The sequence below is a fragment of the Carcharhinus amblyrhynchos genome, chromosome 18 (assembly GCF_965287045.1).
Source record: "Carcharhinus amblyrhynchos chromosome 18, sCarAmb.v2.hapA, whole genome shotgun sequence".
Taxonomy (NCBI): domain Eukaryota; kingdom Metazoa; phylum Chordata; class Chondrichthyes; order Carcharhiniformes; family Carcharhinidae; genus Carcharhinus; species Carcharhinus amblyrhynchos.
Genome location: NC_137341.1, coordinates 11,526,118 through 11,670,296, shown reverse-complemented (window position 1 = coordinate 11,670,296; position 144,179 = coordinate 11,526,118). Strand labels below are relative to the sequence as shown.

General features: G+C 43.7%; 2 protein-coding genes across 5 annotated transcripts; both read left to right on the top strand.

Moving 5' to 3' along the window:
* Window positions 1-31,119: 31,119 nt before the first annotated feature.
* On the top strand, window positions 31,120-35,193 carry actb2 (actin, beta 2). 2 transcript variants are annotated; one of them, XM_080206381.1, is made up of 6 exons: window positions 31,120-31,228; window positions 32,669-32,804; window positions 32,904-33,143; window positions 33,686-34,124; window positions 34,248-34,429; window positions 34,561-35,193. In XM_080206381.1, exons 2-6 carry the CDS (start codon window positions 32,682-32,684, stop codon window positions 34,702-34,704), a joined length of 1,128 nt encoding a protein of 375 aa, XP_080062507.1. In that variant the 5' UTR covers window positions 31,120-31,228; window positions 32,669-32,681; the 3' UTR covers window positions 34,705-35,193. The 2 variants fall into 2 exon arrangements, with proteins under 2 accessions (XP_080062507.1, XP_080062508.1); XM_080206382.1 differs by lacking the exons at window positions 31,120-31,228; window positions 32,669-32,804 and adding an exon at window positions 33,230-33,270 and having other exon boundaries at window positions 33,086-33,143.
* Window positions 35,194-44,752: 9,559 nt separating this feature from the next.
* Window positions 44,753-122,263, top strand: fbxl18 (F-box and leucine-rich repeat protein 18). Of its 3 annotated transcripts, none has more exons than XM_080206379.1 (4): window positions 44,753-45,188; window positions 56,873-58,452; window positions 65,463-65,681; window positions 122,199-122,263. In XM_080206379.1, the coding sequence occupies exons 1-4, from the start codon at window positions 44,964-44,966 to the stop codon at window positions 122,200-122,202; spliced, it is 2,028 nt and encodes a 675-aa protein (XP_080062505.1). In that variant the 5' UTR covers window positions 44,753-44,963; the 3' UTR covers window positions 122,203-122,263. The 3 variants fall into 3 exon arrangements, with proteins under 3 accessions (XP_080062505.1, XP_080062504.1, XP_080062506.1); XM_080206378.1 differs by lacking the exon at window positions 122,199-122,263 and adding an exon at window positions 84,621-85,472; XM_080206380.1 differs by lacking the exon at window positions 122,199-122,263 and adding an exon at window positions 84,621-85,472 and having other exon boundaries at window positions 44,978-45,073.
* Window positions 122,264-144,179: the final 21,916 nt, after the last annotated feature.

Sequence of the window (144,179 nt, the reverse complement as noted above, 5' to 3'; positions counted from 1 at the left end):
AGTTCTATGAGGATGTGTTTAGGGCGGTGGATAGAGGAGAGCCGTTGGATGTGGTCTTTCTGGATTTTCAGAAGGCGTTTGACAAGGTACCTCACAAGAGGTTAATACAGAAGGTCAGGGGGCATGGACTTGGGGGTAGGGTGTTAGCGTGGATAGAGGACTGGTTGTCAAATAGGAGGCAGAGAGTGGGGGTCAATGGGTGCTATTCGGATTGGCGGATGGTGACTAGTGGAGTGCCCCAGGGGTCGGTGCTGGGGCCTCAGCTATTTACCATTTATATAGATGACCTGGAGGAGGGAACCGAGTGTATGGTGTGGAAATTTGCTGATGACACCAAAATTGGTGGACAGGCAAATTGTGCGGAGGGTGGGGAGAGTCTACAGAAGGATCTAGATAGGCTGGGCGAATGGGCCAGGAAATGGCAAATGGAATTTAATGTTGGCAAGTGCGAGGTGGTCCACTTTGGTAGGAATAATGGTAGGAAGGATTATTACTTACGTGGAGAAAAACTGCAGCAGGCGACGGTGCAGAGGGACCTCAGGGTCCTTGTGCACGAGTCGCAAAAACCCAGCTTGCAGGTACAGCAGGTGGTCAGGAAGGCGAATGGGATGCTGGCCTTCATAGCGAGGGGGATTGAATATAAAAGTAGGGAGGTCTTGCTGCGGCTGTATAGGGCATTGGTGAGGCCGCAGCTGGAGTACTGTGTGCAGTTTTGGGCGCCGTACTTACGCAAGGATATTTTAGCCTTGGAGGGAGTGCAGAAGAGGTTTACTAGGCTGATGCCGGAGTTGAGGGGGTTGAGCTATGAGGAGAGGCTGAATAGATTAGGCTTGTACTCGTTAGAGTTTAGAAGAATGAGGGGAGATCTCATTGAGACGTATAAGATGATGAATGGGATGGATAGGATAGAGGTGGAGAGACTCTTCCCGCTCAGAAAGGATAGTAGGACTAGGGGGCATAGCCTCAAGATAAAGTGGGGGGGGCGGTTTAGAACGGAGTTGAGGAGGAACTTCTTCACTCAAAGGGTGGTGAATCTCTGGAATTCTCTGCCCGTTGAAGTGGTGGAGGCTGCCTCGCTAAATATTTTTAAGACACGGGTTGATGGGTTTTTGATGAGAGGGGGGATTAAGGGTTATGGGGAGAGGGCGGGAATGTGGAACTGAGCCACGACAGATCAGCCATGATCTTATTGAATGGCGGGGCAGGCTCGAAGGGCTAGTTGGCCTACTCCTGCTCCTATTTCTTATGTTCTTATGTTCCAACATGTTTATGTCTTTTGGAAGATCTACATTATCCTCTTCACAGTTTGCACTACTCCCAAATTTTGTATCATCTTCATATTTTGAAATTGTGCCTTGTACATCAAGGTTCAGTCATTAATACATATCAGAAAGAGCAAGGGTCCTAACACTGCCTCCTGGGGAACTCCATTATAAACCTTCTTCCAGTCTGAGAAACAAGCTTTAACCACTACTCACTGTTTCGTATTGCTCTTTTTATTCTACGAGTTCTAACTTTGCCTCTTCTTAGGCACTTTATTAAATGCCTTTTTGAAGTCCATGTACAACTAGCAAGCAGTTAGCATTGCTGCCTTAAAGCGCCAGGGACCCAGGTAAGCCTTGCAAAATTACAGGACTGCTTCCTGGTTAACACGTAATGTCACCTTGGCTCCTTTTATAGTTCCTAGCGCTTCTCGGAAAACTTCCAGGTACTTGAGCACTCAAGTGACCGTTTTCTAACTGGAAAACCCAATCCAGGTGGATTTCTTGCAACCAGTTTTGTCCCTTTAGGCTCGGGCCAGAGCCCCCCACTACCGTTCGTGGCAACTGAACCAATTGCCTTTCATAGGAGAAAAGAACAAAGGTTGTACCCACAATTTTCAGAGGTTCCCCTGTAAAAGTTCTCAGTCTTGCTGAAGTCTTGATTAAAGTTAAGGGTTGGAGTCCAGTGCGAATTTTACTGAACACGTATTCTCCAAACATCGATATGAATCCTAGATTCCTATACTGCAGAAGGAGGCCATTTGGCCCATCGAGTATACATCGACCACAATCCTGCCCAGACGTTATCCCCATAACCCCTTGCATTTATCCTAGCTAGTCCTGCTGACAATAAGGGGCAATTTAGCATGGCCAATCCACCTAACTCGCACTGTCCAAAGATATGGATCTTCGGATATGGCTGAGTCTGCATTGACCTCCATTAATGCTGGATGTCCATTTAAACTTGTGGTTATCTTAATTGGGTCCAATTTGGACATAGATATGCAGTTTGTTTCACATTGAATATAGATGGACCTTCCCAGGTGTTCACTCTCCTGGACACCAGCCTCTGTGTCACTTTCCTAAATCTTGGTGGTGAAGGCTTGCTTTGCTATTCTGACCCTGCATACGAGCAATAATTACAGTGCCTGGCCGGGCACATTCTGAAGGAACTGTTGACTGGTCTAAGCTTGGCTTTGGTTTAGGGCTGTACTGTAAGCAGATCTGGGTTTACTTGTATCCAGACACTTGCCAAGGGAGGCTATGTAATTACCTGTGCTCAAGTGATGGTCCCCGAATTCAGTCAAACTGGCATGGGTTTCCACTTCCATCAGGATACCTTGCAACTCATGTGCTCGACTTGCAGTATTTTCCAACGATAAAGCCAGCTGCAGCACCTGTTTGAAGTCCAGCTGGGCTTCATCCAACAGGTATTTTTGGATAGTTACATTTACCCAGCATACCAAATGGTCTCTTAGCATCTCATTTAGCACCAACACAAATTCACATGCTTCCGCCAGTTGTCTCAACCTTGTTAGAAAACCTGTAATACCCAGCATGCTGAGTAAAATTGGTACCTTCTCAGGATCAGTGGTGGATTAGAGTTATAATATTTCTTCACTAGGTCCACCAATTCCTGAATGATTTTCGTATCTGGTGCCTCCTAGAAAGTTAAGCTACAAACAGTAGCAAATGCTGACAGTCTTCAAGCAGTCAGAAGAATGACCCATTATTTTACATCTGTGACAATGTCTTCGGCCTGAAATAATGCATCCATTCCATATTTTATTCCCAGTCTTCAACAACAATGTCAAAAGAGTCCAGTTTCCCAAAGAGGCAAGACGCCTGAAAATAGCTTACTCCTAGCGAAGTTGGATGTTAGCGAACAAGTTCCTTAGGGTCGTTTTTTCTTCCTCATTGCCACTGAAATATTTCCTTAGAACTCATGTCTCTTCACCAAATTCCCTTTATTTACAAACTTAGTGACACTCCTAAGAGTGCTTCAGGTACAAAATCAGAATATGGAAGGGTCACTAACACTCCTCCATATGTGTATAAAGGTGAGACTCCCTGACTGGGCAGGCAATCATTACCAATCTTCTTGGCAACTCAGATAAACTAACTCAAATTAACAATGGGATAACCTAAAAGGAGCAGCTGCCAAAAAGGAGGGGAATCGCCCGAAACAAATGACAATGTGGAAAAGAAACTTAAAACATTAAATTGAAATGTGATTAAAGGGGTCAATAATACACCCCAGTCCCTGCAGTGCCCTGCAGGTATGGAAGGCGTTAATGCCCTCAGACATCTGTAGGGACACCTGGCCATGAATACAGCCGCAGTATAGGGGCAGACAGTCGGATCGGATAACCCCCTCAGTCACCTGCTGCCTGGACTTGTAGATGACAAACTTTGCCAGGCCCAGGAGCAGGTTCACCTGGAGGTCCTCTTCCTTCCCTGCCCCCCTCCACACCAGGTGTCTGTAAATCAGGAACATGGGACTGAAGTGTAAACAAAACATCAACAAAAGATTTTTAAGGAAACTGAGAAGGGAGTGCATCCTATAAAATTCAACGTACACATGGCTCACGGACTCCACAAGGTTGCAAAAAGGGCAGGATTGGGATTCCATGAACCAATTTAACTTTTGGCTCTACAGAATTGCTCTATGCATCACCCTCCACCACAGGTCCCCAAGATACTGGGGGAGGATCCCTCCGTAGAGGGACCTCCACTGTGGACCACTGTCGCCTGGCGGCAACAGGTCCTGCCAAGGTGTACCTGGATGATGGGCGAGGAAGCAGTAGTAGAAGGTTACAGCAACAGTCCGAACCGGAAGGCATGACACTTGAAAATGGCTTACTTCGAGCGAAGCCAGCTGTTAGCAAATAAGTTCCTTAGGGTCTTTTTTTTGTTGCCACTGAAATAACGCCTCAGAGCCCGATTTCTCTTTAGCAAACTCCCTTTATTTATAAACTTATCTCCACTCTTAGAGTACTTCAGGTACAAATTCAGGATGTAAGTAGCTCTGACACTCCCCAATATATAGAGGTGAAACTCCCTGATTGGGCAGGCAATCATTACTTCAATCAGAGAGGTCATACTCTGAGAACAACCTCATTGGTCTCATTGAGGTCATCACACAGGAAAACTTGGAGAACAGCGTTACTGTTGTTCCAAATTGTTGCAAAGCACATTACCATGTCCAGTAAGACAGTTTGTCATAGCTGCCTCACAACTCTTCATTGAGGAATCATTCCTAAGTCTTAAAATTGTACTTGTACATTTCTTCCTTTTATGGTGGCTGTTACAAAGCTTGATAGGGGAACAATTTTCAGACCCTGTACAGTGGATTTTACAAGCTCATGATGATTTGTAGTTAATGATTACTTTCTGTGAAAGAACAGGGTATAAATGGCATTAAAACTTTGATCTCAAGTATAACAGGTAGCTTCACAGCCACAGTTTGTTGTCAATATATTCTTACCAGTTTTATGGTATTTGACTAAACACCTGTATTTGACAATTCAGTTAACAGGGAGAAAATTAATTTAATAAATAACACCATGACCAGTTAAGTTTCCCACTGCAACAATCAGGTGGAATTTAATTTGCAATGACAAGATTTATAAACCTATGAACTTACTTGCAGAACACCTGCTTTTTGCCACTACCCAAACTACCAGTTGGCAGGAAGCAAGTTCACACATTAATGTTTGGCCCGGAACTACATAACCCATCATATTGCAAATGAAAAAAATGTCTGTACCATACCCATGGTTATAAAAGGTGCAAGGCACTTTGCATTTGTAAATAAGGGCCTGATATTTGTTTGAGCCCCTACTGCCAAGACTGCTTCATCCTGAGGTAGCAGGTGCTAGTCTTGGTATCACTTCTTACCAACAATGTAAATATACTTACTTAGGAGTGGCAGGATTGTCTTTCTTGGACACAAATTTAAAGACCGCAAGTAATCCCTCACCCCAGACCAGCTTCTCAGATCCCTGGGCAGTGACCTGATCTTTACTCTTCAATGAATTGTTTGGGCTATATTAGCTTGATGTGAATGAGACCCACATCCCAATAATGAACACCTTGAGCCTCACTGTTCAGGCTTTGGGAATGCAGCCTCCCTCCACCCCATTTCCCAGTACAGCTAATTTTTACCCCATTAACTGAAAACTATTAGGCTGCCTTGATAGTCTGTTGAACAAGTACATTGTCCAATGTAATTTTAACCATACATAGCAAAAGATCCTCATGTCTGTTGCTGGTTAGTGTTTAATTAGCTGATCTCAGCTGAGGTAGCAGTTGATGCACTACATTTGGCCTCAGCAAATGTAGGGCAGAAACACATAGCACTGATCTTCAATAAATTTATATTGCCTTGTACATTTGGGGATTTCCCGAAGGTACAAACTCTCTGTGCTAACAATACTGGCAGGCTAATTAGATAGGGGGTTTTCCCATGTCCCGCTGTCATATTTTCCTGACAAGACACTTGGTTTTGAGAAAAGACTAAACAAAGTGGGCTTAGGATTCACCCAGTTTCTCACCTCTAATGCAATGCAGGCAGCAACCATAAAGGCCTTAAAGGTAAGTCTTTCGCCCTAAATAGTAGATGAAGTGAGAGGTTGATGTTGGAGGGTTTCTGGCAGCTGCATTTGAACAGTCAACTTAAGACCCATGCTGCCATTGCTAATAGAACTGCACCAGCAGCTGTTTTCCCCTCTTCATTTCCCAGGTATGAGACCTATCTGGGGGCACAGACCAGGGCACTTAAGTAACCTGAATCTAGAAACTCAGGCAAGCTTATAATTTAGATAGTTGATTATTTTAAAATCACATTTTTCTGATGTCCAATATTTTGGTTTTTTAATTGAATTTCTCAGCAGCTTGGTATGAAAATTCTTTAATCAGAATGAAGAGTCCCCATGTTTGTCAGCTGCTGCATCGTCCAAACTAATAAGTTACTTTATTAATTATTCAGTGTAGCACACTTAGGATGCACAGTGTCTGACTCATATCTAGGCACTGGGATCTTGGGTAAAGTCCCATTGTGTCATTCCATAGGTGATAGAGTTAGTGAATGTATTGCCTAGTTGAACTGAGGCACAATATTATGAAGGTCAGTTTCAGGCCTTGCTTAATTAGCTAATCCCTGCACAAATAGAAATAGCAATACAGTAATTAATCTGAGATCTAATGAATGAATTTCTTCAAAGTTTGATATGAAAACTCTCAAATATGGTGATGAGTCTCCACGTATGTCATACTAAACTGGCCAAATGAGTTATTTTGTTAATAGAATACTCTATTATTCACTGTGGTGTTCAAAATATTAAGTCATGATGTAACTGTGCTTCCTATTGCGGAAACGTCAATCCTTTACTAAATTTTTGTTTTCCCTGCTTGCTTTGCACTGCAATGTCAGTGTCCCTAATATCAAACTGGAGGCTGAAAGTGTTTGTATTAATATGCTTCATGGCTAATTATTTTCATGATGTCTCCCAATACTTCATTCTGTTGTACTCATTGAACTCTGGCTTATTAAAATTAGATTCTCTCCATCCTCAATAAATGACGGGTAGAATGTAGCAAGAAAACTAAAGAGAGAAACCTCATTTGATTGCTCATTTTGTTATTGCAGCATCGTCAACATAACAGGAGCTAAGGGACTGAAACAAATGCTACGACAGTTTAAGCAATGCATCTGTGGAAATAATGACGCTCCCTTGACACCCACAACTGCAACATAGCCTTAAATGAAAACAATAAAAACAAAAATGAATTTATTGTAACTTTCCACACATGTACCTTTAATTTTAAATCAAGCAGTGTTCATTTTATTTTCCTGGCCTCTTTTCCCCATCACTTACATTAAAAAAATCAACAGGTTGAAATTTCCAGTTCTGCCAGGATTGAATTGGATTGATTTATTAATGTCGCATGTATTGGGATACAATGAAAAGTATTGTTTCTTGTGCACTATACAGCCAAAACATACCATTCATGGAGTACGTAAGGGAGAAGGAGAGAGTGCAGAATATTGTGTTGCAGTTACTGATAGGTGAGGAGAAAAATCAGCTTAATATGTGATAGGACCATTCAAAGGTCTGATGACAACAGGGAAGAAGCTGTTCTTGAATCGGTTGGTACATATTTTCAGACTTTTGTCTCTTTTTCCCAACGGAAGAAGAGAGTGTGTCCAGGGTGCATGGGGTCCTTGATTATGCTGGCTGCTTTCCCAAGGCAGTGGGAAGTGTAGATGGAGACAATGGATGGGAGGCTGATTTGTTTTTTTTTAAAGTTTATTTATTAGTGACACAAGTAGGCTTACATTAACACAGGTTACTGTGAAAATCCCCTCGTCACCACACTCAGGTGCCAGTTCGGGTACACTGAGGGAGAATTTAGCAAGGCCAGTATACCTAACTAGCAAGTCTTTGGACTGTGGGAGGAAACCAGAGTACCCAGAGGAAACTCACACAGACATGGGGAGAATGTGCAGACTCCACACATGATGTGGAGATGCCGGCATTGGACTGGGGTAAACACAGCAAGAAATCTGACAACGCCAGGTTAAGTCCTATCAATCGGTTGGACTTAACCTGGTGTTGTCAGATTTCTTACTGTACAGACTCCACACAGACAGTGACCCAAGCTGGGAATTTGAACCTGGTGCTGTGAGGCAGCAGTGCTAACCACTGTGATACCATGTTACCTGTGTGGTTTGCAATAGGTTTTGTGCTGAGTGTGAGTGGAAAATTTGGAGTGAGGCCAAAAGTCAGATTTCTGCCATCAGAAACGAGTCAGAACTATCCCCTCACCAGTTACATGGTGAGAGGATGATGGGTCAGCTTTCCTGATCCATGTCAGGAACATCATTTGCATGCATTAACTTGTCATAAATACTCAAAAATGTAACTTGCTGGAATCACGTTCCCCCTCCCAAAATTGTGCCACACCAGCAGGATAATAGACTTGTCTGTATCATGACCAGAGAAGTGGTGCACAGCTGTCCACCCTCACTTCTTGTGACTTTGAGGTGAGTGCAACATTAGAAGTCTATCTGCAATAGCACTGCTCTGATTCTTCAGCAATGCCAGTGTTGGCCCATTCTAGTGGGAGTATATGGTAGGCTGCTGACTGAGGCTGCTGGTGCTGTCCCAGCATGACGGCATTGTGTGCAGTGTGTCTCAGACAGGGCTGTACACTAAAACACAGACTAGCATGACAAATGGAGGGTGGGGAATCAGGAAATAACAGAGACATGAGGGTGAAGGGGGTTGGTAGGTTGGAGGGGCAGGAGGATGACAGAGACACGAGGGTGAAGGGGGTTGGTAGTGTTGGAGGGGCAGGAGGATGACAGAGTCATGAGGGTGAAGAGCGTTTGGTATGGTTGCAGGAAGAAATGATGGCAGGCAAGGGAAGATCGAGGGTGGGGAAGCTGGAGCCTGACATGGAACAGTAGAATGCAGACACAGAAGAGGTGGATGGATTCAATTTGCACGAAGGGAGGGAGGAGCACACAAACTTTAGAGTATGAAAGGTGTGGGGGGAGTTGTTAGTGTAGCACAAGAATGGCAGGTTGCAGAAAGTCCCATGGAGCCAGGGACAAAGGGAAACAGTCCTGTGATAATTCATTGAGAAGCCAAAGAGCTGAGTGAGAGACAATCATAGTCTCTGGATTGATGCCAAGACATCAAGGTGAATGATTAAAGACAGCTGTGGGGCTCTGTGGACCTCGTAGGTAGAGTGAGGTTAAAGGCACTCCTGGAGCTTTTTGGGCCATGCTACTGGACTTTGAATGGCATGCACATTGTATTTTTACTCCAGGAAAGGCCAACACCTAAGTGCTCAATGGAGATCAGGCACAGCTTGAAATGCAGGACATGAGCATAATCTCGATGGGGGTATCTGGCTTGGTACAGGGCTGCAAATGGGATTTTCAGAGCCGAGAAAGGCACCTACAGCCTGCAAATGGGGAAAAACATAATGGCTATGGAATGGGGGGTAAGGTAGTAAAAGCTCCTCTGTGGAAGGAGTAGGGGAGTCTTTTCTGTAATTGACTGAGCACACAGCCTCAGGATGGGGAGGGGTGAGATCTCAATGGGGATTGGTACATTTATAGTGATGGGTTCAGTGGTGAGGGCAGGAATGTCCATTACAATGTCAGGGTTAATGGGGGAGGCTGGAAAATCAATGGAGGGAGTTCGACCTGCACATGGTGAGGCTTCAGGAAGTTCAGAGGTCCCAATCTCAGACAGTTGGAGAATTGAAGTTGGTCTCAAATGAAAAATGCAGCACCACCATTTGAAACCCATAAGTTGTCACACAGTTTAAAATTGAACCTAAAAGAATCTGTAAGGGAGTGGGCTGAGGCAGCGTAGGTGGAATCCATGGCTAGACTCATGACCCTAACAGGGTAGTTTAGAGTAACAACATGGAAATAGAGTCTGAGCTGATAGAACTCTGTTATAGAAATGGTGCTAATGAAAATACTGACATGTGAGACTGTAGGAGTCATTGGGTTCACAATGAAGTGATCAATTTGAGCATTAAGAGAGAGGAAAGTGAAAATGGAAGATGCAGCCAACTATGGAGGGAGCACAGCTGCTGAATATCCAGAAGATGATCACTGAAAGTCGGAAGTGCCTTCTCCAATTGGCGATTGGGTCAAAGGGCATCCAGTCATTCCAAAAGTGCAAGTAAGACACAAACAGTATAGCAGATCAGACATAGTAGAAGTGTATTCGATAAGGTTGAACATTTCCTGGATGCAATCAAGCCTCTTCCATGAGATAGATGAGGTAGCTGAGGTGGCATCTTGGCCACCTGGATCTGTAAGGTTGCACTTCAGCTGGAACGCTGGATCGGGGAAAACTAGTGGCACAGATGCAGTTTTAAGGCATGACATTGCCTTTCTGGTAAGAATTGGGAGATCTACTATAGTCATGCATTCATCTTTAATCAGTTGGATCTATCTGTCCACAGGGAGAAGGAGAATTGAATAATGGCACCTGAGCCCAATGTTACCATCTTGATTGAAGTGATTCAATTGAGGAGGAAAAGAGCCCAGCGCCACTTAGCACAGCTTCAGAAAGATGCGCTGAGAATCAGGATCCAGGGAAGCCCCAGCAAGACCTGGAGGATGAGGGAGTCAAATCCATCACATGTAGGTGAATTGCATAACCAAGGGTCGGATGAAGATGCTACTCCTATCTGGCAATGCCATGCACCTCTACGTTTGTCAAGAGATGTGGTGGCTCATAGCTGCCACATTCTCAGAAGGGGCTGACGCTGCATGGACTGGGAAGATATTCCCAGCCAGTGCCCCTGAAGGTCACCGCTGCGCTTAATTTTTTTATCAATGGATCATTCCAGGGATTCACAAGCGTCCTATGTGACAGGTCTCAGTCTTCAACACATAAACATATCAAGGAGGTGATAGATGCCCTCTACAGTAAAGCTCATCAAGATGTGAAGTACACTGGATGAAGCTAGCCTGGCTGCTAAATTCCTGGGTTTCACAGCAATCTCTAGCTTCCCTAGTGCACAGGGTGTGATCGATTGTACACAAATGCTTTTGAGAGCTTCATGGTAGCAGCCATTGATGTTTATCAACAATTAAGGCTCCACTCCCTAAACATTCAGCTGCTGTGTGACCATCAGAAGCACATCATGCACATTTGTGCCAGGTGCTCTGTGAGTTCCCATAACTCATACTTCTTGAGGCACTCCCAGGTGCTTCAGATATTTGAAGGGATAGCGCTTACAGACAGCCTGCTTAGTGATAAGGGGTACCCATTGAAATGGTGGCTTATGGCACCTGTGGATCATCCTCAAAGTGCCTTGGAGGAACGATACAATACAGCGCATAGTTCACAAGATTCTCCCTAAAGCAGACCATTGGCATCCTGAAGATGCACTTCCGATGCTTAGACTGTTCAGTGGGGACTCTGCAGTAGTCTCCAGACAGGCTGTGTTAAATCATTTTGCTCTGTTGTGTCCTGCACAATATGGCATTTGGGGGCGGGGTGGGGGGGGGGGCGCGGTGGGGGTGGTGATTAGGGGGTCCACTTACTAGAGGGAGACTGGAGAAGGCGATGAACTCCTCCGATGATGAAGAACTGGAAGGGCAGAAACCTGAAGTGGGCAATGCTGGGGAGCTTCCATGTGAGAATACAATTAAAGGTACAACATATGGAAGATGTGCCCATGTCATGCTCATGGCCACAAAGTTCCAGGAAAAATAAAGTACACACAAAGGTACACTCGTGCATTTCTCTTAGTGGCATGCCAATGATCTTAATGACTTCTACAACCACTAACATTGACAGCAAGGAAAGCATTCAGCCTTGGACCTCTAATCTCATGTTTCACCAGGCCCTAATCTTTGGAAAGGTCAGCAACCAAAGCTGTATGTGGCTGCTCTGGAAAGTGAAATACAGCATACCAACACAACGTCAAGTGGACTTGATGCAATCTTGATGAATCCATCTCTGCCACAGAGATGGATTCATGACTGGAGAAATCATCGTGGCTGCATGTCTTGGGTTTTGGCACAAATAACTCAGACAGCTATTTGATCGTAAGATAACATGAGTGGTAACCCTCCAATGCAATTAAGCAAGCATGGTGTCTTTTAGTGAATATTATTTCCTAAGATAATTTGCGGTCACTTTCAGTAAAGAGAGGTTGACACATCTTCCTGGCATCAGACAAGGGTGAGTAACTAACATGAGTCAGCTAGACATCACATAAACGTGACACTCACAAAGGTAATTACGGAGTGGGATTTGGGTCACCATCACAAAAGAGATCACAAAGATGTATATGCAAAATGCTTTCAAATGACGAGACTGCTGTCATGAACATTATGCATTTCTGTATGTGCATCATATTTACAAAGATGCATGACATACAGTGAGTGAACACCTGTGACCTAAAAGTGATATCAAGGTTCCTTAATCTTTCTACACATATTGCTACATCTTGGTGGATCCTTGACATCTGCAGTGGAGGTGGAGGCAGCCTGTTCACTGCTATATCCTATTATTTTTGATAACTTTGGCGGGCATTCTTTGGAAAGCAGAGACCTGGGGGTCCCTGGCTTGCTTCGGGTAGCCTGCCACTGATGGATCCCACAAATACTTTTAGAGATGGAGTGAAGCTGTGAGTTCAAATCCGGCAGAATCTGCTGGACCAAAGTCTCCAAGAGGGTACCACCCTTTCCATGGGAGACCTCGAGCTGCTCATATTTCAGAACAATGACATTCGACAAAACAAACAGACTATTCCACCCTTCATTCTAGTCTGCTGAGTATCTCTCACAACTCTGTCTGATGTTCTGCCATTGTCCTTGCATTGCCAGAGTGTTTGCTACAGCCATTTCCAGAGGCTCATCATCTGATTCAAACTCAGTGAAAGGCTGTTGTCCAGTAGCCTCCCAAATGCCAAAGACCTGGGCTGTCACCTCCACCACAGGCTGCGGAGACATGTCGGTGAAATGTTCTCCAGAAAGTGAGCCCTAAGCCTAATCTAAATCAATGACCCATCTATGTGTCTCTGTGCTGGTGGAGGATGCAAGTGAACACTGTGAGATCTTCTTCAAATGTATCCTCAATGTCCTCCTCTGAGTTGGCCTGGGGCTGAAGTTGCCTGTGCTGGTCTGTCTAGATTTGCTGCTGTCTGTAAGAGAGAGAAGATAGAGTTAGTACATGAATAAGTTAAATACAACATTGCATGTCACTCTTTTTGAATGTCAGGATGTGATAACTCATGGTGGGCTGATCCATACTGGCTGGGAGAAGCTAATTGCACCTTCACCAGGAGCAATCTGTCCTCCCTTGCCAATTCGATAGCATACTCAAAGTTGGAGAACTCTTAGATGTTGCCCATCCCTCCTCCAGTCTGTGAATCCTCCCTCTCATTGGCAAGCTTGGCCTGCATGAAGACAAATGGATGGGATTTGATGAGAAGGTGAGCAGATTTTAGGAAACATGCATGCCTACTGTGTGTGTTGAGCCTTCCACAGCAAGTGTTGAAGATCCTGTTTGTAAAAGATAATAGAAGAGATGCTGGTGAATCGGCTTTCAAAGCTGATATCCTCTCCCTGTAATACTGAGATGCGTGATGCTTTGACTGCATAATGAGACTGTGACTTTGGACTGAGCTAAAGGTTGACTTACCCTGGTGGTGCAGATGAGATCATTCCTACACTGTATGATATTTACTTGGCTGTTGTCTGCAGAGCTGGTCTCTTTCATGACTGCCTCCTGGACCAGCAAGGTGAGGTTGGTGGGTCTCTTGGATCTATTCCTGGGAAAAAGTATCTCATGTTTAACACAGCAAAGACTAATGCTCACGTGATACTGGACTTGAGACTTTTGGATGAAGTCTGCAGTTCTATGGATAGCCTCAGAACAACTTCCCAATACACCAGGGACTCTAGGCAAGCAACCAACAGCAAACTCACCCTTCAGAAAGCCAAGACCTTGCTTTCAGGTGATCAGCAGAATTTCCAAAACTAGGGCGAGAGAGAGAGAGACACTTCTTTCCAGCTTAATGCCCCATCTAAAAACTCCAACTCATAACTGTAGCTTCAAACTGAAAATGAGGAACTTTTATCACATGACCTGTCAACCTTTTTTTCCCTAATGATGTAGAGTCATAAACACCCCAGTAAAAATAAACAATAAAAGGACATTTCCAGTCAATCTGGTGCCATAATGACATCAGCTAAGGCTGTGAGCTGAAAAACACTGACTGTGAGAACTGCAGAGATCATGATTTTGTAAAAAAATCTCTTAATGGTACACTAAGGTCACAGTGAGGGTGAGGTGGAGTAATTGCCACCACCTCCTCAAGAGCATTATGGATGAGCAATTAATGCTGGTCGTACAAGTGATGATCATATCCCATGAAACAAATAAAAGTGAGGGTAAAGGAGTTTGGATGAGTAACAGGAACACACACTAGCAAGTTTAACGTTTGTTGTAAGTAAAATGTTAGAATCCGTCATCAAGGAGGAAATAGCGAGGCATCTTGAGGGGAATTGCTTGATAGAGCAGACGCAGCACGGTTTCGTTAAAGGGAAGTCGTGTCTGACAAATTTACTGGAGTTCTATGAGGATGTGTCTAGGGCAGTGGATAGAGGAGAGCCGGTGGATGTGGTCTTTCTTGATTTTCAGAAGGCGTTTGACAAGGTACCTCACAAGAGGTTATTGCAGAAGGTCAGGGGACATGGAGTTGGGGGTAGGGTGTTAGCGTGGATAGAGGATTGGCTGTCAAATAGGAGGCAGAGAGTGGGGGTCAATGGGTGCTATTCAGATTGGCGGTTGGTGACTAGTGGAGTGCCCCAGGGGTCGGTGCTGGGGCCTCAGCTTTTTACCATTTATATAGGTGATCTGGAGGAGGGAACCGAGTGTATGGTGTGGAAATTTGCTGATGACACCAAGATTGGTGGAACGGCAAATTGTGTGGAGGGTGTGGAGAGTCTACCGAAGGATCTAGATAGGCTGGGCGAATGGGCCAGGAAATGGCAAATGGAATTTAATGTTGGCAAGTGCGAGGTGGTCCACTTTGGTAGGAATAATGGTAGGATACGTGGAGAAAAACTGCAGCAGGCGACGGTGCAGAGGGACCTCAGGGTCCTTGTGCATGAGTCGCAAAAACCCAGCTTGCAGGTGCAGCAGGTGGTCAGGAAGGCTAATGGGATGCTGGCCTTCATAGCGAGGGGGATTGAATATAAAAGTAGGGAGGTCTTGCTGCGGCTGTATAGGGCATTGGTGAGGCCGCAGCTGGAGTACTGTGTGCAGTTTTGGGCGCCGTACTTACGCAAGGATATTTTGGCCTTGGAGGGAGTGCAGAGGAGGTTTACTAGGCTGATGCCGGAGTTGAGGGGGTTGAGCTATGAGGAGAGGCTGAATAAACTAGGCTTGTACTCGTTAGAGTTTAGAAGAATGAGGGGAGATCTCATTGAGACGTATAAGATGATGAATGGGATGGATAGGATAGAGATGGAGAGACTCTTCCCGCTCAGACAGGACAGTAGGACTAGGGGGCACAGCCTCAAGATAAAGGGGGGATGGTTTAGAACGGAGTTGAGGAAGAATTTCTTCACTCAAAGGGTGGTGAATCTCTGGAATTCTCTGCCCGTTGAAGTGTTGGAGGCTACCTCGCTAAATATTTTTAAGAAGCGGGTTGATGGGTTTTTGATAAGAGAGGGGATTAAGGGTTATGGGGAGAGGGCGGGAATGTGGAACTGAGCCATGACAGATCAGCCATGATCTTATTGAATGGCGGGGCAGGCTCGAAGGGCTAGATGGCCTACTCCTGCTCCTATTTCTTAAGTTCTTATGTAACATTGAAAGTGATAAACAATTTACATAAATTAAAGTTCTGTAGTTTTTTCAAGATCTGTTGTAGATTTTCGATTGGTCTGGTGCTTCACTTGTCAATGCTAAATGTACTGCATAATATGGTACTAACTGGTAGTCAAAAGTTGCCCATACTTAACACATTATGGCATCTTCCTGAACCCACATCAACGAAATATCAACCAACCGTTCTCATTTACCAACGTCTCCCCCCGTTAACAATTTCTTTGTTTTAGCTACTGATCCTCCCCCAACCCCACCTGGATACCAATTGCCCCCACTTACCTGACAGCTCTGCTAATATCACTCTTTAGTGATGCCTCTGATTCACTGTAGTTCATTCACATTCTGGATATTAGGTCTAATATTGGGTTTTCCTTTGGAGCCTGCCAATTAGGCATAAGGAATAGTACTTTGTGTTGAACCCCCAACTCTCTCCATCCATGTAGCCAAAAATGGGCATGCATGAAGTATTATCAAATTTAGCTTATGTTCTAATGAAGTTATAGCATCATCTCTATCTAAATCTCTGGAGCTTGGGTTTCCATTTTTGTTGGAATTAAAATTATTCAGATTAGCAACTAAATCATCATTCTAAATAAACATAACTTAAAGTTACTGTAATCAATGCCATGCCTTCAGTTTAAAAACATGGCCAACAGGAAATACATTTTAAGACAAGCAGGTCATGACAAATAAATTCCAGAGTTCCTCTCTTGTGGGATTTCAGCCTTAACCAAGAAGAAAATCAATTTAAGAACACGTAGGAAACATTTCATTTTATCAACATATTCTTCTAATCCTTTCTCCTCCATGTACCTACCTAACTTCCCCTTAAAAACATCTGTTTATTCACCTCAAGGACTCCAAACTTCAAAGTCTTCTGGGTGAAGAAGTTTTTTACTGGATTTATTAATGACTATTTTACATTTATGACCCTTAGTTTTGTAATTCTCCAGGAGTGAAAACATCCTTTTTGCATCTACCCTTCATAATTTTAATAACTTCTATCAGGTGATTTCTCAGTCTTCCCTTTTCAAGAGAAAACATCACTGAATATGTTTAACGCAAACATAAATATATATTTAACAAAAATGCCATTCACTTTCACATTTTACAATTTCACATATGAAAATATGCGTATTCCCACTCTACTGCATTCCCTGAACACCTCAGAGCAGAGCTGTAGCCAATTACATTGCAAATACATAGAAGATAGAAGCAGGACTTTGATTTCTAATCCTTGCAGGTTAATGCAACCTGCATTACTCTTTCCTTCCCTGTTGAGAGTCCTCCCTACATTTGCAGTTGTCTTTTGGAGACCTTTAACCTTCAGACTCAGACAGAGTCTTGGGTTGTACATTTAAGGCTCATGGTTAGCTTGTGATTTTCTTTACATCTAAGACGTCTCTTTAATTGATCCCGTATTTCGACATAAAGTGATGATGATGCATATAGTAAGACTTTAGGCAGAATTGTTTCCCACAGACCAGTGGAAATTAAAGCCATGGCCAGGACTTTCCCAAAAAAACTTCTAAGTCCCCAATGTGCAGGAAAATGGGAGTATATCCCACTGGTTTTTTTAAGCGTGGTTTCCAGTATGAATCGCCATACTCTATGCATCAGAGTGCCCTAGTAGGATTTACTCTGAAAATCTAGGGGCGGGACCTATTCCTGGCCAAGAGTCTGGCAGCAGAGTGCTGAGTGGGCCACTGTGCATGCATCGATCTGTCAGCATGGAGATCGACGCATGCACAGTGGCCCCACATCGTCAGCATCCAGATCACTGACCAGCCTGATTGCTGGCCAGCTCTGCAACCCCCTATCACAGGCCTTCTGACCCCTCCAGCCCCTGACTGCTGGCCTCCTGCCCCAGTGTACCTCCCCCACCCCCAATCTCTCCGATCCTCCATCTGGTCAGCTTCTATCTCCTGACCCTTACACTCCCCTCAACAGGCCAACCGCACCCAGATGCCCAGCCCCAATCACCCCTTCCCTCCCTATTCCAGTCATCCCGAATGCAGCATGGCAACAGGTCCCACGACCCCAACTGATCACCCTCCCAATTAGGTCCTGCCACCTTGGCACTGTCCAATGGCTGATGGGCAGTGCCAAGGTGCTCTTTGAGCAGTGCCAGTTTGCTCCTTGGGCAGTGTCAGGGTGTCAGGCTGGCATTGCCCAAGGAACAACCCCCTCTTACCCCGACCTCATGGAGGGGCCTAAACAGCCTCAGTTCCCTCCAGCTGGGTGGGATAGTTTCCCTTCCATTAGTGGGGAGCAGGAGTAAACCCTTCTGGAGTGAAACACTCCCGGCAGGAGTGGGGGAGATGGGGAAGTCTCGGGGCCTGCTAATGGAATGCAAATGGGATTTTCATATTGTAATCAGCTCTGCACCGATTTCCAGCAGAGAGCTGATTATGCTGGAAATCTTAGTTGTGGAGACTCAGAGAGACCCTGATGCCCAGCTGGAAGCCCACAAAACATCCTCTGCTGATGTCTCCTGGCCTGATCAGATACTCAAGCAGTGCAACAGGCTGGGAGAGTCACTCCACCCCCACTCTCTATATCTTATAGCCCCAATTTCATTAATTAGGCACCTGCAGATTTCCTGCCATATTCTGTGGCAGGGTGGAATGATGGAGCTGGTTCCGCCATCATATCTGAATGCCATATTGAAAAGATACTCAACATCATTCACCAACTCTTGAAGAAAGAAGATGGATCTTCAGGAACACTCTTGAGGCTGACAGATGGATCTCCTCATGACACTAAATCTGGATGATCCACCTGTAGATGTCCCCCACTTGCTGCCATGGTGTTTTGGGGCTCAGGATTGCTGCTGGTCTCCATTCTAAACTCTGAAGGCAACCCAAGACATTGTGCAAGTGAGCTCGGACTTCTGCACATCACATTATTCCAGATGTGGGGGGAGATTTTGCATTCACATTCGCGAAGTGGGTGCAAAATCCCGTGAGAGTCAGGAAACAGGATTCTCGTCAGTGAGATCTCATTTCCTGATTTTCCAAGCCTCACGTCCGTGATGTAACGAGGTCCCTGTCCAGGAAGGACGGGTATTTCAATTAATTTCAATGTATTAACATATTATTAAAGGCCTTCCCAGCCACATGATCCACCCTCACTAAATATTCATATTTCACCAACATTTACAACAGCTATATAAGAACTGGAATCAGTTGAGAGGAGCCTTCTGGGGCATCAAGGCAGATATGGCCACCAGGGACAGAAGGACATGCCAAGGCACTACCCTGGCATTGCCCCAAGTGAGGGGACAGTTCCAGACTGGCCTTCTGGAGAGCCCATTGGGGGAATGGTGGAGGAGAAAGAACCAATCGATGTGAAGGAGGGGCAATGCCTGTGAAAACAGGGTGATACTGGTGAAAGGGGGAAAATGCCCACGCTGGTGGGTGATGACTGTCCCTGAAACCCTGCAGCAGGGTGGTCACCCTCATGCTTGGGAGTCAACCGAGGGGTGGGTGGCAAGTATATTTTAAATGAAGATTATGGTGCGCTTTAAAGATGGCAGCCCAATCTCTGTGCCTTGCAGGCTGTATCAGCCCCACCTCACTGGTGACAGTGTAAGCTACACCCCCAGATTTTCTGTGCACTCAGCTCTGTTTCTGGATAGATACACACCAGCTTTCAGTCAGAGCCGAACATTCTGGCTGGGATTCTCCGGCCTCAGCTATGGCTGGGATTTTCCAGTCCCACAGCTGTGAATGGAAATTGGGCTAATTGTTAAATCAGTTCTTGCTGGCAGCAGTTGCAGGGTTACTGGAGGGTGGAACTGATTTTTAGGCTCCCAACAATTCTGCCCACCATTGAACATGGCAGGCCATGGGAGAATTCCACACTTTGTTTTGACATCTGTGCAATGTATGCATGAGTAAGTGTGAAAAATAACGTTATTTCTCACTTAATGGATGATGTAGCTTTGGCAAAAACAATGTTAGATTTCAGAGAATGTACAAGTGAAAAAATGTTTAAAATGTGAACAGTTGAGTTGCAGGGCATACATCTTACTAAGGCACTAACAGGTGAATGAGCAGGTAGACTATACATATGTTTAAACTACTTTGAATGTCAATAGCAAAGTCAGGTGAAAGTCATACACTTTTGTGATAGCAAATAAGCAATGTGAAATTGTGGAAAACTGGAAGTGTGTTTTAAATGCTACAAAACAAATTCTATCATTAGAGGGTCAGAGTTACTTAAGGAATAACTGAATTGAAAACAAAGGCACATTTCAGTTGCTATTTATGTTTTCAATGCCATTTACTTATATCCTGTGCACTCACTTCTGAATAAACAAAAAGTGAGTACTTATATTGGTACAAAACTCCAGAAAACTAACTCTTGCTAAAATTAAATTTTAAATAAATATATTGTAAGGGAGATTTCTAGTGTTACAACAAAACTAAAGAGGCCAACTCTTGAAAAACAATAATATTAAAACAAATTATAAATAGGAAATGCGATAGAATGTTAAGGTATGTGCTTTCATAAGCATTTAACATTTTGACCTGGGCCACAGTCATGAGAGGATATTGTAAGCTTGCCTTCTCTGAATCTGCAGGATATGAGTTTCTGGTTCAAAGAACTTCCGGTTCTTTGATGTTATTGATTGGCTGATGTACTTCACACCACTGCTTTTTTTTAAGAGAAAAAACTTTTAAAAAGTCCATATAAAGAAAGATTTTCATGAGTGTCTCTGGTTCATATCCTGTGATCATCTGTTTCCATGTTAGGGCTTGAGGACCAATTAGTTAAAATTCCTGAGCAATACGAAGCCATTTTTGCAGAATTTCAAGATAAGCAGATATATTTTGCTTATTTTATATTACTTTTGCTGTTTTTTCAAAGATGCACACAACCTTCTCACCCTCCCCCCCACTGCGCCTCCTCTCACCTCCCCCCACCCCAACCCAGCTCTGCTGCCTCACACCCTGATGTGGAGATGCCAGCGTTGAACTGGGGTAAACACAGTAAGAAGTCTCACAACACCAGGTTAAAGTCCAACAGGTTTATCTTACTCACATCCTGTACAGATTATAGGCTTTGTTGGAAACTTGTTACTACTTTTCTGTCAGTGCTGCTGTGTATCTGACCACTTGAAACCATTAATCAAAGTCGTCTAATCCAGTGCAGGGGCAGTATATCTATACCAGCAGATTTAACAATATATCACAATTTTTGATTGCCTGAGGGGAATTTTCCAAAGTAGTTTTTCCTTTGTCCTTGGGTTTTTCCTCTGATTTTTTTGCCTCTTGATGATATGGATGCAGAGCTGGGGATGGGAAGCTTTGAAGATGCTATTAAATACCTAGTCATGAAGCTCTAGCCATTTTGTACGGATGATGTGGATTTGCCAGCATTGGACTAGGGTAAACAAAGTAGGAAGTCTCACATCACCAGGTTAAAGTCCAACAGGTTTATTTGGTAGCAAGTGCCACTAGCTTTCAGAGCGCCGCTCCTTCATCGGGTGAGCACTCACTCACCTGACGAAGGAGCAGCGCTCGGAAAGCTAGTGGCATTTGCTAACAAATAAACTTGTTGGACTTTAACCTGGTGTTGTGAGGCTTCTTACTGCACTTTGTATGAAGAAGGTTTGATGAACTAGCTGATTTTCTCATCAGCATTTTCATATGATTGTGAAAATTGTATCCCTTGCCCACTGCTAGGCAGACCAGTTTATTTTTTAAATTGTACCAACAGCATATGCCTAGTTTTTCCCTGGCTGCTGCCATCTTGGAGTCACCGTAAGTAGGAGAGCGATTTTCAACTGTTGTCCTCTCACTTCCTGTCTGGAAATCAGAATTTTTTGTGCACTGATTTGCCTACCCGAATCAGTTTTCAAGCAGTTATGTAACTGCTGCCCAGCACTCCCTATCAGGTGGCAGTTTAAATTTACAAATCAGGGTCCAATGTAATTACCATTTGTGTGGAGAAAAGGGAAGTGTTGTGGCAGTCCCAATTTCTCTAGACAACTAACTGATGGTATTTAAAGGAATTGCTAGGGTTCTCCAAGAAGTTATGTGCTATTTTTAAACTTTTGGAAGGAGGGGCTGGTGTTCTCCACGACCCATAAGTTCTTTGGGTTTGCTGCGACCCATTTTCACAGCAGCCCTCCACTTCCCCCCTCCCCCTGCAGCGCACACAGTCGGCCAATTTTTCACTGTCAGAAAGGGATAAGCTACTGCAAAATGCTCATTTGACATGGCACCTTGCATGAAAAGTTCCAAAGGTATGAAGCCAAAAATGTTTTGAGACTCCTGAGTGCTACTTTGGGTTGGCACCACAGGTAACTATCAATATTGTGCCCAGTTGGCACACAAATGGATCCTCTAGCTGGTTGGCACTAAACCTGAATGCAAAGTGCTGAAAAGAACCGGGATTAAGCAATGTAAATCAAAAATAATAGAACAGAAACTGTTGGAAATACACACATCATAAAGATACAAAACAATTTATTACCTATTAGATGTTCACCCTTCATCAAAGCACCTAATATATTTTACTCCAAAACTTGCAAGTCATGCACAATCTCCTTTTATTGAAATGCAGTGACTGATAATGGAAAGGAAAGGTGAAATGGTCTGTCGGTGTTCACTGTTTTATGTAGGTAGCCATTAATCTGTTTCTCAATGGTCTTCTTGAGGGAGAAAGTTTGGGCAGGAATTGGAAAAACTCCCTGCTTTTCTCTGAATTGCGAGATCTTAAATATCCAGCATAATAGGCAGATGGGATCCTGCTTTAATATTTCAACACAATATAGTTCTCTCTTGATACATGACTGAGCATCAGCCCAGATTACATATTCAAGTGTAGAGCAAACAAGTCAGTCACTTATAATTGTACATCATAATAACGATATAATTGATTGTTGTGACTAAAATTCCCCCAACATCCCGGTCAAGGATGACTTTAATGTTGCTAATGTGACAGATTGCAAGATTTACTGAAACATCTGATTAAGGAAAAGTAATAAGAGATAATGAACACTACAATAATGTCAGGCTTTCTGATCTTTTGATGAAATTTCCAGAACTACCCCTAAATGGCTGATCCATTTATAGTAAAACAGAATCGGAAAGTATGAATGAACATGCAAGTATAAGTAATATACAATATATACATTTCAGGAACCTTATCACATTACAGAATAACATTGCCACTGCAATGATAACAAAGTTGGAATTTAGATGTTTATGTTTTCCCTCTTCCTGTTAGCTTAGTTTGTTTTCTTTCTGCATGCAAGGATAACCAACTTTCATATGAAGTAAGAAATGTGTAAAACAGTGTAGATGAAAATTCTACACTGTGTGTAGGAATAGGAGAGGCACTTAAGTTAAAAGGTCAGAGCAAATATACGACACATGCTGCAATTTTCACACCCTTGCTTTATTAGTAGGTTTTCGGAGCATAGATCATAGTTGCAGTGTGTGTATCACAGGCTCGGTTCAGGGTAATGCAAGTAATTCAACTTTTCAATGTCACGTACCACAACAATGGATATTCATGACATCCAAGGAGATAATGTCTGTGGCAAAAGTTATCAGAACAAATTGTCTCCAAACATATGCATGCAAAGTCAAGATTTGCTCTTAGATAGACCAGCTACCTTGCATGGTTGACAAAGAGAAAATATGCTCCAACAAATAGCTTGGTTTTCAACTCAGATGGCTTGAGAGTCAACCTTACAACCATTTGCTTCCAATGAAAATACTTATTTAAGAATGCAATAGTTAATCTAATGCATTTGTGAATATAAATTACCACACAACATGCAGAAAGGTCAATATTCTAAACACTGATAATTTTTAAACATTCTTTGTGGGGATTTGGGTGTGGCCGGCAAAGTCAGTGTTTCTTGCCCATCCCTAATTGCCCTTTAAAGTGGCTTGACAGGTCATTTCAGAGAGCAGTTAAGAATTAACTATGTTGCTGCAGATCTGGATTCTCAAATGTATGTCAGACCGGCTAAGGATGGCAGATTTCCTTTCCAAAAGAAAATGAGTTGACCTGGTGGGTTTCATGGTCACCATCACTGAAATTAGCTTTCAATTCTTGATTTGATTAATTCTTTTCAAATTCCACCTGCTGCCATGGTGTGATTTGAACCTGTGTTCTCAGAGCATTAGCCTGGGTCTTTGGATCACTAGTTCAGTGACATTCCCATAGTACCACCATTTCCTAAGATCTGAATCACTGAAAAGCTACTGTCCCTGCCTTTCTGCCTGGCCAGGAGACCTGTTGCATTTCTTCACATACTGAAGCCGAGTGACATTGTGTTGTACATAAAGTTGCAATAATGACAAGAATTAGATTAGTGACCATGTGTTCCTCACAACTAATAGGGCACCCACCACTTCATAAAAAAGGAATATCTCAAGGATCAGCTAGTGCAATTTGTTGGAGGGATTCATCATTCTTTCCATTTCTTCTCATGCTAGATAATGAACCTGGCTGGAAGGAAGTTCCCTCCAACTTTCTGTTGCTGGCAGAGGTCAGAGGTCAGAAGCAGGAAGGGAATTCTTTTCTCTCATAACCTTTTCAAAAAAACTTGGTTAAGGTGGCAGAAGAAATTAATAGCCGAAGCATCAATCATTGCATGGACTTGAATCCAAAACGACTGCGTGCAGTAAGACATTTGGTATGTTGCCCTGAAGGATAATCAAAAAAGGCTAGATAGGTGTAAAAGTCTTTCAAGTTTGTATTATCTGATACTAATTCTTCCCTGAAGATTTCAGTTGAACTGTCTTATTATGCCTGTAATGCAAGAACTTATCAAACTATCAGATTAACTGGTGCTATAGTTCCCTGATACCTACCGCCAAATGTGTTTTTCTGTTCCAGTAACATCAGACAACACACCACACAACTATTAGTCAATATATGTTCTAGTGTTGTTGCTAGCCTTTGTTTTGAGACAAAGAAGAATGTACACAGTTACAGGGAGAAGATAGGAGAGTGGCACTAAGAAAACTGCTTATTCTGGTGCAGAGCTGGTGCAGACACATGGGCTGAATGGTGTCCTCCTGTACTATTTCAATGATGTGATTCAATGTAGGAGGAAAGCTCATGATCTCCTTGGATTAGCAAAGGTAACACAACTCCTTCTTTTCCCAATTCTTGCAATGTAACTGGTCAGTACTTCCCACCATCTATCAGCAATCAGAGCAATGAACGTGCCTGCATTGCATACCTCAGCATCTATCACTACTTAACACTTTGTCACCTCTCAAAATCACTCCTAATGCATATACTTTTCTCTGATGCTTTCACTGCTTTGCTTTCATTCAAGACATGCTCTTCTCATCTGCTCTTAATTACAGAGGGAGGGAGAAAGGAACTTAAAATAATCACTATGGCTAAATGGACATGATTTGATTTGAATTATCATTGTCACATGTTTTGGTATATACTGAAAAGTATTGTTTCTTGTTGCTTTACAGACAAAGCACACCTGTTCATAGAGTACATAGGGGAGAAGGGAAGGACAGGGTGCAGAGTGTAGTGTTACAGTCATAGCTAGGGTGTAGAGAAAGATCAACTTAATATAGATAGGTCAATTCAGAAGTCTGATGGCAGCAGGGAAGAAGCTGTTCTTGAGTTGATACGCGAGTTGGATCTCAGACTTTTGTATCTTTTTCCTAATGGAAGAAGATGGAAGAGAGTGTGTCCGGGGTGCATGGAGTTCTTGATTATGCTGGCTGCTTTTCTGAGGCAGCAAGAAATGTAGAGAGTCAGTGGATGGGAGGGTGGTTTGCGCGATGGAGCAGGCTACATTCACAACCCTTTGTAGTTTCTTGCAATCTTGGTCAGTGCAGGAGCCATACCAAGCTATAATACATCTGGAAAGGATGCTTTCTATGGCGTAGTTGTAAAAATTGGTGACAATTGCAGTGCACATGCTGAATTTCCCTAGCTTCCTGAAAAACTGGAGGTGTTGATGGGTTTTCTTAGCTATAGCATCAGCATGAAGGGATCAGGACACATTGTTGGTGATCTGGACACCTGGAAACTTGAAGCCATCGACCATTTTCACTTCATCCACATTGATGCAGAACATAGAACATTACAGTGCAGTACAGGCCCTCGATGTTGTGCTGACCTGTGAAACCAATCTAAAGCCCATCTAACCTACACTATTGCAATATCATCCATATGTTTATCCAATGACTATTTAAATGCTCTTAATGTTGGTGAGTCCACTACTGTTGCAGGCAAGGCATTCCATGCCCTTACTACTCTCCGAATAAAGAATCTACCTCTGACATCTGTCCTATATCTATCACCCCTCAATTTAAAACTATGTCGCCAGTGCTAGCCATCTCCATCTGAGGAAAAAGGCTCTCACTGTCCACCCTATCTAATCCTCTGATCATCTTATATGCCTCTATTAAGTCACCTCTTAACTTCTCTCTAACGAAAACAGCCTCAATGTAGACAAGGGCATGTCCTCCACTATGCTTCCTGAAGTCAATGACTATCTCCTTTGTTTTCCTAATATTGAGGGAAAGATTATTGTCATTGCACCATTTGACCAGATTCTATCTCTTTCCTGTGCTCTGTCTCGTCATTGTTTGAGATCTTACCCACTATGATGGTGCCATCAGCAAACATGGAAACTATTGGGACAAGAGACTATAAGTCCCCTGGACCTGATAGCCTACATTCCAGGATATTAAAAGACAGTGAATGCATTGGTTGCAAATTTCCAAAGTTCACAGGAAAATTCCCAGCAGAATGGAAAGCTTGAAATATAATACCCATGTTCAAGAAAAGATAGAGACTGAAATCAGGAAACTATAAGCCAATTAGCCTAACTTCTATCATTGGGAAAATGTTGGAATCCATTATTAAGGAAGTAGTAGCAGGACATTTAGAAAATCATAATACAATCAAAAAGAGTCAATGTGGGTTTATTAAAGGAAAATTGTGTTTGGCAAATTTATTAGAATTCTTTGAGGGTGGAAGGATCAGAAGTGGATAAAAAGGGAGTGTATTTGGATTCCCAAAAGGCATTTGGTAAGGTGCCATGAGATAAGAGTTCATGGTGTTGGGGCAATATGTTAGTATTGCTAGAGAATAGCTAACTAACATGAAACAGAGAGTTGAGATAAATATGTTATTTTCAGGTTGGCAGTCCGTAACTAATGGGTTGCCACAGTGATCAGAGATAAGGTCTCAACTACTTAAAACCTATAATGACTTGGAAAAGAGGCAAAGTTTTCTAGCAATATGGAAACTAGATGGGCAAGAAAGTTGTGATGACAAAGGCCTGGATCTTTCAATCAGTGGCAAAGTAGAGGCATACACCGCTGGCTGCATTACTCACATCTTCAATGGATCCATGCTGTAGCTGGGAGAGTAAGTTCCAGCTGCAGCTGACAAAAAAGATAGGAAAAGACAAAAACCTATAACTGTGTCCATGGCTGGGATTCTCCGGTGCTGCTGCAGTGAATGGAGTTTTGGATGAATGCCAAATTCTTCATTCCTGTTGGCACTGGGGTGGATGTGAACAAGATTGGAGAATCCCGCCCAGTTTTTAATGCAGCCAACTATGTATGTTCCCGTTGCCAGTGAGAATGGAGATTTGGCGCTCAGCCAAAATTCCATTCACTGTAGCGGCACCGGAGAATCTAGCCATGGATGAGGTCATTGGGTTTTTGCGTATATTCCTACCTTTTTTGTAACTGCAGCAGGAGAGCAGTTAAAAGTCACCCACATTTCTGTGGTCAGGAGTCATGTATGTAGGCCCGAGCTAGTAAGGATGACAAATATTTTCAGATTTTATTAATTGAATTTAAATTTCACCAGCTGCCATGGTGGGATTTGTGTTGAGAACATTAGCGTGGGCCTCTGGATTACGAGTCTAGTGACATTATTACCACTATACTACCATCTCCTTCCCCAAGTACAGGAAAGAGGTAGAGAATCTGGTGAGCTGGTACCACAACAATAATCTCTCCCTCAATGTCAACGAAACGATGGAGATAGTGATCAACTTCACAAAGCATAATGGAGGGCATGCCCCGTCTACATCAATGGGGACAAAGTAGAAATAGTCGAGAGCTTCATGTTTTCAGATGTCCAGATCACCAACAAACTGCTCCCTCCTTGCGGTCACTGTAGTTAAGAAGCTCACCAATACCTCTATTTTCTGAGGAGACTCTCATCAACTTCTACAGATGCACCATAGAAAGCATTCATTCTGGTTGTATCACAGCTTGGTATGGCTCCTGCTCTGTCCAAGATTGTGAGAAACTACAAAGGGTTGTGAATGAAGCCCAGGCCATCACTCAAACCAGCCTCCCATCCAGTGACGCTGTCTACACTTCCTGCTGCCTCAGAAAAGCAGCCAGCATAATCAAGGACCCCAGACACACTCTCTTATACCATCTTCCATCAGGAAAGAAATACAGAAGTCTGAGATCATGTATCATCCAACTCAAAAACAGTTTCTTCCCCGCTGCCATTAGACTTTTGAATGGATCTTCCTCGCATTAAATTGCTCTTTCTCTGCACCCTAGCTATGATTGTAACACTACATTCTCCACTGTCGCCTTTCCTTCTCTATGTACGATATGCTTTGTCTGTATAGCGCACAAGAAGCAATACCTTTCACTGAGTACTAATACATGTGACAATCAAATCACTTCCCCTCCCCCACCAACTCCAAAGCCTCTTCCACGGGGCTGGTAAAATCCTCCCCCATTGTGCCCAACTTTGTACACCACACTTTAGGATGGATGGACTTTGAGAGAATATCCACAAAATTTATTAGAATGGTCACGGGGATGAGCGATTATAGTTAAGTGAATCGCCTGGAAAAGTTGGATTTGTTCCCCATCAAGAAGATAAGGTTAAGAAAAGATTTGATAGTACTTTTTATTTACTCTTTTTAAACCCTTCATGATTTAAAGAGAAACTGTTTCTAACAGTGAAAGGGTCAATAACCAGAGGACACAGATTTAAGGTGATTGGTAAGAAACAAACACTATGAGGAAAGCTTCTTTGTGCGAAAAGTGGTTAGGATTTGGAATGTGTTGCCTAACAGGATGCTACATGTAGATTCAATAGTAGCTTTTAAAATGGAATTTAATAAATATTATACTTAAAGTAGCAAAAAAAATGCAGCGATACAAGGAAATATCAGACAGTGAGACTAACTGGATTGCTCTTTCAAAGAGGTAATACAGATGGGCTGCATGGCCTCCTTTGTTCAATGATTCTATGATTGTTGCATTATAGGATTCCAATCTACATGAGAGTCATAATGCTCCCATCTGCCAGCAATGACAGCCACAGTCGTTGGGATGTCCACTTGGTTAATGTGATGCCGGGTGGAAATCAAGCTGCAATGGAGTGATAACTAAAAATGCCCAATTCTAACCCCTGACACACCCTGTGGTTTAACATATAATTCTGATGTGCATAGCGTAATCCAATAGCATCTATGATTAATTTGATCAAGTAACATAGACCAACACCAAAATTTTAAAAAAAGGTCTTAAATCTCAAAGACATAAAAGGGTCTTACAAATCTGAAGATGGGTGACAGATTTTCAACATTAACCCTGCCTTGCCCTCTCCACAGATGCTGCCTGACCTGACTTATTTTGCCAAATCAAGCAGCGTATTATCATTCACAACTGTCTTTGTGACCACAAATACACTGACATTTAATTTTACCACTTTAAGCACTAAAGTACATGAAATCTGCAGTAAGTGTGTATGTCTTCTTGCCTGTTTTTCTTCCCATTCTCACATCCATTTCCTGTTAAATTGGAAGAAGTGGGATCTCCAGATCACTGGTTAACACACTTCCTCATTCAACAATCTCAAGTACTGGGAAAAGAAGACAGCCCATCTTTGAATCATTTGGTCACGTGTTCCCTCACTGGTAAAGTTTGACTTTTATGCAAGTCAGTCAATGCTGGGACCTGAACTTGTGTCTAGGCTTTATCTTGTGTTATAATTATTCGCGTGCCCCAATAGTTTTTGTCAGTTTGTGAGTAAGATGGCTTAAATATTCTGAGGCCACTCTATTTCAGGTGAACAATGATTTTTTTTAAACACGAAAGATAAATATTCGGACTTTGTGTTAACAATTGAAGGAAGCATAGATGCCAATGTGGAATGGTTCGGCCCAGTGGTCAGCTTCTGAGCAGCACGTCCTCTGTAATTCAATGTGATAGAATGATAAATGGGAAAATGAATTATGAATATCCTGACTATTGATGGGATGAGGCTGCTAACAGCTGGCTGTGGGCTGTGTTCTCAGATGTGTCTGATTGCACCTCGGTTGAAAATTGAGGACCCCTGATGATCTGTTAGATGGCTGCCTAAGATAATGTGTAACTGAACACAAAGAAAGCTTTCATCTTACAATTAATCTTTTCCTTACGAACCTGCCGAAGTTTTGTTTTGCAGCAGGGAAGCAGGGAAAGAGTTAACACGAATATTCACTGCTCTGAAATACAGAAAGTAGAAGCATGTTCTTGGGATTGTTTCAACCGGAATTATAACTAACATAACATAAAATATGTACTGTTCGGGTTAGGCAAGTGGATTAATCTTATCAAATGACATTGACTGCGAGCTGTTGCAAAGTCAGTGCTGTTAACAGTGGGAACTATGTATAACATTTTACCAAGCATTACCGGATTCCCATTTTCAGTTAAGTCATGTTTTACAGTAAACCCGGGATCGGTCATTTTCGGTAAGTATAAGTGAAATGACCTGTGGCGGCACAAATGCAGAACAATGGGAGTGTGGCACGCAGGATAAGACCGTTCGGCCCATCACCCTGCAACACCCGAAGGAACTAACGGCCAACACTGTTCATCCCCAAAATATTGACCCATCTCCCTTTTATTGTTTGGCTCGCTACATTTCCATACACGTTGCTTTTCAAGTAATTCTGTTATTAATGGGATGGGTGGAGGGGGAGAAAAGTCCCAGTCATTTCCAACTGATGTGGGAGTGGGAGTGGGGCTTTTGGACATTGCAGCCATGGAGAAGATGAGTGGGGGGGGGAGGGGTAGTAATTGAACGATACGGGGGGGGGGGGGTGCTTTTGGACATCACAGCCATGGAGAGGAGTGAGGGGTTGGGAGGAGGTCGTGCTGGTCATTGAGCGATGGGAGTGGGGGGGGGGGGCTTCTGGACATCGCAGCCGTGGATACGAGTGAGGGGTTTTGGGGAAGGGGGAAGAGGCTATGTTAGTCATTGATCGATAGGGTGGGGGGGGGGGGGGGAAAGAAGAAGGCTTTTGGACATTGTCGCTATGGAGGGGCGTGAGGGTTCGGCTGCTGGGGGGAGGGGGGACTCGCCGGTACATGGGGTGTGGGGGGGGAGGAGGGGGGGCAGTGACGCTCTGCCAATGGGGAGAGCGCTTTTCCAAACGTGTCCTTATATGGTTACAGAAGGGTGTGGGCGGGGCTGGCGCTAGTATAAAGGCAGAACGAACGCGCCGGCTCGAGACATTCTGAGGCGGTTTGAACCCCCAACGGCTGAGAGCCCAGGCCAAGCACTGCAAGCACCCGCTAACTAACGGTAAGACATTCCTCTCAGACATTCTCTTTTCCCCCCACGCCAAACCCAACAAAAAAAATATATTAATCATCAATTAGAGAGCTCGCACTCAATATAAAATATATAAACTTGGGCGGGGGGGCTCGATGGTAAATCTGTACGAGGGGTCGGGGAGGTGAGAAATCAATGGAAATCTGTCTTTAACTTGATTTCTAAAAACAATTTGCCCCCGATCGTGTTGGGTGTTTTATCTTTCATAATAAAACTTGTGTTTTTTTTCCATAACGGGAAAAGGCTAGCCCCACGTTTTTTAAACGTTTTCTTTAAAGAAGATTGTTGATTCGGGGGATGTTAAAGTAAAATTAACCAGTTGTGTGTGTATATATTGGTGGATTGAGGCGTTTTTTGACCGCGGCAAACAGGTGCGGCGAAGTTAACGGTTTTTTTCCTGCGATGGGAAGGTGGTGGCTGAGGGAGGAGGGCTGGGCTGGGGCGGACAGATCTTTCCAGAAAGAAAATGGCGGGAGGGGAGACTCTGGGTCGATGTTTTAGTAAAGGGGGAGAGGCTCTCACCTGGTTTTCTTACTCCTCTCCCGGCTGGCGGTGTGAAGGGATTGTCCTTGTTTCGGAGTCGCTGCTTCCTCCGGTTGGGAGGTGTGAAAACCTTCGAGGCAGGGTGGTTGGCTTGTAGGGCGTGGTTGGTTCCACTCGGGGAGGGTGTGGAGGCGGAGCAGCTGCCAGAGCGGGGCCCTCGGGTGTGTGTTTGGAGGGGGGGAGGGAGGTGTCGCTCTTGCCCCCAGCCGCTGCCCGACTGAGCGGTTGCTGCTGCCTGCCTGTCGCCACGCGTGCGCGGAGTTGCGCCGGGGACTACAACTCCCGGCAGGCAGTGCGCGGCAGGATGGCGGGGGAGGAGGCTCATGGTCGCATTTCCCAAATCGAGCGGCTTGCCCGCTGATTCACCGCGAGGAACTAGCGGGTTGTGTTTTTGTGTTGCCGCCCTTGATCTGCACTAGTGAGCTGGAGGCGTTCATCTGCTTCCCCCCCCCACCCTTTTTGGGGAATGAGTAGTGTGGCCCTGAGCTTGGCCGAGTGCCAGGCCTCTTGCTGGCTGGCTGTCTGCCTTTGCTTTTTGCACAACCCTTTAGTTTGCCTTTTATGGGCAACGCGAGACGGGGTCCAGATTTCTTTGTCTCCCCTCTGGCAGCATCTAGCGCCCTCTGCAGTTAATGCAGGGGAGCTCATCAGCTCGGCGGCAGGAAGTGAAAGCAAGGGAGGGGAACATGTGGGCAACTTGTTCAGCACAAAGGAGGGAGGAGGTGTTCGGATCTTGGCAGAATTGACAGCACGCAGTTGTGCAATGACACATGCTGCGCATCATTGTTGGGAAGCAAGTCATTTCATTTTAATTTAGCATCCCATGCTATGTCCAGTATTATTGCTAACGCTTTAAAATTTTTTTAGATAATCTACAGTCATGGATGATGAAATTGCAGCACTGGTTGTTGACAATGGATCTGGTATGTGCAAGGCTGGCTTTGCTGGGGATGATGCCCCTCGTGCTGTCTTCCCTTCCATTGTTGGTCGCCCAAGACACCAGGTATGGAATGGCCATTTCTAGGTTATCAATGGGTTTTCTTTCAAAAATTGGATTTGTTTTGCTCTTTACTGGATATTTTAAATATGCTGTGCTTTGCAGGGTGTAATGGTTGGTATGGGGCAGAAGGACAGCTACGTTGGTGATGAGGCTCAGAGCAAAAGAGGTATCCTGACCCTGAAGTACCCCATTGAGCACGGTATTGTCACCAACTGGGATGACATGGAGAAGATCTGGCATCACACTTTCTACAATGAACTGCGAGTTGCTCCTGAAGAACACCCAGTCCTGCTCACAGAAGCCCCCCTGAACCCCAAAGCCAACAGAGAAAAAATGACACAGGTACAAAGCTGACCATATTAAATTGCATCAGTACCCTTTCTATCTGGAAACTGTCTTCCTTCATTCTTTCCTATCCTCATTCACAGGGATTCTTTCAAAGATGACATTCTTTCCTGGAAATGACAAGGTTTTTTAATTTGCTTTTGAGTTACATTAACTTACTGATGCATGTATTGTGTGAAGTTCTAATCTTCAATTTTAGCTATTTTGCATTAATAGCTGATATTGTGGGATGGGTTTCAAGGAACCTAAAACTCTGGATATTTGATGGTACCCAAAGAGTTGGGTCAGAGGATATTTCCAAAACTTGTTGTAGAATGGACATTAACTAGCAAGAATGTGGCCTATTTTTTGGACCTGGGACATGATTTTGACAAAACATTTTGCATGCTTAACTTTTGACTTGGTTATGATTTGCCATTTAAAATTCACAGTTGTAGCATGTAACTGCCTTTGCAGGTTCATGTAATGTCAACATTTGTATGACTTATTTGTTGAAACTTGGATTTCAAACAAATTGATGTTTGTTTGTCTCTTTACAGATTATGTTTGAGACTTTCAATACCCCTGCCATGTATGTTGCCATCCAGGCTGTGCTGTCACTCTATGCCTCTGGTAGAACCACTGGTATTGTGATGGACTCTGGTGATGGTGTCACCCACACTGTGCCCATCTATGAAGGTTATGCCCTCCCCCATGCTATTCTGCGTCTGGATTTGGCTGGTCGTGATCTGACAGACTACCTCATGAAGATTCTGACAGAAAGAGGCTACTCTTTCACCACCACAGCTGAGAGAGAAATTGTCCGTGACATCAAGGAGAAGCTCTGCTATGTTGCACTGGACTTTGAACAGGAGATGGCCACTGCTGCTTCCTCTTCTTCCCTTGAGAAGAGCTATGAACTGCCTGATGGGCAGGTAATCACCATTGGTAATGAGCGATTCAGATGCCCAGAGGCCCTCTTCCAGCCATCTTTCTTGGGTAAGTAAACAGGCTGCTGCTTTACTAATTTTGCTTCACAACTTTATACATATATACATTTACTATTGCTATCAGTCACTGGATGATAAAAGACTAGGTATTAATTGATTTATTTGCTTGCAGGCATGGAATCCTGTGGTATACATGAGACCACTTTCAACTCCATTATGAAGTGTGATGTAGATATCAGGAAGGATCTGTATGCCAACACTGTCTTGTCTGGTGGTACCACTATGTATCCTGGCATTGCAGACCGTATGCAGAAGGAAATCACTGCTCTGGCTCCAAGCACCATGAAAATCAAGGTAATTTGGGAGTTTGAAAGTAGTGTGGGATAAAGTTACATGAAATGATCTTGAATGGTTGTGGGTAAAGCTTTGGCTTATTTTTACTACACTTTGTTTACAGTGTATTAATGAGCTTCATCCTATTTCAGATCATTGCCCCACCTGAGCGTAAATACTCAGTCTGGATTGGAGGTTCCATCCTGGCTTCCCTGTCCACCTTCCAGCAGATGTGGATTAGCAAACAAGAGTATGATGAATCTGGACCTTCCATTGTCCACCGCAAATGCTTCTAAATGGACTGTAACTGTCACGATTGCGCGAGATGAATTGGCATGGCTTTAGTGCTTGTCTCAGGAATAAAAACTGGAAACAGTGAAGGTGTTGGTGGTATTTTTGGCAACAAGCATCCCAGAAGTTCTGCAATGCGTTCAAGGACTGAATTGTACATTTAGTCATTCCAAATATTGATGTAAAGGATTGCATTGTCTAAGGTTATTAAAGCCTCTATGAAGGCTGCCCAAAAAGTGGGAGCAAATACTTAACCTTGTGTAGTATTGCTTATATGTAAATTATGTAACCGAAAAAATGTCCCGTTTTGTACTTTTCCGCCTTAAATTTTCGGTCCTCTTTGATTTTGGTATGCAAAAAGCTTTACCTTTATACACACACAAGTGAGGTTTACATCCCCTGGGCACAAGATGAACCGTTTTAAAACTTGGTGATGCCAGTTTGTGGGACCTACACTGACTAATACAATAAAGTGCACATGTTTAATTGGAAAATTGAAGTTGCTGTGCTGTTATTTGGTAGTTCAGACAAGACTGAGGTAGTTCAAGGTGTATTTACTTAACAACATTTCCTTGGTCTTTATTCATCGCTATATATAGCTTCTGCATTCCTGACACTACCATTAGTAGCATCCCAGTTTGGTGCTTCTATCATAAAGACTAATATTGCATGTACAAACAAACCATAAGGGCCTTCAAATTTCCAGTGGTGTTAAATTCAAGTTGCTGAATGTTATGGGGCTTTGTTGAGGTGCATCTTTTTAAATTCTTAAGCACCAAAGCATAGCTTCCTTTGCTCCCTTGGTATTTTACTACTGACAGTCTTAATTGTAGTAAGTCAGTGATCCCAGATTTTGGAGAAACTGGGCAGGGATCATTGTGGGACAAATAGCCATTCACTAAATTAACTAGTTACTTGCTACAACAAATAATTGTGGGGTAATTGAGACAACACTACTATTGTAAATGTGTCAATTCTTGTCAAGTAAAATTGCACAGATTACAGAATCTCCAGTAACACTACTCATAACAAAATAGTCTTTGGTCAAAGTCAGACTAGCAAGTACATTATGTAGATCTAATGTAATTACTGGGTAGACATGCAGATTTAAATCCATGCATCAAGTCAACATAAGTCTAATTGCATAAATGTTGGTAATATCTGAAATAAGCACAATGTGTTTGTGATAGAATTCCCACCCCTGCAACCATCTTGTTGAAATGGTTATTCTTGTGAAGTCTGACAGTTTTACTATAGTTGCAGATATCTTCACTATTGTCACATTAGTTTTGAATGAGGACAATCAAATTTTGATACCCCTGTTTTTCCTTCCCCAAGAGATGAATGACTAACTAGGCTGTCTTTCATTTGGTGCCATTATTGGAATGTAACAGGCCTGTCTGCAAATCTTATTTTGAAAAGATTGAGAGCAAATAATATCAGTCTCCTGAAATTACACACAAGCATTCTTCATATATCTTAAGCACATGGGAAAGCCTGATGCTGAATCAGACCTATGAATTGGTTGATGTACTTTAATTGGCCCTGCATTAAAACCCATGCATTTACAAACAGTATGTACAGGACATGAAGGTCAAGAAAGCCCCAAGAATTAACTTCAGGAATGGAAATAGAATCGCGATGAAGTCTCTTTGAAGTCTGTGGCCATCAATCCCTAGAAAACGTTCACTAAATAGTAGCAGCTCCACAATCCTCAATGTGTAAATGTATCATGTCGCATGGTACTAAAATCCCAACTTGAGACAGTTGAGTCCATGATAAAAGCAAATTACTGTGGATGTTGGAATCTGAAACCAACAGAAAATGCTGGAAAATCTCAGCATCTGTGAAGAGAGAAAAGAGCTGAAGTTTTGTTGAAACCAAAAGGCATTGAAAATGGGTGATATTTTATACTGCAGAGTGAGGGAATCCCTCACCCTACAGTATAAGTATCTCCCACTGCTGCCAGACCTGCTGAGATTTTCTTTTCAGACATTTGGGTCCACTGGAAGTCAGAACCTGCCTGGGTTCCTATTGATTACTATCCAATAAACCTACAGGATAGTGAGATTGTGAGCGTCTCAAATTGAGCTTTTGGAAATGATGCCCCCTATGGTCAGAATTTTGAGCATCACAAATTGAGCTTTTGGATATGATGCCCCCTACAGTCAGGTATCCATACTGATGCTTGAGGCTCATACTTGAAAAGTCAGTTAAGAGGCTACCGGCAGCCATGAAATTATATTCCATGAAGGGTTGGCACATTCAGGGAAGGTGACAAGTGTCTTGACTAAATGCACAAAAACTTCATATTTTTAAAACAAAACATTTATAATTCCCTTGAGGAAGGTGATGCCACAAGACAGGTTTTATAGTTTTAATAGTTCTTGGGTTGGAAGCACCATGTCAGTGTACTGACCAAGCACAGATGGGATGGGCCATCTTTCGGTGGCACTGCAAGGATTTTTTTCACCACTTTAGACTTCTCAAATACAGTTTTATTGTGTAAACTAATAGCACTGATTAAATGCAGGCTATTGTAAGGGAGGGTTGAAATGAATTGATGCCAAGTGCAAAGTTTACATACAATCCAGTTCCATTCAAAGTCACTGGATATTGAATGAGAATTGGACAGGGAACAAAAATTGAAACTGGAACTCTGATGTTCTCTATGGCTCAGATACTTGTATATAAAGATTAAGCCATTGAAGCAACTGAGGAAATTCAGCTTATATGGGTTTGTTAACTTGTTTAATTCAAAATATGAAGCATTACAACCACTTTTTAGGCTAGGGTGACATATTTTATCTCCCAAACCGGTAACTGAATGAGAAGAAAATTTTGTCCCGTTCCCAAACATTGACAATAGTACGACATTTTCAATTCTGAGACATGAGAAAAGCCCTTTTCACCAGCTCGAGTCTGGAATGCACTGCATGGAGGCAGCTTCAATCATTGCATTCAAGAGGGCATCAGGTGATTTATCTGAATAGAAATGGCATAGTCGCCTCACAGCGCCAGGGATCCGGGTTCAATTCCGGCCTTGGGAGACTGGGGTTTGCACATTCTTCCCATATCTGTGTGGGTTTCCTCTGGATGCTTGTTTCTCTCACATTCCCAAGATATGTAGGTTAGGTGGATTAGCGATGGTGGATGTGCTGGGTTGTAGGGATAGAGTGGGGCGGGGGTGGACCTGGAGGGTCGGTGCAGACCCAATGAGCTGAATGGCCTCCTTCTGCACTGTAGGCATTCTATGATTCTTCTATGGAACAATGTGCAGTGGTATGGGGAAAAGGCAGGGAAGTGACACCGAGACATAATGCTCATTTGAAGAGCAGACACAATGAATCAAATGGCCTCCTTCTGTGCTGAAATAAGTGTGATTCTGTGAAGACTGAGCTTTCCCACTTTCACTGAGGACTTGGGAATTTATAATGGAAAAAAATTGTCATAAAAATGACAACAAAATATCAGGTTTTGTAGTCAGGAAGTGAATGAAAATGTATATCTTTTAATTTTGATTGAAATGTGTAAAAAATATGTTTTAAAAGCTTTTATATAGCTTCACTCTTCAGATACTTCAAGTCCATAAATTTCCACTTCTTTTGTTACAATTTGATATTGTAAAATGCCATAAAAATACTCCTTGTGGGAATCCTGTGGTTAAATGACAACATTGTTCTGCAAGTTATCTGCCATCCTACTAGATTGCAACGTTTCTCCAAAAAAAATGTCTTTGTCAGTAACTAAAGTTTCCAATATCTATTATATAACTTTAAAGAGAAACAAACATTCAAATATTTACAAAGCCATAGTTACATGATTATCTCAAGAATTCTGTTGATGAAAAATGTAAAAGTTCTAATTAGTGACATTGGTAAGAGATCGACCTTAAGGTGCACTTAAGAATCTGTCAAAAAATACCAAATTTATTATTTAGAGATTGTTAAAAAAGTTACAAACTATTGCTGATGTGGGAGGAGCCTACATCCAATGTTGTCATCTCTATTATGTGTTTCCCTCATTCCTCATGAAAGTCAAGCCAGGAGTCAAAATAGCCAAGTCCAATAATCCATCCCACTTCTATTTAGTGGGATTCTCCCACCCTCTCCACAGTTCTGGTCAAGCCTAAGTGTCCTCTTCTACAATATGCCATACCCCATGCTGCAAAATCTCAGAAGCCCCAAACATCAGATCACAGACTCAGAATCCAGTGCCAGTATGAACAAAAACACAAACCATTTTTAAACACAGTTCAGGATAATCCCCATCCCATGCTACAAAAGCTCAAGGCTCTCCTCAGTATTATTAAAGTGCAGCACTGCCCCTCTGAGTGCAAATGAATCCCATTTATTTTATCCAATATTGCGGAATATTGGAATATCTTGCAGTAGTTCTACTCCTCTCCAACCTAAGTTATTTTGGGAGACTGGAGAACTCGAAGAAATTTCAGCACCAAAAGGTTCACCTTCAAAAGATACATCTTGCACACCACCTTGCTGGATATTCTCAACTTATTAACTGGTAAGGGATACAAAAATACATAGCTAAAGGAACCTCTATTAAATATGGAAAATATTCCTATTAATTGGTGTTTATAGTGTAATAATATTATAATAATGTTAGCCTTCATGTAGTGAAGTCTGGTCAGATTTTGAACAGAGACGGACACCACAGGTCTGGCTACTTTTAACATGAAGTAATGATGCATTAATGAGGGGACTTAGTAACATATGCATTATTGCATACTGGGTTCTAAGGTTCAGAAAATGCAAAGACAAAAGTTTGTCCTGCAAAACATTTGGCTACTTAATTGGAGTTTCTATAGAAGGAGGGGATTAACTGGTGCAAAATGATATGGAATCATAGTTATAAATTATAGCTATAAACATGATTATAAACTAAACTGGGCGGCATGGTGGCTCAGTGATTCGCACTGCTGCCTCACAGCACCAGGGATCCGGGTTTGACTCCCGGTTTGGGCCACTGTCTGTGTGGAGTCTGCACATTCTCCCCAGGTCTGCTTGGGTTTCCTCTGGGTGCTCCGATTTCATCCCACAGTTCAAAAGACTGTGGGAGAAGTTGGCCATGCTAAATTCTCCCTCAGTGTACCCAAAGAGGTGCCAGAGTGTGGTGACTAGGGGATTTTCACAGCTAGTCCATTGCATGTTGATGTAAGCCTACTTGTGACACTAATAAATAAACTTTAAAACTTAAATGTAATTAACATTTTCACTTGGTGGATTGGAGTTATTTGTAACAAGATGGAACTTATTGATAACAAACTAAAGGAGTTGTACTGATCTCTGGTTCGATCAGCAGAAAAATCTTGATTAAGGAAACTAGTCTGTTATCTGATGTTTCTGTAAAGGCATAAACCCAATTAGATTCTGCTTATACAGTGTGGAAAGTTAAATTTTGGTAACATCAAGTAATGTAGAAAGATGTGGATTGTCATGTAGATAAAGGCAAAATACTATGGATCCTGGAATCTGAAGCAAAGACAGAAAATGCTGGAAAAACTCAGCAGGTCTGACAGCATCTGTGGAGAGAACTGAGCCAATGTTTTGCATCTGAATGACCCTTCGCCAGAATTGTCAATGTTTCGAGTCAGCATGACGATGGGTTGTCCTGACTCGAAACATTGGCTCTATTTTCTCTCCACAGATGATGTCAGACCTGCTGAGTTTTTTCCAGCATTTCTTGAATTGTCACGTAGTTCGGAGTAGAAATATGTGTAAAATGTTTGTAATGAAATTTGAATTGATAAAGATTTGACCAGACTGAAATACTGAGCTCAGAACTGTAACGTATTTGAGGTTCAAACTGTCAGTTGTATTACCGTTTGGTGGATATTTAAATAGTCATCCAAGAGCTTGAATTTTACTGAAAAAAGAGACATCCTGTCGAAGCTTTTGTCTTGTACGGATCAGGATAGTATTGCAAGAATATCAAATCTCAAAGAGAACAACAATTTACAAAACATGAGAAGAGTGTGTTGATTGATTGGCAAGTGGAGTCTGCTTAGTAAAGGTGTTGTCATGCAGAAAGCATTAGTGAACAGTTAACAGCCAAACTTCTGTTTCAGTTCAAACCAACTCAGTCAACTCTGATTGGTCAGAGCATTGCAAAGGGGAATGAATCAGGTAATGGCTGTCCCCCAACCAGGTGCAATGTGTGGAAATGTTCCTTCTGTTTGCAAAGAACAGGGCCCTGTGTGTGAATGTATGTAGCTTCTAGCGCACAGCGAGACTGAGCGCGACTGATAAATTGTTGCACAATTGGGATTGTTTAGCAAGTGCTGTCCATTTGTGTAATTACACCTAAAGTTGGACAGTATGTTGTGAGTTTAACAAGCATGGGCTGGTTGAGTACAATCAGTACTGTGCCTGTTGCAAACAGCCAAAGGGCCATGCTGTTTGATGCCTTCTGCCAATAGTTGGGACTACATTCCTGGCAACATACTGGCATTGAAATTCATATAGCACATTACTGATTTATGCGACAAGCAGAAAGTCTATTTGGCTTGAGGGCAGCATCCTGTTAGTGGACAAAATGACTCATGATGCAACGGCACAGTAGCAGCATGAAAGAGCTGGCTTCACCACTTGCTCAAATTTTTGAGATACTTCACCCAAGGGTAATCTAAAACAGACTACAGCATTTTGCAGGACGTTATTTTTAGCAAAATGCATATTTAAATATGATTGCATGCACATTGTATTTAATAAATCCTTGACCACAATGTTTCAAGAACAGGATTGATTTTTGAGGAATAGATGGATCATCTATTGATAAAAATAATCCAGCTTCTAACAATCCTGTTTCAAAAAATGCATTGAAAACGCTTTTGTTGAGCTGATAACCCCTTCGTAAAAGTGCTTTTATTTACGCCTGATACCTGATATGCCTGTAGATGGTGCTGTGACCAGGCTTATTAATGTTCAGCAAAAACAGAGGATGCTGGAAAAACTCAGCAAGTCTGTCAGGAGAGGAAAAAGAGCTTATGTTTCGAATTTGTTTAACTTCTTCAGAACTCAAATGGCCTTGAAATATTAGCTCTGTTTTCTCTCCCTACGGATGCTGCCAGGCCTGCTGAGATTTTGCATCATCTATTTGCTTCAGGTTCCAGCATCTGCAGTATTTTGCATTTTGATTTTTTCATGCAAAGCTTTGCGGACATGAGTAACATTACTTAATGTTCTCTTGGAACACTCGTGGATAAATTGGTGCCTGTTCAGAGGTCAGAAGAAACTTGTTAGTGCAGATAGTCATTGTTTTTTGCAAAAAACAAGAAATGTAGCCCCTTCAAACGTTAACCAGGAGCAGGAATCCTGTTTATCACGAATGTAGCGCTCCTGCAAGTGTCTCTAATGTCACTGTGTTTTAACTTAGTTTATTCACAACTACTCAAAGATGAGACCATGGATCCTCCTGTTCCCTCCTAGCTCAGCCACTGCTGCACTACCTAGAATAGGAATGAGGCATACACATTTGGAAAGTCCGAAATGTAATTCCTGGATCAATTGGGATGTTTGGAAAACAGCATTGTTCTAGTGTTGTAGAAAATCAGAGATCTCAATGGAAAAAAAACAAGACTCACATTTACAAAGCACCATTTACAATCTTCAGACATCCAAAATGAGCTTTACAGCCAGTGATGTGTATTCACTATTGTAATATAGTATCTAATTTGCATATAGCAAGGACTCACAACCGCAGTATAATAATGGGCACCCAATCTATTTTAGTTATGTTGATTGAGGGTTAAATACTAGTCACAACACCAGGAAGAAGCTACTCTCCTTTTCTTCATCTAGTGCTATGGGATCTTTTATATCCACAGAAAAAGACAGACAGACCCTAAGTTTAATATCTCATCCAAAAGACAGTGCCTCTGAAAGTGCAGCACTCCCTTGGTACTACACTGAAATGACAACCTAGGTTTTTGGAGTGGGCTTGAACCAATAACCACTTAACTCAGAGGCTCATGTGTTACACTGCCACTTACTGTGTGTTGCCCACAAAGTCAATTGTAGAGAAAGTATGCATTCCATATTTTAAAAATAACTTCATAAATGTCACCAGAGGTAAAAAGAAACACCCCTCAAAGCTGGGTCTTTCCTCCCTATATATGTTAAAACAGAAATCTACTATGGTATGGAATATACTGTCTGCAGTGGGCCAGGCTTAACTGTAACTTCAAAATGGAATTAGATAGATATTTTGAACAGGAAAATAAACTACAGGCCTATGGGAAAACAGTAGGGCGAGTTGAAAAATAGCACATTCAGAGCCAGCAAATGGATGGAATGGTCTCTTTCTCTATGAGAGGTGGAGGGGGGGTAGGGCTCCTTCAAAGAGCAGAGCAGGCATGACTGCACACCATGCCCTCCATGCTCTCCACAGAGAGTGGGGTCCATACAGCGGATAGTGGGAACAATATTATTTTGTTAAGTTTCCTTTTCCATTTGTATGCCTTGGGTGCTTATAAATTGAGGCTGGGGGATGACAGAGTGCACTTTTGTGTAATACATTTTGCCTTGTGTCACTGGGCAGGGCAAAAAAATACAAGAGATTTATACGGAACTATTTACAATCTTCAGACATTCAAAATGTACTTTACAGTCAGTGATGTGTATTCACTGTTGTGATATAGCATCTATTTGATTTGATCTATTATTGTCACAAGTATTGTTTCTTGCATGCTATACAGACAAAGCATTCCATTCATAGAGAAGGAAATGAGAGAGTGCAGAACGTAGTGTTATAGTCATAGCTAGGGTGTAGAGAAAGATCAACTTAATGAAGGGTAAATCCATTTAAAAGTTGGACAGCAGCAGGGGAGAAGCTGTTCTTGAATTGATTGGTGCGTGACCTCAGACTTTTGTATCTTTTTCCCAATGGAAGAAGACGGAAGAGAGAAGGTGTGGGGTGTGTGGGGTCCTTAATTATCCTGGCTGCTTTTCTGAGGTAGTGGGAAGTGTAGACAGACTCTATGGATGGGAGGCTGGTTTGCAAGATGGATTGGACTATATTCACCACCTTTTGTAGTTTCTTGCGGTCTTGGGCAGAGCAAGGGCCGTACCAAGCTGTGATACAACCAGAAAGAATGTTTCTATGGTGCACCTGTAAAAGTTGGTGAGAGTCAGAGTTGACATGCCAAATTTCCTTAGTATTCTGCGAAAGAAGCATTGGTGGGCTTTCTTAACTATAATGTCAGCATGGAGGGACCAGGATAGGTTATTGGTATCTGAACACTAAAAACTTGAAGCTCTTGACCTTTTCTATTTCACTCTGTTGTTGTAGACAGGGGCATGTTCTCCTTTACGCTTCCTGAAGTCGATGACAACCTCCTTTGTTTTGTTGACATTGAGGAAGAGATTATTGTTGCTGCACCATTTCACCAGATTCCCTATCTCATTCCTGTACTCTATGTTGTCAGTGTTTGAGATCCAATCCATTACGGTGCTATTGTCAGCAATTTTGAAAATCAAATTGGAGGGGAATTTGTCCACAGTCATAGGTATATAAGGAGTTTGGTGGGGGGACTGAGAACACAGCCTTGCGGAGCATTGGTGTTGAGGATGATCATGGTGGAACTAAGTGTTGTTTCCTATCCTTACTGATCGTGCATCTAATTTTCATATAACAAGGTCTCATCACAGCAATGTAATAATGGGCATCCAATCTATTTTAGTTATATTGGTTGAGGGATAAATACTGGTCACAACACCAGGGAGAAGCTACCCTCCTCTTCATATAGTTCTTACTGTGTTTACCCTAGTCTAACGCCGGGATCTCCACATCATGACTTTTTACCGCCATTGCTCTCTTGCCCTGTGCTTGGGGGCATGCCCTTTGGGATGGAAGCTGGGGTGCGGGGCGGAAGCTAGACTCGGGGTGCTGTGAGGGGCGGAAGCTGGGGCTCGGCGCGCCGCGCGGGGCGGAAGCTGGGTTTTGGGGCGGAAGTTGGTGCGCCGTGCGGGGCGGAAGTTGGGTTTTGGGGCGGAAGTTGGTGCGCCGTGCGGGGCGGAAGCTGGAGGAGGCAAGGGTCGCAGTGCGGTTCCGGAGGAGCGCCGTTAGTTTCTCGGTGCGGGGGGGAGTGAGCGGCCCAGGCCCGGCTCCGGCCTGTTAGGCGGTTAAATCTTTTTTATTATAAGATTGAAAGCCTTTTATAATTGAATATTGGTTATTTTTTAATTGAGTTGTTTGGCCGATGCGGCCTCTGAGGTGCCGAGCCAGGCATTAAGAGTTTGAGGCGATGGAGAGCGGTGAGGAGCCGGAGCAGCAGCACCAGGATCAGGACCAATGCCAACCCCGGCCCCTCAACCTGACCGAGTTCTCGGATGAGATCCTGTTGACCATCCTGAGGTTCGTGCCCAGCTGCGACCTGCTGCTGAATGTCAGGAAAGTGAGCAGGAAGTTGGCGGCTCTGTGTGTGGACAAGAGCCTGATCAGCTCGGTCACTCTGCACAAGGAGTACCAGGTAAACAATCGGCGGGCCCACCACTCTGCCCGTCTACCCTGCTGCTCTCCCAATGGGGGACCCATCCACACTGGCCAGGATTGGAAACACGGGTCCCAACTGTGGCATTGCCAGGTTGTGACAATATTCTGTCTGCAACATAGACGGGAAATATATAATCAGCAACAGGCAGTATCTGAGGAGAGGGAACCTGAATGTGGACTGTGGAAATCGATTTCACCTTGTTTACCTTCATTGGCAGAACACGGTGGTACAGTGATTGGCACTGTTGCAGGGACTAAGGACTCTCAGTACCAGGGACTCGAGTTCGATTTCTAGCTTGGGTGACTGTGCTGACTCTGCACATTCTCCCTGTGTCTATGTGGGTTTCCTCTGGGTGCTCTGGTTTCCTCCCACAGTCTGAAAGACGTGCTGGTTAGATGCATTGGCCATGCTAAATTCTCCCTCAGTGTACCTGAACAGGCACCAGAGTGTAGCAACTAGGGGATTTTTGCAGTAACTACATTGCAGTGTTACTGTAAGCCTATTCGTGACACTAATAAATAAACTTAAACTTAGTGTTATTTCAACATCAAAACGGGGAGGAGACAAAAGAAATAGCAATCCATGTTGGCCAATGTCCTTAACTGCAGCAGCTGAAAACATAAAATGGGAACTGGCATTAGTTTTCCCCAATAGTTTCAATGACCAATCAGTTATATTGCCCAAACTAAGTAGGGTTGAAGTCCTTCATTCAGATCGTTCTGATTACAAATCTGTATTTGGACCTAAATCTATCTTTTGCAGTTAAAGCTTGTTTCTCTATGCCTATAATTCCTTTGAGTTTTTTTCAAATAAATATCCAATGCATCTTTAAATAATGAGCTGTTAATTGTAAGGAACCTTAAGGCTTAACCCTTCCATTAAACAATTCGGCTGTTTTAAAACCAACGAAAGAGAGATCGGTATTAAAGAACAATACAGCACAGGAACTGGCCCTTTGTCCCAGCAAGTCTGTGCTGATACGTGCTTTCTATCCTTCAGTTTGGCTCCTGTTCATGTGTCTATCAAGATTTACTTTGAACGTTGCTAACATACCTGCTGCCACCACCTTCACCAGCAGTGCATTCCAGGCACCCACCACCCTCTGGAAAAAACGTTCCCTGCACGTCTCCCCTATCGTAGTTGACTATTCCACCCTGGGAAAAAGCCTCAGACTACCCACCCTATATATGCCTCTCACAATTATGTCGACCTCTATTGGCCTCCATCTTTCCAGTGAAAATGATCCGAGTTTATCCTTCCTCTTTTCATACCTAAAACCCTTCAGGCCAGGCAACATCCTAGAAAACCTTCTTTGCACCCTCTCTAATGCATCCATGTCTTTCTGGTAGTGCGGAGACCAGAATTGCACGCAATTCCATTTAGCGACCAACTTTTTTTTCTCTGTGAACAGAATCACATCAAAATAAGTGGTTCTTGCCAAATGTTCTGGAAGAAAATTTAAACTCTTCTGTTACCCTGGTAACTCAGTTGGCAAGCACATTGCAAACTGTGCAACTTTGCCATACAAATCAGGTCCTCGTTTCGCTCTCTATTACCATTCGATTGGAAAGGATCTACATAGATATCAAATACAGACAGTACACCCCTTACCCGTTATGCTCGCATAGAATCAGAGAGGTTTATAGCATGGAAACAGGCCCTTTGGTCCAACTTGTCCATGCCACCCAATTTTTACCATTAAGTTAGTCCCAGTTCCCTACATTTGGCCCATATCACTCTATACCCATGTAACTGTCTAAATGCTTTTTAAAAGACAAAATTGTCCCTGCCTCTACTACTGCTTGATCCAGACACTCACCCTCTATGTGAAAGAATTGCCCCTCCGGACCCTTTTGTATCTCTACCCCTCTCACCCTAAATCTAATGCCCTTTAATTTTAGACTCCTCTATCTTTGGCAAAAGATTTTGGCTATCTATCTTACCTGTGCGCCTCATTATTTTATAGATCTCTATAAGCCTCTACGGTCCAGGAAAAAAAATCCAATCTATGCAGCCTCTCCTTATAACTCAAACCATCAAGTCCCAGTAGCATTCTAGTCAATCTTTTCTGAACTCTCTTTCTAGTTTACTAATATCCTCTATATAATAGGGTGACCAGAACTGCACACAGTATTCCATGTGTGGCCTTACCAATGTCTTGTACAACTTCAACAAGATGTCCCAACTCCTGTATTCAGTGTTCTGACCAGTTAAATCAAGCAATTAAATCTCTGATTTAATCGTAATTGTTCTGATTACAAATCTCTGGAATTCCCTGCCCATTGAAGTGGTGGAGGCTACCTTGCTAAATATATTTAAGACACGGTAGATAGGTTTTTGGTAGGCAAGGGGATTAAGGGTTATGGGGAGAAAGCGGGAAAGTGGAACTGAGCCACTTCAGATCAGCCATGATCTTACTGAATGGTGGGGCAGGCTTGAGGGGCTAGATGGCCGACTCCTGCTCCTATTTCTTATGTTCTCATGCCGAATGCCTTCTGTCCAACTTTCAGGAGCTATGAACCTGTAACCTTAGATCTCTTTGTTCTGTAACTCTTCCCAACAGCCTACCCTTAACTGAGCAAATGCTACCCTAGTTCGATCTACCAAAATGCATCACGTTGCATTTATCTAAATTAATCTCCATCTGCCATTCATCAGCCCACTGGCCCAATTGATCAAGATTCCATTGCAATCCAAGATAACCTTCTTCACTGAACAATATGCTACCAATCTTGATATTATCTGCAAACGTACTAACCATGTCTTCTATGTTCTCATCCAAATCATTAATATAAATGCCAAATAACAGTGGACCCAGCCCAATCCCTGAGGCACACTGCTGGTCACAGACCTCCAGTTTGAAAACTCTACAACCATCCTCTGATTTGATTTGATTTTATTATTGTCACATGTATTAGTATATAGTGAAAGTATTCTTTCTTGTGCACTATGCAGACAAAGCATATCGTTCATAGAGAAAGAAAGGAGAGTGCAGAATGTAGTGTTGCAGTCATAGCTAGGATGTAGACAAAGATCAACTTAGTGCAAAGTAGATCCATTCAGAAGTTTGGCAGCAGGGAAAAGCTTTTCTTGAGTCAGTTCTTTCATGATCTCAGACTTTTGTATCTTTTTCTCAATGGAAGAACATGGAAGAGAGACTGTCCTGGGTGCATTATGCTGGCTGCTTTTCTGAGGCAGTGGGCAGTGTAGATAGTGTCAGTGACTAGGAAGCTGGTTTGAATGATGGACAGGGCTTCGTTCATGACCCTTTGTAGTTTCTTGCGGTCTTGGAAAGAGCAGGAGCCATTCCAAGCTGTGATACAATCTGAAAGAATGCTTTCTATGGTGTGTCTGGAAAAGATGGTGAAAGTTGTAGTGGACATGCCAAATTTCCTTAGTCTGAGAAAATAGAGGCATTGGTGGGCTTTCTTAACTATAGTATTGGAATGGGGGGATCAGGGCAGGTTATTGGTCACCTGGACACCTAAAAACTTGAAGCTCTCGACCATTTCTATCTCGTCCACATTGATGTAGACAGCGGCATGTCTTGTGTCATCAATCAGAAGTCTCTCAACACCAGCTTAAAGTCTAACAGGTTTAACCTGGTGTTGTGAGATTTCTTACTGTGTTTACTCCAGTCCAACACCAGCATCTCCACACTGTGTCTTCAAGTCAATTTTGTAACCAGTTGGCTACCTCACCCTGGATCCTGTGCGATTTAACCTTATGCAGCAACCTACCATGCGGTACCTTGTCAAAGGCCTTGCTAAAGTCCATGTAGACAACTTTCACTGCACTGCCCTCATCTACCTTCTTGGTTACCCCTTCAAAAAACTCAATCAAATTTGTAAGACAAGATTTTCCACTCAAAGTCATGCTGAATGTCCCTAACCAGTCCTTGCATCTCTAAATGCCTATAGATCCTGTCTCTCAGAATATCTTCTAACAGCTTATCGACTTCAGACGTTAGGCTCACCAGCCTGTAGTTCCAGACTTTGCCCTGCAGCCCTTCTTAGACAAAGGCATAACATTTTTCTTCAGGCACCTAACCTGTGGCTGTCGATGATTCAAATATCTCTGCTAGGGGACCTGCAATTTCCTCCCTAGTCTCCCACAACATCCTGAGATACAGTTCATCTGGTCCTGGAGATTTATCTACCATGATGCACTTTAAGACTTCCAGCAGCTCCTTCTCTGTAATATATGTACACTCCTCAAGACATCACTATTTATTTCTCAAGTTCCCTAACATCTGTGCCTTTCTCAACCTTGAATACTGATGAGAAATATTAATTTAGGGTCTCACCCATCTCTTGTGGATCCTCACATGGATGACCTTTTGATCCTTAAAAGACCCTATTCCCTTCCTAGTTACTCTTTTGCCCTTTATGTATTTGTAGAAGTTCTTTGGATTCTCTTTTGCCTTATCTGCCAAAGCAATCTCAAGTCCCTTTTTTGCCCTCCTGATTTCTCTCTTAACTCTGCTCCTACGCCATCTATACTCTTCAAGGGATCCACTTTATCCCAGCTGCCATATGCATTTCATGTGCTGCCGCCTCATATCCTGAGTCATCCAGAGCTCCCTACTTTTACCAGCCTTGCCCTTCACTCTAAAAGGAATGTGCTTACCCTGGACACTAGTTAACACACTTTGGAAAGCCTTTCAATTACCAGGTGTCCCTTTGCCTGCCAACAGACTCTCCCAACCAGCTTTTGAGAGATCCTGTCAAGTTTTGAATGTTCCTGCTTGATACCATCAAAATTGGTCTTGCCTCAATTTAGAATTTTAACTTAGGAGCCAGACCTATCATTCTCCATCATTATCTTAAAATGAATGGAATTATGGTCACTGGTCCCAAAGTGATCCCTCACTAACACTTCTGTCACCTGCCCTTCCTTATTTCCCATCCACATGCTTATTTTGGGCAATCCACATACTGAGTGAGAAATTCCTTCTGAAAACGCTCAACAAATTTCTCTCCATCCACGTCCCTAATGCTATGGCTGTCCCAGTCGGTGTTGGGAAAGTTAAAGTCCCCTACTACTACCACCCTATTTTTCTTGGAGCTGTCTGTAATCTCCTTACATATTTGCCCCTCAATTTCCCACTGACTGTTTGGGGGCCTGTGGTACAATCACATCAAAGTGATTCCCCCCTTCTTATTTCTCAGTTCTACCTATAGACACTCAGTTGGCGAAACCTTGGATATATCCCCTCTCAGTACTGCTGTGATGTTGTCCCTAATCAAAAATGCAACTCCCCCTCCTCTTACCTCCTGTTCTAGCTTTTCTATAGCCTCTGTACCCTGGAACATTGAAATGCCAGGCCTGTCCTTCCTGTAGCCATGTTTCAGTAATTGCTATAATATCCCAGTCCCGTGTACCCATCCATGCCCTGAGTTCACCTGCCTTGCTCGTCAGGCCTCTTGCATTGAAATAAATGCAGTTTAATGTAGACTTCCCTTGCTCTCTCACATGATCAATCAACTTTCAGGCACTGTAAAAACATACCCGCAAATTATTTCAGTTCATGTTTTCCCCCTTTTACTTCAGTAAGTTCCAAGATGATTTCAAGTAATTGTCCCCTTGAACTTTGTTCATTCATTCTAATGAAATAAAGTGACTGCTTTCCCCTCCACTGAGTTCAAATGATTTAAGTCCGAAAATGATTGTTGTTTTCTGATCTTTAAAAAATTAATATTAACGTGGAGATTAAAGTTGATAGCTCAATTTGATTATACAGCAGTACTGACTCGTGCTTTCACATCATTGTTTAATGTGTAAGCTGAGACGTAAATTTTAGACTGTTCTGCCAATGGGAGTGATCCCTTGCGAATGGTTCCATTATTCAAGTTTAATTAATCAGGAATCAAACTTCTGAAGCCCACTCTTAATCCAATGGGTTGTATTGTTGTGCTTGTCCATGGCAGTGGCATCTCGCAGGCATTGGCAGTGACTGTTTAGTCTGTGACCTTTGCAAAATGAGTAAATGTTGAAGCGAATGGATTTGCTGATGTGCTGAGCAATGTAAGAATAACCAATGATGCAACCAACCTTGAATCATCATGTGGAATTGAAGGCTGAATTTTCACTGTACATTCTTCATTGTCCCGCCTTTGTGGGCAGAAGGTCTTCCATATGTGGACAGAGTTTTAGCCAGCTCTGTGAATTCTTTTGCTATCACAGTGACCATTTTGCTTCTGCCAGCAAATTGTGTGCAGTTATTTCTTTTTAATTGTTATTCAAATCCTTGCCTCTGTTCTCTTCTCATTGCCTGGTATTCATCGACTGGGTGTCCTCTGTTACTATGGATAAAGTCTATAATCCATGTGAACCTTGACACTGAATGCACCTGTCCAGTATTAGAGATCTGGTGCTCCATTTGACGTCAAGTTCTTCCTACAAAGCAGAAAGAATGACATATATGCATATCCACCACTCTTCACCGGATAGCATTTAGGAGTTGGGTATTATAGCTCATAAAATATCTAAGTGCAGGAGAAGGTTATTTAGCCAGTCGAGCCTGTACCAGCAACAATCCTACCCAGGCCTTGTTCCCATAACCGCACGTATTTACACTGTTAATTCTCCTGACACTAAGGCCAATTCAGCATGGCCAATCCACCTGACCCATACATCTTTGGACTGTGGGAGGAAACCCACACAGGCATGGAGAGAATGTGCAAACTTAACACCGACCATGACCTGAGGCCGGAATTGAACCCAGGTCCCTGGTGCTGAGAGACAGCAGTGCTAACCACTGTATCACTATTGTTTTTATTTGTTTCCTGATAAACCAGACATTATAGTGCAGGTATCACTGCTCCTGCTAATTTCAATTAACCCTGAGGTTATTCTAAAATATGACTCAATATCGCATAACAAACTTGCTGAACTATGGGGCGGAGACCTGGTATTCCATTATTTTAACAATTATTTAGATCTACATATAGTGTGTTTAATGTAGTAACACATCTCGGAGCATCTCATAAGTGTCCAGTTGTCTGTGGCATAGATGTTCAGCAGTGTCTCAAATGTAAAGGGTTTTCAAATCGATCTAAACTAAGGTTTTGTGAGAATGTGGGATAGTTGCAGTGGAAGATTGCAGGTTCGGTCCCAGCTCTCTGCTGAGTTAGCTGCTCACCACCAGAGGGTGCTCCAGCTGTCCTGAGCAGGGGCCTGGGTTAGGAAGAGAATATTTCACCTTTCTTTCTGCAGCAACTGTTGACTGTCCTCTGCTGGACACTACAGGTGTATGACTACCAGCTGAGTGACAGGGTCAGGCGCAGCCTGCACACAGTTGACTTGTTTACTGACTCTGAGTACCTTGCTGGTGTCCTTGAAAATATAATCCAGGGAACGGAAGGAGGCGCGGAATGTGCTGCTGGGCTATAACAATTTGAATTCGAGAATAAAGGGACACTGTTTCTAATGACTGAAGCACACAGACTTAAGGTGCTTGGCAAAAAAAAACAGAGGTGGGATGAGGAAAAAAGATTTTACGCAGCAAGTTCAGAAAGAATTGGGATGCACTGGCTCTAGTGTGCTAAGTGCAGGTTCACTGTTAGATTTCAGCTGGGAATTGGAAAAATACAGGAAAGAGAGAAAATTGCCAGGGTATGTGGTAAGAGCGGGAGGTTGGGACTAACTGGATTGCTGCTCAAAAGAACTAGTGCAGACTCAAAGGACAAAATAGAATAAACTATTCTATTTTGATTTGATTTATTATTGTCACATGTATTAATATACAGTGAAAAGAATTGTTTCTTCTGCAGGTTACAGACAAAGCATACCATTCATAGAGAAGGAAAGGAGAGAGTGCAGAACGTAGTGTTACAGTCATAGCTAGGGTGTAGAGAAAGATCGACTTAATGCAGGGTAAATCCATTTAAAAGTCTGACAGCAGCAGGAAAGAAGCTGTTCTTGAGTCGGTTGGTATGTGACCTCAGACTTTTGTATCTTTTTCGTGACTGAAGAAGGTGGAAGAGAGAATGTCCAGAGTGCGTAGGGTCCTTAATTATGCTGGCCGCTTTTCCAAGGCGGGAAGTGTAGACAGAGTCAATGGATGGGAGACTGGTTTGAGTGATGGATTGGGCTACATTCACGACCTTTTATAGTTTCGTGAGCTCTTGGGTAAAGCAGGAGTCATGTCAAGCTGCCATACAACCAGAAAGAATGCTTTCTATGGTGCATCTGCAAAAGTGCATCTATGATGAGAATCATAGCAAACGTGCCAAATTTCCTTAGTCTTCCAAGAAAGTAGAAGGGTTGGTGGGCTTTCTTGACTATAGCGTCGGCATGGGCGGGGGGGGGACCAGGACAGGTTGTTGGTGATCTGGACACCTAAAAACTCGAAGCTCTCGACCATTTCTACCTCATCCCCATTGCTGTAGACAGGAGCATGTTCTCCACTATGCTTCCTGAAGTCAATGACAATCCTCTTCGTTTTGTTGACATTGAGGCAGAGATTATTGTCATCGCACCAGTTCACCAGATTCTCTATCTCTTCCCTGTACTCTGTCTCATCATTATTTGAGATCTGAGCCACTATGGTGGTGTCATCATCAAACTTGAAAATTGAGTTGGAGGGGAATTTGGCTGCACAGTCAGGTGTGTAAGGAGTATAGTAGGAGGCTGAGAACACAGCCCTGTGGGGCCCCGGTGTTGAGGATGATCATGGAGGAGGTGTTGTTGCCTATCCTTACTGATTGTGGCCTATGAGTTAGGAGGTTCAGGATCCAGTCGCAGAAGAAGGAGCCAAGGCCCAGGCCGTGGAGTTTGGAGATGAGTTTCATAAGAATAACGGTGTTGAAGGCTGAGCTGTAGTCGAAATGGAAAGGTGAAAGGAAGTAATTATTTTAAAAAAGCTGAGGGTGAAAAAGCAAGACTAAAACTAATGACTGACATACTAAAAACGATCAATGAAATAAAATATAGCCAGCCTGAAATCAGCAGGTTAGAAAAAGACAAATGCATGAAATATGACATACACATAAAGGTTGATAGGAAGCCTAAGCATAAGCTTGGAAGATCCTTTGATTTGTGTGCCGGACCATAATTATGCAATTGGAAATGACGAAAATTGAGTTTAAGGAGGAAAGTAACCACTGGAGGGCAGTAGAATAAGGCCACAAATGGTTCACCCTCCATTGAAACTTAACTCACAAGACAGCGAGAGGTTCCTTTGCACCAGGGATTTTACTTTATCTGGGGTATTGTTGTGATTCCCAAAGAGACCGATAATCTATTAAAAAGAAATTTGAATTTCCAGTGGCCAACTTAAAGGAATTGTATGACAGAATTTCAAGCTTTAAGACTTTTACTAACAAACTAAAAACATCATTGACTAAACTCTATTTCTTTTGCAACTTAATACTCTAAACTACAAAGAAGATTCCCATTTAACATTTAAAGCAATCAAAAATATCTCTCCACAGTTATTTACTCTTGTCACTTCAGTGGATAGATATTCTAGTCTTCCAGTACCAGTCCAAAGTGATTCTTGACTTCCAAGGGCTTACTTTCCTTTTTCTTTACCAGACAGATAACTCTGAATCACCAAACAGCTTTTGCAATGCAAGTTACTCTGGAGATCCCTCACTCTAGCTAAAGTAGATGAAGCTTCCAGTCTTGTTTAAATCCTTACAAAGCTGGTCTTTTCAATCCAGGCTTGAGCTCCCAACACATCCTTGCTTGGTGAATCATCTCTCTCACAAGAACATAAGAACATAAGAAATAGGAGCAGGAGTAGGCCATCTAGCCCTTCGAGCCTGCCTCACCATTCAGTAAGATTATGGCTGATGAAGTGGATCAGTTCCACTTTCCCGCTTTCTCCCCATAACCCTTAATTCCCCTGTCTGTCAAAAACCTATCTACCCGTGTCTTAAATATATTCAGCGAGGTAGCCTCTACCACTTCAACGGGCAGAGAATTCCAGAGATTCACCACCCTTTGAGTGAAGAAGTTCCTCCTCAACTCCATTCTAAACTGCGCCCCCATTATCTTGAGACAGTGCCCTCTAGTCCTGCTATCCTTTCTGAGTGGGAAGAATCTCTCTACCTCTACCCTATCCATCCCTTTCATTACCTTATACGTCTCTATAAGATCCCCCCTCATCCTTCTAAACTCCAACGAGTACAGACTCAGTCTATTTAGTCTCTTCATAGTCCAACCTCCTCATCTCCGGTCCAACCCCCAAATCTAATTCCACTACCTTCCTGGGACTTTGGAAGCTAATAATCTGTCCATTGTTTGCACAAGTGTTTTAGTCGTTTATAGGTGCAAACACCTTGCATCATCTTCCCAGTAAACCGGCCTGGGCCCCGCTTTAATCTTAAACTACTAAGCCACTCAAAGGCTTGTTGTCAGCAGAATTCAGGACAGTCATATTGAATGGCGGGGCAGGCTCGAAGGGCTAGTTGGCCTACTCCTGCTCCTATTTCTTATGTTCTTATATGACACTCTCCTTTCCTCCATTTTACATCAAATAAAAGATGTATACCCCAGAACACAATCTTATAAAACCTTGCATTTACAACAGTATTTAGCATGGGGGCTGCAAATGCCAGTAGCTTGATGTTTCTTCCTTCTAAATTGGTCTCTTCATCTTGAGCATTAAGATGGAAACTGTGAGTTGCTGTATTTTTAACAGGGAGGAGAGATCTTCCTTGAACAGAAATAACTTTGTGCAAACTGTCCATTCAAAACAGACCAGAACATTTTAAGTTGGTCTTCACGTCAAACTCCACTACTTTGTCCTGGTGTCATCTATATGTGTGGACACACTGATTGGAGAGCGTCAAGATTAGCGTACCCTGGTCCTATCTGATGTCGCTCATTTATATTTTACAATTCAGATCTTTCAGTGGTAACCAGGAGCCTTTTCCCTGCTCCACTTCTTTTTGCTTCCTCCCCCTAAACTAGGGTGCAGTACTCTAAATGTGGGAAGTAGTGGTATTGTCACTAGATTAATAATCCAGAGACCCAGGGTAATGCTCTGGGGAGCCAGGTTTGAATCGCACTATGTCAGCTGATGGAATTTAAATTAAATGGCATGGCAGCACAGGGGTTAGCAATGCTGCCAGGGACCCAGGGAATCTGGCCTAGGATGATTGTGAGGAGTTTGCTTGTTCACCTTGTGTCTGTGTTGGTTTCCTCCCATGGTCCAAAGATGTATGGGTTAGGTGCATTGGCCATGCCTAAAAATTATCCTCTAATGTGTAAAGATGTGTCAATTAAATGGATTAGCCATTGTGAAAGCCTGGGGTTATGGGGATAACGTAAGAACTAGGAGCAGGAGTAGGCCATCTGGCCCCTCGAGCCTCCTACGCCATTCAATAAGATCATGGTTGATCTTTTTGTGGACTCAGCTCCACTCATCTGCCCTCACGTCATAACCCTTAATTCCTTTAATGTTCAAAAATTTATCTATCCTAAGATACTCTTTCAGAGAATATCAGTGCAGGTTAGCTGGGCCAAATGGCTGCCTCCTGCACTGTAGGGATTCTATGGTTAAGCACAATCCAACAGCCAATGGACAAGGGTATCACTTTGGCTCACTTGCAGCATGGTAAATGCACTGCTTATTATTATAAACTGAGAGTTTTCTTAAATTACATTTTGCTATCAGACCCTTGACTGAAATGTTGACTTGCTTTCAGGAAAGTGACACAAAGGTGACATCTCTGCTGAAAGAAATAACCGGTGATGTTCAACAGCTGAAACTGAGTGGCTGCTATTGGCTGTCTGGCTCAACCATTGATCAGGTGGCAAAGTGTAAGAACATCCTGAAGTTGGACCTGACAGGATGCCGCATGACGTCACTGCGCCTCTCCAGGATGCTGTCTGTACTCTGTAACCTGCGCTCTCTGGCTTTAGACGTCAGCCAAGGATTTGATGTTGGCCAGCTTAGCAGTGAATGTAAGGCAACACTTGGCAAAGTAACTGAACTCAAGCAGACTTTATTCACCCCTTCCTATGGCATTGTTCCGTGCTGCACCAGTCTGGAGCGGCTGCTGCTTTATTTCGAGATCCCTGACCGGACTCGAGAGGGTGAAATGCTCTCGGGACAGCTGATGGTTGGACAAAGCAACATCCCCCATTATCAAAACCTCAAAGTATTCTATGCAAGGTTGTCCCCAGGCTATGTTAACCAGGAAGTTGGAAGGTTTTACCTGTCTGTTCTGAGCATTCGGACTCCTGAGAACCTGCGTGCCTTTATCCTATCTGTCCCGGGGGTTTTTGTTGACACTGGATGCTCCACACGGAACTTCCTAGATTGTATGACCAAAAACTTTAGCTTGGAGGCATTGCAGCTCCCTCGTTCCTGGTTGAATGGATCCTCGCTCCTACACTCCTCACTTCTGCACACCATTACATTGAGTAATCCTGTCTATTTGAACTTTAGCCACTGCATCCTGTCTGGCTGCCAGTTGAGCCATCAAATAATTAACGGTGGCAGAAATGTCCAGTCGTTAGTTAGCTTGAACCTCAGCGGCTGCGTACATTGTCTGCTATCAGATTGCTCCGTCTTTCGCAAGGCCAAAGATGACATTGATTTTGATGTGGTGGAGGCACTGGTAAACTGTTGCCCTAACCTAAGACACCTGAATCTGTCTGCAGCTCACCACCACAGCCCAGAGGGGACCGGAAAGCACTTGTGCCTGCTGCTAGCGAGATTGAAACGCTTGCGTTCATTATCGCTCCCTGTGTGTTGCATTGTGCAAAGTGCCAAAAATGCCGACAAATTGCCTAACCACACAGTGCCAACACTGGGGGCACAATCTGTGCGCCGGGGCCTGGGAAAGAAGGTTCGAATTGGAGTTGCGACCTACCCAAAGAATGTTCAGGAGCAACTATCATTGAATTTGCCAGCAACGGTGTTTGGGACATTACTGGAGAATGTTCCCTTTTTGGAAGAACTTGAGCTGATTGGATCCAGTTTTTCCTCCAACGTGCCTCGGAATGAACCTGCCATTAGGAACCTGCAGCCTCCCTGTGACCGAGCGCAGCGCATCCGAGACGAAGAGCTGGCACTCATTGGACAGTTACAGCGCTTGCGCAGTCTGACCTTGGCCCAGCTTCCTGGTGTTCTTACAGGGTCAGGACTGATTGGCATCGGACTGAAGTGTCAGCAGCTGCAGACATTGTCTCTGGCAAACCTTGGTCTGTTGGGGAAAGTTGCTTACATGCCAGCTTTGTGTGAAATGCTGAAACACTGCAAACAATTGAAGGACTTGAGGTGAGCTAATGTCTTTGTTAGAATTTGAAGTTTTAGCACAATGTCATCCTCCTTGTGAAAGAGAAAATTGCATTTTTGTGGAATCTTTAAGTCCTCAGGATGTCCAAAATGCTTCACAGTTAGTGAACTATTTAAGTGCGGCCACATGTTACGTAGGCAAGTCTGGTGACCAACTATACATAAGAACGTCACAAAGAACAACAAGATAATTGATCATTAATGGCAGTGTAATGGTAATGTTACTCAACTAGTCATTTGAGAGATCTGTGCAAATAATTGAGAGAATTGCTCAGGTGTGTCCTGTCCACAAAAAGCAGGACAAATCCAACCTGGTCAATTACCGCCCCAGCAGCCTTCCCTCGATCATCAGTAAAGTGATTGAAGGGGTCATCAACAGTGCTTTCAAGCGGCACTTCCTCAATAACCTGCTTGCTGATGCTCAATTTAGATTCGTCTAGAGCCACTCAGCTCCTGACCTCATTACAGCTTTGGTTCGAACAGGGACTAAAGATCTGTGCTCAAAAGGTGAGGTGAGAGTGACTTCTCTTGACATCAAGGCCACATTTAACCAAGTGTGGCATCAAGGTGCCCAAGCAAAACTGGAGTCCATACAAACCAGGGGGAAAGCTTTCCACTGGTTGGAGTTATACCTGGCACAAAGGAAGATGGTTGTGGTTGTTGGAGGTCAGTCAGCTCAGCTCCAGGCCATCAATGCAGGAGTTTTTCAGGGTAGTGTCCTAGGCTGAGCCGTCTTCAGCTGCTTCATTATTGACCTTCCTCCCATTATGAGATTAGAAGTGGGGATGTTTGCCAATGATTTGTACAATGTTCAGCTCCATTTGTAACTCCTCAGATACTGAAGCAGTCAGTGTCTATATACAACAAGATCTGAGCCACATTCAGGTTTGGACTGATAGTGCTAAGAAACATTCCTTTTGCCTGGATGAGTGCAGCTCCAACAGCACTGCAGAGACTCGACACCATCGAGGACAAAGCAGCCTGCTTGATTGGCACTGTCCACCACCTTCAACAACTGATCCCTCCATCGTTGACACACAGTGGTAGCAGTGTGTACCATCTACAAGATGCACTGCAGTAACTCAGAGGGGCATTCAACAGCACCTTCCAAATCCACAATCTCGCATTTAGAATGACAAGGGTAGCAGATGCATGGGGACACCATTACTTCTAAGTGACTCACCATCCTGTCTTGGAAATGTATCACTGTTCCTTCACTGTCGCTGGGTAAAAATACTGAAACTGACTCCCTAAAAACACTGTGGGTGCACCTCCACCACAAGGACTGCAGCGGCTCAAGAAGACAACTCACCACAACCTTCTCAAAGATGATTAGGGACGGGCAATAAAAATGTTGGCCTGGCCAGTGATACACACAGCCCATGAAAGAATAACAAAGTTGACTTGAATCCCATCATGGCAGATGGAAAATTTTTAATTGTTTTAATGGAAATAGAAAAAGTTGGTATCAGAAAAGTAAAAATGACTATTATTGAATATTTGTAAAAATCCAACTGGTTTGTTCACGTCCTTTCGGGCTGGAATTCCTGTGACATACCCAATCACACACCAGTTCCTTAGCAGCCCTCTGAAGTAGCTGAGCAGAGCACTCAGTTCTGTCAAACACACAAAATAAGCTGATCCCCTGGTTTTCCCTGATGGCCTCGTGAGCTTCCATGAATCACTGTCTCCAGTGGAAGATGTGGAGTGAGGGGAAGAAACATGAAGTAGCATTGTTGCTCACATTTAACAGTTATATGTGTGTTGCAGCACTATCAAATAACATTGCATTTGTTGCTTGGCATACTTCTCTTTTCTGCTCTTTTGTGTGTGCTCTCTTTCCTGTTCAAGGTCTTTTTAACTACTGCGTATTGTAGTGATTTGTGGCATATTTTATTTTGTTCATTTTACTTCATGCCATAGGTAGAAGCAAGATTCTGACTGTTTGTATCTATGGAGGACATTCCTTTGATTTACTTATTCTGTCCTTGAGTAGTTTTGTTCAGTATCAAGTTATTCGTTTGTGAGGTTTGATTTTTTTTGAAACAAATACTTAAGACTCTTGAGAGTAATATTTTTGACTGTACCCAATTAATGGCATTTTGAATAGCACTCGTGATTGGAAATTGTGGCTACAGGGGGTTTGGCATCACTATCTACAGCATTTAACAGCTCAATAATTATTTACCACCTAATGTGACTTGTACTGACCAGACAGCTGCTGTCTTTTTATTTTATTTGTTCATGCAATGTGAGCGTCGCTGGCTAGACCAGCATTTATGACCCATCCCCAATTGCCCTTGGGAAGGTGGTGGTGAGCTGCTGCCTTCACTGCAGTCTGTGTGGTGTAGATACACCCGTGGTGCTGTTAGGGATGGAGTCCCAGGATTTTGACCCAGCGACAGTGCAAAAATGGTACATAGTTCAAGTCAGGAAGGTGCGTGGATTAAAGGGGACCTTGCAGATGGTGGTGTTCCTGTGGACCTGCTCTCCTCTCTTCGATGGTAGAGAACGTACGTTTGGAAGGTGCTGTCAAATGAACCTCTTCAAGTTGCTACAGTGCATCTTGCAGATGGTATATACTGCTGCGCAAAGGAATGAATGTCTAAAATGGTGGATGCTGTGCCAATTAAGTGGGCTGCTTTGTCCCTTATTTGAGCTACTTGAGTGCTGTTAGAACTGCCAGGCAAGTGGAGAGTATTCCATCACACTCCTGACTTTGTATTGTGGACAGGGTTTGGGAAGTCAGGAGATGAGTTGTTTGCTGCAGAATTCCTAACCTATAAGCACTTGTAGCTGCAGTATTTATATCCAAAGAAAAGTACAGCACAGGAACAGGTCCTTCGGCCCTCCAAACCTGTGCTGACCATGATGCTCTAACTAAACAAAATATTCTGCCCTTACTTGATCCGTTTCCTTCTATTTCCTTCCTATTTATGCACCCATCCAGATGCCTCTTAAATGTGCCTGCTTCCACCGCATCCTCTGGCAGCACGTTCCTGGTACCCATCAGTTTCTGGTCAGTGGTAGCCCCCAGGATGCTGTTGTTAGGAGATTCAGTGATGCTGGATGGTTACCTTCTCACTTCTTAGAGGTGGTCATTGCCTGGCCCATGTATGGTGTGAATGTTACTTGACACTAATCAGCCCAAACCTGAGCGTTGTCCCGGTCTTGCTGCGAGCAGACATGGACTGTGTTATTATCTGTGGAATTGTGAATGGATCAAAACATTGTGCAGTCAACAGTGAACATTCCCACCTTTGAGCTTGTGATGAAACAGCAGAAGATGGTTGGACCTCGGACACTACCCTGCAGCAATCTCCTCAGTCTGAGATGATTGGCCGCTAACATCCACAATAGGTCTCACTGTCTGTTTTATTTAAATATTGCACAGGTTTTTCTGTTATCCGTTATCATCATGTTGCTGTTTCTCTCATCTTTACTTTCCATCCTGCACCTTTCTGTTGGGTCTCTTTCTGTAGTAGGCAATGGCAGCATCTGCAACTTCACTCTGTATTTGCTGCATTTCCATTCATGTCTTCTTTCCCCATCTGATCATCTTGACCTAAACCCAACCTCCCTCTTAGTGACTTCCTGTTTTCATTCTCCTTCCCTTTCTGCGATGTCCCCATATATTTCCCCCACTTCTTACTTTGTCCCTAAAATTGTTGCCCTATTTCCTGATCTCCAACTCTCCGCAGCCCCACCATTATCCCTGTCCCTTCTTTTCAATCAGACCACCTTCCTGCTCTCTCCCAGTGAATCAATAAAGCCTACAAATTGAAACGATTCTTTGAAAGTGAAACTAAAATCTAGATGAAGACATTCTTCATCAGCAGCACTTGAGACCAGAAATGTATGTCATGGTAAGTGGAAAAACCAGCTTCTTTGTGATGGGAAAAACTTCCCAAATGCAAAATTTGAATTTCTTTCTTCATATTCCATTCACTGGTTGAATATGAAATCCTCCTGAGGAAAACCCTGGAATCAAGGTACAGTCATCATGGGAAAAAAAATCGATTTCTTCAGTTAAGATGCATGTTGTAGATCCACCATGGTGTTGCTTATTGAACAAAGGAAATGGGGATAATGGATCATGAGGAAGTGTAAAAGCAGAACTGTGGTGCAGGGTGAAGGAAGAATGGTTGTGGAACAGGAGCAGAAGGATGAAACTTTTGTTAATTGAGGCAGATATCATTTTGTGTATGTGTGTGAGACTAAACAGCCACTTGCTAGGGTGAAAACATCTTCTGTGGCATTGAGTTAAAGATGATGCAGAATTTGAATGGCCAGAGTCTTGTATCATGTTGCGCAAAATTCTGAAACTCCCTCCCAAGCAGCATTGTGGATGCACCTACACTATATGGACTGTAACTGTTCAAAAAGGCAGCTCACCGCCACTCTCTCAAGGGCAATTAAGGATGGGCAGTAAATGCTGGCCTGGCCAGTGATGCCCACATACATGAACAAATATAATAAAGCGTGTTTCTTTTGCTCAGTGGGCGGCATTCTTGCCTCTGGGTCGCAAGTTTTTGGGTTCAAGTCCCAAAAGCACAAAATTCAACGCTGTTGCTCTAGTGTAGTAATGAGGGAGTGCAGCACCTTCGGATGTGCCATCTTGCGGATGAGACTATAAACCGAGGTCTTATTTGCCTGCTTAGATGAATGCAAAAGATCCCATGGCTCTATTTTGAAGAAGAGCAAAGAAGTTATCACTGGTGTCCTGGCCAATACTTATCCCTCATTCAGTATCACAAAAAGCAAAGGTAGGTCGGATAGGACATTGCGAGAGGCTGTCATAGCCACTATCAGCTCCAATAGGGAATTCAGAAGAAACTTCTTCACCCAATGAGTGGTAAGACTGGGGAAGTCACAATCACAGAGTGTGACTGAAGGGAATAGTCCAGATACATTCACGGGGAAGCTGGATAAGCGGATGAGGGAAAGGGAGTAGAGGGTTATGATGGTAGATTTAAATGAGGAAAGAGGCTTAAGTAAACACCAGCATAGACTGGTTGGGCCGAATGACCTGTTTCTGTGCTATATGTCCTGTCACATTTCTGTTTATGGGAATTTGCTGTGTGCTAATTAGTTGCCATATATTTTATATTACAACAGTGTCAGCACTTCAGAAGTATCTCATTGGTTGTAATGTGTTTTGAAATGTCTGATGACCAAGAAAAGAGCTATATTTATTTTTCTTGCAACCATGCCTTGTTCCATTTCTCAAGTTTTGTCATTGTCTTTCTCACTCTGCAGCTATTCTGCTCTCAGAATATCAATTGCTGTTTTTGGTTTTGACTCCTTTTCTCCTGTCACTACCTAGATTTCTTTCTTCTGTATTTTTCTGAATCCATCACTGTAGTTCTCACACTGGTTCCTATCTCACTTTATGTTCAGTTTCTGCACCTTTCACTTTTGAAGCCTAGCTTATACAGCAAGACTTGACATTGAGTACTGAGATTTAGGCAAGGGAAGCTATCAGGGTGCTAATGGGATAAATGTAAGGGAGGGTATGACATGACCCATGATAGGTGTGCTGGAGTAATTTCGCATGGAACTAATTCCTATTAGGGAATTGGGAGCACAACATGGGATTGTGACAGTAAGAGGAAGGTAGTGGCTGAACTATTTGAGATGTGATAGGGCTAGATTGTGTCAGCAGAAGAATATGAGGAACAGGAGCAGGGATCTGCAGTTTAGGCATGTGCCACAGGCTTTAAGGATGGGTTCATTAGAAAGCTTTGAGTATGTACAATTAGATAAGAAGAGTAATTAGTAAGGAGGATAGGAGGAAATGGCTAAACTGCCAACATCAGATGCCGTTTAACAATCTGCCCAGAACTTTTCCTGGTAGTAATGGTTGATGTTGAGTGAAGTTCCATAAGAAACAGTTGGCTTCCTCCTCAGTCTTTCCTTCACATATCAGTCATGACCTCTTCTCTTTCTCTTACCATTTGTTCTGTATCCTTGGTATCCCTTTCCTCCTCATTGTAAATCACAGATGTCTACTACATGTGAGAAGACCTATTGAATATATTTGTTGGTGCACATCATCAAAATGCCTGCTAAATCTGGACAGGGAAACTTGGCTAACTGTTGTTTGGCTTTGACAAAGTCAAACATGCTCACTGAAGATCCACATTTACACTTTTCCTGACTGTGTTGATCAGGAGAACAAATCCGCTCTCTCCTTTCAGTAGAAAATTAGATTTCTGGGTGAGTTCACGGACAGTCTTGAGAGCAACAAGTGTTGGCTTTGACAGTGACGCTCACACCTTGTAATCAATTTTTATTAAAAAAGGTGATGGTTTTTGGAAGCAAGACATTGCTTGGTGAGCTTCCTTCCTCTTCCGGTGTTCTCTAAATGTCCTCCAAAAACTTTGACCTATGCTAAGATATGATTTTGCAATATACCACAAAGCCCCTTCATGCTTGTTGCCAAAGGTGATTATTATTATTATGAGAAGATTATTTGACTAGGGATACAGTCCAGCGGATCTTTATCTTTAAGCTCATGGGGCAGCTAGTTGTTGAGCTTCAGAATGACACACAAGAAAGAAGTTGGGAAAGCTTTTCTGAGGCATGACAGTCCAGACTGCAAAATTACAGCATGATAAGTTTATGTAGGCAGATTTCATTATAAAGATGGATACAGGATTTTATAATAGGGAAAATCTGACAGGAAATGTAGAGATACAAGATTTTCTTAATATGGAGATAGTTCCTCCTTGTCAACTTAGTACTGATGGAGTGACCTGCCAGAATTGACAAGTAGACCCATTCCGAGCAGACAGAAATAAAAGTTATGAGGAATTAATAAAGCAGTAAAATATGCATGCTTTTTTATTATTGCTCAGATAATTTACATTTGAACTTTCTTGGGTGGGATGGATCTGATGAGATGTAATTTGAAAGCTGGCTCTTTACAAGGTTGTAGAACACATGATGATGTATAATTTGTATTGCATTGTGGTTTATTCCTCCTGCAGACTAGAACAGCCGTACTTGTCAGCAAGCGCGCAGTTCTTCCAAGCACTGAGCCACTGTTCGTCACTGGAACGATTCTGCATTGTCTCTCGGCATGGAACTTTCCAGCACGATGCGGTGATGTCATTCATGACCAAGTGCCCGGATGTCGTCATGTGTCACATGTTTACAGGAGAAACTCTAGTGGCATGCAAGAACCTTCAGCAAGCACTGATTCAGGGGTAAGTGAGAGATAGCTAGCTTGTGTACACAAACAGTGAGTCATAGCTGCAATAGGTAAAAGGGCCAGTGCACAAATGCCTTGTGTGGAAATACACCAAGGGTTAATAAATGCTAAATAAAGTGCATCAGATAGCCAAGGGTTGCCCTTTATTCTATCAATACATTTATTTTTGTTAAAGTGTTATTTAAATTAATAAAAAAATTCATGCGTTTTTTAAAACCCTTAGAAACTTGGGGTATAAGAACAGGGGTAGGCCATTTGGCCCTTTGAAAATGCTCTGCCAATTGATAAGATTATGGCTGATTGTGGCCTTTACTCCATTTTCCTGTATGTCCCCCGTAACCTTAAAATCCCTACAGTACAGAAGGAGGCCATTCAGCCTATCCAGTCTGTACGATCCACAATCCCACCCAGGTTCTATTCCTGTAAACCCGTGCTAATCTCCCTGACACTAGGGTCAATTTAGCATGGCCAGTCAACCTAACCACACACCTTTAGACCGTGGGAGGAAACTGGAGCACCCAGAGGAAACTCTCACGGACATAGGGAGAATGTCCAAACTCCACACAGACTGTGATCCGAGGCTGGAATTGAACCTGGGATCCTGGCACTGTGAGGCAGCAGTGCTAACCACTGTGCCACCATGCTGCCCTTGTCGATCAAAAATCAACCTTGTTTATTAAAAATCTGTCTAACTCAACCTTGAAGATACCTGATAAACCACCCTCCACTGTGCACTGAGGAAGAGAATGTAAAGGCTAAATACCCTTTGAGAGAGAATAATTCTCCTTTGTTGTGACAGGGAGATCCCTTACTCCTAAACTGTCTCCACTAGTTTTAGTTGCCCCCCCCCCCCCCCCCAAGTGGAAATATCCTCCCAGTATCTACCCTATCAAATCTAGGGATCAAAAATGTTTCAGTAAAATCCCCTCTCTTTCTTCTAAACTCCTATGTGATAGGCCCAACCTGTTCAGTCTTTCTTCAAAAGATAAGCCCTTCATCCCAGGAGTGAGTTGTGAGCCCAGTTAGTAATGCCCACATCCTGTGAGACATCTTTTTAAAAAGCCAGAGTTTCTATTTGCTGATTTCTATCCAGCGATTCTTGCTGACAATATATATCTTTTGATGTCCGTCAGTAATTGTGACACCCCACCTGCTCCCAAGTCATCTTGGTTACATAACTTAGTAACATGGTCTTGATTTTAATGCATGAGGATAGCAGAGAGCTGTCAGGGCTCGAGCACCGTGTCCCAGCATCAATCCTTGATTCCTAGAAGAAGGAAGACCTTGGAGGGTGTCAAAGAGAAGAAGTAGTTTGAGATCTGAAGTGCTTAGTGTTTCTTTTTGAGGGTTAATGGAGATTGTTGCTACTGCTGTCCCCTGGTACATGGTCTCTTGCACAGTCAGCAAAAACTCTGCATTTCACTGCAGCAAATTACTTTGAAATGCAGTATCTTTTGCAAGTAACAAGAAAGTATTGTATATTTTATAAGCGCTGGGTATTAAAATACGTTTGAAGTTTTGTCATAATATTCTCCCTCCACCCTAGGATGGAGCTCTCTGTATTGCTCCCTTGCATTTCAGAACAAGATTCTTTCTGCTTGTTTGAATAGCAAGGCTTGAGCACTGGTTTATGCCAGTTTGAGCATTTTGATATTTCTTTACTCTTTCGGTAGGGGGTGATGTTGTAAGAGGTATCTGACTAGTTGGTTTTCTATCTTTCATACACGGACAACATGAAGCATGTTCCGTAGCCTAAACACCATAATAGGATTGAATGGGACTAAAGTATTCTAAGTGTTTTACTGCAGTATTGTGACATGTTAAACATCATCTCTAAATGGTGTTTCAGCAGAAAGGTTACAAATAGTTCAGGATTTTTTTTCTTACTCTTACTCTTGCACTGTATCGCTCGAGTACGCTTGGTGTGAATAAAAGAGCAGCAGTGGTACAGAGTTATTAGTGGATTGTTTGATTTATACGGTCGATGTGGACTCATAAATGATTCATGTGTACATTATCCTTTTCATAATGGATAGAGGTACTTAATCCCTCTGGATTTCCAGAAAATGTTATCTGTATTCTACATTCTTGTGTGTGATGTATGTGTGTTTGAAGGTAGCTGCACTTTGGAGGGAGAAAATGGGCGGGGGAGAAGAAAAGAACGACTTCAAATTAAGGAGTGCAAAAAGCCAGGGTAAAAAACACAATTGGAAGAGAAGATATGAGGGAAAACTAATAGCATTGGAAAGAGTCACTGGGAATATGCAATGCGTAGTAGCATAGCGAATTGCACTCTCTTGCTCACTTCCTAATTTAAGATGCTGCCCAAAGGGCTTGAGTTGAGTGGATTTTTTTCCCTTATGAACCACTAGCTTCTATAATGCATGCTTCGAGTTCCTTGTAGATTATAACTGGTCCATTTATAGGAGATACTTTGGATTTTAAAGTATGTGGCCATTGCTGAATCAATTGCTGATTCCGTTCTGGTCACCTCTCTGAAAATATGGCCTGAGGCAGAGACCTATTTATTTTCCCAATGTCACAGTGGTTTAGGTTATTGTGTGGGAGGTTTTTGCCTTCTTTCACTTTCACCTCCTCTTGCTCATTTATGCCACATTTTCACTGGAGTTAACCATATGAGGCCAATTTCAAATTGCTACAGTAATGAAAAGCAAAGTACTGCGGATGCTGGAAATCTGAAATTAAAAATGCAAAATGCTGGATAAACTCAGCAGGTCTGGCAGCATCTGTGGAGTGAAACAGAGTAAAGGTTTTGAGCCCAATTCACTGAAGAGTCATCTGGACTCAATGTTAACAGATTTGGCCAGACCTGCAGAGTTTTTCCAGCCTTTTCTATCTTTATTTCATATTAATGAGGGACTTTGAATAAAAAGGGTGAGTCCTTGCTAGCTTCTTTGAAGCCCATAGTCTGCTCAGTTCATACTCTGTACTCAAGATAATCAATGACAGATCACCCCCAAGTAGTATGGAATTACTTTTTGACAGCTCGTTTCTAAATGAAGTGCTTTGTAGTCTGTTGTTTGCTCCGGCACATGGGCTGCCACAAAATGAACCCCCAGCCAGCTTCTAAGGATAACAGCATCTTGGAAAAGATGGCACGTTCTTTGAAGGAAAAGAGCGTTGGAATTTATTTTGAGTTCTATCGATCATACTGGCTCATGGTGAATATCTTGAGTGAAGCTTTCCACTGTGATAACTCCTCTGCCAACCCCCCCTGATTTCAATCTCCAGTAATTTCAGGACACAGGGTTTATTTCAAGTGATTCACAGATCATGTGGTGGGAACATGCGGACAAATGACTCAGACAGGTTTGCCTCGTTTGCTAGTGCATTCGTGGAATACCGGTCATGGTGTGTGGATCTGGCCGACCATTTCAACATGACTGGCTTGTTGCTTTAAGCAAACTTTCTGTTTTATGTAAAAGCTGCTGAAGATCCAGTGGAAACATGAAATGTTCATGTAGAAAATGTAGCCAGCTTGGTAGGAATTAAAATGAATAGTGGTAGCCTTATCAGTGGTAAAGGGGCGTGACCCTCTTCAGAAATTATGAATCAGACGCAGTAAGTCTCCCTTCAGGCTTGAGATGGCCACTAATATTGCTCGTTAATTGCCAATTTATTTAACCTGTTCTTCCAAATTGGCAGTCATGATTTAATTCAATCTATACTGTGCTTCTTTCCTCTTCTGTCTTCTTACCACCACCCACCACTTTTGCTTTCTTTCAGTATATTTATTGCATGGTTTTTGTCTGTGAGGATCAGGCCGTGGACAACTCTGGTTTACCAACGGGAGCCACATTTGTAATAGATTATGTGTCATCTGTGGTGCAGTGGATATCACTCCTACTTCTGAGTGACGAGTATATAGAAAATTATACAATGACACAAAAATCCAGTGCAGCACTGAAGGAGTGCTGCACGATATTAACATTGTTAATATTTGAGATGTTATACAAAAGCCCTGTTTGCCCCTTCAGCTGGATATTAAATATCCTGTGGCACTATTTGGTGAAGAATAGGGCACTGTGTGATACCCTGGACTGTATTTGACCCTATCCAAAGCCAAAAGACAAATTACCTAGTTATCATCACCCTGATGGGCACAAGTCCCATCTCTGTTAACCACATTGCAACAGTGACTACACCTCGACAGTATTTTATTGGCTGTCAAGTGATCTAGGATATCCCGAGCTTGGGAAAGGCACGATGGAAATGCAAATCTTTTTCCTTTCCACTTTGAAGAATGTCGTCTGTCCACAAATTGAACTGTGTATTGTTGAGCAGGAACGCCACCTAGTGGCTCAGCTAAAATTGACCAAAACTATGATTGGGATTTTCCTGATGTAGAGATGTTGGCGTTGGACTGAGGTAAGCACAGTAAGAAGTCTCACAACACCAGGTTAGAGTCCAACCAGTTTATTTGATTGTAATCCCACAAGCTTTCGGAAATGGTGTTCCTTCGTCAGGTGCGTGGAAGGTTCAGCTTGTGAGATTACTATCAAATAAACTGGTTGGACTCTAACCTGGTGTTGTGAGACTTCTTACGGGATTTTCCTGACAGTGTCACACAGTCATAGATAGGCCTGGGAGAGCTTGGTCAGGCTAGGACTTTATTCTTTAGAATGAGGGTTGACCTTACTGAGGGCATAACTTCATGAGGGGTATAGATAGGATGAACGCACATAAGTGTGTTTTTCGTAGGGAAGGGGAATTGAAAACTAGAGGGCATAGATTTAAGGTGAGAGGGGAAAGATTTAAAAGGAACCTGAGGGGCAACTTCTTTACAGAGAGATTGGTGCATATATGGAATGAGCTGCCAGAGAACGTGGTTGAGGCAGGTGCAATGGCAATATTTAAAAAGCATTCGGATAAGTACATGAATGGGAAAGGGTTAGAGGGATATGGGCTGTACGCGGGCCATTGGGACTAGTTGGGAGGGCACCATGGTAGGTTTCAGTATTGTGTTGCTCTATGACTCGAATCGTTGTCCTTCGTGAGAGCTCCATGTTCTAGCTGAGGAATGGCTGCTGAAATGAGTTACAGGAGAGCTGCTAGTGCACGTGGAAGCCGATTTCAGTTTAAGTTGCTTCCTCCGGTAGAGGAAGAAAAATAAAGAAAGGGGTAGTTATGTCTCCAACCTGTTATTGGTCCTGTATTTAATATTGTAGCTGCATTACTCCCATCATTCTTCTGCTTCAGTATATTCTTTTTCAGTTTTGTTTTCTTCTGGTAAAAGCTCACTGTACAGATTTAAGACTCTGTTGATTGCTATCATACTGTATTGTCATTACTTGGACAACTAGAATTTTTCCGAGATCTATCTTGAAGCACACCTAATTTGCTCTTGAAAGACCCAGCTAATGTCTACCAAACTTGGTTTCTCTCATTGAAGCATACAATAGGAATTGGGCATCTGCAATATCTCCTGGTTCTGCTTCTTATAAAGTTTAGTATTATGCCAAAATCAGTGGAAATAGAAGTCATGTTTTAGAAAATATGGAATGGATGAGAGTGGGTGGGTGTGAGTGAGAAATCTGAAACGTCCAAAAATGCAATATAGTACGTCCTGACACGAAAGCACAGATGCACTCCTTCAGTCATTAGTGATGCATTACGCCTCGTTGAAGACCAGATTCCAAGGCCCAGTTAGCACTACCTGTCAACCACAGTCTCACCAGTGAGATGAGAATAGGCAGAGAAATAAGCCAGCCTTTGTTCTGAAGCATGAATGTCATAGGCAACTAACCCAAGTGTAACCAAGCTGTATGAATCTTCCAGTGCAAAACAGGTACCCAGTACTCAGCAAGTGGAAAGCCAACTTCATCAGTCTATGTAGAACAGACCATGTCATTTAATTCTTCTAATATAAAGTACTTTGTAATGCAGCCAAGTCTGAGGTGATAATTTAATACATCTTTTATAAGGGTCTTCTTTCATATATTGTAATGACTGGACATTATCTCCATTGTGCCTGAGGTCTTCAGGAGGAAATGGTTTTGTGATGCATGTTGAGGAGTCATTATGCTTTCCAATGTTCCCTAAATCTTCAGGATGGGTTGTTTGAAACAAAGGGAATGGCTTTTTGATGCCACCTGATTTGGCACCCTGACACACTTCAGTGAGCTTCTCACTGTGTGGGAATCTGGGCCCACAAGTTGGTGAATATAGACATCTTTCCCTGCTCCAAATCTGCCCCTGCAAAAATGTAATAAGGTAGGGGCATATTGAAATTTAAACATGATTATGAGCTTATTGGTATGAAGCAATAGCTTCCCAACCTGGAATCTAGTCCTGTTTGAAATATTATACCATTAAATGCAGCACTTCATGATTGTAGTATATTCCACTTTTGTTGCGAGAATGACTTTCAAGCCGTTTCCTTTCTGTGACTCAGTTTTTTGTAACTGAGATTTGCAATTTAAAGGAGGCACAGCTAAAAAGGGTTTGGAGATTTTAAGTGGAAATAAGCACAGCATTAAAATCAGTAACTGGTCAGAAGGCTCAATCTTCCCTTAAAGATGGGAAAATGAAAAGCATCTTTTTGGAGGAGAATTTAACTGCGCAGAACACAAGTTACAGGTAGCTAACCAGTGCACTAAGGTTTTTTATTTGTTCATGGGATGTGGGTGTTGCTGGTTGGGCCAGCTTTTATTGCACATCCCTAAGGGTATTTAAGAGCCAACTGCAATGGTTATACTTGTTTTCTTTTGTGGGAGCGTTTGTTGTCTCCCACTTAGCTTGGTGTCCAATGCAATCATAGAATAGAATCATAGAATCCCTATAGTGTAGAAGAAGGCCATTTGGCCCATCAAGTCTGCACCGACCACAATCCCACCCAGACCCTATCCCCATAACTCCATGCATTTACCTTAGCTGGCCCACCTGACACAAGGGGCAATTTAACATGGCCAATCCATCTAACAAGCACATCTTTTGTACTGTGGGAGGAAACCCGGAGAAAACCCAAGCAGATGTGCGGAGAGTGTACAAAATCCACACAGACAGTGACCCAAGCTGGGAATTGAACCTGGGACCCTGGTGCTGTGAGGCAGCAGTGCTCACCATTGTGCCACTATGCCATCCTTATGAGAATAGGCAGAGAAATAAGCCAGCCTTTGTTCTGAAGCACAGAAATCATTGGCAACCAACCTATGAATAACCAAGCTGTATGAATCTCCCAATGTAAAACAGGCATTCTGTACTCAGCAAGTGAGTGACAGGTTGGATTCTAGCAGCTACTAACTGTCAGGGTTTCATACCAGAGTGTAGAAATTGGTTATTGGGCAAACTATTGAACAGTGGGGCCATTACACCGCAGTGTAGCTCTATCCAGTTAGATGTATATTTCCAGCTGAGCACCACACAAAACCAGGATTCCTGGCTAATGTTTTGTTTTTCCCATATCAGATGCACAATCTTCATTGTAGCATCCACAATGACATCCCTGGTGATGCCCACTAACTGATCTGAAAGACTGTTTATTTGCCCAGTGAGTCATTGGAGGAGTTATTGTAAAGAAAGACAGACTTACATTTTATATGTTGCCTTTCACAGCTTCCAGATGTCCCAAAGCAGTTTACAACCAACAAAGTACTCTTGAAGTGTAGCCACTGTTTTAATGTAGGAGGCAGGACAGCTAATTTGCACACAACAAGTTCCCATGAGCAATGTAACGAACAGATAATCTGTTTTTAGGTTCTGGTTGAGGGATAAATGTTGGTCAGGACACAGGCAAAATGCACCTGCCCTCCTTAGAATAATGGCATGGGATCTTTTCACCTAGGTAATCTAGAATCTGGATCACCTAAAAAAAAAACAGGGACACCTAGGTGAGTCTCCTATTTATCAACTATAGCTCAACCTTCAACACCATTATTCCTACAAAACTCATCTCCAAACTCCATGGCCTGGGGCTCAGCTCCTCCCTCTGCAACTGGATCCTGAACTTCCTAACCCACAGATTGCAATCAGTAAGGATAGTTAACAACATCACCCCATGATCATCCTCAACACCAGTGCCCACAACGTTGTGTCCTCAGCCCCTTCCTACTTATACATAAAGTTTAAAATTTATTTATTAGTCACAAATAGGCTTACATTCAACTGCAATGAAGTTACTGTGAAAATCCCCTAATAACTCTGGTGTCTGTTCAGATACACTGAAGGAAAATTTAGCATGGCCAATGCACCTAACCTGTACGTTTTTGGACTGTGGAAAGAAACTGGAGAAAACCCACACAGACACGAGGAGAATGTGCAAACTCCACACAGACAGTGAACCAAGCCAGTGCTGTGAGGTAGCAGTGCTAACCACTGCAGCATGCCACCCCATCTACATCTATGACACTGTGGGCAAATTCCCCTCCAACTCAATTTTCAAGTTTGCTGATGACATCACTGTAGTGGGTCAGATCTCAAACAATGACGAGACAGAGTACAGGAATGAGATAGAGAATTTGGTGAACTGGTGCGACAACAATAATCTTTCCCTCAATGTGAACAAAACGAAGGAGATAGTCATTGACTTCAGGAAGCATAGTGGAGGACATGCTCCTGTCTACATCAATGGGGATGAAGTAGAAATGGTCGAGAACTTCACATTTTTAGGTGTCCAGATCACCAGCATCCTGTCCTGATCCCCCCCCATGCTGACACTATAGTTAAGAAAGCCCACAACACCTCTACTTTCTCAGAAGATTAAGGAAATTTGGCATATCCACTACAACTCTGACCAACTTTTACAGATACACTATAGAAAGCATCCTTTCTGATTGTCTCACAGCTTGGAATGGCTCCTGCTCTGTCCAAGACTGTAAAAAACTACAAAGGGTCATGAAGCCCAGTCCATCATTCAAACCAGCCTCCCACCCACTGACTCTGTCTACACTTCCCATTGCCTTGGAAAAGCAGCCAGCATAACTAAGGACCCCACACACTCTAGACGTACTCTTTTCCACCTTCTTCCATCAGGAAAAAGATACAGAAGTGTGAGGATGCATGCCAACTGACTCAAGAACAGCTTCTTCCCTGTTGCCATCAGATTTTTAAATGGACCTACCTTGCACTAAGTTGACCTTTCTCTACACCTTAGTTATGACTGTAACACTACACTCTGCACCGTCTCCTTTCCTTCTCTGTGAACAGTATGCATTGTCTGTATAGTGCGCTAGAAACAATGCTTTTCACTGTATACTAATACATGTGACAATAATAAATCACATCTTTTGTATCCATGTGAGAGGGTCTCGACTTAACGGTCTATCTAAAAAAAGCACCTCTGACTAGAGTTGGTGCTGAAGTCTCTCAAGTGAGACTGAATCTACACCCTTTCTGAGTCAAGGGTGAGACTCACTACAGCTGACATCAATCCTAAAGGCACTTTGTTGAAGGGTGGGCAACTTATGATTGGGAATGTTGTTTTCTTTTCCCACTTGCCTGTTGGTGCTTGGAAATAACTTGCCACAATTGGTGGGCTCACAAATCTGAAAGTGCTGCTATTTCAAAAATATATACCTTCTACAAAAAAGTTCAGGATAAATCAGTCTAACTGTTCACTTCATCCTTTGCATTGTAAAATATATCTTAGACTAGATCATGTGGTTTATGTTGTCTACAGAAAGTTGACGTTGCTGATACTTGATCATGTTTTGGAAAATAAATCGCACCAAGTTTTCCAGGTAATGCAGAATAAATAAATTGACTGACCTGTACTTAATCTGTTAAATTGGCATTTAACTGTATAAGTTAATATTAGATTACATTGTGTAACCCAGAATAACAAGGCATCAATATTTAGTTTGCAATAATTATCATTTGGGCAATAGCTGAAGCAGCTATTCAAAGGACTCAGGTTTGCTAGACCATTATAACACGTAGGTACAAATACCAGGAACTGAGGCACAATAAGATTTCCATTTACTTATACAATGATCCCTTTGTGGAACTGGTGTGGCAGAGTTACTGAGCTGATGGTGAGATAGCATTGAATTAATGCCTGATAGGGTTGTTGGCTTGGGATAGTTTGATGCTTCATACTAAATTCACCTCGCATGTGTAATCTAGCTGGGCAACTGCTCTGATGTCAGCCATCATAGTTTGGCTCAATGTTCAAGTAATAAGATGTCTGTCTTGTAAATGTTTTTGTTGATGAGTAAACCTGTCAGTGGTGCACTTTTCTGATTGTTGACATGGGCAAAAGTTGGACTTGCACTGCCCAGCCGTTAAGAGCTGAAGAATGTGCAGAGTTTGAGAATAGGGAGTGTTGATAACTAGGGGCAGCATGGACAAGTTGGGCCAAAGGGCCTGTTTCCATGCTCTAAACCACTATGACTGTATTCTATAGAGTGGATCTTGTACTTCAGGACAATTCAACGATTTCGTAATTGTACAAAAAATGAAATTTGCAATAATATCTTAAACCATTATTAAAGCAAATAATTTGGTTGTTATTGCATTGCTATTTGTAGGACTTTGTGCGCAGTTTGACTCTCATTTCTTGGATTACAACAATGGTTGCACTTCAGAAGTACTGAGCGAGCTGTAAGGTGCTTTGGCATGTCCTAAGACTGTGAAAAAGGCTATATGAATGCAAGTCTTTCTTTATATGCCAAAAGTCATAAAGAAACAAGTGGCCCGTTGGGTTAATCCTCCGTTGTTTATCGCGCGTGGCAGGAGTGCATGGGTTGTGCAGCTCACTGGATATAGATTAAGTTAATAACTTGTGTTTAGAAGAAATTCTAATCCAGAAATCAAAAAAAATTAGAGATTGATTTTGTTTCCCAAGTAGTGGATTATTAGTGCGGTTGTCAACTGAAAGGCATTATGTATGTGTTTTAACTGCTTCTGTTGGTTCTGCAGTGAATGTTGCCATGGCGATGCCTTCTTCCAGGCCATCATTGCATGTACATCTGATATGCGGGCAGATGGTCAGAAGAACTGACAGCAATAGCACCGGGGAGTGTGTGTGAATGAGAACACTGTAGTCAAGACCAGTAGTGGGTAACTCCATAAATTATTGGGATCTTTTGTGTCCATTTTGAAAAGCAAAAGGCACTAAGACCTGGAACAGATCAGCAATTCCAGTTGCTCATATATCATGCAGTGCCTTTACTGTAGTAATCAGTTAAAATGCCTCCCCTCACGAAAGTTTTAACGGCAGCGCCTTATAGCATTTTTCATTTATTAAAATGCACCTTTAAAGCACTTTGACACTTTTGTTTAATGTGTAAACGTTGACACCTTATTCACCAGGAATGTAGCAATTGTTTTATACTTCAACACAGCTCAGTGGAATGGTTCCTCAATGAATAGCTGAATAGAGAGTTTTATGTATGTGTTTCAAATGCTTGACAGCCTACTTCTATCTAATATATAAATTAACATCCATTAGCTCTGCCTCCAGCAATGGAGGAAGTATGTTTGCCTGTATTCAGGTAATAGCAGAGCATGTACCTTTGAAGTGAGAAATACTGATCAAAAATTAATCTCCCCCCACCTCTAAAAGCATGTGCTTGAAAGATGATTAAAATCTCCTGTGGAATTTTATTTCAGTTCTGTTCTCGCCTCTTTTTCAAGTCTTCATCCAAGAGGGTAGCCAGATGGCTTACTGCCAGGTCTCTGCCACTGGCATTCTGTAATTACCCACCAGGAGGTTGGTGAAATGGGCCAAGAAGACTTCCATCTGTCCCTGTGGGGATTCGTCAAGCAAAAACATTCTGGCCACAGTTGGTAGTACAGTGTATTGAATTGTGTGCTAGTATGTTTAATACATAGCAGCAAAAAAAAGTATTGATTTTATATTTGGCCCTTAACGTAGTTACTGTAAATTACTGACGAGGTAATTCATGAGAAAGAGCTTGTCATCATTTCATGACTGTGTGGCCTGATTATGCCTTTATTCCCCTCTTCCCAGCTTTCACTTCTTCTAAGTGTGTGGATGTGACTTGGTTGGAGTATACCTCCAGTGGGATAGTAGGCCCCTGCCGCCAGGATTGTCTGTTCCTCGTGTATGCCTGGACAGTGAATATTGGCTGATTATTTGACTAGCTTTGAAATTGCTTCAGTGCAGGAGACATTTTTTTTTCAGAATTATTTGGAGCCCATTTTGTGTCCTCTTCCTGGGTCTTTTTAGTTGGAGCAAAATATGTTTATGTATTAAAAATTGAGTTGCCATGAAACAGATGAAAGATTGAGCTTAAAACCAGTTGGAGCAGATATGCAGCATAAACCGGAACAGGGAATAGTTTGAATGGTGGAGTATGATCAAACTAGTCTTTTCAATTCAAGCTTTCACTGGGATTAATATCCATTTGAGTAAGATTGTTTTTTCTTTATCTCTCCCTCAGCCCCTCAATAACACATGTTTTTCCTGTATGGGCGTTGCACTTTCTCTTTCAATAATAGGGTGGGACTACATTGCCTGCAGACTTCTTTATACCTACTGAGATGTGATTCTGTAAGATTTGTCTGTGCTTGTTTTGAAATTTCCTTTTTTGGTTTGTGCCCCCATGTAGCCAGGGAGCCTAGCTGAGGTGGGGTATACACTCTGGTATCTTCCTGAAATGGGAATTTTATATGTTTAAGCCGTGATGAATGCTAGCAGTTAGTTCAACTATGGAAGGCATCATACCCTGTCTGCATCAGACATTGCAGCATTGGAAAGAAGAGGGATATGGAAACCCTGGCCACTGTTTTGTTACCAGCATATTGTTCATGCACTTCTTTTAAAAATCACCTTGTAGATTTTTTTTTACCTCTCTGAACAACGTGTGCCAACGTGCGACTCATCTGTAGGTGCGGCATTGCTTTCAAGCTCAGTTTTATTATTGCCTGATTCTGCAGATACTTTTTCTAAGCAGAGGCTGCTGAATAACAATCAAGGCCATTTGCGGCATCTGAACTTTGATAGGAGGTCAGCTAACTGTCCTGTTACAGTTCTGACCTTGGTCACAACTTGAGGACCCTACTGCTCTGTATTTCTGAGTTCCACATCATATGGCATAGCTTGAGAAGTGAAAAATAAAATTTAGTAAGAATTGTGCAAAAAAATCCAAATTGATGATGAACAGGTATGCAAAAACTCCTTAAACAGAAATGATAGGGATAGAGGGATAGAAACTAGAAGCAAGTGTAGGCCATTCAGCCCTTCGAGCCTGCTCCGCCATTTATCTTGATTGTGGCTGATCAGTGAATTCAGTATCCTGATTCCACCACCCCCCCCCCCCCCCCCCCCACCTTCCCTTGCTCCCTTAGCTGTATCTAATCTCCTCTTGAAATCAGACAATGTTTTGGCCTCAACTTCATTCTGCGGTAGCAAGTTTCAATGTTCACCACCCTCTGGGTGAAGAGATTTCTTCATCTGAGTTCCAAAAAGACTAGTAAATGAAAAATATGCATAGTGATGCTGAACATTTCAAATGTACAATACTGCCACCCCCTTCCCAACAACCTGTGAAATGTCTTTTGGAGACAACATACTTACGATATTCCTAGAATCATGATACAGCGCAGAAGGTGTCGACACAGCCCATAGTGGTTTTGCTTGTTTTGGCAGAGTTGTACAATTAAATCAAACTCTCTTTCAGCCGATTCCTTCAAACTTCCTGCTTGTCTGCATACAATACCAGTCAACTGTGTTTGCATTTTAAATAATTTTGTGAGGTATAGGTCTGAGTTGATTGAGCTCTGCTGGTTATTTGTATGAGAAATGCGCAGGGTTCAATTGTCTTTTTTATCCTGGGAAACCTTATGAAGTTTTTGAGCAAATTTTAAATGAAAAGCAAGCAAACTGCTGTTGTCAAAGACTGTTTAATGTTCCCGTGTGAAATAAGTTGTGGCTTGTCTGATTAATCATAATTACCTTCATCTCTCAACATATAGTTAATATAAATGTCATTCCCTTCCATTGTAATAAGCATCACAATTTGCACAGGTGGGAGATGTACATTCCATCGTATTCAAATTGTGGAAGCGTAATGTCGGACTTTGGAGCTGGTGGAGATTGACACTTTCATGAAGATTGTGTTGCTTTCAGTAAAGCTTTGAACATCAAAGCACTCCTGTGTCACAAAGGCTTTAAAGCATGTAATGCTTTCTCCTAACCCTATTCTATTAATACTCAATTTTTTATGAATCAGTTTTCTTCAGATTGTTGCCCTTCATTTTCATTTTTGTTACCCTTAACTCTTTGATGTCCGACAGTTAATCAATGATTTTTGCTTTGTGGTGGAGGAGTTTAAAGTCCTACCATTACATGATGACTGTTCTTAAATACAACGACCATATGACTGACTAAAGCAAGACTTCAGATAACAGCCTTGAAGTCATTAAGCAAATTGTGTGGGAGCCTTAGGATATTATTAACTTGATGGCTTTGATTTTTTTACTTTGCAGCAGCCTCCTGCTGTATGTTTTGTTTGTTAATGCTAAGTTGCGTTATATTAGCAGTGCTATATATACATCATGATGTTGATGTTGTTGTTGTTGTTGTTAGCAAAAGAAAGACAAAACAATAAACCCAGACACTTCGGAGAATTTGGTAGACAGTTTTCAGTGGAGTGGTACTTGTGCTGTGCGTGTATGTAATATGCTTGGCTTGATTCATGTGTCCTTTACAATCTATAGAAGAGGGAAAGAATTATGATTGTTACATACATTATAGACCTCCTAACATCAGAAAAAAGAAAATGAGTTGCGTAGGTTTACGCAGCCATCTAAAACGGGGAGGTCATCTTTTTAATCTGCAGCCAGTGCTGAATCTGCCAATGTTGATATAAGCAAAATACTGTGGATACTGAAATCTGAAACAAGAACAGGCCCAGCAGGCCTAGAGAGAGAAGACGGTTAACCTTTCGAATCTGACTCTACTTCAGATCTCTTTTTCTCTGTTCTTGTTCCACCATTGTTAATGTCTGGCTCAACACCTACCCTACTGCAAGTGCACCTATGTCCTAAATGAACGTTTGTGTTGCAATACACTGCTGTCTTGTGAAACAGCGTGACTTTCATTAGAGAGAACAAAAAATTGTGTAAATCTTGCTGTATTTACATTCAATTCCATTAAATAAATATCCTGATTAGTTTAGTAGGTAAATGCTCTACCAGTGATAACAGAGCAGGAAAGGCCAGGGATTTAATTTGCTGAACTCAGCTGGCATAGTAATCCTATAATTGGTTTCTCAATCCTTTGAGCTTGCGGTGGGGGCTGTTTCCGATTGCTGCCCAGTGACCACCCATATCTGGAAAGGGTGAAACATGGGTCACATGTCATACTGCGTACAGTCAAATGGGCTGCAAATGTTTGCTGTCTGCATTCAGTTGGGTGAAACCCAAAGGGCAGCTGCCTCTGTAAAGTCCTCATACCTTTACCTCAGTGTGCTTCTTCAGTATTCAGCTTGTGGTGCTTGTCACCCACCCTTCAGTTTCAAATGAAAATACCACAGTGGGACAGTGGAGTGGGTGTACTTGGGGAAGATTGGTGGGTGAAAGTGTTTTGGGGTCAGAGATTACCATGACTGCATTGTTTTTGAGCCCAACCAAAATAAGATGGCATGTCTTATTATTGCCTCAATTTTCAATATGCGAATAATGTGTAATTGTTCAACAGCCCCTGTAAACAGCAAAAAATAATTAAACAACTTAGCCTCTCAGCCCTGAGGGAAATGGGAGCCTAGACTTAGAACATAAAAATACCTTGGTGGAGAAATCATTTTTGAGGTTCTTCCAAAGATGTGATTTTATTCGAACGTAGCTTGCAGCCAAGTAACGCCCCTCCACACACAAGATGCATGACTGTACTTCGTTCTCGGCCTGCAGCACCTTTTCTAAAGGAGTAAGTACCTTTGCAGGTGCACGGGGAATGTTGGTACCCTGGGCTATTGGGTTCCATTACCTCTTGATGTTTTGTGGCTTCTATTATCTTTGTCTGTCCCATTAATGTAATAAATGCTTCTCTTTATTAAAAATTATGGAACTGGTGCCAAACAGAATATGCAAATTGATTTTGCATCTGTTATTCCAGCTCAAAAACAAAACGCTTATGAATAGTTAATCCAAATTTTAAAAATCTCCTTTTTCATGCAAACAGCCCTCGTCCAGACTCTATTAAAACTGGAGCCTACAAAGTGCAGCTTTCAATTCTGTTCATTTGAAATTGGAATGTTTTCCAGAACAGAGGAGTAACATCTATAAGATGCCTTTAATGCAATTTATTGAACAAAATTTGACCCTGAACTTTATAAAGAAATATTAGGAATATCACCAAAAACTTGATCAAAGAGGTAGATTTTGTGGAAGGTTTTGAGGAAGAGAGATAAAGGTGGAGGGCAGAGAGGTTTATGGAAGGAATTCCAGCACTTAAAGCCCAAGCAGCAGAAGGTGTAGGCACTGATGGTGTGGAATGACTACAATTAGGGACGTTCAAGTGGCCAAAGTTAAAATAGAAACATAGAAGGTAGGATCAGGAGGAGGTCTTTTGAGCCTGCTCTGCCATTCATCACGATCATGGCTGATTGTCCAACTCAATAGCCTAATCCTGTTTTCTCCCCATAACCATTGAACCCGTTTGCCTCAAGTGCTATATCTAGCTGCCTCTTGAATACAATAGAATCATTGAATCATGCAGTGCAGAAGGAGGCCGTTCAGCCCATCAAGTCTGCACCATCCACAATCGCATTCAGGCCCTGTTCCCGTAACCCCATGCATTTACCCTAGCTAATACCCCGACACTAAGTGATAATTTAGCAGAGCCATTCCATCTAACCCACACATCTTTGGATGGTGGGAGGAAACCAGAGCACCTGGAGGAAACCCATGCAGACACAGGGAGAACGTACGGACTCCGCACAGATAGTGATCCAAGTTGGGAATTGAACCCAGGTTCCTGGCACTGTGAGGCAGCAGTGCTAACCACTGTGCCACCATGCTGCTGAAATCTGAGAGTTGTAGGGCTGGAGGAGATTATAGACTGACCTAGATGTATTTTAGATGCAAGCTTTCTCTGAGACAGCTCAAATCATTCCCCTTTTTTCGTATTGATAATAGTGTCTACGTATTATTTGCAGCCTTAACTGGTTTTAATAACATATCCACCAAATTCTCCAATCATTTTCTCACTCCTTTGTTCCAAGCATACTGCTGCTTAATCTTTATTTCCTGTTTTTTTTTAAACTAATCCCTCAACTTTATACTTGTACAGAACTTCATAAGATGCAAGGAAACAAACCGTCCAATAATGTCTGAAAAGAGAATCATAGCAGAATGTCAGATCACAGTGAAGAATTAAAATTTCAAGCAGGGAGACAAATTTGTTACCCAGGAAATATATTATCATTGGACGGATAGAGTGGCCAAGGAATGAGTTGAAGGCTTGAAATGGCCAAAGGTACATTTCGAAACGTGAAAAAGGTTACGATCAACTCAGAGTTAGCCTTGGAAACAAAGCTAAAAATCCTGGAATGCTACATGCATCACACCAATTTTGACATTGGGTAGTGATTGTTGGGTGATTAGTAAAATACAGAGAACCTACTCTTGCTCCTAATTTGTATGTTTGTAAGAATTGAGGCTGCAGAGTTATGATTTTTGAGGTGAATAATGAAGATGTCTTGGACAAATCACACAACCAGTGAAAACGTGCTAGTAAAATTTGAAACCAGAATAATTGTGCTGGTCAAGATCAGGGAGAGTCTTCTGGAATTTCTTGAGCGTGTAATAAGATATTGTGATTTAGAAAGTTTATTGTTGGTGGGAAAGATTGATGGTGAAAGAGATTGAGGTAGACAAAGAACAACCTTTTTAAAGAGCCTCACAAACTGGATGAATGTACCGCCCACAAAGATTAACCACGTCTTCAGAGCACGATTGACATGGAAGTCCACAGTCGCCAACTATGGTTAGGGCTTGGTACCTGAAGAGAAAGAAGAGACCTTCATAATCAACCTCTGTGCTACCTGCCCAGGTCCCTTTGGATTAATGCAAATTGACTAAAAGTAAACCAGAGAAAATCTGCACTTTATTCTACTGGGTATCTTTATTACAAAGAAGTACATATCTTAGTTCACTCTCTGTTGCGTTTTCTTGCCCCATTTTGAAGATTTCGACTTGTTCCAGGATTCCTTTAGCGCCTTTCCCTCTTCATGTGAGAGTTTTAGCAAACCTTTGAAGCAGAGTGTCAAGCTAACCCTGCTGAAGTCATGATGTGGAAGTGCCGACGTTGGACTGGGGTGAGCGCAATAAGAAGTCTCTCCATTCCAGGTTAAAAGCCAACAGGTTTATTTGGAATCATGATCTTATGGAGTACTCACCTGATGAAGGAACAGTATTCTGAAAGCTCGTGATTTCAAATAAACTTGTTGGACTTTAACCTGGTGTGGTGAGACTTCTTACTGTGCCCACCCCACTGAAGCAGGAGCCACTGGATAAATTTCAAATCAGGAAGTGCAGCTGACTCCCACCGTCCCTTCCCTGATCTCTACACCCATCCTCCACCCCACCCACAGATCTACGGGGAAGTGTAGCACCTTTGCCACTAGTTACACTGAGGGCAACAAAAAAAATCAACACTTCTGGGCATTGAGCTTAGGACATTACTGGTCTGCAAGACAAAGTTGATAATGTGGGTAAAAATGAAAAAAGTAGCAGTGGTTTTGGAATTGCGTATAACTGGAACTTTCCCATCTCCAATCCATACTCCATTCCATTGCCAGCCATTACAAAGTAGTAGCTCATCAGTGGGCCTCTGCAGCCACTGTTTTTTTGTTTCATATGTAAAGCAAAAAAACCACCTGATGCTTTGTTCTATGTCCCATTATAACTTCACATCTAACTTCAGCAGTCATTAAAGATTGAAGGAAATGAATCTTCCTTTTAAGTCCACACCCAACTTTCTAACTTATTGCCTTTTGTTGTCCTCCAGTTTCCAGGCAGAACGGCCTGCTCTGAACGTGGCCATATTTCCACTCCTTCATGAAGGACTTGCTGACGCCATCAGGGATGTTCCTATGATGCACTTGGATGAAATAACTCTATTTAAAAGTCGTGTTGCAGAAGACCCTCTGCATCTCTGGTGGTGATACCCAGCGCTGCAGGAATTGAATACAATGTGGGTGACCACACCCCCTCCCAACATGCGTGCTCAATCTCCTGAATTTCCTCTGCCTGTCGATGACACTGTTGTTTAAAATAAAATACACACATGTTTACTGTCTTGTGGAAACCAGAAAAAGGATTGAAGTTACAGAAGTTTGTTTTTGTTGCTTTGTTTTCCTGCAAAACTCCATGGAATTTGGGTCAGCACCCTTAGTAATGGGTTTTGTGTGTAACTAGTTTTATGTTGTGTCTGCTGTAGTTTTCACAGTAATTGGAAGTAAGAACATGAAAAGCCAAGGACAAGTAACAACCGATCAACACTCATCCCCCTAGTACTGTAATAATCTCCCAGAATACCATTCATTGTGTTTTGAGCGTAATTAATGTTTGCGTCTACTTGCTGCTTAATTTACTTTCCACTAGATTAAATCCTCTGGTTCGTCTTTCCTGCTTCACCTTTGCAAAAACTGAGTGCAACCGAGTTTAGACTAGGTTCTTTCTTTTCTTGCCCTGTTCTCAGATTATCTGCTACTTTTTTAGACAGTGCTTGATCTTCAATAACCTTCCTTTAGCTCATACACTTGACAGCTGGGATCAGTCTTGTTCATCTCTGCGCCCTCTCTAGTGTTTGTATATGTTCTTTGTGATGTGGTGACCAGCATTAAATACAGTTCTTCAAGTGTGGTCTGACTGGTGTGTTTTAAAGTCTTTGCATAATCTCTTGGCACTTGTGTCCTATTTTCTGGCAAAGTATTGCGCCATTCTTTTTTCTTGTTTCACATTGCTTTGCTGTATTGTCCAGACAAAATGATGATGCAGCTAGCACTCCCTCTCGGTCTCTAAATCTAATTCACTGTGTACATATGCACATGATTTGATTTATTATTGTCACATGTATTTAATAGGCAGTGAAAAGTATTGTCTCTTGCCAGCAATGCAGATCGTTCATAGAGAAGGAAAGGAGAGAGTGCAGAATGGAGTGTTACATTCATAGCTAGGTGTAGCAAAAGATCAACTTAATGCAAAGTAGGTCCATCCGAAAGTCTGATGTACATGATGTAGAATTTACAGTGCAAGAACAGGCTTTGGGTCCAGCTACTATATGCCATAAGAACATAAGAATTAGGAACAGGAGTAGGCCATCTAGCCCCTAGAGCCTGCCCCGCCATTCAATAAGATCATGGCTGATCTGTCGTGGCTCAGTTCCACTTTCCCGCCTTCTCCCCATAACCCTTAATCCCCTTGCCTATCAAAAACCTATCTACCCGCGTCTTAAATATATTTAGCGAGGCAGCCTCCACCACTTCAACGGGCAGAGAATTCCAGACATTCACCACCCTTTGAGTGAAGAAGTTCCTCCTCAACTCCGTTCTAATGCCAGCATTTATACACTCATACTACCTCTTTGAACACCTACTCATCCAACCCTAAGAGTATTTCTTTCTACTCCTGCCCCATCATGTACTTGCCCAGCTTCTACATAAATGCAGCTATGCCTAATCTATAATATGCACATAGGATAAATCTAGACATAGACTATGTTTATCTGCGCTGAATGCAGTTACTATTTAAATAGGCACATGCTGAGGTGATCTAAATCTATTGCAAAGCATTGACAATTGGCACTTTTTGGCCACTGTTAATTCCAGCATTTTGAGGCACACATCATGGATTCCTTATCTGGGTCTTTGTGTCATCTGCTCAGGTACCAATTGAAAGCTGGAATTGTGCCTCTATTCCGATATAGTGAGATTGCATTTCAATGTGTTTTACAATGCAGAAACTGAGCAGGGGTGGAGCACAGACTGATGATACTATCATTTTCAGGATTCCTGTAGGGATTGAATTGGTGAAGACCCTGTATGATGCAACTCCTTCCCCAGCCCCATCTCGTCTCTCTTGCTCATTCGGCCTCTCTCAGCCGGGGCCTTGTATGTGCAGCTGCACCTGGCTTCCTTGCTGTAAGCTGGGCTTGTTTGGATAGGGGAACCGACTGGGGCTTTATAGTTACCAGTTGTTATGCAAGTGAAATAGTCTTGCAAGATTCAGTGTGAAAAATGACCACCTGGTTGCTGTCAGTGGATGCCTGCATGTGAACCTGTCTCCCAGTCTGACTCAAAATAGGAGGGAGAAATTTCACATTTTGTTTTGTGAAAATAAAAAGCAGATTTTGAATTGGGAATTTTGAGCTGTTGTATTACTGCTGATCTCCTGGTGGTAGCGCTGCTGAGCTATTAAAGATCTGCTTTCAGCCGTGCCACCACCTTGAATGTAATTGTGTTGTGGAGATTGTAAACCATTTATGCCTCACTTCCTATTTCTTTGATAAACCATCACTTTTATGATGTATTGCATAAATTACTTTACAGATGGGACCCATTTGGCCCGTGACATGCCTGTATCAGAGCTTGCACTTGAGCTGAAGCAATATTCTCCAATCAAACGTCTGTCCTTAAATCAATACAAATATTGCAGATGCTGGATTTGCTGCAGTTCTGAAGAAGTGTGATATTGGACCCTAACCATTAACTCTACAAACCAACTTTCTCCACAAATGCTGCCAGATCTGCTGAGTTTTTCCAGCACTTCCTGCTTTTCTATGTCTTCCCTTTCCCTCTACCCCTTTATATCTATGCCGCCATTGTCCTTGACAGGTTAGTGATCAAGCTTCATTGACGTGTCGAAACAATGACCGGGACTGTTTTGGCTCCACTGGGATTGGGTAACTCCCAATGGCATTGCTCAAGGCATCATCAGATTGCATATACTCCTTCACCACATAAAGGTGGTAGCCCACAGCAAAGGTGGCACTTCAAGATCCTCATATTAAACCAAAGCATACATAGCTAGATGACAAAAATTTGCCAAGTGCTGTGGCAATGGGGAGTGAGTGCCAGGAACAGAGATGTAGGCTTGTGAGTCCCCAGTCGATTTGTACCCAGGTGACAGATGTGTAAAGGTTGTTGGGCACATGTTGAGACAGAGCAGCATCTGGGATAGAAGTCCTCTTCAGGTTACCCTCTGGTCACCATAAATGGGGAGGGGGCTAGGAAAAATGTCCTAAAATTAGGCTCTTTCCCCTGGCTTAGGTACCACAGCCTGTGGAATCACAATGTCAGTCAAAGAAAGAAAACATTACATTTTACAACTTGGAATGTTAGAATACTCATGGGGAATCTCCAAGAGTGGCCATTTGAAAAGGAGAACTACAATCATCATCTGCAGTAGCAAGACTTTATTGATATTACCACCCTCAGACATGTCTTCCTGGGGAGGGGCACCTGAAGGAACAAGCAGGTGGCTACACCTACTGGAAATGCAGGGCTAACAGTGAGTTTGTATCCAAGGGATTGGTTCTGCCATCCTGATTAGAATGCTGGAAGCACTGCCAGAATTCTGTAATTGTATAAATTAAAGACTCATGACATTTCACCTAAGCTCAGCTGTGATCAGTATGCCAACTTTGTCAGCAATTCTGCCCTGACCCTTTACTTTGATGAAGGTGTTAAAGAAAAATTCTGTTCAGACCTTGACAAAGTTCTCACTGCCATCCCAGAAGAAGAAAAGATCATCATGGGGATTTGATTTGATTTATTGTCGCATGTATTAGTGTACAGTGAAAACTATTAGTTCTTGCTATACAGACAAAACATACCATTCATAGAGAAGGAAAGGAGAGTGCTCAGAGTGTAACAGTCATAGCTAGGCTGTAAGGAAAGATCAACTTAGCGCAAAGTAGATCCATTCAAAAGTCTGATGGCAGCAGGGAAGAAGCTGTTCTTGAGTTGGTACGTGAGCTCAGACTTTTGTGTCTTTTCCCCAATGGAAGAAGGTGGAAGAGAGTATGTCAGGGGTGTGTGGGGTCCTTAGTTATGCTGGCTGCTTTTCTGAGGCAGCAGGAAGTGTAGATTGAGTCAGTGGATGGGAGCCCGGTTTGCATGATGGATTGGGCTACATTCACGACCTTTTGTAGTTTCTTGCAGTCTTGGGCAGAGCAGTGATTCAACCAGAAAGAACGCTTTTTATGGTGCATCTGTAAAAGCTGGTGAGTGGTAGCTGACATGCTAAATTTCCTTAGTCTTCTGAGAAAGTAGAGGCATTGATCGGTTTTCTTAAGTTTAGTATCGGAATGGGGGGAACCAGGACAGGTTGTTGGTGGTCTGGACACCTAAAAAATTGAAGCTCGCGACCATTTCTACTTTGTTCCCATGTGGAGGCATGCCCTCCACTACAATTCCTGAAGTCAATGACAATCTCCTTTGTTTCGTTGTTGAGAGAGAGATTATTGTTGCCATATCAGCTCACCAGATTCTCTAACTCATTCCTGTACTCTGTCTCATTATTGTTTGAGATCCAACCCATTACTGCGGTATCATGAGCAAACTTAAAAATCGAGTTGGAGGGGAATTTGGCCACACAGCTATTGGTGTTTACGGAGTACAGTAAGGAGCTGAGGACACAGCCTTGTGGAGCAGTGTTGTTGAGGATGATTGTGGAGGAGGTGTTGTTGCCTATCCTTACTGATTGGCTTCTAATGCCAAGATTGGATGCGAAAAATGGGATGGGAAAATTGAAACGTACAAAATTTTTTACAGGGCTCAACAGGGTAGGTACAGAAAGAATGTTCTCCCTGGGGATGGGATTGGGGGCGGGTGTTGGCCTAGATCCAGGGGACACTCAGAATAAGGGACAGACCATTTAGAACTGAGGTAAGGCAAAATTACTGTGCTTAGTGAGTGATAATTCTTGACTCGAGAGCTGCGAAGGCTTAGTCACTAAGTATATTCGAGACAGAGATTGATATATTTCTAGATGTTAAACATATCAAAGGATATGAGAAAGGGGGTGTATGGCCTACTCCAGCTCCTGTTTCCTATGTTTCTATGTAAAGCCATGCAAACAGCGTCCTGCTCATACTGACAGCGTGCAGGATGGCCTCATTACAACAAAGGCCCTCTCTAAAAGAAGGATAAATGCAAAGATCAAAATATTGCATATTCACCTAGCACCAATTCATTCCAAACAGAAAAAGCCCAAGAGGAAGAAGATCAACGTTACAGCCAGAAGGTGTTTAAAAAAAAGGCCCTAGTCCTGTAAAAATGGGGTGTAACCTTTGCTCCACTTCTTTTGAACTTTGATGCTGGAGCTGGGGACATGTGGTGCTGCCTGTAGCTCACCCAGTTGGAGTCGGGGAGGTTGGGCAGGACAAGCATTTCAGAATTATAGCGCAGGTGAGTGGGTACAGAGCGGTAACGCTACATTGACTGCCACTTCAAGGATGTCGTGGCCCCATGTGTTCCTTCCTCCATGACTTCAGAAGTGCGACTATAGTAACCATCTTCAAAAAGGGAAATAAATCATGCTGTCGGAACTTGAGATATTTCTGTTTTGGCTATAGCAGTGAAAATGGAAAAATCTAGACATGCAGTCTCCTGACTGGTTTATTTTCAGTAGCTGAGGAAATTCTCCCAGAGATACAGTGTGGACTTAGATCCTCCAGAGCAACTGCTGACATGATCTTTATTGGAGACCTTGGACAAAACCAAGAAAAATGTTAAAAGCTCTGCATTGCGTTCATCAACCTGGCTAAAGTATTTGACAGATTGCATGGCTCTGTGGAGCATGCTCCAAAGGTTTGGGTGCCCAAGAAGCTATATCAGAATCTTTGAATTGTCCCAAGATGATATGAGTGCAACTGTTATCAGTGGGAGATCTGGAATCAGCTTAATCCAGACTGGGTCAAGTAAGGCTGCATGATAGTCTGACCATGGCTATTCACCTTATCAAAGATCAACTGCCCTCAGGTGTCAGCATTAAATACCATTCAGGTGAAAAAACCTTTAACCTCAGTTGCCTTTGAGCCAAAACCAAACTGATCACCGTAAACATACATGGTCTACAGTTTGTAGGTGACCGCAATGTCATTACCTACATTGAAACATTTGTAAATCACTCATCAATTCTGCAAACAAGAAATTCTTAAAAACAAAACTCATATATCAATCTATACGTGGTCAGCCAAATATTTCACCTCCCATCCATATTGGAGGAGAAACTCTGGAATTTGTTGAGCTCTTCCCATACTTTGGCAGCCACCTCTCCAAAGGCCACCATTGATTAGGAGATCCAACACCAGCTCAGCTTCCTACAAACTACAGCAGTGAGTGTTTGACAATAAAGTCCTTCACAAATCAACAAAGCCCCTGGTAAAGAGCAGTAGTTGCCACCACACTTCTGTACGGCAGTGAGAGCTGGACTGGATTTCAGCAACACAGAAGAGTGTCCATCAGCAATGCCTTTGCCACATCCTTTAGATTCAAGGGGAGGACCATGGAACAAATCAACTTTGATGGACTAGATACTGTGTCTGGATGGCTGAATGCATCTCCTCACTAGGTCCTATTTTTTCAACTCTCAAATGGCCAATGTTCTAGGGGAGGACGAAGAAAACACTTCAAAGACACTCTTCAGTGCTCCTTGAGACACAGCAGCATTGACATTAGTGACTGAGAGGAGGTTGCTACCAATTGTTCTGAACAGCAACGACTTGTCAATCAAGCAGCATCACACTTTGAGTTACAACATCTCAATGATGAAGCAGAACAATGGTGGATCCTTGTGTCTGGTGGAGAAGCTTCAAGGAGTTAGGAGGTGAGTTACTTGCTGCAGTATTCCTAGCCTCTGAACTGCTGTTGTAGCCACTGTGTTTACGTGGTGAGAATTTCTGGTCAATTTGAGTTCCTGTCCAAGGATGTTGACAGTGGGGGATTCAGTGATGGTAACACCATTGAATGTCAAGGGGCAGTGGTTAGAGTCTACATCTACTCTGTCAAGCCTCCTGAGAATCCTATATGTCTCAATAAGTTCACCTCTCATTCTTCTAAACTCCAGTGAGCACAGACCCAATCTTATTAACCTATTCTCATAAGAAAATCCCTCCATAGCCAGCATCCACTTAGTGAACCATCTCTGGACTGCCTCCAATCCCAGTACATCTTTCCTTTGATAAAAGGAACAAAGCTGTTCACAATTGTCCAGCTGATGTCTTTTTGGGCGTGGTAGCCCAGTGGTTGATGATAGGACAGGGTCTGAGGATAGGTCTTGCTGTGGCTGTATAAGGCATTGGTGAGGCCGCAGCTGGAGTACTGTGTGCGGTTTTGGGCACCGTACCTGCGCAAAGATATTTTGGCCTTGGAGGGAGTGCAGAGGAGGTTTACTAGGCTGATACCAGAGTTGAGGGGGTTGAGCTATGAGGAGAGGCTGAATAAACTAGGCTTGTACTCATTAGAGTTTAGAAGAATGAGGGGAGATCTCATTGAGACGTATAAGATGATGAATGGGATGGATAGGATAGAGGTGGAGAGACTCTTCCCGCTCAAAAAAGACAGTAGGACTAGGGGGCACAGCCTCAAGATAAAGGGGGGGGCGGTTTAGAACGGAGTTGAGGAGGAACTTCTTCACTCAAAGGGTGGTGAATCTCTGGAATTCTCTGCCCGTTGAAGTGGTGGAGGCTGCCTCGCTAAATATTTTTAAGACGCGGGTTGATGGGTTTTTGATAAGAGAGGGGATTAAGGGTTATGGGGAGAGGGTGGGAAAGTGGAACTGAGCCACGACAGATCAGCCATGATCTTATTGAATGGCGGGGCAGGCTCGAAGGGCTAGATGGCCTACTCCTGCTCCTATTTCTTATGTTCTTAAATCCCACCATTAAAATGAACTCATCAACTCAGTAAGTTTTCATCAGAATTTGTTTTAATGAAGGGCCATAATCCTGGAACTTTAACTTTCTTTTTCTTTCTCTGCCCGATCTGCGGAGCATTTTCAAACGTTTTCTGTTTTTATTTCCACAATAAATGCTGCTTTGCTAGTGTTGCCCACATCCCAGAAACAACAAAGGAAACACTGATGGGTCCGATTTCTTCCTCTTCAATAATGAAACCACAAAAGGCACCCTGTAATCCATTGGAACCAACCCAGACCTCAATAAACTATTAAACATATGAGCCAGTGATTCACATGCGACCTCCCCCACTTCCATACTGAAATTAGTGGAATAGGGTTGAGCAGCACAATCAGCTTTAAGTGCCTTAATCCTCGCTGCAATCCAGCGGCAATTATACCTACTAAACCAACTTTAGCTGCAGCAGGACTAGCGAGCATCTTCAGAAGTGAAAAACTAGGCTAAGTATCTATTAAATTTCCCCTTGCCCTGATTGATCTCCATGCAGTATTTAATGATACTCTGACTTCTAACATAAAAACATTATAATTGCTACATGCACCATTCTATCCCCCGGTCCCCCTCCCAATATTGCATTTATTTTAGTCAAACAACATAACTCGATGTACCTTAGCCCTGCTGAAAATAGCCATTAATATTATATGATCAGCAATATAGATTCGCTGAACCAAGTGAAATGTAACAATCTGTTGATTGCTCTTGTCGGGGAGATCCCACATGGAGATCGGTTACTTAGTTAACTCCCCTTTGATGACCACGCTAGACTTCTTCTGTCTTTCTAATTTGATTGCCGAGGGCGGCACGGCAGCACGATGGTTAGCATTGCTTCCTCACGGTGCCAGGGAGCCGGCTTCAATTCCAGCCTCAGGTGATTGTGTGGAGTTTGAACATTCTCCCCGTGTCTGCGTGGGTTTCCTCCAGGTGCCTCGATTTCCTCCCACAGTCCAAAGATGTGTGGGTTAGGTTGGTTGGCCAAGTTAAATTGCCCCTTAGTGTCACGGGGGACTAGCGGTGTAAATACAGAGATAGGGCCTGGGTGGGAGTGTTATTGGTGAGGACTCAATGGGCTGAATAGCCTCCTTCTACACTGCAGGGATTCTATGGTTCTAAGTTGGAAATCAAGTTCCAACTGTCCCTCTTTCACAGTAAGTTCAATCTCACATCGCCATTTTGAACTATTTACCAATAGGTGAGCTACTGCTGCATCGAAAACCATCAAAGTATTTAAACTTGAGCAGATTAACCACTTGAGCATAAATACCACACATGGGCAAGTCTGAGTGCACATCTTGCTACACTCAGCACATTTTCGCCTTGCTTTGGAAGGCTTTGAAAGCCATTATTCTTTTTTTCTTCTAAAATCATAGTGCAAATTATAGAGACAGGCTACTTAAAGGATGTGCAGTTCCAGAAAGGGACATTTTGGTTCATCTGACAGGCCTCATAGTTAGAATAAAGGATATGTGGTTCACTACCCATTACCCTCACTTAACTTTCTCATTCGCACCAACCCCTCTTTAAATTACTGATGCTGTCTGCTTCTGCCAATTCCCTGAACGTTTAACATTCACCACTCTGTAATCCTCCCTCTCTTGAGCTGCATTCTATGCCTCCCGCCCCTTCCCCCAGTGATGTTCCCAGGGCCTTGGTAAGCAGTTTCTTAGTGTCCAATTTAAGAACTTGAATGCTTAAATAAAACTCCTTCTCAGATTTCCCTGTTATAAACAAACTTAATTTCTCCACTCTCCCCTTTTACCTCAAATGTTTTATTTTGCTATTATTTGGTACAAAGATCATGAAGGATTCTAACAGACTAAATACGGAGAAGCTGCTTCAAGGCACAAGTGTCAATACTAGGTGATAGATATAAGTTTCTTGGCAAAAGAATGGGGAGAATATTGTTTGAGCAATGCACTGACTGAAAGGATGGTAGAAACAGACTCAATAATAACTTTCAATGGAGAATTGAAAAAACCTGCAGGACTGTAGGGAATGGGGCTAGAGAATGGGCCTAATTTGATAGCTATTTCAATGGGTTAGCACAGGCATGATGGGCTGAAGGGCCTTCTATATTGTATCATTTTGAGGCTTTATGATCTCTCTGGCTTACATTTTCTAGCACAAAGACATACTTCCTTCTATAGCAATCAGAACTTCACACACAGCTTCAGATGGGGCTAACTGTCCCATCACATCCAATGATTACCCTTGTTAGCATTTGTTACGACCAGCCCCAGTTGAGGTTCCCCAAAAGCTGCTGATCCAGGTGAGACCCCTCAATTTGTCACCGTCTGGCCGACCGACTCCCTATCTTTATTCAACCCATTCTCTGCTTGTGGCAACATGGTTTAATCTAACAAGGTTCGCTTTCCCTTGGATAGCTTTTCCAGACCCCAGAGTTATTTTAAAAAAGGAGCCAGTTTAACTAGGTTTTCTACAGTTAAGATGGAATAAGTTTATTAACTACTAAAAAGGTACAGAGAAATGGTAAAACACATGCATCTACATTCACACAGATAACAAGCAAGAAATGAGTCCAACAATAAGTAACTATAAATAAAAAGTTATACAGAACAATTCTTGAGTTGCAAGGATTGGATGATGAACCATTGCAGCTGTTATGGATTGATTCCAGTCTCGTTGATCTCTGCTGGCGAATAGTTGATTCTTCTGTTCCATGGTTTGGGAGAGATATTTGAGTTCTCCGTCCAGCTGCAATCCCTTTTTGCTGGCTGGGTGATTTCCATAGTCAGAGAGTGAGTTTTCTCAGCTGCATTTTTTCACAGTGCACACACACACACACACACACACACACACACACACACACACACACACAGCAGGGCAGATACACATAGACTCACAGACTGGCAGGGCAGATGCACACACACACACACACACACACACACACACACAGACTGGCAGGGCAGACACATACACACACACAGACTGGCAGAGCACACACATACACACGCACATACACACACACACGCATGTACACACACACGCACATGCACACAGATTGGTAGGGCAGACACACACACACAGACTGGCAGGGCAGACACACTGACACAGGTACCAGCGAGGCAAGCAGTTACTCCCCTTCGTTATGTATTCCACTGGACCCAGAATCCACCAGTTTGTCTAAGGGATAATCACTCAGGGTCCCTTAGATAAGATAGTCATCATCTTCCTTTGTCTTTATGGGAGAGACTGATCAGTCTTTGGATGCTTTTAAAAAGACCTTGTCTGAAAACATAGGGAGGGGTTCCATTGTAACTTTGAGTAACAGCCTGCAGCCAATCCTGTCAGTGGCTAACTGTACATTCTCAGTTATCTTCAGTCTCTGTGTCTATTTTAAAATATAAAACTCAAAGTTTTTTTAAAGTCTACTATTGCTGTATATAATTCCATGTTTTTTTCTCAGTCATCATAACGCGCCATACAACCCAAGATTCCAGTTCCTTTACCTAGTGCTGCTGAGCAGTCCGTACAGATAGTTTTAATGGTCTATCACTCCCTGAATGGTTATCCTGTACAGTATTATCAGAGTTGGTGAGGTAGGGAGAAGGATTTGAAGGATTGACACCAGCACAGACCATTTGGCCCACATGGTCTCTTTGCTGTAAATTATATGTAACCTCTACCTCTCCACCAACACCACCAACCTCTTGTTGAGTTGTTCTGATAACTTCATACTTTTTAACCTATAGCTCAGGAATGTAGTCTCACTCTGACTAGATAACCTGTACCGTTCAGAGTGACTGCTTTCTTATTGACCCTTATCTTAATCCCTTTCTCAATCCATAGAGGCTTTATTTTTCCCCACATAAAACTTTAATTATTTCCTGTAGCTTAATATGTTCTATATAAAATATAACAGCTGCCCTGGTTTATACAGCCTATCCTTGCACACCAGTTTCTATCCTTTATGATATGCCCTACCTTGCATTCTTTTTTTTAAATGTATTGTGATTGAATGTTACAATCCTCACCCTATCAACAACATAAAATGTAAGATCAGAGTTTGTTCTGGATGCATCTCAAACTGTCCACCAAAAGCTGGTGAAATCCAACCTGGCCAATTGCCAACCTATAAGTCTGATTTTCCATCAGCAAAATGATGGCAAGTGTCACCAGCAGAGCTATCAAGCAGCACTTACTCAGCAATAACCAGCTTATTGCTCAGTTTGGGTTGCACCAGAGCCACTCAGTTCCTGAGCACATCACAGCCTTGATCCAAACATGAACAAAGGAGCTGAACTCAAGAGTGAGGTGAAAGTGAAGAGTCCTTGATACCAAGGCAGCACTTGACAGAGTATAGATCAAGGGGCCACAGGAAAACTGCAGTCAGTGGAAATCTGGGGGAAAGCTTGCCGCTGGTTGGAGCCATACTTAATACAAAGGAAGTTTGGCGCGCAGTCATCCCAGACGGGGGGTGGGGTGGGGGGGCATCACAGCCGAAGTTCCTCAGGTTGTGTCCTCGGCCCAACCATCTTCACCTGCTTCATCAATGATCTACTCTCCATCATAAGCTCAGAAGTGGGGACTTTTGCAAAAGATTGCACAATGTTTAACACCCTTCAGGACTCCACAGATATTGAAGTAGTCCATCTCCAAATGCAGCAAGACCTGGACAATATCCAGGCTTGGGTCGAGAAGTGGCAAGTAGTATTATTGGTGCACAAGTGACAGGCAATGACTATCTCCAACAAAAGAGAAGCTAACCATCACCATTACCATTGACCAGAAACTGAACATCTATATAAATACTGTAGCCACTAGAATAGGTCAGAGGCTGGCAATTCTCTGGTGAATAACTCACCTCCTGACTCCCCAAAGCCTGTCCACCATCTACATGGCACAAGTCAAGAATGTGATGAAATACTCTCCATTTGCCTGGATGAGTGCAGGTCCATCCAGGCAAATAGAACATCCAGAACAAAGCAGCCCATTTGACTGGCACCACATCCATTGTCTCAAACATTTGTTACCTCCACTACCAATGCAATGGCAGCAGTGTGTACCATATACAGGGTGTACTGCATCAACCCACCAAGGCTTCATCCACAGCATCTTCCAAACTCACAACCTCTATCATCTAGAAGGACAACGGCAGCAGGTACATGGGAACACCACCACCTGCAAGTTCACCTCCAAGCCAGTCACCATCCTGACTTGGAAATATGTCACTGTTCCTTCACAGTCACTGGGTCAAAATCCTGGAACCCCCTCCCTAACAGCACAGTGGGTATACCTACACCTTATGGACAGCAGTTCAAGGAAGTCACTCACTAACATTTTCTCAAGGGCAGTTAAGGAGGGGCAATAAATACAGCCTAACCAATGCTGCTCACATTCTGTGAAAGGATTAAAGATACCTTGCTTTGCTGCGCATTTTTAACAGTCTTAGCTCAATTCCTCGATGCTGTTCTCCGCTGCAATCCCACTCTGTCTGTTTCCAAATGTGTCTTTTTTAATGCATTTTCTATGTGAAGTTATGCTGTTTGCTCATCTTGTGTCTCTGTGCTTCCCTTGTGGATGGTCCCATATTCCTGTTCTTTCCCTAAACTCTCTCACCTCACTTAATTTGTCTCCCTGACTCAACACCAGAGACTACCTTCTGAGGCTTCTGATCCAGAACTGTTCATCCTTCTGGATATTGAGGAGTGCAGAGAATTAGTCATCAAACTCAACAATCTTATTTCCTAGACCTCCAATCCTCCACAGTCTCCAATATAGACATGGTTCCCCAGAATACCTTGTTGATGGGAGGAGGGCCCACACTCGGCAGCTCACACACATTTCCCGAGAGATCCCGTCCCCTCCATTTCCAGATTCATAAATTTGACTGGGAAGGAAATATTTAATCACTGACCTTCTCTCAACCCATAATCTGCTGCAGTCTGATTAGGCGAAACTAGCAAAAGATTTGTACACATTCCTCTGTCCCTGTGCTGACTCTGTAATGCTTTACACATTGTTTAAGGCATTCTTAACCTGACTGTTTATACCTCCTACGTTTTTTCAAATGACTTGAGGCCTGACCTCTCCTTGAATAGTGCGAGCCTGAACTCCAGCAACAAACCTCCGCCAGGATCAAATTCTTTGCTCACTCTCCTCTTGCAAATCATAGACATGAGTGAGAGATTTTATTTCCATAATTAATGCCAGTCCTGGGCCAGTAACTTCAAACTGAAGATCTCTTCTGGATTGAATAAAACATTCTCCCTTAAATCTTTTCTGCTCAAAATAAAATGCAGGTCCATATTCTCGAAAGTAAGTGGGGTTTTGACAGAATGAATGAGGATGTATGAACGTACCAGTGAGGAGCAGGAGCAGGCCAGGAGAAACTACTTCCATTGGCACGGGGGTCTGTAACCAGAGGAGTGCATGTTTAAGATTATTGGCAAAATGACATGGCCCAGGTGGTGAGAATTCTCTTCCTGCAATAAGTTGTTGCAATCTAGAAGACACTGCCTGAAAGGATGGAAGTAGATTTCAAAGTAATTTACAAAAAGGAATTGGATAAATAGTTGAAAAGTACAAAAAAGCTGCGGGAAATGAGCAAGGGAATGGAATTAATTGAATAGCTCTTTTAAAAAGTGGAACATGTATGGAGAAATGGAGAAAACTAGCCGTGTATTGTTGGAGCTTCAGCAAAGAACAAAATAGACTATTTACCTACTGTTTCCTTCTGTTCATGGTGAATCTTTATACTTAATAACTATTAGGGGAGGAATCTCATCATTCAACTACTCTGAACATTTAATATTGAAAAAAGACATTTATTTTCCAGCGCTGTGTGTGGCCCATTCTCCTCCTCGCTTGTTTGCAACATAAAGCATTATAAATTGGGAAAACTTGAATTTTGCTGAAACAGAGATATGTTGCTGAAGCTTTTCATCTTGCACTCATCAGGACTGTTAGGAAGTTGGAATGAAATGAAAAGTAAAGAATTGGATTTCACTGGAACTGGTAGGAATTTAGCTGCACAGAGGACTTCTGAGATGCAGATTAGCCGAGCAGCAGAGTGAAAGAGATACTTTGCAAAGCAAAGATTAACAGTCTAGGGACCTAGGTTATAGCCCTGCCAGAAGCAAGGCAGAGAACTCTCAGGAAAATCAAGCATTTGTGCAGGTAAAGAAAACAGCAGAATTCTGTCTATGTCAGACCGCATGAATTCTACTCTGAACTAGAAGAAGGATTCTCAAAAGAAATCTAGAGATCTGATGAAGTAATTATTTGCTGGATTGGGTCATTGTTAAAACCTATGGGGTGTTGTTTTGGGGAAAGTGTATTTTTGGACTTTGAGAAAGTAGATAGATTTGAATTGGGGGGCAACTTATGTATATGGTCTGGGTTGTTGTAGTTAATTGTAAATGTTGTTCTTTATTGTTACCTTTCTTGTTCTGTGTTTTAAACATTTATAAATGTTTTGTTATTTGAATAACTTACAACAAGACTTAACTCTTTCCTCACCAGGTTGCTTCTCTTTTCTCATATTCTTTTCCAAATTACAAAAGCAAATAGTTAAGAACTGGCGTTCCAAGTTTCTCTTCGGGGATTTGGGATGCCCTCGTAAAGAACATTAGTGGGTTTCATAACAGGGCAAACAAAAGAATTCCAAATTTTAAACGATCTGAGAAATTTATACTCCAGGAGAAAAAGATGCCAATCAGTTGGCACATCAATTTTGATTGGCTGAGGCATTGTCTTGGAGAAAGCGATGGGGAACTACAGGCTCCCCAAGCTTCTGGGTAATTGAAAAAATGGCAGAAGGTTTGAACATACTCCTTTTGTTTACAGAGGATGATTCCTGTGTATGAATGCATGTCACTGCTAGCAAGTATAAATAAGTCACATTATTGAGCCTGACTGAATATCGTAAATGATTGTGGCTATCGGCACATTCAGGATTATTCAGCAAGTGCTGCCCAATACAGAACCATGTCTAACAGCAGACATTTGTGTTTTGCAGGCGAGGGCTGGCTGAGCAGAGTCTATACTCAGCCAATTACAAACAACCACAGGAACATACTGTGAGATTCAATTGGTCAATCATGGGGGTGTAGGACCCAGGTACTTGTATCTCACCAACACTGAAATGTTGTTACTTTCTCCATGGCAACATCTCGGCCAATCAGAATCAATTTAGCAACCAATTAGCCCCCTTTTCTCCTGTAGTACAAATTGTTGTGATTGTTTGAAATTTGGGTTTCTCGCATTTGCCTTGGTGAGTGCAAAATGACAAGCTCCAAAGTGGTCCAACTTCAAGTTGGGGGGATGTGGAATAATTAACAGTGAAATTATCTATGATAACATTGTCTGTTTACCCGTAGATTCTTTATAACATTATAACATGGCTGGTAACCAGTGGTGTGTGTGTGGGTGCGGGGTGAGTGCTGGTGGGTGGTGATCAGTAGCCATGGGGGTGGGGGGTGGGTGGGGTGGTGGTCCAATGGGACATTGTCAGTACAATTGTTACCCAGAAGCTAGAACTGGTTTTAATTCTTCTAACCTTTTTCTGGGCAGCTGTTTGCGTTAAGACAGTCAGAGCCATCTGAAGTTTGTGATAGAAATCAGAATATCGATGTTTCTCAGTGCAAGGCACTTGCCCATTGGAGATTTGAACTTCTGGGCAACTGCAATCCTGACCTAGAAATTAGATGGGGATGGGGGTGGGGGGGTCAGGGGGAGGTCCGGGTTGGGGGGGGGGGTGTTCCTGGCGCATCTTTGACATATCTCCCGGATCCAGTGCCCTGAAAGCTGGAAGTTGAAAGCCATTTTTCAGCCTCCAGCTTCCTCTTGTTGAGGAGCAGCAGCAGCAATCGATGAGTACTTTAATTTTTCAGCTGACAGATGAAACAGCCATTGGTTCTTCACTAATGAGTGCTGAATGAATTGGAAGCAAGCAGACAATTGGAATCACAGTGATAGCTACTGTAAACTCAAAATGGGTCAGATTTGACTCAAACCACCCTGTAAATTTTACAGTGTATATAGTATATATGGAAGTCTGGGAGTAATTAGAAGGCAGTAATCTAATTGAGGGTTTGATGTGATGTTCATGAACTGCGTGAGCTTTGCACTTGTGCTGAATGACATCAATTTAACCTCTCAATTAGGTTACAGTCTTGTAATCATTCCCAGGTATCCATTATTCTGAAATTATTTTTCCAGAGAGTTGGGTTTCTGTTTGGATTGAGTGTTGGACACTGAAAGCAGCTGTTCCTTACCAAGAACATGTGCAGACTGCAGAGGATGTATGCTGTCTTGACTGTAATTATGATACTGTTTGATCCATAAATAGCATTTTTCTTGCTTTCAGTTCATAGTGCGTTTGTTTGAATATAGAAATGGCATGGGTGTTCTGAGCACTCAGTTGGTATTTTCTCACTCTTTACTGTAGATGTTGACTTGTTAGGTATGCATTACACAAATGCCAGGAGTTCACTCATACAAATGGCTATCCATCATGCATTAACCTAGTTCGTGATATGTTGGTATCTTGTTGTAGGGGAAGCCATAACATCTGGGGGTTGCCATTGACTAGAAACTTAACTGGACCAGCCACATACACTACAAAAGCAGGTCAACGGCTGCAGAGAGTAACTCTCCTCCTGACTCTCCAAAGCCTGTCCACCATCTACAAGACACAGGTCAGGAGAGTGATGGAACAGTCTTCACTTGCCTTGACAACTGCAACTCCAACAACACTCAAGAAGTTCAGCACCACCCAGGATAAAGCAGTCCGCTAGATTGGTACCCCATCCACCACCTTCAACACTCACTCTCTCCAGCACTGGTGCAGCCACATGTACAATCTACAAGATTCACTGCAGCAACTCACCAAGGCTCCTTCAACAGCATCTTCAAAACCTTGAGACCTTTACCATCTAGAAGGGTAAGAGGAACAATCACAGGGAAACACCACCTTAAAGTTCCTTTCCAAGCCACTTCGCATCCTGGATTGGAACTATATCACCCTTCCATCACTGGGTTAAAAACCTGGAACATTCAGTCTAACAGCACTGTGGATATACCTACACCATATGGATGTGTAGCAGTTCAAGGAAGCAGCTCATCACCATCTTCTCAATGGCAATTAGAGATTGGCAACAAATGCTGGCCTTGCCAGCACATAGCACTTCTCCTCTACTCCCCTCATGCCCTCCTATCTAATCTTCTATCCCCTTCTCACCTCAGCTTGCCTCTCCTCTCTTACCTTCTCCCGCTTCTTCCTACCCCTCTTTTCACCATTCCTCTCCTCTAAGATCCCCCTCCCGCGTTCCCCTTCCACTTCCTTCTCTCCTCCTCACAAAACCTTCCTCTTCCCACTCCACCTCTTTGTACTACCGTCCCCACTTCCCCTCTCTAGTTCCCTTCCCTTAAGGTTCCTCTCAATTCCTGTCCTTCCCCTCCCTTCATTTCCCCTTCTCCTCTCCCCACATCCCTTCCTTTGCCTCTCCTCCCTCTTCCCTCTTTCCTTCTCTCCTGCCACCCTCTCTCCCTCCCATCTTCTCCTCTTCTCATCTTTGTGTCCCTCCTCCACTCCTCTTTTTTCCCCTTACTACCACTGCTGTCCTCTCCTCTCGTATGCTCTACCCTCTCCTCTCTTAACCCCAACCTCCTCTCCTTTCCTCTTATACCCTCTGCTCTCCTCCCCTCATTCCTCCTGTTCTACCCCCACCATTCATCAAATTAGGCCCCCTCCCTGAACCAGTGGTCTAAGTAACAGCATCACTGGGTACACTGATAGCTGCCAACTACACTCACACTTGACTGGAGTATTGGAGGGTTTCTGATGTCTATGGAACTGCCAATAAAGAACCATCAGAGGTGTTAGAAGAGGAAGACTGAATTTGAATATGAGTAACAAATCTTACAACTGGTCTAAGTCAAATGTTCAGCATTTCAAAATGTTTTCCAATTGGGTATATATTCAAACATCATTGAGATGCCCAGTCCAAGGTTCAGACACAAGATGAGGACATTAAGTGTCAAATGCAAGCAATCAGAATTGATGAGTAATGTTTGTGTGGTTTGATTAATGTAGTGAAATATTATTCTTCCATTATATTTGAATGATGTCTCCAGATTTTGAAGTTTTGCCTGCTAGTTATTCATCTTCCTCAGAAGAACCAAATCGATTAAACTGAGTGTTTGGGAATGAGTATCAAAGAGTAGACCAGCTCAACCTTCAAAAAACTACAGCAGCGAGTGTTTGACAACAAAGACCTCTGCAAATGAATGAAAGTGCACAGAGCAGTTATCATCACCAACCTCCTGTAGTACGGACTGTGCAGCAGTAACATGAGAGCTAGAAAAGCTCCATCAGTGACATCTTGTTATAACCTCCAGATTCAGTGGGATGACCATTGAACAAAAACTACTTTCCTTCTTAAAGTCAGCTCCACAAGCCTCCAGGCAAAACCCCTGCAAAATCAACAATAATGAACTGGACATTGTCTCCAGAGAACCAAATAGCGTCTCCCCCGCCAGCTCCTGTTTTCTCAACTCTCGAATGGCCGACACTACAAGAGAGGACAAAGAAAACTCTTCAAAGGCTTCCTGACACTCTCCATGAAGAACAGCAGCATTGACATTAATGACTAGCAGGAGCTTGCTACCAGCCTGCGCTCCCAGCATCTTAAATGATGAGACCAGGTGGTAGCAACAAGGCAGAAAGAAAGCAAGCCCTGCACTCCTCATCCCACTGTCTCATGGGACATCTTGCCCCACGGGTTCAAAGTTCTGCAGCTCGGGATTCGGCCTCTTCAGTCACATGTAGACCCATGGCAGAAACCAGGACCCTGAGTGAACATCATCTTTGAATCAAGGGATATATCACCTACTTTAGCAGCAATCTTTCTCTCTGTCTCTCTCTCGCTAGCACCCCCTCAAGGTGAGAAGGATACTTGCCCTAGAGCTTGTGGGGAGGCGATTGTGCTGCAGCTACCACAGAGTCCTAGCTGACCAGCAAATTCTTCCTCTCTTACCATCTGCCTCAGGCATATTAGAAAGATTTGCAGTTTAATAATCAATGTGTTTGGCCACATTATGAACGCACCTTCCATGGCCGTCAAGTTCTGGGGTGAGACTCAAACCCCAAACTTCTGGATCAGAGGCAGTGTGCCACCCTGACTTGGAAATATATCACCTTCACTGTCACTGGGACAGCATTGTGGATGTACCTACACCACATGGACTGCAGCTCAGCACCACCTTTTGAAGGGCAATTAGGGATGGACAATAAATACTGGACTAGCCAGCGATGCCCACATTCCATGAAAGAATAAATCACTGCCACAAGGCCTCTTTCATTTGACAACAAAATGGAGAGAGTGACCTGTGACCCAGTCCCATGGGCAATATGATGTTGCCCAGTCACTGTGCTAATCACACGTTTACATCTGTTTGTGTAACCTAGCTCAGGAGCACAGCTCAACTCTGTTAGAAGATAGTGCCAGGAAGGGAATTGATTATAACAAGGAATTAAAATGCAAGCAGCGAAACAGTATAAATAAATCCCAACTAGAGAGAGCAAGTGGAAATATAAAACTACGATGAAAGCTTGTAACAAAAGCCCAGCAAAGTATATTTTTTTATGCTTGCAAATTTGGTCTAGTGGCGCAGGATTTTGTTCGCATTTATTTGCAGCCAAAACAGAAACATCCAAATCTCTGCACCAACTCGAGTGAACTTTTCCCTATTTCTGTAAGTTCTCTTCAGTGCAAGACAAATGGTTTATATCAAATGTAATAGGAATAAATTTTCACAACCTTTCCACCTCAGGCCCTTAACATCTGCTTCACACATTGAGGAACCAAACTTCTACTCTACCCATCCCCACGAGCTAGAGGTCCATTCCATTCCATCCTGCAAGCCTTTCCTGGTTCCCACACAAAGGTCATGCTGTCAGGTTACACTCACATGCATCTTAGGTTGACCAGAGCAAGGTCAATCAGAGGTCTCGTAAATCTAGGTGAAAGAGAAGCAAACATGGGGAGCTATATAAATGAGCAGTGGAAATGCTGACAGCTCACTCATGATGCACTCAGCAAATTCCCCTTCATTTTTGCTAATGAAGCACTTATAAATGTACACTTTTGATTACTGCAATTTAATCTGGAATTCATACACTAGAATTATTGGGATATGATATTAAATTGGAAGAAAGTCAATTCCTCATCTTTAACCTTGGGTATAACATTTTCTAAAATAAACTTTCTCAATAAGTTAAAACCCTGGTACCCGGCAGGTTTATCTCACTGAATATTTTGCGTGTGCCCTCACTGCCCCTCTCATGATCTGATTTTAATTTCACTCTACACTACAGCAAATTACACTTATATAACACCACTAATGCAGTAAAAAATATTCCAAGGCTCCTCACTGGAGTGTTATCAGACAAAATGGGATACTGAGCCACATGAAGAGGTATTGGTCAGTGAGGTGGGTTAGGGAGAGAAGCAGAGAGATTTACCAAGGGAATTCCAGAGCCTGTGGCCTAGGCAGCTAAAGGTTTGACCACTAAGTGCGCACTGATCAAAACTGGAAATGCTCAGAGTTGGAGGAACAGAGGTATTGCAGCGGGATGCGGGGCACAAGAGACAAAGAGGAGTGAGACCATGTGTGAATTTGAAAACAAGGGTGGGAATTTAAAACTGAGACATTGTCACCAATGAAACCGAGCTTTAGAGACTGTTGTTGATGTGATATGATTTATCTTTACTGATGAACATACCCCATGGTGATAGGCAATAGAGTTTGTTAGTAACCTCAAACGTATCCAGTTCATTTGTGTTTCTTTCGTTTGTTCCCAGACTCCCTTTGGACAGGCAGGGTGAGAATGGGGTGACAAAGGTCAAAATGTGTAAGTATTAGATAGTCACTAATAGAAACCTCTTTAATCCAGAGAATGGTAAGATTGTGGAACTTGCTCCACAGTTGGGGTAAATAGCATTGGTGTATATCAGAGAAGTTCAATAAAAGGAGTGAAAGGGTTTGCTGATAGAGTTAGATGAAGAGGAGTGGGAGGAAGTTCTTGTGAACCATGAATGTAGTCTTAGGCTGTTTAGCTGAATGGTCTGCATCTGAGCTGTGAATTCTGTTTATTTCTATCTATGGTATTTTGAATAAAGCCCCATAAATAATAGTAACCTTCTGGTACCTTCAGATATCTCCCTGTAATAACCTAGATACTCTGTGCTAAGAAGAGAGATGGGAATTGTGCACTGATCCCCATTCTATCCACATCTGAAGTCTGCACAGATACATTTTCCAGCAGGATCACTGGGCAGTGATTTTGAAATCAAAACCATGGATAATTTCTCACTCTTCTTTCACATTCAGATAATTGAGGTGACTTGTATCATCAAGCAAAACCAGCAACTGGGTACAAACCCTCAGATCAAAGATGGAAAGCTCCAGATGTTGGATGTTTAAGGTGGATTTGGAACGTGGCACCTGCCCCTGAACTGCACCACTCTTGCAATGCTACTTTCAAATGTAAATGGGCCGATAGGCCAAGAGGTTATCTCAATGCCCAGTTAAAGGTCCTGAGCACCTCCAGAAGGTGAGAGTTGGCGACTTGATATCAGCAGCAAAGGCAGAAGCAGCCATGTTGGAGTCCCTGTTCAGGGGAACAGGGAGCTCTTGGAAGGACTAAGAGGGCAAAGATGGCACACAGTGGCCATGGACCTCAGTCAAGATGCCACTCTCAACCTATTGCTAGTTGACCTCTCCTGTCTCACAAATGGAAATGAAGCTTCTTTTGCCCCCTGGCAACCCAACCAGCTGTGCATTAACTGGCACAAGATCGTCTGGCTTCATCCAGAGAGAGTTTGAAACTCCCAATTTGCCCTTTACAAGCTCTTGAAGAGTTATGAGGTGCCATTAACTGGCGGTGAGTGGGAATATCACTACCTCCCCTCTGCCAGCTTTGCAAACTGCCTGGGAGGCAGTGGGATCCTGTATGTAGCCCTCCAGGAATGCAGTTTTCAAACCACACTCACAGCGGCAATTGAGAATCCAGCTCCTGGCCTGTATGATCCATGTCCAGATGGGGTATTGGTTTTGCTAAATGCTGAAGTGTACTTGAATCATTACAGAAAATATCCTTGCAGCTGCTCCTATCTGTTGCAGTATCATCAACAGGAGTGCGGAAGAAACTCAGTTCATATGATGATTCAACGGGCAAGGCAGGATCAGGGTATTGAGTTGGTTGATCAGCCATGATCCATGGTGGAGCAGGCTCGAAGGGCCAAATGGCCTACCCCTGCTCCTATTTTCTATGTTTCTATGTTCTACGTTTCTATGGTGGGACAGCATGAGGAACTAGACTTGGACAGCATGAAGAGAAGCAAATTTTACCTGTAACATGACCATGGTTTGTGACCTCCTACCTCTATCATGCAAACATTCAAATAAGGAAATGAGACCAGTTAATCGAGATCTGGATGTGGAAAGCAAGGTGAAAACCTCTATTAGCAAGCAACCCATTATTTGAGTTCTCATTGACAATAGTCTGTCGGTGGAAAAGGAAGGAAAAGATCACTCACAAGCAATTCATCTTCGTTTTGAGCCTAGGCCTCAAGTAGTTTATTGAAACTAGCTACTCTGTAAGCTCAGTGAAAGTGCATGATAGGTAACTGTAAAAAATATTTACTCAAACACAGAACAAATAAATCCGATTGGATCCACAGCCCGCGCCAGGAGTTAGACGAACAACAAAGACTTCCATAAAACCTCAAAATCTGAATTGGGAAACAGAAAGTTGGAAAGAGGAAAATAGGGAAAGGTCTGTATGAGGTGGGACTCTTTGTCAATGGTTAGAAGTCATTGTTGATTCTGCCATTCTTGATTCTGCCATTATCTTGCTAAAATGCCGTTTCTTCTGTTTTATTTATTGATGCTAAAACTGGTTACATGAGCAAAGTGCAATAGTGGGAATTCCTTTACTTAAATTGTAGCAGTGTGAGGTATGCAGCTATAAAATAGTCTGTGTCATTTGTGAGGGGAGTAGTTTATGTTTATTTATTAATGTCACAAGTAGGCTTACATTAACACTGCAATGAAGTTACCATGAAAATCCCTGAGTCGTCACACTCCGGTGCCTGTTCAGGTACACTGAGGGAGAATTTAGCATGGCCAATGCACCTAACCGGCGCATCCTTCAGACTGTGGGAGGTAACGGGAGCCCCTGGAAGAAACTCACACAGACACGGGGAGAACATGCAGACTCGACACAGACAGTGACCCAAGCCGGGAATTGAACCCAGGTCCCTGACGCTGTGAGACAGCTGTGCTAACCACCGTGCCACAGATTTTATTCCGATCGTATCAGCCACAATACAGCTAAAGGAACAATAAAATATTAAATACATACTGTACACCAGCATACAAGACTCTGGACTGCTTCAGCGTTCTAGCAGTCAGTAATCACAATAAAATTTTATTCTCCCTGTTGGCCATATGCTTTTCTTTGCATTTTGCAACATGCCGTTTAATCTAAGTACAAGCAAAGACTTCAGTTAAATTCAGGAAACAAGATAGAGAGTCAACTCCACATTTTACAAACTCCCATATAACAAAGCTTTAGTGAAGCAAATTGGCATTTGTTATCCAAAACAACTTACATTTATCTCACACTCCTTGCATTGTAATAAATCTGAAAGCAAGTTGTCTGTAATGTTTTCCTGTCATGAGACAGTAAATTGGGGACCTCTCATGATATGGGCGACTTCACTCTATAAAGATTTCTTTAACAACACTTTTTTTCAAAAACTTAGGAAATTCCTTCTGACAAAATTATGTTTTATTATTATTTTTATTGGCTTGCCGTACTAAACCAGACATGGTTAAGCTGCCAGTTCACTACAAGACCATTACTGGAACAACATCACAAGGGCTGCTAACCTATCGCATCAATCTATTCGAGCAGCAGTGAGGCAGTTCTATCTATACACTCACTGTGAGCCACAGACTAAAAAAACTACAGACCAGTGTGTAGCATCACTTTAATATACAAGCAATCCATGCCTTTGTACCTTCAATTTGACAAAATGTTGATGGCTTTAAAAGGAAGCTCATCCTCAGTAAGGCAAATAATAAGAATAATAACTGGATTTAGATGGTCAGTTGGCACAGTGGTTAGCACTGCTGCCTCACAGCACCAGGGACTTGGGTTCAATTCCAGCCTTGAGTCACTGTCTGTGCAGAATTTGCACTTTCTCCCTGTGTCTGCATGGGTTTCCTCCGGATACTCTGGTTTCCCCCCATGGTCCAAAGATGTGCAGGTTAGGTGGATTGGCCATGCTAAATTCTCCCTAGTGGCCCAAAATGTGGAGATTAGTGTGGGGTTACACGGCTGGATGGCGATGGGGTTGGGCCTGGGTGAGCTGTTCTGTCAGAGAATTGGTGCAGTCTTGATGGGCTGAATGGTCTTCTTATCCACTGTAGATTCTATGATTTAGAAGTCTAACTTTTAAATTTTTGTTACCACAGTATTCTTGCTTCCTTCTTGCCTGAAGTTTCTCCAATGACGAATAGGTAAAATAGCTTGAAGCTCCATCACCGTCAGTAGAGTTGAGCTGGAAGAAAGGGGAATGGAGGATTCTGTAAATCGGTTCAACAAAATCTGGACCAACAAGGATGAGGATTTAGGCCTCGGTGAGGCTGGGGGACAGCAGGTGGGAATATTGCTGCTTGCCTGCATGCCAGTTCCCTGGCTCAATCTCACTCCTGGGCCATTTTCCCAGCGGTAGAGTGGAGGCAGCAGAGACACCCACCAGCTACGTATGACAAGTAGCCAATTAAAGGCATTAACAGCCAGTTAGGACCTATTTTCCAGCTGGCTTCCAGGTTGCCAGAGACAGCAGGCACCAGATCAATGGCATGGTGGCCACCTCCTTGTGGCAGACTGGGGAGGCCAGTACCCGAGCCAGGCCTACAGATCCTGCCTGCTGTGTAGCACCAATTACTGGAGGAACTCCCTCTCCTGTATCCCCTCTCGTTGGCAACCCAGCCGAACAAAAATATTTAATATGTTAATAAGTTTCTGAAATAGTGCCTCCATCTTTCTTATTTACTGCAGCTCACGGCTACTCTCCAGTTGGGAAGCCTCTGGTTGACCTTCAAGAGTCCATTTACCAAACTGAATTAAGTACAAAAGCAGGAGACTATGCTTCAGCTGCATAAGCCATTGCACAGTATTGGTCTCCTTACTTAAGGAAGGATATAAATGCATTGGAAACAGTTCAGAGAAGGTTTACTAATACATGGAATGGCTGGATTGTCTGATGAGGAAAGGTTGTATAGGCTAAGTTTGTATCCGCTGGAGTTTAGAAGAGTAAGAAGCAACTGGATTGAAACCTGTAAGATCCTGAGGGATCTTGACAGGGTGGATGTGGAGAGAATGTTCCCTCTTGTGAGACAATCTAGATTTAGAGGGACACTGTTTAAACATGAGGTCACCCATTTCAGACATAGGGCAGGATTTTCCTCCACCTCCACAGCGTGTTTCGCGTTGACAGGAGGCGGTGCCCCACTCGTTGGTGGCAGGATCTTATGGTCTCACCATTACCAACACGGTTTCCTTTGAATTCACCCCAGACCACTGGGAAATCCACAGCAGGGTGCATCATTGGCAGCACTGTTAGATCCCGCTGGAAGTTATGAGTCTTTGGAATTCTCTTCCTTGTAAGGTGGTGATAACGATGTTCTTTCAGAGACTTCATCAGTGAACAGCAGGGGATTTATTTAAAGTTTTAAAGTTTAAACGCTTATGATTATTTTGTAAGTGTCACAAGTAGTCTTCCATGAACACTACAATGCAGTTACTGTGGAAATCCCATAGTCGCCATACTCTGTCACCTGTTCAGATACTGAGGGACAATTTATCACAGCCAATGCATCTAACCAGCAGATCTTTCAAACTGTAGGTGGAAACTGGAGCATCCGGAGGAAACCCACGCAGACACGGGGAAAAAGCGCAGACTCCACACAGACAAGGGTTTACAAGGATCTACAAAAGCAGCAGCATGTCTGGAGCTAGTTATGGAATGTCTCCTGATTAAGAGAACTACCCCCCCCCCCACCCCCCGGGGTGATTCCCCACCCTGAGTCCCAATTGATCACCCAGGATAGGTGACCCTCACTCTGTTATGTTGTCCCTGAAAGGACAATAACCTCAGAGAATGAGGCAGAGGGGGAGATCCTACCAGCTTGTTATGCTGGGTGATCAGTATGGTGAGGCGGTAAGATAGGGTGAGAGGAGAAAAATTAGACACGCGCCCAGTTTCTTGCCTCTCATGATGTTACCGGCCCTGTTCTGCCGATGAAATCCCTTCCTGGGCACGAGGCTTGTTTAAATATTCATCAGGTAATTTCAATATATTTACTGAGTCCCACGCGCTGTTGTCTGGGCTCACTTGCCCTTACCTTACCAGGTATAACCATATTGTGGACCTCCTCTCCAGTGAGAATATGATCTCCACCAACAGGGACTAGACACGATGGCCTCGCTGGTGGGACTGGAGGCCATAGAAGTCTCCTGGATGGTCAGGGGAAGGGGCAGGCAGTGCTAACCTGGCACCCTGGCACTGCCCAACAGGCACTGGAACCCCTAAAGCTCAGCAGCTGGATTCCTGATGTGAATAGGCTCCATCCACTCCCCAGGCTGGTGAGAATCATACTTTGCTTGTTTTATTTTCTAAATGAGGTACGATTGCATCTGGGACCATTCTTTCTGGTTGTATCATAACTTGGAATGGCTGCTGCTCTGCCCAAGACTAGAAGAAACTGAACAAAGCCCAGTCCATCACACAAACCAGCCTCCCATCCATTGACTCCGTCCACATTCTCCACTGCCTCGGAAAAGCAACCAGCATAATCAAGAATACTACGCAACCCGAATATTCTCTCTTCCACCTTCTTCTGTCGGGAAAAAGATATAAAAGTCTGAGATCACTTACCAACCAACTCAAGAATAGCTTCTTCCCTGCTGCCATCAGACTTTTGAATGGGTGTACCTGATATTAATCTGAACTTTTTCAACGTCCTAGCTATGACTATGTTCTGCACTCTCTCCTCTCCTTCTCTAGGTTTGATATGCTCTCTCTGTATAGCGCGCAAGAAACAATACTTTTCACTGTATACGAATGCATGTGACAATAGTAAATCAAATCAAATCAGATCAAAAAACCAAAAAATGGGCGCAATTCTTTCCAGTTTTCATTCTCGTTCAGCACTTAGAATTTTTTTGGTAAGATTGCTTTGTTTTTAAGGCAAAGTGAGATAGATTCTGGGTAAGCAAGAGGCTGAAAGGGCATCAGGGTAGGTGGGAATGTGGAGTTGAGTTTACAGTTAATTCAGCCATGATCTTATTGAATGATGGGGCAGGCTCTAGGGGCAGAATGGCCGAGCTCTGCTCCTAATGTTCATATGGAGCATTCTTAATTGGACCAGGAGCATGCTCTCTGGCCATTAATTGGCCTCTCTGGAGAAAATCACAATGGGTGGAATTTTCTGGCCATTTCTGCTGAAGGGATTTTCCATTTCGCCAAACTTGATCCCCATCATTGGGTTTCTTGGCAGCAAACTTTGGCGGGATCACGTCAGCTGTCAATGGCTTGCTGTATCTGCCAGAGGAGAGTGCTGGGGACTGGAAAAACCTGTTCAATGAGTGGGTTATCCATGCAGCGAGAGCTTCTGACCCACATTTCAGCCTGGGGGTGGTCTACAGTAGCCCTCAGGAAAATCCTGTCCCAATCTCTAGGCTTGAGTTGACTGATCTCAGCTCAGACACTGGTGGGGGACATTACAATGGGCCAGTCAATCAGAGTTACCAAGCTTAGTTATCATCCAGTGAGGGCTGCTGGAGAGTGTGTAGGAGCACATGAGGGCAGGATTGTATTATTCTGGAATGGATCTCAAATTCACGCGTTACTCAGAGACACGCGCATGATAAATTAACCATATGGGCTGGAGGACTGCCAGCGCTTACAAAATCACGTGGCAGCATCAACTGGAACCTTTCAAAAGAGGGAACAAAACTCTTCGTGAGCTGCATCAGGAACATGTTTTCCTCTGGTAAATAACTCCACCATCCATAAACCAATACAATACGGAGTCATCATCTCACCTCAACCTTACTATAAACTCCACACGAGAAAAGGTGCATACATGGATTTTAATAATTTACTGTTCTTGATAGATAAATATCTTATTAATCTTATATCAGCATGAACTTCCTGTTGTTACATTTTGGATTAACTTTTTCCTAAGATAAATGCCTATGTCTACATTTTTAATGAGTATTGCTTAAGTAAACTTGTCACACAGATTACACCATCTGGCCAGCAGAATCCTGTAAATCTCTCAAAAATGGTTTCTGAAAATAAATCTCCCAGTGTCCAAACTTTCTGCTGCTGATTATAGCTGTTCCTATCAGCACACATGATATTTCACACCTCTCTATCGTGTGCCATCCTCACACATCCAGTTGTGCGAGGCCCCTTGGGGATGAGTGACCATAACCGGATAGAATTTTTCATCAGGATAGAGAGTGATGTAGTTGATTCTGAGATTAGGGTCCTGAATCTTAATAAAGAAATCTACAAAGGTACGAAGTGCGGGTTGACAATGATGGATTGGGAAATGCTACATAAAAGGATGATGGTGGATAGGCAATGGCAAACATTCAAAGAGCACATGGGTGAACTGCAACAATTGCTTATTCCTGCCTGGCACAAAAGTAAAACCAGAAAGGTGGCCAAACCATGCTTAACAAGGGAAATTAGAGATAATAGATCATAGATCATAGAACCCTACAGTGCAGAAAGAGGCCCTTCGGCCCATCGAGTCTGCACCGAACACAATCCCATCCAGGCCCTACCCCCATATCCCTATATATTATACCCACTAATCCCTCTAACCTACGCATCCCTAGACACTAAGGGGCAATTTCTTAGTATGGCCAATCAACCTAACCTGCACATCTTTGGACTAATATTAGATCCAAGGAAGATGCAAGCAAACTGGCCAGTAAAAAAAAACAACAGACCTGAGGATTGGGAACAGAATTCAACAAAGGAGGACCAAGTGATTGATTAAGAAAGGGAAAATGGAATATGAGAGTAAGTTTGCAGGGAACAGAAAAAACTGACTGTAAAGATTTCTGTAGGTATGTGAGGAGAAAAAGATTGGTAGGTCCCTCAGTCAGAAATAGGAGAACAAGGAAATACAACTGAATACATATTTTGTTTCTGCCTTCACAAAGGAGGACACAAATAACATACCAGAAACGTAGGGGAATACAGGGTTTAGAGAGAGGGAGGAACTGAAGGAGATCAGGATAAGTCCAGAAATGGTATTGGGGAAACTGATGAGTTTGAAGGCTGATACATCCCCAGGGCCTGATAATCTACATCCCAGAGTACTTAAGGAATTGGCCTGAGAAATAGTGGATGCATTGGTGGTCATCTTCCAAGATTCTATCGACTCTGGAGCAGTTCCGACAGATTGGGTGGTAGCTACAGTATCCCCACTATTTAAAAACAGAGGCAGAGAGAAAACAGGGAATTACAGACTGGTAAATCTGATGTTAGTAGTGGGTAAAATTATAGAATTCATTATCAAAGGTTACATAGCAAAATATTTGGGAAACAGTGGCAGAATTGGATAGAGTTAGCATGATGTGTGAAAGAGAAATCATGCTTGACAAATCTACTGGAATTCTTTGAGGATGTTACTAGAGAAGTTGATGAGAGGGAGCAGTGGATGTCCTTTATTTGGACTTTCAGCAGACTTTCAACAAAGTCGAAAGAGATTAACATGTAAAATTAAATTGGGAGAAGTGTATTGAGATGGAAAGAAAAATGGCTGGCAGACAGGAAACAAAGAGTAGGAATAGATGGGTCTTTTTCCGAATGGTAGGAAGTGACTAATGGGGTACTATAGGGATCAGTGCTAGGATCCCAGCTAATCACTATGTATATTAATGATTTAGATGAGGGAACTAAAAGTAATATCTCCAAATTTGCAAATGACACAAAATTGGGTGGGAGGGTGAGCTGTGAGGAGGATGCGGAGATGCTTCAGTATGATTTGGACAGACTGAATGTGTGGGCATGTGAATGGCAGATGCAGTATAATGTGGATAAACGTGAGATTATCCAATTTGGTCGCAAAAACGGGATGGCAGATTACTATCTGAATGGCCTTAAATTAGGAGAAGGGAAGGTGCAATGAGACCTGGGTATCCTCGTATGCCAGCCACTGAAGATAAGCATGTAGGTGCTGTAGGCAGTAAAAAAGAGCATGTCAGCCTTCATAGTGAGAAGATTCAAGTTAGAGGAGCAGGGATGTCTTGCTGCAGTGGTACAGAGACTTGGTGAGGCCATACCTGGAGTAGTTTATGCAATTTTGGTCTCCTTATCTGAGGAAGGATGTTCTTGCTCTAGAAGGGAGTGCAGAGAAGATGTGCCAGCCTGATTCCTGGGCTGGCTTATGAGACCATCCCAGGAACCAGTCTGGAGTTCAGAAGAATGAACGGGATCTCATAAATTCTAACAGGATGAGACAGGATAGATACAGAAAGGATGTTCCCAATGACCAGTGGTGTTTAGAACCAGGGGGTCACAGTCTGAGGGTACGTGGTATACCATTTAGGTCAGAAATGAGGAGAAATGTCTTCACCCAAAGAATATAAGAAATATAAGAAATAGGAGCAGGAGTAGGCCATCTAGCCCTTCGAGTCCGCCCTGCCATTCAATAAGATCATGGCTGATCTGAAGTGGATCAGTTCCACTTTCCCGCTTTCTCCCCATAACCCTTAATTCCCTTGTCTATCAGAAATCTATCTACCCGTGACTTAAATATATTCAACGAGGTAGCCTCCACCACTTCAATGGGCAGAGAATTCCAGAGACTCTCCACCCTTTGATGAAGAAGTTCCTCCTCAACTCTGTTCTAAACTGCACCCTCCCCCACAATCTTGAGGCTATGCCCTCTAGTTCTGTTTTCCTTTCTAAGAGTGGTTAGCCTGTGGAATTCGCTACCACAGAAAGTAATTGAGGCCAAATCATTGTATGTTTTCAAGAAGCAGTTTGATATAGCTCTTGGAGTGAATGAAATGAAAGGATATGGGAAGAAGGTGGGATCAGCCTATTGAGTTGGATGATCTGCCACGATCATAGTGAATGTCAGAGCAGGCTCAAAGGGCTGAATGGCCTCCTCCTGCTCCCATCTTCTATATTTCTATGTAAGCCATCTACAACTACTCAGTGTCGTATGTCACTGAACCATCCCTCTTTCTTACTGTCCTCTACTTTCCTCTCTGGAAGAGATTTGTGTAGCTGTTCAGCTCTGATCAAATGGCCAAAATACTTATGTTTCCTTCTCTGGATGTCCCTTCTTTGTGTTCTTTTCCCTCTTGCAATTTCACACCCCTCTTCACTTGTCTTATGATCTGTATATGGAGTTTTTTAACACGCATCTTAGCATCCACATTTCAAAAGCCTCGATGTTCTTCTTCATTTATTGTCCTGGGTTCTGAGGCAGACAGGAGAGAGGATCGAATGCAGCAGCTTACAACTGTTTTTCCTCGTTACAATCTTGAGCTTTCTTGTTGTTAACACGTCCTTCACAACGTTACTTCTAGCTATCTCGATCCTTCTTCTGAATTTGGCATCTCATCCACCATCCTAAATAGACAAATACCTCTCCTTGTTCCAGTGTGACACCACCCACTTCAATCTTCACTCTCTTCTGATCTATTCCTTCTGATTATGATTGCTTTTGTCTTTTTGGGACTCAATTCATATTCTAAACTTCAAAATTCTTCTTGATCTATGACATTTGATAGGGATTTTATCTGATTATGTAAGTAGTTCCGCGTCCTCAGCGTACTGTAAGTTTATTCTGGTTTTGTCTCCACATTTATATCCCCGAAGTACATCTAATTCTCAGAATATTTGCTCTGTGCACAGATTAAATAATTTTGGTGATAGTTCAGAGCCTTGTCATATTCCTCTCTTCACTTGAAACATATCAAAATATCATTCTAAATAAAATTAACACATCAAAACTATTCTGTAATTCCATATAAATTTATCAATTGATTCACCTCCATTTTGCTCAAAGCCTCTGCCTCTCCCAAAAGCTTGACCGTGGATTTAATGTCCATGTCCTAAGCAGTGACTTTGTAAGCTGAATTTGTGTTGTGCTTTTTATTCATTATTGGGAGGTGCCTAAGGCCAGCATTTATTACTCATCACTTATTGCCCTTGAAAAGATGGTGCTGAGCCATCTTCTTGAACCATGCAGTCCATTGTTTTTATTCCAATTCAATCAAATCGAGTCCAATTCAGAGTCCCAACAAGTTGAGACATTCCTGATCAAAGCAGACAAGACAGGGCTCTCACCTCCTGTCTTGGGCTTGATCTACATGATCCAAGCTGATTGGAGTAGGTATAGCTTCTTCTCCAAGGCTTGATCTCATTTGCATCATAGCTAAAAGGCTGAGATGCCGCTTTTAAAAATGACTTCAAATGAAGCTAAAATGTAACCTAATGACTTCAACCAAGCACAGCATGTCAATATTACACTTGATCTTAGCCAAAAGGCCACGCAGTCCATGTAGTGCAAATGCACCTACACTGCTGTTAGGAAGGGAATTCCAGGATTTTGACCCAGTGAGGATGAAGGAGCAGTGATATTCTTCCACATCAGGGTGGTCTATAACTTGGAGGGAACTTTTGCCCCTGCCTTTGTTGCTCTTGTTCCGGGTTTGCAAGGTGCTGTCAAAGGAACCTTGGTGAGTTGCTGCAGTGCATCTTGTAGATGGTATACACTGCTGCTACTGAGCAGCGGTGTGGAGGGAGTGAATGTTTGTGGAAGGGCTGCCAATCAAGTGGGCTGCTTTGTCCTGAAATGGTGTTGAGCTTCTTGAGTGTTGTTAGAGAATATAAACTGCCTATAAAAACATGTCAAGCTTTAATTATGCCCTCCCCACAAAGATGGGACCAGAACACTTCAGTTTTGCATCTTCCAAACCTCTCAACGCATACTGTAGAGAAACCCATGTTCTACAATTCATTAGTTTTTGCTTTGCAGATTTCCTTAGTTTTTCAAATTCAATATGAAGAATAGATTAAAGATCAAAACATTATATAAAAGATAAAAGCAGAATGCTTGACTTTAAAGTGGAGACTGAATTGTACCTGCTGTTCTTGGTACACCAGCCTCAGTGTGGCAACCCTTTGCTATCTTAATATTGTTGTCATGCAATCAACTGGGGGAAAGGCTGCTCTTATGGCGATTTATTTTACAGGAACCAAAGCCTATTTGAATCAACAAGAGGTGAATTTTCCCAGCTCATTGGTAATGGAGGGTAAACTGGGAGGGTTCTATTAGGGGCTACTGACCAATTCCATATGCATTCTGCCTTCACCGGGAAGGCTGTTGTTGTGCAGGAAGATTGCTAGATAAACTCTGGTGCTAGATAAACCTGGTGCATATGACCCCCCCACCGACCCCAACTGATCACTTAGGCCTGCCTGCCCAGCTCCAGCTTCCCCACAAGAACCTACCTGCTCTTCAGAGGTGCCCCCATCCTGGAGCTGCAGGCCCAACTCTAGTCACAACCAGCGATGGTGCTGCCAAAACTGCCAATCCTCTGGTGGGCTGACAGCTCCAGGCAGGGTACAAGATGCCATAGTGCCCCATGCCCACCGGAGCACAATCACCTCCTGCTTTCAGCCCCAGTGGCAGAACTTCATCTGAAAAATTCAGTTCATAGAGGTGGTTTTAAACAGGACATTTCAGCAAACACTCTGCAGAGTTTACTTAAAGAATCCCTGCAAATCACAGCAAACGTAATTCATGACTGAAACGTCTCCTGATCAGAGTAGTTTCTCCAGCAAAAGATTACCAGCAAGCGAAGAATAGTTTTGTTCAGTTTAAGTTTATTTATGAATGTCACAAGTAGGCTTACATTAACACTGCAATGAAGTTACTGTGAAAACCCCCTGGTCGCCACACTCCGGCACCTGTTTGGGTACACTGAGGGAGAATTTAGCACAGCCAATGTGCCTAACCAGCACAACTTTCGGACTGAGGGAGGAAACAGGAACACCCGGAGGAAACCCATCCATGGGGAGAACGTGCAGACTCCACACAGACAGTGACCCAAGCCAGGAATTGAACCGGGGTCCCAGGCGCTGTGAGGCAGCAGTGCTAGCTATTGTGCCGCTCCATACTCACTTCGTAAAATCGATCACAGTCACTTACAACACTGTTACTGGTGCGATTTCCAAATCAGCTACATTCTGCCCAGAATCTCTACACACTGCCCAATGCTGTGTGGGAATTTGTATGCTGCAACCAGCTCTGTGTTTCTGTTTGAGTCGCAGGGACCCATAAAAATCTACAAAGCTGTGTTTACAGAAAACACAATCAGATGGTAAGATTCTACCTAATTGTTGCTTTCACCAGTTTCCAACTTAATGAAATCATAATCTTTTATCTCAAGAGCCACACTTTAGCGCATGGGTTAAAAAACAAACAGGCACTTAAGCTGAGAATTTAGATTCTTCTGGAAACGCACACAACATCTGCAGCGCACATTAACCTGCATTTATAGGACTTGTGATTGGATGCTTCTGGCTCGTGTCTGATCAAAGGAAAATTAACAGGAAGTGCAAATAGACGTAATCAGATAGTTTTTTTTAAAACCAAGAGACTCCATAAAAATAAGCTCTTAACTTCAAAGAGGATGAGTGGGATTTTATCACCCACATTCCCCACAAAACAATCTCTCTTCATAAATTGTTTCAAAACCACAAACTCAGCTGAACACAATAAAGTGCACTTGGCTTATTACTACTGCCAGCGTGATGCTGCTATACAGGATTATAAACACACAAAAAAATTTGTTTACTGTTACATCAAATTCAATCCAATTGCGGAGTATGCACCAATTCACTAGATTTGATAGATATTAGGTAGGCACTGGAATTAAAAAGATCAGAGATGAAAACAACTTCTTGGCAGGACCTAAGTGAGTGCTTTCAGATAAATTATTTTACGTTGTAGGCCTTGTTTGTAACAAGATTACGTAGCAGACACTGGTAGTTTCTGGAAAAGAGGCAGATGGTGTAACTGTCACGGAGCTGGACAGAGCCAAGATTCATGGTAGCCGTGGCAACCGTTTCTTCTCCTAAAGGACTCCTGATGACTGGGGACTTGCTCCAGATTGTTTTCTTGTCCTCTCGTTTACACTTTGGTCACTGGTCTCACTGTTTCTTTCCCATTAAGGGGGCAGCATGACGGCGCAGTGGTTAGCACTGCTGCCTCACAGCACCATGGACCTGGATTTGATTCCCGGCTCGGGTCACTGACTGTGCACAGTCTGCCCGTTCTCCCCGTGTCTGCGTGGGCTCCCTCCCACAGTCTGAAAGACATTCTGGTTAGGTTTATTTATTAGCCACAAGTAGGCTTACATTAACACTGCAATGAAGTTACTGTGAAAATCCCCCAGTCGCCACACTCTGACACTTGTTCGTGTACATTGAGGGAGAATTTAGCACGGCCAATGCAGCTAACCAACACGTCTTTCAGACTGTGGGAGGAAACTGGAGCACCCGGAGGAAACCCACACAGATACAGGGAGAACATGCAAACTCCTCACCGAGGTATGTTGGCCATGCTAAATTCTCCCATCAGTAAAATTCTCTGAACAGGCACTGGACTGTGGTGATTAGGGGATTTTCACAGTAACTTCATTGCAGTGTTAATGTAAGCCTAGTTGTGACACTAATAGATAAACTTCAAGCCATCACTATCCCAGGTTTTCTTTCCCAATTTTCTCTCATTTTCCCCCTTCCTCTCCTCTCAACTGCACTAACGTAGTGCCATTCCTCACAGTGATGGTAGGCCTTGAGCGTCCATTGGTTATTTAACTGGGGTCATCAAAGCCAAGTCTAGTCTAGATTCCGTTTATTGTCCTTTCCAGACCAGATGTTAGGAAGCTTGGCTAGTTTCTAGTCAACAAGACACAAATCCTGGACTAAAGTGAGAACATGGTTCACTTTCCATCCCAGCCACTGGAAAATATCTTTTTTTAATTCTTACAATGCAGAAGGAGGTCATTCGGCCCACTGAGGGTCAAGTTATCAAGGCCAATCAATCTAACCTGCACATCTTTGGACTGTGGGAGGAAACCCATGCAGACACAAGGAGAACGTGTAGACTCCACACAGACAGTGACCTGAGGCTCTAATTGAACCCAGGTTCCTAGCGCTGTAAGGCATCAGTGCTAACCGCTGTGCCACTGTGCCTATCCATTTACTTCATTCTTTATTCTTATAATCCTCAATCCTGTTTCTAACTCGATGTCTACTCCCTCCATGACCTTACCATTCCCTACCTCTATACCTTTTCCAGTCCAACAACACTCCAAAATATCTGCACCCCTCCAATTCTGGTCCCTTGTATGTTCCAATTTCCTTCCTACCACCATTGGTAGCCATGCCTTCAGCTGTCTAGGCCCTGAGCTGAGGATTTCCCTCCCTAAACATCGCCACCTTACCCTCCTCCCTTTAGCATCCTTCTTAAACCTCACAGACTGACCTTTGATAACCTGTTCTCTTACCTCCTTAGGTGACAAGATGTCAGCTTTTTAGCAAAACACTTCTGGCTTGAGTTTGATCACAGGAAAATTAAGAGTAAGTACAAATAGATGTAATTAGATTTATGTTTTAAACCAAGAGACTCTATAAAAATGATCTTGCAATGTTTATTATGTTGTAAATGTTATCTTGTTGGCAATCAACATCCAATGGCAATCCTTTCATCTTACAAAGAACGCAGACCTGATACATCACTAAAGTTACAAGTTGGTTCTGAAGGTCCAATTCACAGGTGGCAGATCGTAAGTCCTGTCACTTTTGGGCAATGGCTTCACTACAAAATGCTCTACCTGGTGTGGAAGTGAAATGTTGGCAATAGCTCTATACAGAGTTAATTGATCTCAGCCAGGGTGGCAGCAATGATGAGTACATTGGGCCTCAGCAACCCCCTCAGATAAGGAAGTGGAAATCAGCTCACTATTCCACTCCTGCTAGAAAGTACATCAGAGACATAGAATTCTACAGTATAGAAGGTGGCTATTTGGCACAGCAGGTGGGATTTTACAGCCTCACTCGGGTGAGACCATAAATTCCCACCCAAGGTCAATGGGGATTTCTGTTGTCGGACCCTCGCCTGCCCCGATTCCGTGGCATGTGAGGTGGTAGAGTTCCAGCCATCGTGTCTACACTGGCTGATCAAACATAGCCCAGTCCAACACGCAAACCAGCCTCCCAACCAATAACTCCATCTACCCTTCCTGCTGCCTCAGAAAAGCAGCCAGCATAATCAAGGACCCCACGCATCCTGGACATTCTCTCTTCCACCTTCTTCCATCGGGAAAAAGATACAAAAGTCTGAGGTCACGTACCAACCGACTCAAGAACAGCTTCTTCCCTGCTGCCATCAGACTTCTAAATGGACTTACCATTTTTAAGTTGATCTTTCTCTACATCCTATCTGTAACTGCAATACTACATTCTGCACCCACTCCTTTCTTTCTCCCTTATGTACTTTATGAACTGTATGCTTTGTCTGTGTACTGCGAAAGAAACAATACTTTTCACTGCATGTTAATACATGTGACAATAATAAATCAAATCAAATTAAAACAAATATGATGACAGTACCATTCTCCCGACCCCTGCGCATTGCTTTTATTTAAACAACCTACGGCTAAACCTAGTTTTAAAATCACTGTCTCTTTAGAATTTTAAAGTCTTTTTGTGCTTAAATTAATGCCTCGATTGAACCTTTCTCCATCACACTTCCAGTCGGTGCATTCCAGACCCCAACCACTCACTGTGTGAAAAAGTGTTTTTTCTCACATTTCATTTGCTTCTTTTGTAAATGACCTTAAATCTGTGAAAAGTAAAGTTTATTTATTAGTCACAAGTAAGGTTTACATTAACACTGTGATGAAGTTACTGTGAATTTCCCCTAGTCGCCAGTCCAGCGCCTGTTAGGGTGTGCCCTCTCACTCTTGATCCTATTATGAGCGGGAACATGATTTTAAACATCTCAATCAAATCTCCTCTTAACCTTTTCCTCTCCAAGGAGAGGAACATGTACCGACATGGACTAGTTTCTGAGTGGTTGCTTTCATCGCTGTACATTTTATATGTAGACCTTGATACTCATATATTGTTACAACCTTTCTAATCTATCCTCATAACTGAAGTTTCTCATCCCTGGAATCCTTTTTGTAAACCTCTTCTGCACTCTCTCCAGATCCTTATTTGAATAGAAACAATGTGCGGGAGTACGGGGAAAAGGTGGGAGAATGGCATTAAGTCAGACACCTGTTTTGATTTATTATTGTCACATGTATTGGGATGGGTTTTTACCACAATTGCCAATGGTTTTATGGTCATTATTAGCCTTTTACTCTTACTGAATTCAAATTTCCCCATCTGCTGCGATGGGATTCAAACCTGGGTCCCCAGAACATTGCGCTGGGTCTCTGCATTACTAGTACGTTGACAATTCCAATATGCTATTCCTTCTAGTGCAACTTGAACCTCATGACTTAGAGGCAAGAACCAAGCCATAGCTGGCAACAGAGAAAGGTACAACATAGCTTGTCTGAAGCATGTACCAGCATGGACCAGTGTCTGAATGGTCCCTTTCCATGCTGTACATTCTATATGTGGACCTTGATACTTGTATATTGTTACAACATAAGTTTTACTGTCCCTGAACTGAGCAGGAGAACAATATTTAATCTGTAAACCAAAGCTTCAGAACCCAAAAAGCCTGGCAAATAATGTTCTGGAAGATATGAACTCTTCAGCAAGTGCTGGCTGAGCAGTGCTGCTGGCCTCCAGCACAGGCAATCAAATTCAATGATAGTGTTATAGCCGGCCCTGGAGTTCATGCTGCAGTAAATCTGATGGACCTTCTGCAGGTGAAAAGCTATGGAGTAACAGCTAGTGTTTTGTATGGATTAAAACAATTTTTTGATGAATGGTGCTCGAGCAATGACAGGAACTACACACTCCAGTGCGCATGATGTTAGACAGCTTGTCACAGTTTTTCAAGCACAGTACGGTACTAAATCCACACACAGTCAAATCTGAAAACACTCACTTCTGCGACAAAGAAATGACTGCCAGAAGCATACAGCTGCCACGTCCTGGTTTGTTCCTGACTTAAGATGTGAAGGCATGGCTATTCACAAAATATGTATGAGTGAGGCCACAGTGTGTGATGATTCTGACCTGACCTGCCCCCCGGCTCCATGCTAAATTAAATCATTTATATTTCTTGTTAATATTTCTCCCTGCCTTGTCCTGATTGTGTTGAATCCTCGCTGGAGGTACAACTTCTTGAGCACTGGTTGTCCTTTAATTGATTCTCAAGGTATGAGCCGTGGCTCTGTTAGTAGCACACTTACCCCCGAAATCAGAACGTTGTGGGGTCACGTTCCACACTACAGACTGGAGCACAAAATCTAGCCTGAACTTTCAATTGGTTCAAGTTATTGTGGTTATTGCACTGAGCGAATGCTGCAGTGTGAGAGGCACTGTGAGGGAATGCTGCAGTGTCAGAGGCACTGTGAGGGAATGCTGCAGTGTCAGAGGCACTGTGAGGTAATGCTGCAGTGTCAGAGATACTGTGAGGGAATGCTGCAGTGTGAGAGGCACTGTGAGGGAATGCTGCAGTGTCAGAGGCACTGTGAGGGAATGCTGCAGTGTCAGAGGCACTGTGAGGTAATGCTGCAGTGTCAGAGATACTGTGAGGTAATGCTGCAGTGTCAGAGATACTGTGAGGGAATGCTGCAGTGTCAGAGGCACTGTGAGGGAATGCTGCAGTGTCAGAGGCACTGTGAGGGAATGCTGCAGTGTGAGAGGCACTGTGAGGGAATGCTGCAGTGTCAGAGATACTGTGAGGGAATGCTGCAGTGTCAGAGGCACTGTGAGGGAATGCTGCAGTGTCAGAGGCACTGTGAGGGAATGCTGCAGTGTGAGAGGCACTGTGAGGGAATGCTGCAGTGTCAGAGGCACTGTGAGGGAATGCTGCAGTGTCAGAGATACTGTGAGGGAATGCTGCAGTGTCAGAGATACTGTGAGGGAATGCTGCAGTGTGAGAGGCACTGTGAGGGAATGCTGCAGTGTGAGAGGCACTGTGAGGGAATGCTGCAATGTCAGAGGCACTGTGAGGGAATGCTGCAGTGTGAGAGGCACTGTGAGGGAATGCTGCAGTGTCAGAGGCACTGTGAGGGAATGCTGCAGTGTGAGAGGCACTGTGAGGGAATGCTGCAGTGTCAGAGGCACTGTGAGGGAATGCTGCAGTGTCAGAGATACTGTGAGGGAATGCTGCAGTGTCAGAGATACTGTGAGGGAATGCTGCAGTGTGAGAGGCACTGTGAGGGAATGCTGCAGTGTGAGAGGCACTGTGAGGGAATGCTGCAATGTCAGAGGCACTGTGAGGGAATGCTGCAGTGTGAGAGGCACTGTGAGGGAATGCTGCAGTGTCAGAGGCACTGTGAGGGAATGCTGCAGTGTCAGAGGCACTGTGAGGGAATGCTGCAGTGTCAGAGGCACTGTGAGGGAATGCTGCAGTGTCAGAGATACTAAATGGATTTTACACCCAACCCGCTGCCTGGAGGCAGCCTGCTATTGGCTGGCAGCGGGAACTTCTGGTCTCACCATTGTCAGCGGGTTGGATAAATCCCTCTGCTGGGAAAACCCTGGTGTGTGTGTGCCATTGGCAGGACAGCAGGAAGATCTCACCAGCCTGCACAGCCGGAAGTCCCGTTCAATGTCCTTAGAATGCAGACGTTAAATTGAGGCTGTCTGTTGAGCATAAGAGGTCCTTTTGTCACTATTTTAAGAAAAATAACAGTTGTAATTCAGACTACTCATTTATATCATTGCTGTGTGTGTAATCTTGCTGTGTCTGGGATCTTGCTGTGTCTGTAACCTTGTTGAACCTGGGATCTTGCTCTGTCTGAGGTGGCTGTATCTGGGATCTTGCTGTGTCTAGACTCTTGCTGTGTCTTGGATCATGCTTTTCTGGGGTTTGCTGTCTCTAGAGTCTTCTTGTGTCTGGGATCTTGCTGTGTCTGTGCTGTTTCTGCCTCTGGTATCTTACTGTGTCGGGACTCTACCTGTTTCTGGGATCCTGCTGTGTCTGGACCTTTGATATGTCTGGGATCTTGCAGTATTTGGGATCTTGCTGTGCCTGGGTGTTTGCTGTGTCTGGTATCTTGCTGTGTCTGGGAGTTTGCAGTGTCTGGGATCTTGCTGTGTCTGGGGTTTGCTGTGTCTGGGAGTTTGCAATGTATGGGATCTTGCTGTGTCTGGCATTTGCTGTGTCTGGGAGTTTATAGTGTCTGAAACCTTGCTGTGTCTGTCTCTTGCTATGTCTGGGAGTTTGCTGTGTCTGGATTCTTGTTGTATCTGGCATGTTGCTATGTCTGGGATCTTGCTGTGTCTGGACTATTGCTGTGTCTGTGCTGTTAGTGTCTCTGGGATCTTGCTGTGTCTGTAGTTTGCTGTGTCTGGACTCTTGTTGTGTCTGGGATTTGCTGCGTCTGGGAGTTTGCTGTGCCTGGAGTCTGGGATTTGCTGTGTCTGGGTGTTTGCTGTGTCTGGAGTCTGGGATTTGCTGTGTCTGGGTGTTTGTTGTGTCTGGGTGTTTGTTGTGTCTGGAATCTTGCTGTGTCTGGGAGTTTGCTGTGTCTGGGATCTTGCTGTGTCTGGGATCTTGCTGTGTGCAAATTGGTTGCTGCATTTCTAACATTCCAACAATGACTAGTCTGTAAATTTGCTTCATTGGCTCCAGAGCTTTGGTGTATCCTGAGAGGTGTTTGTACATCTTTCTTTCTATAACACACTGGAGGCATTTGGATAAACTCCCAGTGGAAAGCTCTAATGGTTTATAAAGAGAGTGAAACTCTCAAGTATATTACACAGTTTAATGGACTCTCATTGTTAGCTTTTTAATTGACATAATTTCAGATTGTTTACTCTTTTGAGCTTTTCGATATTTGGTACAGTGTGATGAGTACACTAATTACACTCATTGTCATCTCTGCTTCTTCACGTTGTGTGGGAGGGGGGAGTGTTTTATAATGTTCTGATGGTCTACTAGTCTAAGCTTTACAAAGGGGTGGGAGGAGGGGACAGACAGGTACAGAGGATTTCATTAAATGTTCTCTCTCACAGCAGTACAGCATATGGTAAAAATGGTGCAGCATTGATTTACTAGCTTCTTTATCGTCTCTGGAGAAAGGGAACAGGCACACACAGCAAGCAGGGGCCTCCTTTTCCCAAACTGTGGCCACGAGTTGACCAGCTGACCCTCCCCGAGGTCACATCTTTACCTGACAGCCTCTGGCAGATCAGAAAGTGAGATTGCTGCTGGGTTAGCATCAATGCTCTCCCAGCTTTGATCTTGACGGGCAAGATGCAGATAAATAGTGAAAATTCCAAAATGGATTAAAAAAAGTCAAACTAATTTTTCCTCGTGTCAAGGTAGTTTATTTTACAGCAGGCCGATCCAACTTTTGGCTGCACTTCTAAGTATAAATGGGACGGGGATAGGGATGGTTGGCCACAAGCCATTGTTAACAGCTTGAATCCATTCTGCTATCAGGCTTGCACTACTTTTCCAGGGCATGTAGGAACAGCAGTAAGCCATTCAACCCCTCCAGTCTGTTCTGCCATTCCATCAGATCACATAGCTGATCTCCACCGCCTAGATACATGAGAACACCAGCATCTGCAAGTTCCTCTTCAAGTCACTCACTATCAGGCCTTGGAAGTATATTGTTGTTCCTTCTTTGTCACTGGGTCAAAATCCTGGAACTCCCTCCCTAACAGCACTGTGGGTGTACCTACACCATAGGGACTGCAGCAATTCATGAAGGCAGCTCACCATCACCTTCTGAAGGGCAACTAGGGATAGGCAATAAATGCTGGCCTATCCAGTGATGCCCATCTCCCACAAATGAATTCTTAAAAAAGTCCCTTAATCTTCTACATTTAAGGAAATATAAACCTAAAGACCATCCATAACACAGACAATATGTGCGGAAAATAAATGCCAGATACTTGCTTTCTGTGTCTCTGTTTCCAGCAGCAGAAGCCAATACAGTTCGGAGGCCAGTAGATGGGAGTGAATCCTTCACAGTGATCATCTCCCCACACTGTACCCTACCCAACAAAGGACGAGTAAACCTGGGAGCAATGACTCCAGGCCTTCTGGAAGGAATTCTTCCTTCAGCAGGACAGTGAGTTAGCCTGGGCTGGAGATTCTTTCTCCAATAATAAAAAACAGAAAGTTATGATAAAACCCTGCAGGTCTGGCAGTATCTGCAGAGGGAGAAACAGAGTTAATGTCTCGAGACCATTATCACTTCTTCAGAACTGAAGACAGGGAGAAATGAAATGGGCTTTATGCTGTTAAAAAAATGGGGGAGGGACATGAGAAAGGGCCACATGGATCAAAAGGAAAGGTCAGGGATCAGTTAATGGGTGGGGGCAGGCTAAATACCAAAGCTGTCATGGAACAAATAGCAAAGGGAGTGGTAATGGTTGTAGTAAAGAAACAAAGCATTGTACCGGGGAGGTGTTGATGGCAGAATGAAGATCAACTCTGGATAAAAACAAACTACTACGGATGCTGGCATCTGAAACCAAAAGAGAAAAAGCTGGAAAATCTCAGCAGGTCTGGCAGCATCCGTTAGGAGAGAAAAGAGCTGACCTTTCGAGTCTAGCTGACCCTTTGTCAAAGCTAAAAGGCGTAGAAAAGCCAACTCTGTCTCTCTTGAATTCTGAAGAAGAATTGTCTCGGACTTAATACATTAATTCCATGAGCTTTTCCAGCACTTTCTGTTCTTATTTCAGATCTCCAGCATCCACAGTATTTTGCCTTTATTTTTGTGATTCTTTACAGTTCTTGTCCACACACGATGATCGGGAAGAACTGGCCTGCCTACTTTCTCCTCCCCTGAGTTGAGTAAACCACTTTGAAGAAGTATTCATCCAGCTGAAACCCTAGTGTGTGGTACTTTTGTGGTTGTTTGGATTTGGTCGAGTTTGTAGATTGCTTTTTGAAATATCTGTTGATCTTTTGCATTCCTTTCAAAGGCCGGTTATTATTAACTTAGCAGGGAGTAGGGGAATGAATGAAAACAATTTAGTGCTGGCACTGAGCTGAGCATTTCAGACGCTCCCCTACAATTCTTCTTAAGACATTCATTACGTCTGTAAGTGATACTAAACCTTTTTCCTTCCCCACCCTCCTCAAAATAATAATCAGCAGTCATTCGAATGCTCGCTGCAAATCATTTATTTATGATACGTATGAATGGAATGCGGTGCACTGAAATTGACATGAAATTAATTAGAATTTCTTTTGGAAAAGAATTATGGATCCACTCTCACAGATTCGCTCATGCTACTAGCCACCTCCCAGGAGACAAAAGCAGACTAGGAATGGAGAACAATCTACTGTAAGAAGTCTCACAACACCAGGTTAAAGTCCAACAGGCTTATTTGGTAGCACAAGCTTTCGGAATCTCGCTCCACCTTCAGGTGAAGAAGACACTCATCTAAAGACATTCTCTTGAAGAAGGAGTGAGACTCCGAAAGCTTGTGCTATCAAATAAACCTGTAGGACTTTAACCTGGTGTTGTGAGACTTCTTACTGTGCCCACCCCAGTCCAAAGCCGGCATCTCCACTTCAGAACAATCTATTGACAGGTAACAGGAGGCCCCTCCAGAAGGGTGTCAGAAGGTAGAAATACTTCACACCCTGGTTCAGCTGAAGTCTGGAAACCAAGAAGAATCAAGTCATTTGAACTCCTTTAACCCTCACTGCTCCCATCACCGGTCCAACCATGCTGAAACCCTAATGTGTCAGCATGCTCCTCCTTCAAGCACTATTTGAGGATAAACTTTGTAATTAAGTTTAAAAGACTACTGAACACAGTGTTTCTCTAACATTCTTTTCCATGTACCACTTAGGTGGGACAGAAGTCCACTTACCAGCCACACCCCACCTCTTTCCACCACATAAAACACACCAAATATATTAATCAGACTTAATGGAAGAATAGTACCGTCTGTGAAAAGACACCAATGACGTGATGTCTGGCTCCATGTTCATAGAATCCCCATAGTGCAGAAGGAAGCCATTCGGCCCATCGTGTCTGCACCAGCCATAATCCCACCCAAGCCCTATCCCCATAACCCTACACATTTACTCTTAAGGACATTAGGGGGCATTTAGCATGGCCAATCAACCTAACCCGCACATCTTTGAACTGAGGGAGGAAACCAGAGCACCCAGAGGAGATGCACACAGACACAGGGAGAACATGCAGACTCCACACAGTCAGTGACCCATGCTGGGAATCGAACCCGGGCCCTGATGCTGTGAGGCAGCAGTCTAACCACTGTGTCACTGTGCCGTCCCTGTGGAAAGCTTCAATCTTACGTCAGCCTCCACATTTGGATCTACTTCTTTGTTTTCAGCCCCACAAGTATAGAAAAGCTGGAGGACCATTGCAGAGCACCTGGAGGACTATTGCGGGCCATTGGAGGACCATTGTGGATCCCCTGGAGGACAATTGCAGATCCCCTGGAGGACTATTGCAGACTACCTGGAAGACCATTACGGACCATCTGGAGGACTATTGCAGTCCCCCTGGAAGATCATTGCAGACCACCAGTGGCCTGCGGACCACACTCTGAGATTCACTGATCCAGCAGAATGTTACAATCTGGCTATTAGATGTCTACCCAGTTACTTTTCCAGTATAGCAGAGGCACCATCTGTTCATATTTCATCTCCTGGATTATTGGATCCCCTGCAAATGGATAATTATCATACATCAAAATGTTCAGTCCATTTTTCCCGTGAAACTAAGCTCAGAGCATCAACCTAATCCTCTACTTTGTTCCAAGTGAAATATCTACTCTTTGCATAATTTCTAACAGGTGGCACACTAATCCTAGGGAGGAATGGGGTGAAAATGCTAGTCATGGCTAAGAATTAAGCTTGAGCTTCTCACTTTAGAGCCAAATGCACTAATATTTGAGCTACCATGCCAATCTAGAATGAATGTAATGACTCCACTGATGGCTCTGCAGGTAATTGCATTCACTATAACAGACAAAGTTTGAGTTGTGTTCGTTGCTTTCTCTGTTGGAAAACTGGCATATAGAATCAGTTATTTCGGTATTGTTGGAACCTGATTTGATTTGATTTATTATTGTCACATGTATTAGTATGCAGTGAAAAGTATTATTTCTTGCGCACTATACAGGGTCTATATATATATTTGGGGTGGCTCAGTGGCACGGTGGCTTTCACTGCTGCCTCACAGCGCCAGGGTTCGATTCCAGTCTCCACTGCTTGTGTGGAGTTTGCACATTCTTCCCGTGTCTGTGTGCATTTTCTCCGGGTGCTCCGGTTTCCTCCCACAGTCCAAAGATATGTGAGTTAGGTTGATTGGCCATGCTAAATTGATCCTGAGTGTCAGGGAGACTAGCAGGGGGAAAACATGGCATTACGGGGTTAGGGCTTGGGTGGGATCGTTGTGGTGCCGGCTCAATGGGCTGAATGGCCTTCTGCTGCACTGTAGGGATTCTATGATACAGACAAAGCATACCTTACATTGGGAAGGAAAGGAGAGGGTGCAGAATATGGTGTTACAGTCATAGCGAGAGTGTAAAGAAAGATCAACTTAATAGAAGGGAGGTTCATTCAAAAGTCTGATGGTAGCAGGGAAGAAGCTGTTCTTGACTTGATTGGTACGAGACCTCAGACCTTTGTATCTTCTTCCTAACAGAAGAAGGTGGAAAAGAGAATGTCCAGGGTAGGTGGGGTCCTTGACTATGCTGGCTGCTTTTCTGAGGCAGCAGGAAGTGGAGACAGAGCCAATGGATGGGAGGCTGATTTGCATGATAGATTGGGCTTCATTCACAACCCTTTTCTAGTTTCTTGCTGTCTTGGGCAGAGCAAGAGCCATACCAAGCTGTGATACAACCAGAAAGAATGCTTTCTATGGTGCATCCAATGGCCTTTGATTCTTTGTATGTATTCCACTGAAACCAATTCAGCTAACCTCCACTTTCCTTCTCACTCTCCATTCGCTGTAATATTCCTTTTATTCAAGCCTTTCAAATTATATTTGTAATTCTATAATAGCCATCTATGGTTAAAAAAAAATCCACTCTTCTAATTATCCTCTGTGCTAAGCAATTCTTTTCACAACAGTTACTGAATGGCATTTTGTGTTTATCTCAAATTTCTTCCTTCTTGCCTTGCTGACAAGAGAAAACAATCTATCACCATTGCCTTCATTTTGCAGATGTCTGTTAATAGCCCTTAACCTTCTCAAGTCGAACCAAAAGAGCTTAGCTTCACAATCCTCTCTTCATAACTGGAACATTTCACTCATGGTCTTCAGCTTAGGCAGTCCCTTGGAGTTGAAGATGACTTGCTTGCACTCTGGTCTGATGGGTTCTGAGATGGCTGATACGTCCAGTGTGTGATCTGCAGTCTCTGCTAAAGACAGGGCAGGTAGTGCTTGGAAGCTTGGCTGGATGGGTTGTTTGAAAGTTTGTCCAAGGCCTCAGCTTGGCCTCTGTGTGCTCCTGAACCAAGTCTCCCAATATCTGAGGTGCCTTCCCCAGTGAACTTCTCCATTTTGGTCAATTTCAAGCAGGGATCCCAGGAGTTGGCAGGATTGTTTGCCCTCTCCAGGACGTGTCCAAAGTGTTTCCACTGTCCCCCTGGGAGTCTGCAGCCATGACTGATTTCTGAATGGTATAGAATCATAGAATCCCTACAGTGCAGAAGGAGGGTCTGCACCAACCACAATCCCACCTAGGCCCTATTACTGTAACCCCACGTATTTACCCTACTAATCCACCTGACACTAGGGTCAATTTAGCATGGCTAATCCACCTAATCTGCACAGATTTGGACTGTGGGAAGAAACTGGAGCACCGGGAGGAAACCCTCGCAGACGTGGAGAGAATGTGCAACCTCCACACAAATAGTGACCCAAGGCCAGAATTGAACCTGGGTCCCTGGCACTGTGGGGAAGCAGCGCTAACCACTGTGCCACCCTGCTTTTGCTGCTTTTGAGTAATTAATATTTTAATGCTAGGCAGGTTGGCTTGAGAGAGACACTGCCGTTGGAAGATCTTATGAAGGCACCACTGGTAGGACTTATGCAATGCTTTGAGGTGCTGACTGTAGGTTACCCAAGTGGCTGAAACCTGTAGGAGGTGCTGGGATCAGTGCTGCTCTGTAATCCATGACATCAGACTCAGGTTCGCCATCCTGATCCTCAAATACTCTTTTCTTCAGTTGGTCGAATGCTGAGCTGCCGTGGTAACATTGTGGTAAATCACACCCCAACATTTCCACCTCTTCAACAAGGTGATCAATACTGTAAGCAATACTGCAACTATTAACAAAGGTTTGGCATGACTTCGACACTGCTTCCCTGATAATTCAAAACCTTTACTTTCTTATAGTCTTATGCACTTTCACTGTCACCTCCAATGATTTGCGGATGTGAATGCAAAGTTCCTTCTGCTCCTCTTCTCCATTTTAACTCTTCCCCATTTGAGGTGTGATTGTTTTTTCCTTTTCATGCTTGGGCTCCTGCTACCTTGCAAGTGACAATGACTGCAGTCCCAAGAAGGGAACCACCTCCACCACCTCTCAACTGAGGATGGACTAAAGAAGACAAGATGCATTCTGAAAAGGGAGGAAATGAAGTTGTCTTTTAAGTAGCGACTGAGAAGAATCCCTGTCGGGGAGGGTTCCACCTTCCTGCTGCCTGCCATTCCTGTACAAAGGCTTACACATGTTATGAAGAATGTGTATTCTGACTTCAGGCTTCCTTTAGTGACAGCGATGTTGGTGAAGTTCTTCTAGGAGTTAACTCCAGTTCTGGATTGCTCATGAATAATGTGATTTATGAATTTCATAGCAGAGGGAGAACAGATTGTAAGACTATTCCTGGATTTTATACATCTTGACAGAGTTTCACTGTCTCCTCTGTAACATGAGACACCAAGAGATTGATTACCTTAAGACCATGAACCAAAATATTCCACAGTGCAATCGCAGAGCTACGCAGAATGTTGTTCTTTATTTGTCAGTTCCCCGGAATAAATAGAGGATAATAGCTAGATAGTAACTCAGCTGGAGACTGAGTTACCAGACTGTAACTCCATCAAGCAATTCAGATGACTCATAAACTTTGAGAGTCATCGTGAACGTCAGCCCTCCGATTGAATTACTCGGGGCCTTGTTATCCTTTGTTGCATTATTTCTATGGTTTCAGTTTTATTTGGAGTTTAGATTTAGCCGCTCTCTGACAGTATTACTGGGAGAAGGGCACGTTCAGCACTGCTGGAAATGGAGTAATGGGGGCGAAAAAGTAATGGGCCAGGTTTCAAAGTAATAGTGAGGCTAACAATGCAGAATCCGGCACATTGCCCAGATGTGTGGCTAAGCTGGAAAATCCAAACGTTAGGGTCACATTTGCATCACTCTGCTGCTAGCATCACAGAAGTGACATCTCCCTAACTAACAACCGTTCCAACTGGCTGTATTTGCAAGGTGAATATGAACTGAACTGACCACAGAATGTTAATTCTTGTCGGGATCAAATCTGGGACTGGTAACATCGGTTATTTTGACCACGACAAGTACAGTTGAGTTCAAAATGAACGCCCATGGCGTGGGCACATGTTTCCCCTGTGTAGAGTGCTGGATGCTATTTTGGTGAGGCTGTTAGCACATGCAAAGCTAATGTCTGCTGGAAATATACAGAGCAGGCAGATCATGACATCAGTTAGTGTGCAACATTAATGTGAAACCAGAGCTGTCGTTTTGGAGTTTGGAATGTCAGCTGACACTCTCTTTAAGCCTCGCACAGCTGAACATGGGTTAAGCAGCAGGGTGAGGCCCTCATCGTCATCATTTAGAGGGATTATCAGCTGCCGTTGGTTTATTTTCTCTGGCTGTTGCTCCACTTCTACACATTCTTGGTACTTCCGATAGTTGTTTCGAGTTTCAAAGGTCTCCTGAGATGGTGTGGCAGGTGCTGAAATACTATTTGTTGGGTTCACGGCCTGTGCACCAACCAGTTGTGCCCAGGCATATGTGCATGAATAAGCATTCTGCTTGGAATAAAGCATGACTGGGTGAATGAGCCGAGGCCACACAGAGCAGGACAAGCTGCTGGATGGAGGAGGAGGACATAATAAGAACATAAGAACATAAGAAATAGGAGCAGGAGTAGGCTATCTAGCCCCTCGAGCCTGCCCCGCCATTCAGTAAGATCATGGCTGATCTGTCGTGGCTCAGTTCCACATTCCCGCCCTCTCCCCATAACCCTTAATCCCCTTGCCTATCAAAATCCTATCAACCCGCGTTGATATTGAGCGAGGCAGCCCCCACCACTTCAACGGGCAGAGAATTCCAGAGATTCACCACCCTTTGAGTGAAGAAGTTCCTCCTCAACTCCGTTCTAAACTGCCCCCCCTTTATCCTGAGGCTGTGCCCTCTAGTCCTACTGTCCTTTCTGAGCGGGAAGAGCCTCTCCACCTCTATCCTATCCATCCCATTCAACATCTTATACATCTCAATGAGATCTCCCCTCATTCTTCTAAACTCTAACGAGTACAAGCCTAGTTTATTCAGCCAGGAGAGGGAAAAGGGAGTTCAGCAGGAAGACGCACCCACCCAGGGTGTTCAGGGAACAATTCTTCTATCTGAACATCAGCAACAGACAAAGCTCAAGACACCCAGGCTTCATCGCTGAAATTTACCAACTACAGTGTTTGTGGAATGAATTTTTGACCTCATCGCGCCAGTTTTTCAGCACAAAAATGCCATAAGACCAGGAGTGAGCTGACTAGTGGGAATGGCACCCGTTTTCATGCCCATTCCCATTTTACCGAGAAAAAAATGAGCACAATCAAGACCCCACTCAAAAGGGGCGGAACGTCTATTTGCATGTTTCTGCATTCATCACAATGTCATTAGTGAGCTTCACTCCCAATCATCCCAGCTCACCCGCCTTAGTCAGCTCATTCACTGCAGCTGCAACCAGCAAGCAAAACACCTACAAGGAAGTAGGTCTCTGGTTTCAAACCGCTCTGTACTACAGAGGAGGGTTGTTTTGTGTGACCGTGCTATGTTTCTGGTCGAGGGGGCCTGCGAGTGGTGGGGTGGGGGGGGGGGGGTGCTGTTGTTACTCATGGGGTCCAACTTCAACCTCTCAGCATGGTCCTGGGTCTGAGCACTGACCTCGGGTCTTAGCGCTGGCTCTAGGTCCTAGTGCTGGCAGCAGCAAGAACTGTTGCTGGTGGGGGATGGGCTGGAAACTCTCTGACGTGGCAGTGTTGCGGTCAGGTAGTGCTGTTGGGGTCACTGATGCATGGGTTCTGGGGGTGTATATGTGTGGGAGAGGGGGATGGGGGGGCTCTGTTGCCATTCTGGGGGGATGGGAGGCGGAATTGGGGAATATGTGTTGCTGGGGGTCTGTGGGGGAGGTAAGGTGTTTGTGTACTGCTGGGGGGCTCTTGGCGGGGGGTGGTATGGGGGGTGTGTGGTGCGGGGGTGTGTGTGGAGGGTGTATGGGGATTGTGTGTTGCTGGGAGGCTGTGGGGAGGTATGGGGAGTGCTGGAAGCGTGTATGGAGGTTACGAGAAATGTGTGTTGCTGGGGCTGTGTAGACGGGTATGGGGAGTGTGTGTGGCTGGGGCTGTGTGGAGGGGTTTATGGGGGTGTGTATTGCTGGGGGGAGTCTATTGGGGGGCATAGAGGGTGTGTGTTGCTGGGGCTTTGTGGGGGGGTATGGGGAGTGTGTGTTGCTGGGGCTCTGCATGCACGGGGGTATGGGGAGTATGTGTTGCTGTGGGGGTCTGTGGGGGGGGTATGGGGAGAGTGTGTTGCTGGGCATCTGTTGGGGGGGATATGGGGAGTGTGAGTTGCTGGTGGTATCTGAGGGATATGGGGAGTATGTATTCCTTGGGGTCTGTGGGGCGTACGGGTAGTGTGTGTTACTGGGGGTGTGTGGGTGGGTATGGGGAGTGTGTGTTACTGGGGGTGTATGGGGGGTGGGTATGGGGAGTGTGTGTTACTGGGGGTGTATGGGGGGTGGGTATGGGGAATGTGTGTTACTGGGGGTGTATGGGGGGTGGGTATGGGGAATGTGTGTTACTGGGGGTGTATGGGGGGTGGTACGGGGAGTGTGTGTTACTGGGGGTGTATGGGGGGTGGGTATGGGGAATGTGTGTTACTGGGGGTGTGTGGGTGGGTATGGGGAGAGTGTGTTACTGGGGGTCTGTGGGGCGTACGGGTAGTGTGTGTTACTGGGGGTGTGTGGGTGGGTATGGGGAGTGTGTGTTACTGGGGGTGTGTGGGTGGGTATGGGGAATGTGTGTTACTGGGGGTGTATGGGGGGTGGGTATGGGGAATGTGTGTTACTGGGGGTGTATGGGGGGTGGGTATGGGGAATGTGTGTTACTGGGGGTGTATGGGGGGTGGGTATGGGGAATGTGTGTTACTGGGGGTGTGTGGGTGGGTATGGGGAGAGTGTGTTACTGGGGGTGTGTGGGTGGGTATGGGGAATGTGTGTTACTGGGGGTGTATGGGGGGTGGGTATGGGGAATGTGTGTTACTGGGGGTGTGTGGGTGGGTATGGGGAGAGTGTGTTACTGGGGGTCTGTGGGGCGTACGGGTAGTGTGTGTTACTGGGGGTGTGTGGGTGGGTATGGGGAGTGTGTGTTACTGGGGGTGTGTGGGTGGGTATGGGGAATGTGTGTTACTGGGGGTGTATGGGGGGTGGGTATGGGGAATGTGTGTTACTGGGGGTGTATGGGGGGTGGGTATGGGGAATGTGTGTTACTGGGGGTGTATGGGGGGTGGGTATGGGGAATGTGTGTTACTGGGGGTGTGTGGGTGGGTATGGGGAATGTGTGTTACTGGGGGTGTGTGGGTGGGTATGGGGAGTGTGTGTTACTGGGGGTCTGTGGGGCGTACGGGTAGTGTGTGTTACTGGGGGTGTGTGGGTGGGTATGGGGAGTGTGTGTTACTGGGGGTGTATGGGGGGTGGGTATGGGGAGTGTGTGTTACTGGGGGTGTATGGGGGGTGGGTATGGGGAATGTGTGTTACTGGGGGTGTGTGGGTGAGTATGGGGAGTGTGTGTTACTGGGGGTGTATGGGGGGTGGTACGGGGAGTGTGTGTTACTGGGGGTGTGTGGGGGGTGGGTATGGGGAATGTGTGTTACTGGGGGTGTATGGGGGGTGGTATGGGGAGTGTGTGTTACTGGGGGTGTGTGGGGGGTGGGTATGGGGAATGTGTGTTACTGGGGGTGTATGGGGGGTGGTTCGGGGAATGTGTGTTACTGGGGGTCTGTGGGGCGTACGAGTAGTGTGTGTTACTGGGGGTGTGTGGGTGGGTATGGGGAGTGTGTGTTACTGGGGGTGTGTGGGGGGTGGGTATGGGGAATGTGTGTTACTGGGGATGTATGGGGGGTGGTACGGGGAGTGTGTGTTACTGGGGGGGTGTGGGTGGGTATGGGGAGTGTGTGTTACTGGGGGTGTATGGGGGGTGGGTATGGGGAATGTGTGTTACTGGGGGTGTGTGGGGGGTGGGTATGGGGAATGTGTGTTACTGGGGGTCTGTGGGGCGTACGAGTAGTGTGTGTTACTGGGGGGGTGTGGGTGGGTATGGGGAGTGTGTGTTACTGGGGGTGTGTGGGGGGTGGGTATGGGGAATGTGTGTTACTGGGGATGTATGGGGGGTAGTACGGGGAGTGTGTGTTACTGGGGGGGTGTGGGGGGTATGAGGAGTGTGTGTTGCTAGGGATGTATGGGGGGTGGTACAGGGAGTGTGTGTTGCTGGGGGCAAACAGAGTTCTTTAACTTTTCCATCTATCTATCCTCTTTCCCAACTGCCCTCCGTCTCCCCTCTCGGAGTAATGAGATGGCTTTGGCGATGCAATCAATTGAGCTTGCTGTTCTTTTATTTGCTGTTGGGTTGTGGGCACAGGAGGCCCGAGCCTTACCACTTGCAGGAGGAGAGGGAGGGAGATGGCCATCGGTGGAAGGACGTGGCTGCCATTCTCCCTGAAGCAGGGGGGAGGAGAGCGAGGGAGCAGAGACACCGGCAGTTCCGCACATGAGTGTCATTTGAGCAATTGCGGCCGCTGATGGCTCCAGCTCCGAAAGGAGACAGTGCAACACCTGTACCATTTGTTTCAGGGGCTGGCACCTCGGGGCACGGAGGGCACCCACTCCCACTGGCTGTGAAAGTGATGGCTGCCTTAAAGCTTTACGCCGCCAGGCCCTTCCAAACTGCCAGTGGAGACCTCAGCTGTGGCCTTCTGTTACTCAACCATCGCTTGGAGCCTGCAACTCATGGTGAGAATCCCCTGCCCCAGGCTTTCCACTGCAGACACCACCCTTGCAGTGTTGGCCTGGGAACCACGCAAGACAGGCAATAGCTGGTCTGCCTGAAAGCTCTGGGACTCCTCCCAGCAGCCTCGCAGTTGGTCCAGTGTGGCCGTCAGCCTCTCCTGAATTCCCGGACTTTGTTGCTACATCTCCAGCAGCTGAGGGGGAAGTGATCTCAGAGGCCCAGCATGTAGCCTGGGGCCAGCTGAGTCCTTGCCTCTGGCAGGCCCCGCAAGCCAGCGACCTCGGATGCTCCCCCCTCCATCCAATGCACATCAACACATGTATCGTGCTCACCAGAGAGTGACCCAGAAGCTTCGCTACTAATTTGACCCATTGATGTGAGAGTATCTGGGGTGGTGAGTTGCGAGGTGGAAGCTGGCACGAAACTGGTGCTGGCTTTGGATGTCCCTTCATCCGTTTCCTCTGAGGAGTCTTCGAAACTGGTGCTGGCTTTGGATGTCCCTTCATCCGTTTCCTCTGAGGAGTCTTCGGAGCTGCTGGGGCAGGATGAGTGGCAGCAGCAGTGGGGGCTGCGATGCCAGATGACCCGGGCTTGTCGGGGCACCTTTCTGCAACACAGGACACAAAGCTAAATACAAGAGAGAGAGAGGAATCCGGGCTGCATGCAACTTACTTCAGATATCTCCAACAAGTGGAGGATTGGCAGGTGCTCACTTCTATGCTCCAGCTCAATCATGTTGTAGCTAATTGAGCAGGTCCCCTCCTCTCCCATAAGCTCCAGCCCTCACTCCTCAAAGGCGGGTGAGGACTTGGAGGTCAGGCTCACCACCCCCTGTCTTCGCCCTCTCGTGGTGATTATGAGCATTCTTCTCCTGAGGGGACAGAAGGAGACATGAAGATCTGATGGCAGGAGTCCTGCAGGATATCAGGGCCCTCAGAGTGCAAGTATTGTGGGGGGAGGTAGGTGCTTAGGACTCAGGGGCTGGAAGCATGCAGAGTGCTGGGGATGAGGGTATCTGAGGGTCATTTAGGGGGAAGATGTTGGATGAGGTTAACCACTCACCCTTACTGCCCAGATTAGATCATTCAGTTTGTAGCGTTACTGTTTCCCGGTCTTTTTGGCCAGTGCCCTGGAACTCATGCTGCCATCCCCTCCCAGGCTGCATTGCCATCCCTTCCCCTAGGGTGGCATCCTGCTTGGGGTGTGGGGTGGGGGTTTTAGGGGGGGTGGGTGGAGAAGAGGATCTCCCACTTTTCTTCCTCCCGCCTCCAGCAACCTAGCAAGATCACCATTGGAAAATTGGAGGAGCCTGGAGGCTATTTCTTCCTGCACTGCCTGTCTGTCTATTCTTGAGGTTTTTATGGAGTTTTCCCTTGTTAGGGCAGATCAGCTGCGGGCTGAGTCATGCGCCCGTTAGAGCATTCCAGCAAGTTTAATGCAGTTTGCCTTGTTAGCCCTGCCCATTGCCTCCAGTGGCTAGAAACCATCTCGCCCATACTTTCAATGTCTAAGTCCGTAAGGTTGTGGGAATGGAAATTCGCCCAAAACGCAGATCAGCAACTCTCCTGGTTTTATGCTAGTTAGAAACTTAGAAATAGTCTTGTAAAACTCCACCCATGTATCTGGCCACTTCCAGACTGGAGCTGGGGATACCTACAATGTCCCTCAGTTTGCATTACATTGCTACATAAGAGGTCACTAAGGCTCCCTTTGCAAAAAGAGATTGTTTCATTTCATTTCCTTTGGCCTGGGAGAAGCAGACAGAGTGAGAGTTTGTTGGATTACAGGCTTTGCTAGTGCCATATGTCAATGTCCAGCTGGTGTGTGGTCACAGGCAGAACATCGTTAAGAAATTCAGCCACCTCGACTTTACACTTGATTCTCACTCCCTTATACGGTTCATTTCGATCGATTTGGTTATGGAGATGAACTGGTGGTTGCTTTGTTCACTCGGCTCCCAGATGCCTTGTTTCCCTTGCTGCACCAGCATCATCTCACATTTTAGCAACTTGACACCCAAAAGGTGTGAAGAATCAAAATGTGCAAGCTCAAATCTAACTGACAGCAGATGAGCTTCAATGTCCTGCTCCACTGAGTCGTAGCTATACGAGAAAATGATGAAATAAACAAAGAAGCAACCTGCATTTGTGTAATACCTTTCATAACCTCAGGCCAGTACGGTGGCACAGTAGCTAGCACCACTGCCTCACAGCACCAGGGACCTGGGTTCAATTCCCGGCTTGTATCATTGCCTGTGCGGAGTTTGCACATTCTCCACGTGCCTGCCTGGGTTTTCTCTGGATGCTCCAGTTTCCTCCCACAGTCCAAAGATATGCGGGTTGGGTGGGTTGGCCATGCTAAATAACCCTTAGCATCCCAAAATGTGTGGATAAGGAGGATTAGCAGGCTAAATGCATGGGGGTTACAGGGGAGGGGAAGGGGGTGAACCTCGCTATTGGAGAGTTGGTGAAGGATCGATGGGCCGAATGACCTTCTTCTGCACTGTAAGTATTCTGTGATTCTATAATATCCCAAATGAATGGAATACTTTAGAAGTGTTGGAATATGGGAATGGTATAATTACGGAGTTGTCGTTAGGATGCCCTGCAGCTGTGCACAGCAAGATCCCACAAACAACAATGAACTCACTGACCAAATAACCTGTTTTACTGATGATATCAGGCTGAAGAACAAATATTAATCCGAATACTGAGCACCCTTCACCAGCTTATATTCAAGAGGAGCGGACGGATTGTTCACATCCACTCGGCAGGACAGCCAGGGCCTCAGGTCGATGACTCATCTGAAAGGCCGTACTTCTGACAGCGCAGCACCCTCCTCGATGCGACACTGAGGGGTCGGCCTTGGGTACGCACTTCTGTACCCGGAGCAGGCCTTGAACCCACAACCTTCTGATTCTGAGTATTGCCAAGCGAACATGCTGATCTCGACAGGAGGCAGAGGCTTAAGAGTGCCAGACAGCTAATGTAAAAGTTAATCCCGCTTTCCACGATGCTACCCGTGCCATTCACAAGCTGATAGCGTGTAACACTGATTCAGACACCATGGTCAAGCTTTCCTTTTCAGCCGGACTGACACTTTTGACTGAGCTGCTGCTGAGATGACAGATAGGTTGTGGGCTGGGTGAGGCAGCTCACCACTAATTGCACTCAATGATACTTGGCGTAAGTGCAACACGATCATTCCTCGGTGTCTGCATTTTGAAGTTGGAGAAGCTGGTATGAGACAAGCATAATTTTTAGTCTTGGCTGCTTTTTACATTTGTCATGTCACTGGCATTAAAGGTACTCTTCATCCCTTGAAGGTTATCTCATCTTGTCAGATACATGGCAATCTCAGTTACATTAAACAAATGAGAAGGTGCTGTTTCAATCAGCCTGTAAAGCAGGACAGCAAGCGTCACGTGCTGGCAGACTGACTCAGCCTTATCCTAGCTGCTCACTCCCTATTGTCATAATGATCACGTGTAACTACATTGAAGGATTCAATTACTGAGCCAGCTTTCCATCCTTGCAGCTGACAAGTCATTTTTAAGGAATTGCCGATTCACCTAGACTCAGCTCCTTGTGGCATTTTCAGAAATATTCAATATCCCCATTTCTTTCCCAGGACTTTGTTTAAATGCATTTGGGAGATTGCATTTTCCGGATATCCCATTGGTGTGGTTGGTAAATGTAAACCTCACAAAACCTACGTTAGATCGACCAGCTTTATGGCTGGATTTCCTCAACTTTGTTCAGTGTTCCCGGGTCAGCAATGGGAAAAGCTCCATATTACTCACTGCCCTTCTGAGTTCACCCCAATCTGAGCAGAGATACACGCCTGGCTGCTTTGGGGCACCAGTCAGAGATTGAGAGCTCTGAATTTGCTGACGGGCTCATTTGAGGTTCTGATTGGTGGAGACCCCTTAGTGCGGGGCTACTGCCGCGTGGACCTGGCTGTCCGTGTGGCCAAATCACCGCTTTCCAGAGCCATCTGGGGCGGATCAATGACTTCTACCCAGCCGAACCTGAGCCAGAGGCTTTCCCGGGCCCCGGTCTGGCATCAGGCTTTGCCCCACATGTGGAACCTTGGTGCA

Bases quoted from the DNA above. Each gene is read 5' to 3' on its own strand.
- actb2 (XM_080206381.1), top strand. From the start codon at position 32,682: ATGGATGATGAAATTGCAGCACTGGTTGTTGACAATGGATCTGGTATG. The intron at 33,144-33,685 runs GTACAAAGCTGA...GTCTCTTTACAG, and splicing joins ACAGAGAAAAAATGACACAG to ATTATGTTTGAGACTTTCAA. The intron at 34,430-34,560 runs GTAATTTGGGAG...ATCCTATTTCAG, and splicing joins CAAGCACCATGAAAATCAAG to ATCATTGCCCCACCTGAGCG.
- fbxl18 (XM_080206378.1), top strand. From the start codon at position 44,964: ATGGAGAGCGGTGAGGAGCCGGAGCAGCAGCACCAGGATCAGGACCAA. The intron at 45,189-56,872 runs GTAAACAATCGG...ACTTGCTTTCAG, and splicing joins CTCTGCACAAGGAGTACCAG to GAAAGTGACACAAAGGTGAC. The intron at 58,453-65,462 runs GTGAGCTAATGT...TTCCTCCTGCAG, and splicing joins AAACAATTGAAGGACTTGAG to ACTAGAACAGCCGTACTTGT.